This window comes from Rhododendron vialii, chromosome 9a, assembly GCF_030253575.1.
Source record: "Rhododendron vialii isolate Sample 1 chromosome 9a, ASM3025357v1".
NCBI lineage: Eukaryota > Viridiplantae > Streptophyta > Magnoliopsida > Ericales > Ericaceae > Rhododendron > Rhododendron vialii.
The window spans coordinates 39,616,495-39,750,048 of NC_080565.1; the positions used below are offsets into that span (position 1 = coordinate 39,616,495).

The 133,554-nt window shown below is 38.4% G+C and overlaps 14 protein-coding genes and 3 long non-coding RNA genes across 29 annotated transcripts; 6 read left to right on the forward strand and 11 right to left on the reverse strand.

The window, feature by feature from the left end:
• The first annotated feature begins 563 nt into the window (after window positions 1-563).
• On the forward strand, window positions 564-6,361 carry LOC131300087 (probable pectinesterase/pectinesterase inhibitor 34). The gene is made up of 4 exons (XM_058325756.1): window positions 564-1,276; window positions 2,416-2,792; window positions 3,781-3,917; window positions 5,288-6,361. Exons 1-4 carry the CDS (start codon window positions 716-718, stop codon window positions 5,983-5,985), a joined length of 1,773 nt encoding a protein of 590 aa, XP_058181739.1. The 5' UTR covers window positions 564-715; the 3' UTR covers window positions 5,986-6,361.
• An 8,379-nt stretch (window positions 6,362-14,740) lies between these two features.
• Window positions 14,741-28,756, reverse strand: LOC131299906 (uncharacterized). The gene is made up of 6 exons (XM_058325480.1): window positions 28,696-28,756; window positions 21,692-21,866; window positions 19,452-19,770; window positions 19,223-19,341; window positions 19,056-19,129; window positions 14,741-14,945 (listed from the first exon to the last, which is right to left on the reverse strand). Exons 1-5 carry the CDS (start codon window positions 28,754-28,756, stop codon window positions 19,084-19,086), a joined length of 720 nt encoding a protein of 239 aa, XP_058181463.1. The 3' UTR covers window positions 14,741-14,945; window positions 19,056-19,083.
• Window positions 28,757-44,585: 15,829 nt separating this feature from the next.
• Window positions 44,586-47,898, reverse strand: LOC131301430 (phosphatidylinositol 4-kinase gamma 3-like). 3 transcript variants are annotated; one of them, XM_058327728.1, is made up of 3 exons: window positions 47,697-47,898; window positions 45,626-47,009; window positions 44,586-45,199 (listed from the first exon to the last, which is right to left on the reverse strand). In XM_058327728.1, exons 2-3 carry the CDS (start codon window positions 46,976-46,978, stop codon window positions 44,807-44,809), a joined length of 1,746 nt encoding a protein of 581 aa, XP_058183711.1. In that variant the 5' UTR covers window positions 46,979-47,009; window positions 47,697-47,898; the 3' UTR covers window positions 44,586-44,806. The 3 variants fall into 3 exon arrangements, with proteins under 3 accessions (XP_058183711.1, XP_058183710.1, XP_058183712.1); XM_058327727.1 differs by having other exon boundaries at window positions 45,626-47,021; window positions 47,697-47,895; XM_058327729.1 differs by having other exon boundaries at window positions 44,959-45,105; window positions 45,626-47,021; window positions 47,697-47,895.
• A 2,824-nt stretch (window positions 47,899-50,722) lies between these two features.
• On the reverse strand, window positions 50,723-53,334 carry LOC131301421 (calcineurin B-like protein 4). The gene is made up of 8 exons (XM_058327715.1): window positions 53,201-53,334; window positions 52,830-52,912; window positions 52,652-52,711; window positions 52,434-52,542; window positions 52,244-52,296; window positions 51,913-51,993; window positions 51,712-51,824; window positions 50,723-51,096 (listed from the first exon to the last, which is right to left on the reverse strand). The coding sequence occupies exons 1-8, from the start codon at window positions 53,277-53,279 to the stop codon at window positions 50,997-50,999; spliced, it is 678 nt and encodes a 225-aa protein (XP_058183698.1). The 5' UTR covers window positions 53,280-53,334; the 3' UTR covers window positions 50,723-50,996.
• A 959-nt stretch (window positions 53,335-54,293) lies between these two features.
• LOC131301420 (E3 ubiquitin-protein ligase SINAT3-like) lies at window positions 54,294-59,495 on the reverse strand. 3 transcript variants are annotated; one of them, XM_058327713.1, is made up of 5 exons: window positions 59,014-59,130; window positions 57,825-58,262; window positions 56,247-56,633; window positions 55,180-55,547; window positions 54,294-54,434 (listed from the first exon to the last, which is right to left on the reverse strand). In XM_058327713.1, the coding sequence occupies exons 2-4, from the start codon at window positions 58,038-58,040 to the stop codon at window positions 55,185-55,187; spliced, it is 966 nt and encodes a 321-aa protein (XP_058183696.1). In that variant the 5' UTR covers window positions 58,041-58,262; window positions 59,014-59,130; the 3' UTR covers window positions 54,294-54,434; window positions 55,180-55,184. The 3 variants fall into 3 exon arrangements, with proteins under 3 accessions (XP_058183696.1, XP_058183695.1, XP_058183697.1); XM_058327712.1 differs by lacking the exon at window positions 54,294-54,434 and having other exon boundaries at window positions 54,948-55,547; window positions 59,014-59,128; XM_058327714.1 differs by lacking the exons at window positions 54,294-54,434; window positions 57,825-58,262 and having other exon boundaries at window positions 54,948-55,547; window positions 59,014-59,495.
• Window positions 59,496-60,633: 1,138 nt separating this feature from the next.
• On the reverse strand, window positions 60,634-70,404 carry LOC131301466 (lysine-specific demethylase JMJ27-like). 3 transcript variants are annotated; one of them, XM_058327785.1, is made up of 14 exons: window positions 68,350-70,404; window positions 67,550-67,671; window positions 67,165-67,264; window positions 66,942-67,074; window positions 66,772-66,835; window positions 65,756-66,533; window positions 65,070-65,399; window positions 64,152-64,874; window positions 63,999-64,071; window positions 63,824-63,909; window positions 62,873-62,992; window positions 61,250-61,320; window positions 60,920-60,974; window positions 60,634-60,824 (listed from the first exon to the last, which is right to left on the reverse strand). In XM_058327785.1, the coding sequence occupies exons 1-14, from the start codon at window positions 70,021-70,023 to the stop codon at window positions 60,780-60,782; spliced, it is 4,374 nt and encodes a 1,457-aa protein (XP_058183768.1). In that variant the 5' UTR covers window positions 70,024-70,404; the 3' UTR covers window positions 60,634-60,779. The 3 variants fall into 3 exon arrangements, with proteins under 3 accessions (XP_058183768.1, XP_058183770.1, XP_058183767.1); XM_058327787.1 differs by lacking the exon at window positions 60,920-60,974; XM_058327784.1 differs by having other exon boundaries at window positions 60,634-60,974.
• Window positions 70,405-71,568: 1,164 nt separating this feature from the next.
• LOC131301467 (protein DEFECTIVE IN MERISTEM SILENCING 3-like) lies at window positions 71,569-77,547 on the reverse strand. The gene is made up of 8 exons (XM_058327788.1): window positions 77,388-77,547; window positions 75,709-75,852; window positions 75,407-75,521; window positions 74,504-74,741; window positions 73,969-74,160; window positions 73,565-73,885; window positions 72,714-72,942; window positions 71,569-71,974 (listed from the first exon to the last, which is right to left on the reverse strand). Exons 1-8 carry the CDS (start codon window positions 77,406-77,408, stop codon window positions 71,933-71,935), a joined length of 1,302 nt encoding a protein of 433 aa, XP_058183771.1. The 5' UTR covers window positions 77,409-77,547; the 3' UTR covers window positions 71,569-71,932.
• LOC131301468 (uncharacterized) lies at window positions 74,759-74,986 on the forward strand. Its single transcript, XR_009191286.1, has 2 exons — window positions 74,759-74,915; window positions 74,954-74,986. It is a non-coding gene; the product is annotated as an uncharacterized LOC131301468 (long non-coding RNA).
• Window positions 77,548-81,796: 4,249 nt separating the features above from the next.
• Window positions 81,797-86,467, forward strand: LOC131301469 (protein IQ-DOMAIN 21). 3 transcript variants are annotated; one of them, XM_058327789.1, is made up of 5 exons: window positions 81,797-81,962; window positions 82,092-82,194; window positions 84,010-84,309; window positions 84,669-85,037; window positions 85,614-86,467. In XM_058327789.1, exons 2-5 carry the CDS (start codon window positions 82,114-82,116, stop codon window positions 86,226-86,228), a joined length of 1,365 nt encoding a protein of 454 aa, XP_058183772.1. In that variant the 5' UTR covers window positions 81,797-81,962; window positions 82,092-82,113; the 3' UTR covers window positions 86,229-86,467. The 3 variants fall into 3 exon arrangements, with proteins under 3 accessions (XP_058183772.1, XP_058183774.1, XP_058183773.1); XM_058327791.1 differs by having other exon boundaries at window positions 81,798-81,962; window positions 85,617-86,467; XM_058327790.1 differs by having other exon boundaries at window positions 81,806-81,962; window positions 82,095-82,194.
• A 643-nt stretch (window positions 86,468-87,110) lies between these two features.
• On the forward strand, window positions 87,111-88,591 carry LOC131301470 (phytolongin Phyl2.2). Its single transcript, XM_058327792.1, has one exon. It carries the CDS (start codon window positions 87,463-87,465, stop codon window positions 88,291-88,293), a length of 831 nt encoding a protein of 276 aa, XP_058183775.1. The 5' UTR covers window positions 87,111-87,462; the 3' UTR covers window positions 88,294-88,591.
• Window positions 88,592-89,522: 931 nt separating this feature from the next.
• On the reverse strand, window positions 89,523-95,494 carry LOC131301471 (PP2A regulatory subunit TAP46). Its single transcript, XM_058327793.1, has 9 exons — window positions 95,234-95,494; window positions 95,038-95,160; window positions 93,956-94,042; window positions 93,692-93,796; window positions 93,359-93,520; window positions 92,727-92,762; window positions 92,554-92,625; window positions 90,425-90,705; window positions 89,523-90,120 (listed from the first exon to the last, which is right to left on the reverse strand). The coding sequence occupies exons 1-9, from the start codon at window positions 95,312-95,314 to the stop codon at window positions 89,865-89,867; spliced, it is 1,203 nt and encodes a 400-aa protein (XP_058183776.1). The 5' UTR covers window positions 95,315-95,494; the 3' UTR covers window positions 89,523-89,864.
• Window positions 95,495-99,426: 3,932 nt separating this feature from the next.
• On the forward strand, window positions 99,427-103,630 carry LOC131301473 (uncharacterized). Of its 2 annotated transcripts, none has more exons than XM_058327794.1 (4): window positions 99,427-99,888; window positions 100,255-101,485; window positions 101,760-102,667; window positions 103,134-103,630. In XM_058327794.1, the coding sequence occupies exons 2-4, from the start codon at window positions 100,285-100,287 to the stop codon at window positions 103,476-103,478; spliced, it is 2,454 nt and encodes an 817-aa protein (XP_058183777.1). In that variant the 5' UTR covers window positions 99,427-99,888; window positions 100,255-100,284; the 3' UTR covers window positions 103,479-103,630. The 2 variants fall into 2 exon arrangements, with proteins under 2 accessions (XP_058183777.1, XP_058183778.1); XM_058327795.1 differs by having other exon boundaries at window positions 101,769-102,667.
• A 157-nt stretch (window positions 103,631-103,787) lies between these two features.
• LOC131301474 (uncharacterized) lies at window positions 103,788-105,768 on the reverse strand. Its single transcript, XR_009191287.1, has 3 exons — window positions 105,577-105,768; window positions 104,240-104,459; window positions 103,788-104,129 (listed from the first exon to the last, which is right to left on the reverse strand). It is a non-coding gene; the product is annotated as an uncharacterized LOC131301474 (long non-coding RNA).
• Window positions 105,769-107,335: 1,567 nt separating this feature from the next.
• Window positions 107,336-110,845, forward strand: LOC131299491 (uncharacterized). 4 transcript variants are annotated; one of them, XR_009190798.1, is made up of 3 exons: window positions 107,354-107,525; window positions 107,699-107,812; window positions 110,185-110,845. It is a non-coding gene; the product is annotated as an uncharacterized LOC131299491 (long non-coding RNA). The 4 variants fall into 4 exon arrangements; XR_009190802.1 differs by having other exon boundaries at window positions 107,355-107,525; window positions 107,699-107,807; XR_009190799.1 differs by having other exon boundaries at window positions 107,336-107,812.
• Window positions 108,683-116,380, reverse strand: LOC131299490 (uncharacterized). The gene is made up of 11 exons (XM_058325050.1): window positions 114,110-116,380; window positions 113,812-113,992; window positions 112,861-112,943; window positions 112,515-112,615; window positions 111,899-111,994; window positions 111,505-111,558; window positions 110,694-110,842; window positions 110,476-110,593; window positions 109,698-109,785; window positions 109,353-109,565; window positions 108,683-109,248 (listed from the first exon to the last, which is right to left on the reverse strand). The coding sequence occupies exons 1-10, from the start codon at window positions 114,225-114,227 to the stop codon at window positions 109,366-109,368; spliced, it is 1,188 nt and encodes a 395-aa protein (XP_058181033.1). The 5' UTR covers window positions 114,228-116,380; the 3' UTR covers window positions 108,683-109,248; window positions 109,353-109,365.
• A 129-nt stretch (window positions 116,381-116,509) lies between these two features.
• On the reverse strand, window positions 116,510-120,260 carry LOC131299489 (uncharacterized). Its single transcript, XM_058325049.1, has 3 exons — window positions 120,102-120,260; window positions 118,185-118,977; window positions 116,510-117,441 (listed from the first exon to the last, which is right to left on the reverse strand). Exons 2-3 carry the CDS (start codon window positions 118,901-118,903, stop codon window positions 116,934-116,936), a joined length of 1,227 nt encoding a protein of 408 aa, XP_058181032.1. The 5' UTR covers window positions 118,904-118,977; window positions 120,102-120,260; the 3' UTR covers window positions 116,510-116,933.
• A 3,292-nt stretch (window positions 120,261-123,552) lies between these two features.
• On the reverse strand, window positions 123,553-131,401 carry LOC131300810 (RNA-binding KH domain-containing protein RCF3). Its single transcript, XM_058326809.1, has 8 exons — window positions 130,413-131,401; window positions 127,450-127,929; window positions 126,379-126,627; window positions 125,565-125,831; window positions 124,587-124,663; window positions 124,389-124,497; window positions 124,045-124,171; window positions 123,553-123,881 (listed from the first exon to the last, which is right to left on the reverse strand). The coding sequence occupies exons 1-8, from the start codon at window positions 131,076-131,078 to the stop codon at window positions 123,862-123,864; spliced, it is 1,995 nt and encodes a 664-aa protein (XP_058182792.1). The 5' UTR covers window positions 131,079-131,401; the 3' UTR covers window positions 123,553-123,861.
• Between the last annotated feature and the right edge of the window lie 2,153 nt (window positions 131,402-133,554).

Sequence of the window (133,554 nt, forward strand, 5' to 3'; positions counted from 1 at the left end):
TTTTCTGATATAAGGAAAGTTATATTTGTTTTGTTTAAAAAATATAGATATGATGGATTTTTGGCTAGATCGATCTCCTTATTTGGAGTCTCAGAACTCCTCGTGTGGCCAATAATACATATATTTCTTTTAGAGAATAGTACTAGTACCGCACCCAAACACATCCATACCACTCACAGTAATTTGAATGTGAGTTTTGGTGTGTCACTACTCACTATAATTATTGTTGTCTTAGGTACTTTATGGAGTGAGGCTAGCTAGCAGGAAGAAGCCAACGTATCGTTTTGCGTTTTACATTCAGTGGACTGGAGTACTATTTTTCATTCCCTTCTCCATTTTTAAATCTGAAAAACACAGAATTTTACTACGAGGAAATCACTTTTGGCTTTGCAATGGAAAGAAAAGAACAGAACCTTCCCTTATCTCACAGTGATAATAAACCAGTGGGCAGAACTCCAAAGTAGAGGACAGCTAATGCTCTCTCGACATCGACTTCATAGCAACAACCCACTTATCTCTCTCTCTCTCTCTCTCTCTCTCTCTCTCTCTCTCTCACACACACACACACACACACAAGTCTCATCCACAGCCCCTTAAATACCCCACCTCTTCCTTTATCCATCTCTGCATCCACTCTCCCTCTCTCTCTCTCCTCACTGCCTGCATTGCCAAATTTACTCATATCCATCTCTGCATTTTGTTTCCAAAACAAACGATGGGCTACGACAGGCTCGGATCGAACGAGGCTGGGTCCTCGCGACACGAACCACCCCTGAACCTCCATGACGATGCCACGTCAAGATCAACGTCATCTCCAACTCCCAGGCTGAAGAAGCTCCTTTTGCTCTTCTCACTCATCTTCCTTGTCGCTTCAGCTGTCTCCGTGGCAGTCCGCTTCGGACTCCGAACCTCAGCCTCGGACGAATCCAATGCCCCAATCCGCAGCAAGCCCACAATAGCCATATCCCGAACCTGCAGCAAGACTCGTTACCCGACTCTCTGTGTCGACTCACTACTCGGGTTTCCCGGCGCAGTCACAGCTGGCGAGCGTGATTTGGTCCACATTTCAGTCAACGTGACCCTCCACCGCTTCGGAAAAGCTCTTTACCTCTCGTCGGAGATAAGCAACGTTGCCATGAACCCCCACGTGAGATCTGCTTACTTGGACTGCATCGAGCTCCTGGACGACTCGGTCGACCAGCTGGCGCGCTCGCTCACCACCCCGGAGTCGACTCAGGACGTGCTGACGTGGCTCAGTGCCGCGCTGACTAACCAGGTAGAAAAGGATGGCCACGATCGCGGCGTCTCTCAAGTTTTCCAAAATATACTCCAGTATTTGTTGTTGTTGGACTTGAAAAAAACAAACACGCATATTTCAATGATAACGTTTTGGATATTTTATGTTGTGTTTGGTTTGTTATTTGAAAGGTTTTAAAAAAAATAGTAGTAGTAATAAGCAGAGAGAGATAGAGAAAGAAATATTGAAAGTAAGTAGAATCTAGAAGAATTTTTTGAAAAATGCTTTTTGAAAAAGGAAAAGAAAAAGGCATTAGTTTTGGTAGTAGGTGGAGAGAAAAATAGGGTAATGATTGGAGAGATGAATAATGAGTAGAGAGAGAAAGAAAAATGAAAGTAATAATTGAACAAATAGTGTAATGATTGTTGAGAAAAATTAGGTAACGATTAGAAAACAAAATTAATACAAAATTAAAATGAAAAACGAACAAAGCCGGTGTATTTAGTATTTAGCTTCCTTTTATCACTTTTTAATTATTTATTCTTTTGCATGTTTAATTTAAAGACTTATATAATAGTCGAAATAAATAAGTTACTAGTATTATGGGATGGATATTAAAATTGTTCTTAACGATTATATACAGGTTTTTTGGAATAATTCTCACTATTAAAAAAGTTACGTTCTTTTAGATAAGGAGAAGAAGTGAAGTTCTTTTAAGTTTTCTCAAAGTAAATTTAAACTTTGTTACTAAAAGATAAGGCATTCATGTGATGTTCTATTGGTGCTACTTTAAAGAGAACATTTTTCCTTTTTGCAATTCGCTCCTAAACAGGGCCGTTTTTACCAAGTGAGAAACTTATTCATGGATGTGGTTTTTTACGAAGCGGCGCAATCTCAGTTATCTATTCACACAATTAATTGCAGAGATTCGTTTTCAATGTTAACCGGTCACAATTAATTGTTGTCATTCATAATTGATTTTCAATTCAGATCGTCCAAAACACTTTGAACGCGCGCGATTGGCTTCCGTAAAGAAGATCCGCAAATAAGATTTTCTGTTTTACTAAGAGATAAACTCTGTTTTATACTCCTATACTAGCAAAAACTAGATAATGTTCCTTACTTACGCAAAGCATATTACTGTATATTTTCCAACACGTGCATTCGTATTGAAACAGGACACGTGTACGGAGGGATTGGCGGATGTGAGGGGGTACGTAAAGTACAAGATGGAGCAGCAGCTAAGGGACTTGGCGAAGCTAGTGAGCAACTGTCTGGCGATTTACGCGGCCGCCGGCGGTAACAGGGATTTCTACGGGATTCCGATCCAGAACCGCCGTCGGAGGATGTTGGAGGCGCCGGAGCATGCCCACCGTTTCCCCAAGTGGCTGAACCGGAGGGACAGAGTGTTGCTTAATATGCCGGTGGCGGCGATACAGGCGGATATTGTGGTGGCCAAGGACGGTAACGGCACGTATAAGACGATTGCGGAGGCGATTAAGAGTGTGCCTGACTACAACACTCGACGAACCATTATTTACGTCAAAGCGGGAAGGTAATTAACTTACATTTTGCCAAACTATATTGGCAAATAATTTCCGCGCTCCCAGTTTATCCATGCATACTTTTTTTTTAGTTTTTATGTATGTGAAATTATTAGACTTTAATTTCCCTTGTTAAAATTGCCTCCCACCATGTAAAAACGAATGGAAAAGAAATAATTTTAAAAAAAAGGTGAAAAATAAATAGAAGATAGTGTAAAAATCATTTTACCATACTCCTTTTTGATCTGCAATCATTTTTATTTTTATATCATATTGCTCTTTCAAAAACAGCAGTAATGATAAGAAGAAGTTGTGAGCTTTTAACTTTGGATTACTACAGTAATAACTTTTTTACTTTATAAACTTTCTTGAAAGTGAAAAGACGATTGACAAAAAAGAAAGAAAGAAAGAAAGAAAGTGAAAAGACAACAATAGCACCGAGTCTTTTCCAGAACTAGAAAGTAAAGTGTACAACACTGTTAAGCCTTTTAGTTCCGTAATCTTTCAAAATGGTCTTTGCTCTCGCTCTTAATCTTACGCGCTTGCGTTTTTAATTCTTGCACTCACGAATTTTAGTTGTTTAGAAAGTTTTTGAAAGACGTTTCCAGGCTTGCGCTCTAGCACTCTCATCCGCATGCGCCCACCCATTATGTAACTTAGCTCTTGACATCAATAATCATGTGACTAGCTAGGTGATTTCTCACGTGAGTTGGTTACTTTTCTTCTTGTAATAAATACTATAAAGAGGAAAAGAATAATGGCACCTCTCATCCTCTCAAGTTCTCTCAACCATTTGCTCACATCTCCTTGTCGCACAACTGTTTTTTTATAAAAAAGTTCTTTTTTTTTTCTCGTTTATTTGGCTGAGTTATCTTTTTGAATTTGTCGGTGGGTGATTACTAATTTTAGGCCCCACAAGAAGTACGCTTAAGGTGATCTTGCAATTAAGTATATTAGACTCGGCTAAAACTAAAATGCCAGTAAGTGAATTTCCAACAGGTACGAAGAGGATTATCTGAAGGTGGGGAGGAAGAAGACCAACTTAATGTTTATAGGAGACGGGAAGGGCATAACGATCATTTCCGGAGGAAAAAGCGTTGCTGACAACATAACAACATTCCGCACCGCATCATTCGGTAAGCTTCTTCTCATCACTACTACTATTACTACTACTAGTAATCAACATCACTTAATTATAGTTGGAGTACTTAAATTTAGTCACTTTCCTCTAATTGATTACTATATAGTACTAAAAAGGAACACTCAGCTTAGACATAGATAGATGCGTGATGACGTAGGAAAACGCATTTTTGTCTTCCATTTTTAAGACTGTCGTGTCCTTGGGGTTGGTAGATTCTTTGTGAGTATTATCTTAGTCTAATTAGGAATTATTTTGATTGACCAAACTGTCCTTTTCCAACATACTACTTACTTAATAATTAATCTTCTCTATACTACTCATCACTTTACAGACTATGGCGATCTAGGCTAGCATAGAGTAGAATATATAACTAAAGTAATCCGAAACCTGGATAAGCTGGTGGATGAACGGTCGAGATATTGCAATTCGCAAAACTGATCAAGTTGGTCTTTTCTTCAATAATAATAATAATATCCTCTTGTAAACCCGTGACATCCTGCGTTACCCAAAAAAAAACTATGATCGCGGTTATGTTTTACCTGATCCTCATGATTTGTTGCGTGGATAATTTGCTCCGGTTGGTGCTCCAAAGTTGATAACTAAATGAATTGGATCATTAAGATTTGTTTAGTAACGAGTCGAGCTTAATTATTTACTAAATGAGTCCTTTATAATCGAGTCGAGCCTCCCTTAACGAGCCGAGTTTTTGTTGAACGAGTCGAGCTCCACTCAGCTCATTTAGTAAACGAAACGAACCGAGCTAAGCTCGCGAGCTGGTCGGTTCATTTACGGCCTTACTTGCGATGACACATGCATCAAGGCCCAACGACCCGATCCAACTAATAAGCTGCCTCTTAAAATTGTTAATTCTCAACCTGTTAAAAGCTTTCAAAGCCGGCCCTGAGCTAAAGCTTGTATTGTGACCGCTTTAGGCCTAAAAAGAATTTCAAATTGTAAGGACCTCTCATATTTTCTTATCTTTTACTTATTATAGTCTAACAAAAAAAGGCTTTATTTTTAATTTTCGTTTTAAGCCCTTGAAAAATCAGGATCGGCTCTAAAAGTCTTATGATAAGTTTGTATTCAAGAATGATCTTTATCTTCATGAACGAACACTAAGTACCCCTCTGGTACTTCCCATATATATGATCACGACCCGACCAGTGGGAATTATCGTTGTAATATTGAACGCGATTATTGGAAGTGGGCCATGGGGAAATGTCATGGTTAAGGCCAGTACTGCATCCGTTCACTATATAACAGTGGTCTGTGGTCCAAATAATTTTTTGATAGCATTGCATTTATCATCATCGCATGAGGACATGACTTTTTGCTCAATACTTCCAAACACTTTCTGCTTTACAGCTGCTTCTGGCAGTGGCTTCATCGCTCGGGACATGACATTTGAGAACTGGGCCGGGCCCAGCAAGCACCAAGCGGTTGCCCTCCGTGTTGGTGCGGACCACGCCGTGGTCTACCGCTGCAACATCATTGGATACCAAGACACGCTCTACGTCCACTCGCAGCGCCAGTTCTTTCGCGAATGCGACATTTACGGGACAGTGGACTTCATCTTTGGAAACGCGGCAGTGGTATTCCAAAACTGCAGCATTTTCGCCCGAAAGCCCATGGCTTTTCAGAAGAACACCATCACTGCCCAAAACCGGAAAGACCCTAATCAAAACACGGGTATATCAATCCATGCGTGCAGAATCCTGGCCACATCGGATCTCGAGGCATCGAAAGGGATCTTTTCGACGTACCTTGGCCGCCCGTGGAAACTCTACTCCCGCACAGTGTTCTTATTATCGTATATAGGGGATCATGTCCACCCTCGAGGGTGGCTAGAGTGGAATGCAACGTTCGCACTTGACACGTTGTACTACGGCGAGTACATGAATTATGGACCGGGGTCTGCTGTGGGCCAACGGGTCAAGTGGCCCGGATATCGGGTAATCAATTCTACGGTTGAGGCCAGCAAGTTCACAGTGGCGCAATTTATTTTCGGGTCATCGTGGTTGCCATCAACCGGGGTGGCATATTTAGCAGGATTATCGGTTTAGAATTTGGGTTGGGAATGTCCGTAAACTGTTTTGGATTGTCTCAAAATGAACGAGGCATGTAGTCTCCCTCGCTCATTTTTGGACTGTCTGCACAAGTTTACCGGAGAGAATTCCTTTTTCTTTAAATTAGCTACAACATGTCATATATGTATAGGGGTTAGAGACGATCCAAAGCCCACATAATATATAGGCTGGGGCATTCTGTTTTTTATTTTGTTTCGATTGAATAATCAGCAAATGCAATTTGTATTGTTCCTGTAAAAGCATATGGGATGTCATATTCTGTCATTACTAGAAAAAGCGTAGAGTCGGTGACAATGATAAAAGGGCAATAATGTAATTTTCCAAGGTAATTGACTTGTTGTCATTTATGTCTCGTGGAGTGTCTGCTTTTTCGAACGTGGGGCTTGGGTTCAATTATCTCCGTCCATTTGTGTTTGTCGGTGGCGCTGCAGAAATTAATATAACATTTCTACATTTATATATCTGGCCTAGGGGTTTTCACAGTTTATTTACATGCAAAGATCTATAATTACCCACTAGTAATATTTTGGTGACCACATTCTAGTATGACATTTTAGGTACCATGTAATGTGTCGCTTATATATTGGTAGTATATGTCTCATTTATCATGTTATAGAACACATTCTATCAATACAATGGTGATATATCATATGGTACCAAAAATGTGGTGACCATAACATTTGGTGTTTACGTGTGTATGGATATTGAAGTTGTAAAGGTCAAAAAAGGAATTTGAAAAAACTATGTAGAATTAGGGATCGGATCCTCTCTCCAGTCAATTTAGACGGGAATAATAAGTCCAAATATGGCCCGCATATTGAGAACATCAATGGTTCGGATGCTTAAAATCTCTTTGCGGGACGAGTCCTCTTCTTAAGAAGAATTTCTAAGTAAATCCGAACCATTGATTTTACGCTAATACAATAACCATTACAGATCACACTCAAAAGTTTTATTGTACTGTATTTTTCTTATATATAATATTTGGGATGATCTGGTTTGTTAAAAAAAAAAAAAAAAATTACGGGAGGACAAGATGTCCACAAAAGCAATACGGAGTAATCAAAAAGATCAAAGAGTCAACCTGCAAATCACAGAGCACCTTCCTATCTCCATAAGTCTAGAATAAACAATTATGGAATCTCCTAAAATGGAGAAGATACTAAGCCCAATAGGTATTTTGGATTCAAATAATTCCAATCAAATCCTGTACCAGCAACGAAGATAAACTGATAAAAGTAATGGTAACCTGAGGGCAGGAGAAAGCCAAAAACAGCAAAAAGAGAATCCATACAACAGCACTCAGGGTGGTTAAGACACGATCAAATGCAACGAAAGACTTGATACACTGACAAACAATGGGAGATTACGTAACCTATTGTTTCCCGTTGAACTGCATCCTCGACTCTATTAACATGTATATGTAACAACAAAAATCACTTAGAGCGACTATGATGGGACTCCGTGCAAGTTAACGAGTATTTGATGATGAGTGAGGATTATGCTTTCTCCATGACTGCAAGTTACGAACCGCAACATAGAATGATTCCAGAAGCATAATTTCAGAACGAATGCATAATGGTTGAAGAGGTATTCAAATAGGAGTAACTGTTCTACTCATTCGGCCCTACTGGAATATCTCCAAATATGTCTCATCTCAAATTGGCCAAGTAACTGATTCCACCAATTGATGGTCGTACCCCTCACCAATTCACCTGAAGCATAGCTGTCCACGTAAGGGGCATGTACTTAAACTAAAAACAAGATCTTTTTTTTCCCAGAGGTGGGATGTTAATGGGTTAGATTACGACTAGGGTGTCAATGCTCCATGAACTCAAACCCAAGACGACACACCACAAAGTGGTGCTACAAGTCCGTTGGCTAGCTATCCCATTGAAACCAGGCTAATGCACAATACTTCTTGATGTGGCCCAATTAGAAGAAAGTTGATCACTCTGCACAGTTTGTAAAGCACAAACCATGGAGGTATTTACCAAGTTTTTCAGTAAGTTAATTTTATTAAACCAGTACCAGTGCAAAGGGGCATCCCCCAGGGAAACAAAACACAAGTGTAGAACCAGCCTAAACTGAAGGAACAGGCTTATAACAAAACACCAAACAGCTACCAAAATCCACAATGGAAAAAGCAAAGAAAACACTTCATCCTAGGGAAAATCCTTAATAGGAATATTCCACTCCCTATACGAAAACCTGTTTTGGTCTGAGCTTTTAACATGCCTTCACGACCCAATATGATAAATGGAGGAGCAAGCTTCTAAACAATATTAGCGAGAGCATCATTGTTACAGTGGACAGAGGACCACTTCAATTCTTGGGCAAGGATTGGGCCGAGAAACCCAGAAGCCCAAGCACATAACCGCCCTAATGCCAGGAATACAAAGCCTATGGAACAGCCCCGAGTAGGCCGAAGATATCAAAATTCAGAGCCCAATCAAGAAAAACAATACAAGGGTAAAGGCCCAGCATTGCAGCAACCTGCTATTAGTAAACCAAACAAGCCCAATCACAGTGAACAAATTCCTAGTGGTTCCAGATTTAGCCCATTGGTTGGGCAAGCCTCAATATTTAGCCCAGTTCCTACCTCGGATCAGCCTACACCAGTTTTAATTCCCATTCCCAAAAAGGTTACTACCAAGAACGCCAAACCCAAACAGCCAAACCCTATCCCCACCACCAAGCCGCTACCCAATCAACTTACTCAACCATCTAAACCACCGGATTTGGCAGCCATCACCACAGTAACTTACCATGAATTTGCCAGGAATGCAGAAGCTGCTGCTCATGGACGACAAGGAGAGGGTGGTATTCAATGCAGAGACAGAAGCTCTTTTCTACATCGCAACCGTATGGTGGGCGGAAGGAATAAGCACGAAGATAAAGATAAACGAGGCTATCGGAGGAGGTCAGTTTTAGTACCGCGTGAAGATCCGTCCCTTGTGAAAACCACCAGCATACCGCATGAGGATTCTTAGGCTTCTGGACCTTGGTAACGGATTTTCTTTGGACGATAATTTCTTAATGCCTAGTTTCAATATTCTGCTCTGGAACTGTAGAGGTGCGGGTAATGACAATTTTAACCGCCATTTTTCTGAGCTTGTCCGAATGCATAAGCCTGAGATCGTGGGCCTCCTTGAAACAAAAATTACTTTCAAAAAAATGGGGCTCTTCTTCAAAAACTTGGGTTTCTCCGGTTCGGCTTATGTGGATCCTAATGGTAGAGCTGGAGGAATTTTGCATGTATGGGATACCTCCAAGGTATCCATAAACATTACCCATGCCTCCTCTTAAGCTATCCATTCTGAGATCACGAAGGATGGCTTTGAGGATTGGGTTCTTACTACTGCATATGCCAGCCCTAACCCCAGAAATAGGGAAATTTTGTGGGAAGATATGGAAGCCCAAGCCCACAGCAACAATAAACCTTGGCTGGTGGCGGGCGATCTAAACGACACATTAAACTCTTCTGAAGGTCGTAGCTACTCAGTGGACACTAACTTTAGTCAAAGACGAAGATTTGCCGACCATGTCAATAACTGCAACCTGGTAGACTTGGGGTTCTCAGGCCCCAAGTTTACCTGGAACAATGGGAGAAAAGGTATGGCAAATGTTCAGAAACGTCTTGACCGTGCTCTCTGTAATGAGGAATGGCGAAATCTTTTTCCAGAAGGTATGGTCCAAAACCTTCCTCGTACATATTCTGATCATGCACTTATATTAATTCATGTTTTCGGTAAAAATAGATTTAATCCCATTAGTAGACCTTTTCGTATGGAAGCTGCGTGGTTAACGAATCCTTCTTTTGAACACCTGGCTGCTAATGCTTGGCATGGGCTGAACATTTTTGATCGCATTAAAAATGTGTCTAAAGAAGCAATGGTCTGGAATAAAGAGGTTTTTCGTAATATTTTTAGAAGGAAACGTTGGGTTCTTGCTCGTTTAGGAGGGCTTCAAAGATCTTTTGATTACCGGTTCTCTCACAGCCTTCAATGTTTAGAAAAAGAACTTATCGCTGAATTTAACGAGATCCTTAATCAGGAGGAGATTCTTTGGTATCAAAAGTCCAGGACTAAGTGGATCACGTCGGGTGATAAAAACACTAGCTTTTTCCATCTATCCACCATCATTCACAGGAATAAGGGGAAAATCACGTGCTTGAAAAATGCTAATAATAGTTGGATCGAGGAACCTAGTGAACTTGCCAATCTTGTTCCATCCCACTTTACTGATCTTTTCACTAGATCCCCTGTTTCTTCTTCCAGGGCTCACTCGTCTGGGAATCACAACATTATTCCTGACTCTGACCATTTGCTTCTTAACGCTTGCCCTTCTAATGCTGAGATTTGGGAAAGTATTAAAGTATCCAACCTTACAAAGCCCCTGGTCCTGATGGCTTTTAAGCTATTTTTTACCATAAATATTGGAACATAGTGGGTCCGGAGGTTTGTAAGTTCATTCAAACTTGTTTCACTACTTGGACCATACCAATTGAGCTCAACAGAACTTTCATTGCTCTTATTCCTAAATGCGATAAGCTTGATATTGTCAAATTGTTTAGGCCTATTAGTTTATGGCTTATGCAATGTGATTTACAAAGCCATCACCAAAATTCTTGTTGCTAGATTGAGGCCTTTCCTCAAATCCATCAACTCCACTCAAAACAGTTTCATTCCTGGGAGATCCACTTCGGATAATATTATTATTACTCAAGAAGTTCTTCACACTTCGAAAAAAAAGAAAGGGAAAAAGGGAGGAATGATTTTTAAAATTGATTTGGAAAAGGCTTATGACAAGATATCTTGGGATTTCCTTGCTGACACTTTGGAATTTTTCAATTTCAGCCCTAATTGGATAAAGCTCATGATGACTTGTGTTACTAACCTATCCACTTCTATTCTATGGAATGGAGAGGCTCTCCCTGAATTTTCTCCTAGACGCGGGCTTAGACAAGGGGATCCTCTTTCCCCTTATCTTTTTCTATTATGCATGGAAAGATTATCAATTCTTATTAATAAGAAAGCTAGTGAAGGTAGTTGGAAAGGAATTAAGGTTTCTCGTCATTCCCTCATCTAACTCACCTGTTTTTTGCCGATGATTTGATCTTATTTGGTGCTGATAATTTTAATACTTGCCATGCCATGATTGACTCCCTTAACACCTTTTGTGATATGTCGGGTCAGTGCATTAGTTTCAATAAGTCTAAGAGGTTCATATCTCCAAATGTGCCTTGGGATAGGGCTAATCGGTTGAGCAATATTGTGGGAATCCAGCTTACTAACGATTTGGGAAAATATCTTGGTATTCCCCTTATACGTGGTAGGGTGAGCAAAAACCACTTTATTAACATTGTGGAAAAGGTCCAGGGTAAACTATCTGGCTGGATAAATAATACCATGAATCTCACTGGTTGGGCTACTATGATACAATCTGTGTCCTCCACCATCCCTAGCTATTCTATGCAGACCATGGAATTTCCTGTAAGTGTTTGTGAGAAGCTTGACAGACTTAACAGGAATTTTCTTTGGGGAGATACTGAAACAAAAAAGAAGATTCACCTTATAAACTGGAATCAAGTTTGCATGAATAAGCCTAATAGGGGTCTAGGAATTAGAAAAGCTAGGCATCAGAACATTACTCTATTAGCTAAGCTTGGCTGGAAGATCACTAATCAAGAAGAAAATCCCTGGATATCTTTGATTAGGGATAAATATTTGCAGAATACTTCTATCTTTTCTTGGACAGGTAAGAAACCTGCCTCTTTTGTGTGGCATAGCATTATGAAATCCAGAAAAATCTTGGAGAAGGGGATCAAATGGGTCATTGGAGATGGACAACGCATAGATCTTTGGTTGGACTGGTGGTATGGAGATGGCCCTTCATAATTTTCCTGGTACTCACTGTTTTAACAATACAAAATTGAGTTCTATCATTACCACTAATGGTACCTGGAACCTCTCTTCTATATCTCAAATTGTGGATATTGCTACTATTGATGGTATTGTTGCTTTAAATCTGTCTTTGTTTTCCATTTCCCCTGATTATCCTACCTGGGTTGGTGCTTCTAATGGTGCTTTTACAGTAGGGACAACTTATAACATTACTAACCCTGCTTCTAGTACTACCTCTGAATGGACTTGGATTTGGAAATTAAAAATTCCTTCAAAACCGAAATTCTTCCTCTGGATTGTGTTACACAATAGTCTCCCAACGAACTCTTTACGAGTTCGAAGGGGCATGATTCCCATGGACTACTGCCCTAGATGTGATGAAACCCCTGAGGACATTAATCACATCTTTTGCATTTGTCCTAAAGCTGTAGATTTTTGGAAATGCCTCCGGCATCATCATTGGTTAAGTGCGAGCCTTAATTTACCGGTCAAAGACTGGATTATTTTCAACTCCAAAAAGAAAACTCCTTTTCGTTTGGATGTTAACATGCCCTGGGCCATGGTTTTTGTGGTTTCACTTTGGCAACTGTGGAAAGCTCGCAACAAGATGAGCTTTGACAATGTTGAAACAACATCAACTATGTGCTTAAGGCAAGTTAATATCTACGCTAAGGAAATTTTTATTGCTTTTAAGGCTTCGCATGCCAATGATAAACATCATGGGACTATGATATTTTTGGTTTTACCCTCTTCAGGAAATCTGAAGTTGAACTCGGATGGCTGCTTCTACGAGTCCACCAATACAGCTGGCTTTGGAGGAGTGATCAGAGATAGCTCGGGGAACTGGATCCTAGGTTATTATGGCAAAGCAACCTGCACCAGCAGCTTGGAATTGGAGATATGGGCTATTTACAGAGGCCTCACGATCATTTTGGAAAAGGGCATGTCAAATGTTACCATAGAGTCTTATTCGTGCGTGGCAGTTGGTTTTTGCAATGAAGGATCACCTGTTGATCACCCCCACCGCCACATAGTTGAAGAAGCTCAAAGAATTGTTGCCCAGACAAATTCGTCCGTCGTCCACATCTATCGTCAAGCCAACCAAACTGTCGACTGCCTGGCCAGACTTGGATCGCAGCATGATCAAAATTTAGTAGTCTCTAGCTCCATTCCTTTTGTGGTTAGGGAATTCACCTTGGCCGATGCTGCTATGGGTGTTGGTCATCTTAGGATCTAGTCTACAACTCTTGTAGTCTTTTTGACTCTTGTAGTCTTTTTGAACCTTTATATATGTCGTTTATCTGGCTTGTTGACTTTGATCGTCTAAGTTAATGCACGATTTTACGCTTGACCAAAAAAAAAAAAAAAGAGCATTCATGGAGTATTAGTTTAAGGTAATTTCAAGCACAAATATAATTTTAAAAAAAAGATACTTTTAAGTTCAAACATAATAAAAATGAAAAATAGGTTAGCCATAAAATAAAATAAAAATTGGTGAGAGCACATGCATCCATAAACCATGGAAAGAATTTAATATAGTGCGGACCCATGTAAAAAAAACTGGAAACACTTTTGATAGGAGAAAAATTATTCTCTAGTCTTGCAACATAATATTTCCCAAGATAATTTTTCCGGACCAACTTTCGTAAGGAAAAATTAAGGCTTCCAATTTATCATTAAAAATTTTGACGGAAACACAAGTTTTATAGAGGCGAATCCAAGCAATAGCTGTGCTCTGATACCACTGTTGGAAAACAAGAGGAACTCACACCTAGCTCTGAAGTGAAATTATACAAACCCGGAGAGATTGGTTGCTGAATTACGAGCGTTTTAATTTATTTTGCACCGTTTAAAAAATTTCAATGAGATCTATCAAACAAAATCTATTTGGTAGAAAAATTATTTACGTAAACACATGATTTTTGAACTTGAAATTATCTTCTTTTTCAAAAAATAGTACTAGTTTTTTTTGTAGAAAGTAGAATACCCCCAATATTGCAAATGTTAAGAGAATAAAGGCTCACGAGCCATTAGATTGCCGTGTATTTAATAATGGGGATAAACTTGGTTACAAGAGATAATCTTCACAAAGATTAGATAACTAAATTAGCTCTTCTTATCTTTATCTAACACAAACCATTTATTGACTTCTGAAGCTGACAGACATGTCGTTGAGGATGAACAAACCCAGGAGGCTAACTCATAAACACCATTCCAAAGGAAATGATGGAGCAAAACGTTTTTCACATCCAATTGTCCTAGAGGCCACCAAAAGAGACGGCCAAGTTGAGAGAGCATGCATACTGGTCAAATAAAAATTTACCGGGAACTACGACCAACATGATTTGATTTCGTTCTTGTCTGGATCCTACTCCGGACCAGATGAATCAACTACATAGGCAACCCACTCGCATGGGCACGATCACAAAGTAAAATAGATCTACGCTTTCCAACTATAAGAACTACGACCCTTTATTTTGATTTGGGGCTTGCCCCGATACCATTCTTGGCCTGGCGAATGGAATACCTAAGCAATCCATGCATATGGTGCAGTCACAAAATTAAAGAACTACTTTATTCAAAAAACCGAGACTAGCAATACTAAAAATTAATCGAGCTCGGCTCATTACTTTTTTGATTGGGCTCGAGCTTAAGCTTGAACTCACTAAAAACCAGTAAGCAAGTTTGAACTCACTAAAGCTCAGCTCATCAGCTCGCTAGTTTGTTACCCTGTGTTCATTCATGGTCTTTACAATTGTCCTAGTGGGCCTTCCCAATTTAGCAATGTGCAACAAAACTGAATCTAACAGAGGAAAGAACTCGTGGAAACAGAACATAAGTCACTTACACTAATTGTCCATCAATAGCCATTGTCATTACATATGGACGCCAAATACAAAAAGACATGTCTAGGCAAGATAAGCTACAAGAGTCATCTTTAAAGAACAAAAGCTTGCACCCAAGCAATTTACGTAAGATTCAACTGAGCACCGGGCACTCGCGGTCAGCTCCAGCAAAGAGTAAACCAACCTGAACCACAGAGAGAGATCATCATGAGGCAAAAAAGAATTCATCACCAATCAGGTTCAATAAACAGAATTCGTGCTTCAAATAAACAAACACCAAAATCAATTTACACCAGTCCACATTTCTTTTTTTAATAAGTAAAAATACAAGTCCACACACTATCCACATACAATGGAGAAAAAGTGGAGAAATAATTACTACTCCCTCCGTCCCTTTTTAAGTGTCCTGCTTCGTAACTCCAACTTATTAAAAAGACACCTTTCACATCAACTTTTTCCTCCACTTTCTCTACTTACCCATCATCATTACACTTTTATTCACTAATTTTTCAAAATGAAATCTACTTTTAGGGACAAAATAGACAATACACCAACTTTTACCCCCCTAACTTTACAAAATGGACACTTATTAAGGGACAGCCCAAAATGGAATACTGGACACAAAAAAAGGGACGGAGGGAGTATCATTTTTTATCACATAAAACCTTCTGGCAATGGGAAGTGTCAAATATAGAACACATAGAACTATTACAATCCAGCAAGACAAACAGATGTTTCCTAACTTTTGCAGTACTCAAAGCCTTGTAGACATCACAAACAAGAATCTCAGATCCATTACTCTGACTATGATTCACAAGAACATACTTCAAACTTGTTATGAAGAAAAAAATATAACAAATAAGGGGCATATCCTTGTCCTTCACTGAGGAGAAAAAATCTCAAAATACAGCAGTTATCTAATACTAATAGTATGGCTTAAGCTCCACAAAGGCACTCAAAGTGCACCAGAGATGAAAATGGTGATGCAGCAGTCTCATGCCTCCCCTCAGTTAAAAATTCTATTTCACAGCAGAACACTCAGTTTTAGTGCATCCGCAAACACCACAAACAAAGTGTATTTTGACCATAAAGGAGCTAAACAAAGAAGTGGAAAGAAAATTAATGTCGTATCGGCGACAAAACTCTGATTATACTAGTGGGCCATAGAACTTAAGATACTTTTTCCGTGGTACTGAACACATAGAAAATGCAACCTTGAACATAACAGGGCATCTCAGAAGCTAGGCAACACTTACTTTTAAAAGTTTCAGTTTATGTCAATATTTAAGCTTACGTCTGGAAAAACTTGGCAAATATAGAAAGCATGCTTCCCATACCTCATGAATCCAATCCAAACAAACCGGAAAGAATAATATGCAATCCGCCTTATGACCAAGCCATGCAAGCCATATGTCTCCTAAGATCTCATTTTTTTGACATCTATGACTGCATCTGCCATGTCTAGGTCCAACAAGTCACCTACTATGCTATAAAATTGACCCACAAATGAAGCTTCTATATCCAGTTCACACAAAAACGAAAAAAAAAAACCTTCTATGTCCTAGTCCCAACGAGTCAATGACAAGAAAAAATATGTCAACTAAAAATCTCTGACCGATCCTCCATTTCTAACACGTCTATACAATTAACCCATACATGAAGCTTCTATGTCCAGTTGACCCAAGTATGGAAAAAAAGAAAAGAAAGGAAAACCTTCTATGTCCCAATGACAAGGAAAAACACCTCAAATAAAATTAGAAATGCTCGACAGAACGTAAGATGTATCTTCTTTTCTTGGAGGAGGAGGAAAATATATTACTTGAGTAACCTACATATTGCCAAAGCACAGACCTACGGCTAAAATCTTAACTAACATGGATTAAATAGTTCTTCAATAACTACAACGACTCTGGTTGTGACTTTGGTGACCCAAAGTTTGATGATTAGCAATATTTTCCTACCACGATATGACATTCAGACTTGAGCTCGACTTGCATGACTTTCTTCAATAAGTTTGTAAATAAAAGGAGAGATCAAATACTTGAAGTCTATCCTAACAGGAGCAGCAGCCACTGAGTTTATGTATAACTATTCAGTGCTATCAGGGTGAAAAGTTTGAGAATTCTCAGAAACCCTGAAACTATCTTTCAAATTGCCTGACTTAATCCTGAACTTCATTGCCATTTATCCTGGGGTTCCAAAATCCTTCCATTTGCAACTATTGGTGCCTGACTGTCCTAGTCTTCCTTGTGAGTTACCCCCATCTTCCTGGCTTAAAATTTACCAATTGCAAAAAGTGATGCAGAAGTAAAATCTCAACAGCCAACATGTAAGCATTCAGTTCATAAAATACGTGAACGCATGTGCCTCCCCAAAGTTTTTGAAATGAGGCTTAAAAAATGCCTTAACAAGATTATATAAACAAACAAGGACACACCACATCAGAGAATTATAAGACTCTTCTTCAACTGAACTGATGAAGCAAAAGACCTCTTCAATCCTAGAAGCTATTCTTTCATTGAGCTTTGTTAAAGCATCCAACTCCAAACCAATTGGCAAGGAGTGGAGAGGCCACCCAGACTCATATACTAGTTTTGGAGGAGATAATTAACCGATGTGGGACAAACTCCAACAAGCTTCACCTCAATTAATCATTCATAACTACTGCCTACCACCCTTCAAACTACCAACCACCATGAGCTAATAAACCTTACTTAACATACTCTCAAAGTCCCCATAATTCGATTTGTAATTGTAACTAAAGAAACAAGCCCAATGGCAACAGACCACCCTCTTTAGACCCAGCAACATCATTTTCATCTCCATGAAACCAATCATCATTGACTGAACTAGTCATAGTCACTGTACATCTGGATTTTGAACATTATTTGCTTTGTGATTAGAGTTAGAAAATGGTCATTTATAAATTCCTAGGATGATGGCAGCTACATGCCACAATTACTAACAGCAATTATAGGTAATAATGCAGTTAAAAAGTCTGCCCATAAATAATCAGAAAGGATGCAGATTAAAAAAACTTGACGAAAATGTGAAACAACATGTCAAAGCAACCAACATACATTGCCCCCGCCTATTTATACCTCTATATACATATTACATATCAATCCCTTCCTGCTCAGCGCAACTCTAATCAATTAACTCAACAAGAATTTGGCCCAATGACTTCAGGCTCCTAATATGGATCTATTTCTTGATTAATATTTGTCGCCATTTCTTGGTAGTATCCGCAACAATTTCTTCGTTACATTTGTACATGGGTCCATTTCTTCGCAATTGGTAGGTGCTGAAATATACGTATTTAGGGCCTCCCATCCCATGTGCAACTGGTTAGTTGACTTATATTCTTTGCTTTGTGGTGGTGTAGGTCACTGTAGTTGCTTGCATGAATTTTGCAGCTGGAGGATTGAAAGCTTAAAGGAGCGACGAAAATGCATCCAGAGTGAGCCAATGAAAACATGAAGATTCCGCAAGCTCACTTACAAATTCCGCTCTGATTCTGCTCAGGCACTAGCTCTGGCTCATATAGCAAACAAAACCCAACTTCCTGTACTTTTTCGCCAGAGCAACCATGGCCTCCACCGAGCAGAGGGCGACATTGAAACCTAAGTTAACGTGTTTTGAGTCTTTTTAGGCCCTAGTTTTGATTCAGACTATAAAAGGGAACTAACTATAAAGTTAAGCTGCTCAAGAAGAAGACAGTTCCGGGGATGGTTTAATGGAGACTCTATTAAAGACATCGAATCTTCTCACAATAATGTGCGGCTAGGCTCTTCTCATAGCGCATAGATGAAACCCTGTTTGACTAAAGTGGTCTCGCATGTTGCTTAGGGATTTTATTTTCGTTCAATGATCGTACAACGCTAAAGGCTGTTGATTTATGCCTTATGAACCGTTTTCCAAATCTAGCATATATCTATGATAACCACATTTCACATTGCTTAAAATTTACATAATCTACGATTTTGTCACTAAAGAAGACTATAAACTATAAACAAACCAGGGGAAGCCCATAAAAACACATTATCTTGACCCTAGTCATAACAACCATTACATATTCGTTCTCATACATAAGCAGTACCCTTAATAGTTTTCATAATTCAAACACATCCTACAGTAAAAAAACATTAGTAGGGTGAAAGTTTAAAGGAAAAAAGACATTTGTACTGTACACTAATTCAGAAACTAAAATTTAATCAACCAAATGCTAAAGCAAATAACTTATCATTACAAAAGACCCCGAGCAAATAATAATTTGCAAAAAGGCAACACATACCACAACCCAAAACCTGCAAAAGTTACGCTCAAATATGAGATGGAGCGGACGTCAGGATCGTTCGAAGATCCCCCCTGGAGAGACAAGAGAGATTAGTTTGCACGTAATTATGGATACAAAGTTTTTAAAATCAGAAACCATATTAAATTAGATGTTTTGTAACTTACTTGAAGTCTATGTTAAATGTTGGAAATCCTTGAATCAAGGCGTAGTAGACAACGGAATAGGATTCAGGGAAGATATCAAACAGTCGCCCCTCAATCTCTACCTCAGTCGCCTCTTTGTCCTGTATGAGGAGTAAAATTAAGACAATCATCAAATGCATTTTCTTTATAACAAGACAAAGACAAAAGAAAAAAAAGAAAAATTTAGAATATTAGAGTTTGTAGTGCTAACATTGTCTTGTTCGTGAGCTTCGAAATTCCTCTCAAAATTCACAAATCCAAATGTGAAATTATAGCTTGTATTAACGTATTGTTCTCTTGGTTGAAGAATAGCAAGTCTGGGATAGATCAACACAAGGTATAGATGATCGTTCAGATCAACAGGAATCCGTTTTTGCCAACCCGTCATATCAATAGGGTGTTGATTGAAAAGAACATATTCAAATGCCCTCTTGTTTTTGTTCTTAATGTGCCAAACTTTGGCCTTGAATTGGCATCTCTCGTGACCATCCCACAAGAGTGGGGTGTTGTAGATGTAGAAACATTTATCCCTACAAAGAAAAAATTATCATCAAAAGGAAAGAAGAAGAGTAGAGGAAAAAGAAAGATATCATCTGCAAAAATCAGCTTGATAAGGAATCAACCAAAGATCAAAATACAACAAAAGGGCAGAAAATCCCAAAAGAAAGGTCCAAAATCCTGTCCAAATCGGCCCAAACAAGCATGTCATGCTTTAGCCTTCCCAAGTATAAGGATAACATTTATTAGTAACCAGCATATCCAGAAATGACAGTGCCAAAAGAATTACTGATGGAAAACCTTGATCACCCTTTGTTCCTCATGCTTGAGCCAACACATTTTGAAATAAGTAACACAAATTAGTTTCCCCCATGATTACAAAGGCCACCAGTAGTATCAATGACCATAATGAATAGGAGAAACCCTAAAAAAAGGAACAGCCAGCAATAGCAGAAACAGCAAGACCAGTGGCCCAGCACTTCTGCTTAACTTCCACATGTCTGATCTCAAATTCCTCCTTTTGGTTCTGCCATCTTCATCTATGTTTCCACTTTCAGCTTGAAGATCAAGTTCATGAAGTTCTAGCTCCACTTTCTCCAGCTTGCTTTGTAGTTCCCCATACTCCTCTTTAGCCCAGCTTTTGAGAACACTTTTCATACTTTTAAACTTCTTATGAATCTGAATACCCTTTTGGAATTCCCAATAGTTCAACTGATTTCAGCTTCCTCTTTGCTTTGCAGAGTTCCTTTGTATTGTCCTCACAAGTTGCTACTGAAGTGGTTAACTGCTGAATTCCACCAGTATTTTTCCTTTGAAATGTTTTGTTGAAAGGAGCAATACTTGGACTAGATTCATGATCCACGGTTTGTGACAAGCTTCTGGGTATTTGAGGACTGATGGGAATAGGCATAGGAAAAGAGAGATGAGCTTTTGAAAGCCCAGTACTGTAAGGAGGCCCACATTCAAATTTAAACTCTGTGCTTTAAAATTATTTGCCTCCATTGTAGGTGAGACTGTTCCCCTTCCCTCTGAAGAGCATGCGTGCTCCAGCAGCCTCGAGTCCCGTATATCAGGCACATCATTATTGTTACCTGTGAAAAGAACCAACTGCATGCAGTCATTGTTTCCAAATCCAGTAGCTTGAGCCAATTTACCTGTTTTGGGTCCCAAGTCCCAACATGCATGCCACTTCATCCACTCTGTACCCCTCCGACACCACTTCATTCATGTCCATGTCATCATCTTCTCTCCCATTCTGCTGTTTCTCCTTTGGATCTCCAGTTGGAAAATTCTGAGTTTTGAATCCCAATACCTTTGTCTCTTTAGTTGCTCTATAGCCCTCTGTATCTGCCACCTCCTTATTCCTATCATTATCATCCTCAGTTCAGTTCTGCTTTGTTGCTGTTTCTTTGATTCACCAGTTGACGGATTATGAGAAGAGCATTCCATATGACAACCAGGGCATGCACAATCTGTTCTTAGAATTGTGTTTACCGCCTTTTGCTCTTCAGTGATTCTAATCCGCGTATCTCTCCCATTGTTTTCTACTTCCAAAGTTTTTGTTAATCATTTCCATTTCCTTTATGGATATAAGAACTTTGCCCACTGAAAAGGAAAGGCTTTTGAATCAGAACAACATCACCCCAAGCCTGCCCGATTTCGGAAAAAGTTTCTAAGTTCCATAAGTGAAGTGGGACACCATAACAGTTGAGCCAAACTAGGCATGAACAAGGATTTGTCTTCGTTTCCTCCCATTTTGATGATTTAATGAACCAATCTCTCAACCAAGCCATTTTACCTCCATTGAACATTGAATCCCTTTCTCCAATATCTTTGAAGGTCAGCACAACCATATCTTTGACTTCGAACATGTAAATACGTACTTTAAACACATAAATACGTTTTGGTATGTATAAATATTATGATGAATGAATTGAAATGGTCTAAATTTACCTCAAATCTTCTATATTATTGGACTGTTGCAGCGAGAAATTACAAAGCTCGGTGAACAATGCAATAGCTCTTGGACGGGTGGCGGGAGCGGTGATGGAGTGAGATTTAACGACACAGTACACCATCTTTTGGAAGTCGGCCAAATCTGTTCGAATTCCAACTTCCAAATACGCCACTATGCAAAATTAAAAATGTCAGCCCAAGTCAAAATATGGTAAAAGCATAAATGTACACCATCTATCCCAATTCAATAGTACTTTTGGGGAGTTCGTACGACCTTTCAATTGATTATATCTTGTAATTTATAATATTTGATGTGATTTCGTAAACATTGTATTTGTGAGTCATTACTCATCACCCATGTGGCTTCAACTCCCTACAACTTGTCTTGCTCATGCCACCTAGCTATCCTATGAGTCTATACATGCATGTTTGCATGTAAGACAAAGAGCTCTTGCCACATAGACAACCCATGTGTCTATACATACATGTTTGCATGTAAGACAAAGAACTCTATATAAAGCTCTCTTGTGAGCTTTTGGGATACGTACAAAAAAAAAGCAAGGAAAAGTTAAGAGGGATCTTATATAGTATGTCTATATCTCCAAAAGGCTAGGAATTTGCTCTAGTGTGCTGCATCTTTCTCAAAGGCTATTTCTCTAAGGCTACCATCATATGCCTGAACTTAGAGTGTGGGTTACATCAGAGGCTCTGGTAGTCTCTTATTGACGGGTTAGTTTCGAGTTTTTGCAACATGCATGGTCAAAGTGGACAGTAAACATTAATGAGTTTTGAAGAAGTCATCTTCCATGTGTCCATATGAAGTTAATGCAAGAGAGGTCATCAGAGAAGTGGGCATGCTATGTACACACTGTTTTTTTACGGAAAAATTTAAATAAGAGAAAGGAAATAGTAGAATCTTGCTCTCCTACTTCAAAAACAGTGATGCATGGATTAGATCATGTTAATTTTTTTGTCTTATTTTTCGTGCATGGACTGCCTAGTATATGTGTCTTGTTTTGGACAACATTATAGATATACAACTATCTTTATTCCCCTTAATGTCATGCCATGTGTAATTAGTCAGATACACAGAGAAAAGCTGTAGCTCTTTTCGTTACATGCAGCTTAGTTTGTCCACATGTCTAAAAGGGTGCGATTATAAATACTGCATGTATGTAGTTCATGTGCCATGAGTATGCTAAATGTGAATTTTCTTTCTGTGGACATAATTGCATGAGTTCGTCAGTTGCAATTTGAGATCTGTTTGACATGCTTGCGTGGGTCCTTAATGTGATGAATTTCTTCAGTCAGAAAAAATTATCGAATCCTCTTAGCCATCTGATTGCATGGACTATTACATGCACAGTTTTTTTCAAGTCTTTAGTGCAAATATGGTCATGCAAATCTTGTGTATACTTAAACTGTGGAAAATAAAATTTTACTCAAAATTAATTAGGTATGGTGTTCTAACTTGCATAGTAGAAGATGATCACTAGCTTAGCAAAATTTTCGATTTTACTATGTAAGAACGGATATCATATGCTAATAAGGTTTCTTGAGTAAAATTATACTCCCACTGTCCCTTTTTAAATGTCCTACTTCGTAACTCCAACTTATTAAGGAGACATCATCATTACACATTTCACATCAATTTTTATCTCAACTTTCCCTACTTACCCTCTATAGAGACATCATCATTACACTTTTACTTACTAACTTTTCAAAATGAATCTACTTTTAGGGGCAAAATGGAAAATGCACCAACTTTTACCCACTAACTTTGCAAAATGAAAACTTATTAAGAGATAACCCAAAATGGAATACTGGACTCTAAAAAAGGGACGGAAGGAGTAATGAGTACTAATGTCAATCTTGCGCAATGATTGTAGAGCTATGGCTGCTAAGAATGTAATTGTAGATCTCAACAGAGGAGAGAAACTTGATGGAGTCAATTACGATACGCGGCAGAGAAAAATTCAATATCTGCTCAATGAACAAGAGATCCTGGAAACTCTAACAAATTCAATGGTCCAGCCTGATGAGCCATTTGAGGGAAATGATGTCTAGTATAATCGCGACATGGAAGTCTACAAAGCATGGTTAAAAAGGACCGTTCTGCGCGCTTTACCATGTCGAGCGCAATGCAGGATGATATTCAAGGGGGCTTTGTTGATTGCGAGACCGCAAAAGAAATGTGGGAGCGGCTTAAAATTGCTTATGGGATGACATCGGCAAATAGGTTGTGGGCTCTTACTTTGAAGTTTGAGTCCTATGTCATGGACCCTAAGCACACAATGGCTGAGCATCTAAGAACGATGTTTGCTATGATTCGTGATTTAAAAGCTGCTGGTTATGCTCTTACTGATGAGCGGCAGGTTATAGCTGTCATACATTCATTGCCTGATCTAACTTGGGGTCAAATGAAGCTTATGATGACGCACAGCGAAAATATCAAAACTTTTGTTGATATTTCTCAGCACCTCGAGCTAGAAGCAAAGCGCATGGGTGTGCTCCCCGAGCTTGCTAAGCTTCATATCACCGATGTTGGGCAGCGCCAGTCTTCCAAGGTTAAGCGCAAAGGACAAGGAAAGCGTGCAGGGAAAGCAGGTAACCTTGGGCCTAAGAAGGGCAAAGTTGGGAAATGCCCTAGAGGCAAACATGGTGGCAAAAAGGACAAATCAAAAATGAAATGCTATAACTATGGAAAGCTGGGTCACTTTGCTCGTGAGTGCACTGAGCAACAGAAGGTAGACCTCAACCTTAACTCTCTTACTACTTGTGTTTGTACACATGTATTTGTTGCTCATTCTCTCCCTAGATGGATTGTAGACTCAGGAGCAACCAAACATGTAGCCAGAGAGCGAGAAGGGTTCGTAGATTACAGAAGAATATTGGCAAATACTCAGTATATCACGTTGGGTAATGGTACAAGGGAGACTGTTCTTGGAGTTGGAGTGTACCAGCTCAAGTTGCGTCAAGGGCGCACTTTTCTCCTTCATGATGCGCTCTTTAAGCCTGGTGTTCAATGTAATCTGTTATCAGTTTCCTGTTTGTTAATGCTTGGTTTCAGTTTTCGTTTTGAAAATTCCATGTTCGAAATGTATCTAAATAAAACGTTGTACAGACGTGGGTATCTATCAAATGGGTTTTTTATGTCGGACTTAGATTATTCTTCATCTTCTTACATGGCTTATAATGATGATGCTCCCGATTCTGTGACATGGCATACTAGGCTGGGACACATAGGTAAAGATAGAATGGCTAGACTAGCTAGAGAAGGCCTATTGGGGTCTCTTGCCAGTATAAGCCTACCTGTGTGTGAGCCATGTTTAGCTGGAAAAGCTTGTAGGAAGCCTTTTGGAAAGGCACCCAGAGTGTCTTATCTTCTGGAGCTAGTTCACTCTGACATTTGTGGACCGATGAACGTGAAGGCACGCCATGGCGCCTCTTACTTTCTCACTTTTATTGATGACTATTCGCGTTTCAGTTACGTTTATCTGATCTCCTATCGTTTTGAAGCATTGGATTGCTTTAAACGTTTTTTTACAAAGGTTGAGAATCAGAAAGAAAAGACTTTAAAAACCCTTCATACTGATCGTGGTCGCGAATATTTGTCTCAACAATTTCAAGGATTATGCGAAGCTAAGGTAATACGCAGGCAATTAACAATTCCAGGAACACCACAACAAAATGGCGTTGCAGAAGAAGGACTCGAACCTTATTGGATATGGTTAGGTCGATGATGGCGCAAGCTAACCTCCCAATATCTTTTTGGGGGGATGCTCTTTAAATTGTGGCCTGCATCCTTAATTGTGTGCCTTCTAAGTCTGTTCCCACAACTCCATATGAGCTTTGGAACGGTGTGAAGCCTGATTTAGAGCATTTGCGACCATGGGGTTGTGCGGGTTTTGTGCACGCTTCTTCCCATAGATATGGGAAACTTGGCCCTAGAGCAAACAAACAAGTTTTCTTCCGATATTCTGATTGCTCTAAGGGTTATGTAATGTATGGTGAACACCCTAATGGAGGAATGACTAACGAGATGTCACTTTTCTTGAACAAGATTTTCCTAGCATTGGTGAAGTAAAGAAAGATCTTGCACTTTATGAGTTACAAGAACTTGAGGGAGTTCCATTATCTTTGAGCGAGGGTGGGAAAGTAGAAACTCATCCTGAAATCGCCAAAGATAGTGGGAGTGATTTGCCTCCTAGTGGGAGTGCACCTCCACAATCAGACTTTCAAGGATCTCAATTGCGTAGAAGTGAACATGGAATAATTCCTCGTCAACATTTTGAGATTAAGTGGAGCACTCTCATGTGTGCTCCATTAGAACTTGATGTGATTGATGAACCCAATTCTTATAAGGAAGCATTAACTTCACCTAAGGCTGAGGAATGGCAAGCTGCTATGAAAGATGAGATGAACTCCATGTACAGCAACCAAGTTTGGGAGTTGGTTGATCTTCCGCTTGTGCGCAAGACTATTGGAAATAAATGGATCTTAAAAATCAAGCGCAAGGCTGATGGATCAATTGACAAGTATAAGGCCCGTCTCGTGGCGAAAGGTTATACCCAAGAGGAGGGTATAGACTATCAAGAGACATTCTCCCCGGTGGTGAGGTTTGTCTCTATTCGCCTCATTCTAGCTATTGTCGCACATTTAGATTTGGAGTTATTCCAAATGGATGCGAAAACTGCATTTCTCTATGGAGATCTAGACAAAGAAATCTTTATGGATCAGTCTATTGGTTTTGTGGTAGAGGGACAAGAACGCAAAGTATGCCGTCTCAAACGTTCCATCTATGGCCTAAAGCAATCGTCTAGACAGTGGTACTTCAAATTTTATCAAGCAATTGTTGCAATCGGCTTTGAAATGTTGGAGGAAGACCACTGTGTGTATGTGAAACAATCAGAAAAAGGTTTTGTGATCTTGTCGTTATATGTTGATGACATATTAATAGCTGGAAATGATATGGAGTTGATTGTAACCACCAAAGGGTGGTTGTCTTATAATTTTGAAATGAAAGACATGGGTGAGGCACACTATGTGCTCGGAGTTAAGATCCTAAGAAATCGTTCAAAAAGACTACTTGGTTTGTCCCAAAGAGACTTACAATAAGAAGGTCTTAGAACGATTTCAGATGCACAAGTCAAAACCCGTTGACACTCCTATCGAGAAGGGATATAAATTAAGCTTCGATAATTGCCCTAAAAGTGATGGAGAAAAGAGAAAAATGGCAAATGTACCTTGTGCAAGTGCAATTGGGAGTCTGATGTATGCTATGTCGTGTACTCGACCGGACATATGCTTTGCAGTTGGTATGGCCAGTCGTTACCAGAGTAATCCAGGATACGCTCATTGGTTAGCAGTTAAAAGAATTCTCCGATATCTATCTGGGACGTCGGATTTTGTCCTTGGCTTCCTGGGTGGCAGCTTAAGATTGAAAGGTTACAGTGATGCTGATTGGGCCGGTGACAGAGATGAGCGTAAATCCACGACTGGATACACGTTCTTACTTGGTGGAGCAGCTGTTTCTTGGTGTAGTAAGAAACAGTCTTGCATTGCTTTGTCCACAATGGAATCCAAATACGTTGCTTGTTCTACGGCAGTTCAAGAAGCTGTTCGGTTGAAGAGATTTCTTCAAAGTCTCAAAGTTACAGCTTCGGCAGATGAAGCTGTCATGGTTCACTGTGATACTACGGCAGCTCTAGCTTATACAAAGGATCCCAAGTATCATGGTAATCAAACACATAGATGTTCGTTTTCACTACATTTGGGATGTGATTGCGCAAGGGGAAGTGACTCTACAACATATCTCCACCGGTAGGATGGTTGCTGACCCACTTACAAAAGCCACTAGTAGAGATGTCTTCCAGACTCATGTGAGGAGTATGGGACTTTGTAGGCTTTGATATGTATGGTAGACACCTTATTGACTATGTACTTTATGAGATGTTTATGTTTATGTTTATGAGTACATTATGTGTTCCTTATATAGATGTGGTTTCTACGGCTTGATGCATAAGTCATCAGGCTAAGATCGACCTACTCACACGGTTGATCGCCTTGGCGCTTAGATAGTGAGCAAGATGAGACATTAATCATCTCAGTGCTTGAAGAGCACGCGAGATAAGTATTTTACTGCATATGGAGCAGAGAAAACTTGTTTACTCATGTCGCCTTAGATTGTCTAAGATGAGACTTTATTGAAAAAGTCAATCATGGAGTCATTCCACAACTTCATGAAGCCTGAGAAAGCTGAATGTGAATCTTAAACAGGTGCTTGATAAGCGACTGTGTTAAGAAATTCAAGTTAGGTGCCAACGGGGCAACTAGACTAAGATTCGTACGGCGTTTAGTGATGGCCCAATCTAGGGGGAGTTACACCGTAGCATACATATCATACTGTATGTGCTATTGTCAACTATGCGAGGGAATGGTGACTATGCGAGGGAATGGCTAGTGTGAGCCCTCATAGACCATTTTACGGTCTAAATTATGCCCTTTAACCTAGCACTATGTCAAGAAGTGAGAACTAGATGTTGCTACTTTAGCATGATTTCCAAGGGCCATGATTAATGCAATCTAGCGGAGCATGTCTAGGAAAGCGATCTAGTGTAAGCAGACCGACATGAGAAGTTTAGGGAAGATTGTATGGTAACACACGCCAGTTATGTAGCTCATAGTCCGGACGGTTATGTTTGAATATTTGTTATACAATGTAATCATGAGTACATAGACGTTGATTGGAGATTCAAGCATTGCTTTGAGTTAGAACTCATGAGGGATTAAAAAAAATTCTTCATCTGGTGTGTTCAAGCAATCTGGGGTACAGACGAGATATCATGAGTGATGTGCTATGTTAGTTTGATGGTGACTTAACATAGCACTCCTATTCTAAATTTTCTCGTCAGGTCGCACGCTCTATTTTCTGTATGATGAGTGAGATGCCAAATTGGGATGGAGGGAGTATATTGAAAGGATGGCAGAACAGAGCTCACCGTCATAGTTCGAAGTTGCGATAAATACTTCATTACCGGGGCCCACTCTAACTGCCTTCATAAAATTTCACCGGCCTTGTGGATGGCCTGTAAGCCTCTGAGTATTTCTCTGCGATTAATCGTGTAACTTTGAATATAGAAATCGGCGATCACCTATACGACACTATGTTTGAAGCCCGGAGTTGGACTTCAAATGAACTCGACTCAAAAAGGGTTATTGTTCACGTTGTTTCCACTGAATCTGAAGCTGTTCGACTTAAGTCTATCTTGGAGAGCATAAAGAATGAATCTGTTGTTGATCAGTAGTACGAGTTAGGAAGTTGCAATCAAAAAACCATCCTGGTTGGATCTCGGGAAATCACGGGTCGCCAATTTGATAAATGGGTTGCAGTTACCAAAGCCCCAAAGCTGGGAGTATAACTTGAGAAACTTTTTTATATCCCAGGTATACAAGGGCTCTTGGTATCCCTTTTCGGTCCGTTTTCAATTTTTAGGTCACTTCCCAAGCACAACTTGATAATCGGCTTCGTTCATTTTGTAGGGCTTGATGAGAACATTAATCCTGTCAAAAATTATGATTATCGGACTTTAGTAGATATATGATCGGCAAATGTGAAAAATGCCATAAAACAAAAATTGGGTTCTGATCTAGTGTGTTTTTGGATCCAATTTTTGTTTTTTTGCATTTTTCACATGTGCCGATCATGTATCTACTAAAGTCCGATAATCATAATTTTTTGCAAGATTAATGTTCTCGTCGAACTTTACAAAATGAACGAAGTCGATTATCAAGGTGTGCTTAGGAAGTGAACTAAAAATTGAAAACGAACCTGAAAGGGATACTAAGAGCCCTTGTATACCTGGGATATAAAAAAGTTTCTCGAGTTGTACTCCCAGCTTTGGGGCTTTGGTAACTGCAACTCATTCATCAAATTGACGACCCGTGATTTCCCGAGATCCAACCAGGATGGTTTTTTGATTGCAACTTCCTAACTCGTACTGATCAGCAACAGATTCATTCTTTATGCTCTCCAAGATAGACTTAAGTCGAACAGCTTCAGATTCAGTGGAAACAACGTGAACAATAATCCTTTTTGAGTCGAGTTCATTCGAAGTCCAATTCCAGGCTTCAAACGTAGTGTCGTATAGGTGATCGCCGATTTCTATATTCAAAGTTACACGATTAATCGCAAATCTTTGTCCAGTCCAATCCTGCATGCATTCAAGATGTAGGTATTAGTTTCTGTTGAATGGTCGCAAACTAGTTTCAAGAAAATAATTTATCCACAAATTAGACAATACTTTTTCCCTCAAAAAATTGAGAAGATTATGTTAGTTTTGGACAAGATTATATTAGTAATAGACAGAGTTTAGTAAAAAATCTTGTACAAATCCAAACACAATACAGAACCCCAAACAATAAATAACAATAAATTAGTAGAAAACAATACTGTATAGTATCTTGTACAAATCCAAACCCAATACAGAACCCCAAACAATAAATTAGTAGAAAACAAGAACAATAAATTGTAGAGAACAGTATTGTTGTAGTAATATAAATTACAATACTGACAAATACAATAATTTAGAAAAGAACATACAATAGACTACAAAACCCACACACCCAAAACCTACGGACCCTAAACCCACAAGCCACACACCCATTACTCTACAACCCATTACCCACACACCCATTATCCCAATCTACCATGCATAACGTTGGAGATAGAGAGCAAACCTGAACCCAAAACCCACAAACCACAGTCCCAAAACCCACAGACCCAATACCCAAAACCCAGGGACCCGAAACCCATATACCCAAAACGCACACACAAAACCCGAAACCCAAAACCCACACACCCATGACTCTCCAACCCACAGACCCAAGGCCCAAAACCCACGTTCCCAAAACCCAGAGACCCAACACCCAAAACCCACACACCCATTACTCTCCAACCCAAAACCCTCACACACATTACTCTACAATGTATAACGTTGGAGAGAGAGAAAGAATGCGTGTAACCGGAGGAGGAGGACGAGGAGCTACAGCCTTGTACACAGGGACTTGTTTCCATCGTTGGGCCATTGTCGTCTCCTCTCTAGCCAAAGAACGGAGATCTCTGGACAAAATATTTGAAGAACTGGACAAAATATTTTGAAGATTACGTTGAAAGGAGTAATTATTCCATGCCCGTGGTGGCGATGTTCCAAACTCTTTTTTATTTGCGTGGGCTCCATATACTTTATTTTGAGAGGTAAAGAATGAATTTGGAACGCCACGTGGCAATACCTTCTACACATATGATTTGACAAAATAATTCTACAAGAACTCTCGAAGGACAAATTGATCTTCATGCATTGCAGGGGTTGACCGTCGTGCTGGCCCGCTCAATTTTAAAATATTACTACATTAGTATTCTTATAGTAAATTTCAATGATGCATAATTTTATGACCGTGTTTTAATAAAATTACTCTTCTTTTACAAACACGCTCTTTCTATTTTTAAGAGGACTAAATTTCCACCCCTCTTTTTTTACACACTCGTTTTTTTATTACTAAAATAATAAGGTAAAATAAATATTTCATTACAAAAGATCAAGATAAATATTGGTTGACATGGGCATAAAAGTCAGGTTATACTCTTCATATTTACTATGATTTTGACACTATATAGATATATAGTTATATGACATTTATTGATCATTCTCATTCCTAAGAGCATCTCCAACCCATACTCCATTTCTTCATTTTGGAGGAAAACCCATCCTCTAAAACTCTCTTCCATTTGGGAGGATAAATTTTGATCCTCTAAATATAGATGATGAAGGAAAAAATAGAGGATCTCCTCCAAATATGTGTTGGAGTTGAGAAATAGAATATTGGGTTAGAGTTGAGATAAATAGTACAATCCTCTAAATCTACTTTTCAAATAAAATAGATTAATTTGATCATCTCAAATAGAGATTTGGAGGGTGTTGGATTGGAGATGCTCTAAACGAGTCATGAAAGGTATAACAACCATACCCTGTCTCCACATTAGATCAAGAAATAGGCCAAAGGGACTAAACCCGCTGGGGAGTGAAGGGATGTCATGACTGGTATTTTGAATTAGCTGACATTTACATTTTTCATTATTTATCTTTTTGTCATATAGAAAAAACTGAAGAGATCGAATGAAGGGTGTTAAGCTTTTGACGGGAAGTATTACAATACACACCCCTTATTTGAGTGTGTATTTTATGCACCCTTATTGAAACACACTAAAATGTTATGATTCCCAAAATGTTATGAATCTATTGCTAAAAAGTTACGAATCATATTGATGAAAAGTTATGAATTTTTAGATTAAAAGTTATGATACAAAATAAAATATTATGAATGACCGGTCCTACAAGTAATTTTTTATGAGGTGGCACAATATGAACCACACAATAGGTGCATATGATACACACCTTAAAGGGACGTGTATTGAAGACTTTTCCGCTTTTGACATTCTGGTGTCGCACTTTTGGAGGATACTCTGGTGTTGAGCTATTTTTGAGGCTACTCTCGAGAACTGATCTAGTATAGACGGGTGAAGCCTGTAGCTTAGAGGATTAAAGAACCTTCGGCATTTAAGGGTCACGAACCGATCATAGAATTCGCTCACTCTCAGGTTAACTAGTAAGGTTGGGTAGTACGTTATCTTTTACTTTATAGATATAAACCTGAATTATTTCTAAGAAATTATGAACATGCGTGTTAAGTTTATTTAAACAAGACAAGAAAAAATATAAAATGATGCATGAAATTCACTATCATTTTTCTCATGTTCTTTACTGATCACAACCGATCAGTGAAAAATTATGACTCCAATTATTTTTTTAATGAGTGTTCCTATCACGACCCAAACCCATGGGTCGTTAAAGGTAGGGGTGAGCAAAAAATCCGTCAAACCGCGAATCCAGTCCAGACCAATCCAAACCAAAAGGTTTTGTTTGGTTTTTTAGAAGTATGGTTTGGTCATGGTTTAAAAAAATTAGAAACCGCATTATATGGTTTGGTTTGTGGATTCTCGTTCACGGTTGTGGTTTCAAACCGATCCGAACCGTATAATACACACACACACACACACACACACACATATATATATATATATATATAATTTAATTATGATTGACCAAATAAATATGGGAGCCTTAGTCAACTACTTTTCTAATTTATTGATCCTATTAAATTCACCGGAATATATAGTTTTCCTTCCCTTCCAAGATAATTTGGAATAAACTTCTATATATCACAACAAGTTGGTTGCTGTCATGTTGCTGCTGCTACCCTTTTGCTGCCTCATTTCAATTCAATAGTTTAAGAATTTGCTTTGGCCTTTTATTTGGCTAAATTATCTTAAGATGTGTTTAGTAGTTAGTATTTTTAGTTGGTTCATTTTAGTAACTTACCATTATTCATTTTTTTTAGTTAAGACTTGAAGCAATGGTTGGTATTCTACCCTTAATTAGTTGGTTGATATTAGTAATTTAGTATGTTTTGATAATTTGTTAGTGTGTTTTGGTAATTTGAATAGAATTGGTTTTAATATAACGTTTTCTTTAGTTTATCTTCATAATTTTAAGTACTTAAATATTTTTTTTGAAGATAATAGATTAGTTCAAAGTAAACCGTGGTTTAAAACCGAAACCGAACCGTATTTAATGGTTTGGATTGGTTTGGTTCTATACTTTTTGTGGGTTGGTTTGGTTCTCCAAATTCATAATCCGTAGGTATTGGTTTGGTTTGTGGTTTACTATAAAACCGAACCAATCCGGACCATGCTCACCCCTAGTTAAAGGTCTAATGACCGGCCAGTGAGTCTACATCACCCTAGGCCTATCCTAATAAGTCAGTTTAGGGAATTCATAAAATCCTTTCACCAAAATAGTTTTCCTTAACAAAATTCAGTAAGCTTAGGGAATTCATAAAATCCTTTCACCAAAATAGTTTTCCTTAAGAAATTCAGTAAGCTGCGGAAGCACAATTTCAATAATTCCAACATATTCCAGAGTTCTATGTGCGGAAATAAATATAATTGCTTAACAATACCTACAAATAACCATAGCATAACCTGACCAGAACAAGCCAGTTATTAAAATTTGATAGTCTTCAAGTCAAGTCCTCACAACTCTATACTCTCATCAAAACAGTACTACAGTATAGAAATAAGATCTGATCACCAAAAAGACTTCGGCTTGAGAGCAAAGCCAAGTCCAGCTATGCTGCTAACATGAAAAGTATGATTTTTGAAAAACTCCATAAGCTAAAGCTCGTGTGAAACATGGTATATATAGTAAACACATTAAATCATGGATACAACTAACATCTTATAAAAAGTGTTGTGATACTCTTCAGTATCAACCATGTAAAATGTACTTCCTTTCAAAGATAATCAAATCTCAAGTCCATAATAAAATGAATTCAAGCCTTTCAATAGACTTATGCTAAAAGCAATAATTATCAATCATCAATTCATTCACAGAATGAAATCCAACTTTTCAGGAAAACCATCATGATATTAAAAATATCACATGATACTCGTCGATTTCGCACATCTTTCATGAACAAGTTTCAAGCAGAATCTAGAGGAGCGACCTCTAAAATATAAAGGGAATGACATCAAACCATCATGATACTTGGTTGTAACTCCAAATCCACTTTGTCTGTTTAAAGTCCTCAAGCACGGATATTTGTTCAGATGTATCGACAGAAAAAATATACATTTCATCAAGTCATTTAGCAAGTTTATAAATATCCATGATTCTACTTAGAAACCATTTCCAAAATATTTCAACAGCAATGAAATATTTAAACAACACATGTAAACAAGATATGCATGTTTCACCTTGATCCTGAAGACGCGGCTAATCTCTACTCGAGTCTTCACAGTCTTAATGTATTTCATACTAACGACCACACAGACCTAATAAGAATATCATGAACGTCCAAGTATGAGTACAATTAATGTACTACGCTCATATAGTCCAATTCTAGCTTCTAAGTCAAGGCTTAAAATCGATTCTTTTACTAGGGTAAAACGATCATTTTACGTCGTGCGTCCATCATATCAAGTGTGCTGAACTCAAATTTCCCATCTTATAAAAATCTTGTCTTACACCATAATTTACTCAAACCTTAAGTATAAAACTCAGTTTAAAACGATTATGACCAAAAAGGTCATTTTAACACACATTGAATCCCAAGGGCAAAATAGTCATTTTAAACCTCCTAACTACAAGGTGTACAATTTAAGCATCCTAATTATTCATAAATTACAATCCTGTAATTTTTACAAAAATCAATAAGAATTTAACAAAGTCCATTTTTTTGGCGGGAAAATGACGGCCAAGGACGTGTTTTGATAATTAATACCCGCCAAAGACATTTTTAGTATTAACAAATGTTCTTAGCTTGTCCTTGGTGGGTATTAATTATCAAAATACGTCCTGGGCCGTCATTTTCCCTTTTTTGGCGAGCCTCTAATGGTAAAATGGTAAACACAATTCCACCTTAAGATCACATGGAATTTCTGGGTATAAAAACTTAGTTTTGTCAAAAACTCTCAAAAACCTATGCATGCAAGGTATTTTAAGAAATAAAAACAATATTTTGTTCATTTCCTAAAATCTGTCACCCTTTCTTTGAAAAATCATAACTTATTCATATAAAGTCCAAAAATACTCAAACCAGTGCCAAAACTTGCGTAACATCCATGTGTATCTATTGTAAAAATTGAAAGATTAGTTATCAACCAAATATTCTCCAGATTTCAAAAGAACAAGCTGTTCTATAGAAAAACAGGGCAGCTAAAAATATTTTAGTAGAAAATCTATAACTAATTCATTTCAACTCCCAAAAATGTTGAAACAAACTCACAAAGTTTCGTAACGTAAAGTATTATTCTCAGTAAAAATCTCAGATTCAAAAGTAAAAAAGATTTTCCTCGGCAAACAAAAGAAAACAGATCAATCACAGTTTATGTCTATGTCAGACAACTCTACTTAAAAATTCACCAAATATTGTATATTTATCAAAATGATTTGATTCCAACTCCAAAATGTTTCCAACTTAAAGGCCTAGTCCTTGAAAAAAAAACATAGCCATGCAAGTAGTGAAATTTCCCATAAATTTAAAAGAAGACAGACGCAATCAAATTCGGACACACAAGTGACAGTCAGTATTCAAAAATTCATAACTAATTCTGTGTTGATCGGTTTTGCATGTTCTGGGCATCAAAATCTTCATCTTTAAACGTACTTTAAAAGTTTTGAAGACTTCAAAAATTGAATCGAAGCAGAAGGTTTCTCAAAATATGAATTTGTGATGGTCCATAAAGCTGTCAGGAAAGTTTAAGAAGTTACCAGCAAAAAAATAAGTTTTCCGACGAGAGAATGGTGACGGGAGGTGGTGGCTCGTGGTGGAACTGAGGTGGGGGGTGAAAGAACACCATCCTCCTCTTCTTTCTTCAAATTTCGTAGCTCCCTCTCTCTCTAAAATTAAAATACATGTTTGACTAGTTTTTACCAAAATGATAAAAAAAATGTTATTACCAATTATATATACACATGCATGAGTGTAATTCTAGGTGTTAAATTGGCCATGCCATGTGTCTATAAGCGTGACATGTGTCCTTGCATGCGCAGGTGGTCCCAGACGTTCGAGCGCACACGTAGCCGAGAAGTTGTTCTGGTTTCGGTCTCAGAAAAAATATGAAATTCGCATAGTACTTTAAATAAATTATTCTAAGAATAACCTCATTCTCGAAATTTTCAAGAAAAAATCCAGAACACAGAGATTTAAAATGCTTGGCCGATTGACTTGTAAAATGTGTTCGTGACTCCGTCTGCGACCAATAATTAAAGTTAGTGATGAATTATCATCGTACTAATATTATTTTTAACGTGAGGGCTCTCACAGTTACACTAAGAATTGACAAGTAGATGTCTTTTCTAGTCCGAAGAAACCTGTAATTGTAACGCCCCCAATTTTGGATACGTTTAAATGAGGCATTTATTATATAATAAAGAGAGTCTGGCTCATTATTACATCATAAGGAAAAGGTACATTTATTCAACAAGGAAGGAAACTAGGGTTCCTAATACTACTCTGCTTGCTCTTCCATCCTAGCAAGCTCCTCTGCTCCAAAAGCTTCCACGGTGTACATCTTATCCTGTTCATCTAAGAAATCTGACACATTATACCGGCGTCGCCACCCATATAATATGTCAGGATCACCAAAAAGGCAACACCGTGAGCTACAACGCTCAATAGAGTAAACCCTACCCACTAACTCATAACTTACAAACAGTAAATCATATACGACGAATAGTAACAATCACACATCCACATTCACTATTCAAGTATCGTTGGTGTCCATGTTTTTTTTTCTGTGTTTCTCCTACGCAACTCATCGTAGACCGTGTCTCCATTTTCACTTTTCATCACCAAATCAACATTTTCAAAATCCGTTTTTAACACACCCAACTTCGGTTCCGCCGTTCCGGGTTCCCGAGTATCCTCACAATGGTTCCGCCGCACCGGGTTCCCATTGGCACACATTTGCATTGGCTCCTCTCCGCGGATAACCAAGCCACACACCCAACCTCGGTTCCGCCGTTCCGGGTTCCCGAGTATCCTCACAATGGTTCCGCCGTCCCGGGTTCCCATTGGCACACATTCACACACACATCTCACATAATGCCATCAAAATCGGTCATTATGTAGTTTCAAAAATATTTCCTCCTTCGAAACACATTTTTCTTGTTAACCACACCCTAGGTGTCATGTTTCTATTTTCTCGATTTCCGTGTCTCGTTCTCATGCATAGATTCCGCGGTAGGACTTTTCACATACGCAACCATAAATCATTCATTGTAATCTAACAAGATCATCCAATTCTATATTGCTAAGCATGCTCGAAAAGATCAAAATATGAATACTTCAAATCAAGCGTTAAAATCTTATCTTTCGAAAATCGTTATATCTTACTTTTTGAGAAATTCAATACAACATATGTTTATTTAAGACAAAGTCATTTATCCAACATGTTCATACCTCCATTAGTGAGATAAACTTATTGACAATCATGCATTTTAAACGATAAGCTTATTTACTTGAAACCAAACAATAGATAATCTTATCTACGATATTGATACTTTGAATCAAGAACATGCTACTCTCTAACGTAGATTTTATACTATACGTAGAGTTATTGGATTAGGGTTCTACGTATACTTAGGGAAGTGAGTAGAGAAAATCTACATGATCGTAATGTCATTTCAAGATTTTGTAAAACGAGCTTGCTATTTATTCCTAATACTTTAACTTGCCTTATCATAAGCAAAATAACTAAAGTTATACTAGGGAAAATGAGTAGAGATTAATCTACCTTGATCCGAAACTTAGTCGGGGCCGAATAAGCTAGTTGGAAGATTTTCTACGGGCGGTGAACTTGCAAATCTGGACCGAACTTTGGATGGCAGTAACTCGGTCAATATTTGGCCGAATACGATCGTTCTTGGGTCGAAGTTGAAGCTCTCGAAGTGCTCTACGACTTTCGTGAAGGAAGTTGATCCTAGAAACTACTTTAGGTAGGAGAAAAATGGTGATAAAGGCAGAGACAGTATGCTGTCAGGAAATGGAAATCCGAGATTTTCTACTGAACTTCGGATGCCAATATCTTTGTCATTTCTTCACCGATTGGGATGGTTCTTGGGTCTAACTTGAAGGTTTCGAAGTGCTCTACAACTTTCTCGAAGGGAGTTGGTTCTAAAAACTACTTTAAGCAGGAGAAAAATAGAGATTCGTGGAGGGCAGTAAGCTGCCTGGAAAAACAGAAATGGTTTCTAGAGAGAAGTGAGAGCAAGAAGTGATGGTGTGAATTGAATGGAAGGCATGGGGTGCTATTTATAGCCAACACTTGAGCTCCTCCTCCCTCCTCTATGGCCGGCCCCCCCTTCTCTCCTTCCTCCCATGGATTTGCTCCATTGTCATGTCCAATCAAGCTTGAAAGCATGCCAAGTCTTCCATGACTTGTCACTTCCATTTGTAGGCCAAATCTTAGGTCATCATGAAGGGTTTTGGACTTGTCAAGTCTATGGGGAGGTTGCTTGCAAGAAAGAATATAATCATGGGCTAGCTTTGTACTTTGGAAGACTAGAATGGGTTGGCATGTAGTCAAAAAAATAGGCTTAAGGCTATAAATGTTGCTTGTGTAAGTAATCAATACTCATGCACACACTCCACCCCACTCTCTCCATCCGGCCTCTCTCTCTCTCTCTCTCTCTCTCTCTCTCTCTCTCTCTCTCTCTCTCTCTCTCTCTCTCACTTGTATCTATATACATCCAAGAAAATCTAGGAAAGTAAGTCTAGGATTTTAAGACTAGAACATAGGTGTGCATGCATGCATGGCTAGTCTTGCTTCTTTTGGAAGTAAAATGATGGGATTCTTTGTATGACTTGTCTTGTCATGCATATTGGCAAGTCAAAGGTCTATTAACCAAGGGATAGAAATTCCCCTAACAATTATGGACCAAGGGGTAAAGAAATATTGGTGATAATTTGATATGACTAGTCATGGGAATCTATTGTCCAAGGGATAATATTTTCCCTAACTTTTATGGACCAAAGGTTAAAGTTTTCCCTTGCCTTTATTATCCAATAGGTAGGGTAAGTAATGATGCTAGGTAAAGTGAAATGACTAAACATAGGAATAAAATGATTACTCCTACAGTCTAATGGTTTAATAGGGTTCGGAGGGTTTCATAAGGCTCAAAGACGGTCAAAAAGGTCCATCTAGGGTTAGGAAATTGTAACTAGATTGAAACGGTAATTAGGGTTTTCTAACGAATTGGTTGGAAACTAATTCTACTTGCCAAGTAGGATTTCTAGCCAAGAAATATAATTTAAAGATTTTATTTAACTCACTAGAAAAGAATACAAGTGCTTCTACAAGCATACTTGTCTTTAGAAAATGACTAGATTGCTCGGCGTGAAAATATATAATTTTATAAATCTCAAATCTAATTATGACGGATTATAAAAATTAAAAAGAAATTTTTAGTAGCAAATCCAAGTAATTAAAATAGAATTTAAATATTTAACGAAATTTTTATTTACCAAAAATCAGGGTCGTTACAGTAATTTTCTTCGCTCCATTTTTTTTTAATAAACCTGTAATTTTCTAGCAGTGTATTTATAAAAAAAAAATAGAAAAAACTAACTCAGTCAAAGGTTATGTACATTATGTTGCTTTATTAAGTTTTTATGGTTTTCCACGGAAAAAGGGAGAATTTTTTTTTATCTTTTAGATGGGGCAAAAAAGTATGAACTGGAGCCATAACCCAGGAGAGAAATTATGAGTAAAAGAGAAGTTGTTTTTAAAGTGAAAGACAGTTATAGTTAAGATTACTAACTCTATGGAATATTAAAAAAATAAGGTTAGAAATGCTGTATGTCATAGATGATGACGAGTAAAGAAAAGAATAAGAAAATAAGACTAGCGTAACAAGTCGAAAACCATGAGAAGTCGAATTGGCCATTTTCAAAAATCAGGAAGATAAAGTGTCAAAAGGTCAAATGACATGAAGATAATTCGTACTTTTCCGTAGGTTTAGATTATGGATCCTGCAATTTGGCCGCATCATTCAGGTGTCGCAAACTCGCAAGGATAATCTCAGTCTCGATCCTCCGCTGAGTCAGTGTCTGGCGTCTCTCTTTCTCCACTGCCTCCCCCCAACCTCCTGCTCCCTTTTTAAGCTGCGTTTGGAAAGGAAAGCGAGAGGTAAAATAAAAGGAAAATTTTATCCTACACAAAATTGGAATTTATTATTTTTTCTTCTCTTTCTCTCTGAACCAAACAATGTACAGGAATTTTTTTCTAAAATTGGAGTATATCTTTTCTTTTCTTTTCCATACAACCCATCTTGATGTTGAGAAAGGAAAAGATAAGAAAGAAGGGTCTTTTCTCACGAACCTCTCCATTTTTTTTGTGAGATTAGGTGAGAAAAGAGAAATAGCCAATCAATTTTTTTTAATTTTTTTAGCACTTTTCTCTTCATTTCTCACCAAATAATGAATTCACGTAAGTGATTTGACCAGAAGTTACAACCTTTTATTTTCTTTTTTTGTGAAATTACTTCATCCAAAGAGGGCTATAAGTTTCAAACAAACTTGTTTATTTTAGTCGGATCAAGAGTCCAGAATGAAATTGTGAATGACTCCTCGTCGTCTTCTTCTTCTGTCTTCTTCTTCTTCTTTCATTTATTTTGTGACAATCAGGATGCTCGAGCCAATTTACGCGCACCTTGTCTAATCCCTCTTCCCAATCTAATCAAAGAGATGACATCCACGCTCAAACAAGAAAATTTAGAAGAAAAACTCACGGGGCTACTTGGAAGATCCAAGTTGGCTCCGGATTCTCTCCACGCATCTCTCTTCCCACATCTACCACAGCTTTCCACCAAATGCTGCCAACACATTAATGAACTCATCCGACGGCCCAGATTAAGCCAAAGCCCCACGTTTTCAGCCCCTAAACTACACGCCGTTTCAAAAAATTTCCCCAAACGGCAACTGCTACACCGTTTGTCCCTCCTCTTCTCTCTCTCCAAACCCAGTTATGAACTTAGTGATTTCAGTCCCTCTGATGAGATCAGCCCGGACTCCGGCCACTCACGTGTGTTCGGGCGAGTGAAACTGACCTCGTTGATGAAGCTTCTTTGAATCTCGACACCGGTAGATGTTGACCTCTCCCACTCTTCGTTTGATTTGATTTGTTTTTGTTCCGGTAAAAAATAGGGTTTTGCTTGTACTGTATTCTGATTTGATTTTTCAAAATTTTATAAGGTTAAATCTTCATGTTCTTACAGAGAAGGTTTAATCTACTATTCGCACCCTGTGTATTCCAAGAGTAAACTGTGAGGAGTGAAATCATTGCAGGGGAATTGAAGAAAATGGTTTCAGAGTCATGAACTATTATTAGGAGATGGATTTGAATTCCTTCCACAGAAATTTCTAAAGTAACAAAGGACCAGAGAGAGAGATTGGTACGATTAATGGAGGGCAATTTCAGTGGGATTGAGTTCGTATTTGGGTTTGGGCTGAAACAAATCGCCAGAGTCGGGAGTGTATTTGGGTTTGGGGAGAGAGAGGGAGCAAACGGAGCAGCGTCAGTTGCGGTTTGGGGAAAATGTTGGAAACGGTGTCGTGTAGTTTAGGGATTGAAAACATGGGGCTTTGGCTTAATCTGGGCCGTTGGATGAGTTCATTAATGTGTTGGCAGCATTTGGTGGAAAGCTGTGGTAGATGTGGGGAGAGGGATGTGTGGAGAGGATCCGGATCCAACAGTACTACCAACGGAGCCGATAAAACAAAGAGAGCTGCTACACACACAACAGATCTGTGTAATCTGTGTAATCTGATTTCGTTGTGGGGCCCACCACGGGTCCCACAAAAATCATCCAAGTCGTTCATTAAATGTAAAATATTTTTTCAAGGGTTTTCATAACAAATAAGCTCAATCCGATACCTATAGATTCTTCATCCAACCATCTAAGTTTTCATTCAGATTTTCGGATAATGAAAAGTTATATGGTTTGATCGAGCACTTATAAATATTGGATTGAGCTTATTTGTTACACGAGCCCTTGAAAAAATGTTTTACATTTAATAAACGGCTCGGATAATTTGTGTGGGACCCGTGGTGGGCCCCACAATAAAATCTGTGCACAATCTGACAGATTGCTGTGTGCGTAGACTTTCTGTAAAAGAAACAAGATTACCCTATTCCCACCACCCCAAACCATCCCACCCTGCCCATTGATCATGTAAGTTTTATTCTTTATGGTGTTAAATAATTAGGACGCGGGGCTCTGCTGCCCACACCTTACAAGACACCATTTTGGTAAGGAAAAAAAAAAATCAAACTCTTCGTTTGCAATTCTATAAAGCAGAAACGTGATTATGAGAGTCGTAGAGTTAAAATTTAATTATGTCTCTTTAGAATAATATGTTCAGATTAATAAGATCTTTGCGTCAATTCAAACGGATTGAAAATTGGAGTACTTAATTTTTTAATCATATTTTTTAATATATAAACGGTCTAAAAAAATTAAGTGCGCCAATTTTTAATTCGTTTGAACAAGTACAAAAATCTTATTATTCTGATCATATTATTCTAAAGAGATATAATTAACTTTTGTTTACAGGGCTCTCATAATCACGTTTCTGATCTACAGGATCCTAAATAAAGAGCAGATACTTAATTATGAGAACCCTAGAGACAAAAATTTATGATACTTTAGAATAATATGATTAGAATAATAAGATCTCCGTACTTGTTCAAACGAATTAAAACTTGGCGTACTTAAATTTTTTAGACCGTTTATATATTAAAAAATATGATAAAAAATTAAGTGCTCCAATTTTCAATCCGTTTGAATTGACGCGAAGATCTTATTATTCCTAAGAGACATAATTAAATTTTAACTCTAGGACTCTCATAATCACGTTTCTGCTCCATAGGATTGCAAACGAAGAGTTTGATTTTTTTTTCCTTACCAAAACGGTGCCGTGTGAGGTGTGGATAGGGGCTGCTGTGCCAGGGTGGGCAGCAGAGCCCCCGCCTCCAGATAATTAACACCCTACGTTATGTCAGGATCTAGAACTACCATGATTATCACAATACAAGTATTTAAGCGGAAACTAAATAAACAAGAAAGGCGTATCCGGATCTAGTAATGTGGAACTTGAGCGATCCAGTGATTAATTGAACCAACCATAACATTGCTAGAGCATTAAGCCCTAAGTGTGATGGAACCCTAGACACTCTTTTATGGACAGGGAGAGGACCGGGGTTTCCTTATTAAACATTTATATTAGCTTTCCATCAGAGTATAGCGTATTTAGGAAACAACTTCTCTAGTTGACCAATAAAATAAAAAATAAATATATGAAGAATCCTATTAAACTCATAATCAATATATGCCATATAAAATATGTGGGCCACCACAATGACTAAATCAAAAATTAGTCTTACAGATCATTCATCATTCATGAGCTAATCTTGAACACTAAAAATTATTCGCTTAATTTTGATTTTTTTGCTCCTTTTTTTTTTGTCTTTACTTAACCTTTTTTTCTTCTTTCAATTTTAGTCTATTTGTGTGTTGTTTTTCAATTTCTCTTGTTAAGATGGATTTGGAAAGTTTTTTTTTTTTTTTTGAGGAGCGGACCAACAAATCCGAAAATAAGCTATAAGCTAAAGTACAAACCAAGAAATGACAATGAGGGTATTTGGGACTTATTTTATAATCACATTTTCTATTTACGAATGGGAGATTATGACTTTTTTATTACTACAAAAAAATAAGCTACTTAATTGTAAGATTATGAATTTTTCTCTCAGAGTAACATATTCCTAAAGGTAAGAATCAGAAGACAATATAGGGAAGATCAAAATTAACTTTGTAATAAGGAGATATGTGCATAATGCATGCATTTGAAACTCTCAAAGGAAAAAAATGGACCAACACGAATGAACAACTTCACACACTCTAAACACGTGTTGTGAGTGTGTTCGAATGCGTTTGTGATCGTAGCAAAATTACATTTATACACCCACACTCGCAAGAGAGGTGAAGCCCACACATATAACCAGACAAACAAACAATTACAAACCCCCACTCACTGTCACTGGGGTCTCTTGTAAGTCTGGATTTGTAAGTGTTTATGTGTTGACAGTGTAGTGCTAGCAAAGTTGCCACTTGCCAACATGAAAGGACGGAAGGAGTAAAGTAAGCAAAATATAGGGACTAGTGGACTGCAAACTAAAAACAGCTCCACAACCACAACATCCAAAAAATTGTAAAAGGAGTTATTCGGGATCCATAGCTGTTCAATCTTGTGGTTTACAAGAGAGGGGGTCACACAAGACATATGCGATAGGACCATGAAGTTCCAACACAATTCACGTTACATAAAACCCATAGTCCATGAAACGTACTATCATAAAACGTACGCTTCAGCCATGCATCCAATCGTAAGACGTACTATCATATGGTCAAGTTAATTACATCTATGTACTCATTGTGAGGGACATATGGCGGTAAGCTCATCAAGATGGCGGTCCATGATCAAGGAAACAGATTCAAGGAATGTTGCTTCGCTCGTTCCAGGGAGCACCGCTTCTTTTGCTTCTCGAACAATATGCTCAATCACAGATTCCTTCTTTAGTGTTTCCCTGCACATGATGCTTCCAATGGCAAAGGGAGTGAGCCCTCTTCCTGCGCCTTTCTTCAGAAGCATGGTGGAAATGCTAAGGGTGCGAGCGCACTCAAGTGGTAGGTCCCATCCGTGAAACTTCAGAAGCTCAATATCTTGCTCTGCATCCAACGATTTTATGTAGTCAAGGGTGTCAGAGGAGTAAGGTTGGTGTGCTTGAGGCCAATAGAGCCAGTCGAATGTGCAATCTTCAAACTGCAATGAGGAGATCAAGAAATATGCGTGAGAGAGAGAGAGAGAGAGAGAGAGAGAGAGAGAGAGAGAGAGAGAGAGAGAGAGAGAGAGAGAGAGAGAGAGATCAACAGTGAAGGCCTAAAGTTGGGTAGAAAAGGTTCATGTACTGATGTAATGCAAAACCTTAAGATAAATGGACTGCTAATCAATTCAATCTCATTGAACACCAGCGAAATGATTTCACGGATTTTTTCTGATAGGATGATGCATGACATGTACCTGAAAATCATTTGGTTTAAATTTTAGTTGTACAGCTGATAAATAACTACAATTGTCGTAAAATGCAACAGAATAACCTGCCAGTTGAAACACCTATGATGGAATAGAATAGCATTAAGATTAGTACTAAATGAAGTGAACAGTAAAAGAAGGAAAAAAAAAACTTACGTTCTCGGGCAGGCAGTAACCATGATCAATTGGTATAAGCACAATCCGACCTTCTTCACCGTATTTCTGAACCAAAATATTGCCGGCATGTCTATCTGCATTTGCCAACCTGATATCCAGAACAGATACCTTGTGAACCTCATCCACAGGGAAAGCACGAGGACCCATGTCCTCGCAACTACCACAATTCTTCACAAACATCTGCAGTGACCCAATTTTTATGTTCCCAGATGTACACTCGTATCCTTTTGGGTAATTGAATCCTCGGTGCAAGCACTTGATCATAGTCGTCGGGGGAACCCCAGAAAACCCATTGTCCTCATTGCTAAAAGAGCGGGGTCCACTCCTTGGGTGATCCAATATGTATGCCGCAACTTCTCTCAAAGCCCCTTCACCTACTCTAGTGCCCTTCTTCAAACCTTCCCCATCTATTGACAGTGGTAGCCCCCTAGGGTTATTCACAGCCATGGGCTCCTCGTCTATTGGCTTAAAAACAGAGATATATTCCAGACCTATTGAATCTTGCATCAAATAAGCACCCCCTGATCCCTCTGAAGACCTTATAGGTTGGTTACCATGTTCTAACCCATCAAAGGTAGATTTAATTAGCTGCTTAATAACTAGTGGCAAATCGATTTTGGGGTTAACAATTAAGGGTTCCAAAACAAAATCCCGTTGAAGTGGCTTAGCTACAATCTCTTTTTCCCCATCTAGCACGCTACCCTCAATCTCATCCAACTTCAATGCCACAATTAAAACCTCAAAATCCTTCCCCACGGGTTTAGCCCTAACTTTTGCTGACTTACGGATCACCAAGAGGAGAACCGCATCATCACTTTTGCAAATATCATCTATAAGTCTCTGATCTTCAAGCTCCTCACCATCACAGGTTAACTCTTGACCTTCTAGATCAAGAAAACCTTTCCCTTTCTTAGCAAGTTGTTGCTTCACATAGCCTATGTTTCTCTTTCTCTCAATGTGGAATTCCAATTCCTTCCCAGAAGTGGTACGAACAGTAATAGCTCGAAGATCAGAGAGACGCACGATGAGATGTAAAACATTTCCTTCGGTGACTCCATAGTCCCGGACAAAGGAATCTTTTCTAGCCAGTTCTTTGCCTTCAAACACCAGTTTTTGTTTCCCAGTGAAAAATCCTCTGTGGAACTGAATCCTAAGCTTAACAGAAGCTATTGAATCTGATTCCAAAATGCGCATTGGAATCACAGACCCGGCAACAGTTAGGTATATCCAGATTGACTCCCTCGACCAGGGGTCGTGTTGGCCGGAGACATGGCCAGAGAAATTCAAAGACTCTTCATAAACTGGACTAAGAGCAACACGGGCGATCGACATTGTATCACAAGAAGTTCAGGACCCTTGCACCCTACAAAACAAACTACAGCATTGTAAACTGAAGACTTGCTGAAAACCACAACAATAATCATATGATACACCTCCCAAAAATCAAAAAGCAGAACAATACGAACTAGATCCAATAGTGAGTCATAGGCTAAAACCTTGAATTCAGAGGTTTTTGCTAAAATGTGAACAGACCCAAATCCAAGATTTCAAGAAAAAGCCTTCAAGACAAAACATTTTAGAGTTTCCACCAGTAAAGAGAAAGATAAATGAGTTGCCTGACCCAAAACCCTTAACGAAGAGCAACAAAACATCACAAAGACTACGGATCTTCTTGAGTCAATCTTAATTTAACTTCTTGCAGAAATGTGAACAGACCCAATTCAAGAAAACTAAGAAATTGCTTCAATAGACGAGCCAAAAGTTTCCCCACGCCATTAGATAGAGAAATGAAGCATTATTAACAGCAAGAAAGTATCACATACTAGGTTTTTCTAGAGTCAAATGCTAAATTGACACCAACGATCAAAGCTTTCAATGAAGACTCGAATCCAAACGCACAAACATCAACAATGACATGTGAATTAGGGCATAATACTTCTGCTTTTGAAGATCAAAATTGTGGGATCACGTACAAGAAAGTCAGACAGAAGGCATGGGGAAATGACAACTTTAATTTTCGAATGAGAGAGAAAAAAGTTTGCAATCTTACCGAACAGTGAGCAATGGGAAATTGAAGCTACGATCGGAGCAGAGATTATCATCAGATGGGTCGATCAGGGAAATCTACCCGAAATCCATGTTTCTCTCTCGTCAGGAGCTGTGACGTACGTCCCAAGTTCCAGAAGTTTGTAGAGAGAGAGAGTGAGTGATGAGTGAGGAGGGAGAAAAGGATTTGGATTTTTTCCTCCTTCGACTCTATCAAGGTTTGTAAGTATTTATAGGCTATACGTGGACTATTGACGGCTTATGGGACACTTTTTTGACGCCGTTAGTAGTGGACACCGTAGACCCGACAAACAGCCGAAAGAGAAGGGTGCCTTAAATACCCCGTCGATATTCAGATATTTACGAATGAACATTTACACAAATACTAATGGGAAATGATTTTGTCACTCCTTTTTTGTTAACGTCACTCCCCTGCAAGTGTATTTTTGGCAGAAGAATGACGTTAACAAAAAAAAAAAGAGGCAAAATCAGCAGCCATACTAATATATATATTTATAATGCTATCGTACAAGTAGAAGAAGAGGAGTTTGGGTGCCAATTATTTTTGAAGTTTGGAATTCTACATTTTAGATTATAGATTTTTATTAATTTATTATAATAATTTATGAACGCATTTTGATATACGTGCAGAATATATTTTTGTAAAAGAGTGATGTGATAAAATATTATGAGAATTTGAAAAGTTCTTCTAGAAGTACTTTGGAAATGTACATTATCTAGTTTACTTTTATAATTCATCATTTTAAAAACTGATCTCAAACACTCTATAGAGAAATATGGATAATGCAGAATGCAATCGATGGTGCCCAAAAAAGACCTAACAACTCAAGCAGTTTGGTTTAACGATTGTGAAATATGATTTCAAGTTTCAATTAACAAAATACTATAATACTCTTCATAGTATTATGTAACAAGTCCTACTAAAATCTTGACAAAAATTATCACAACAAACATTCTATCACAAATGAGTCCACAGTTTTAGTTTGAAAAAATATACGATATGAGTACTAGCTATTAAGTTAATCGAAGTCATTTTATTTTATTTTATAATCAGATGTTCGAGCTAATTTGCGCACATCTCGAATCATCCAAGTAGCAATGTTAACAATAGGGTCATGAAAGTCAAGCGGAGAATCTATTAGCAAGAGCACTAGTTTTTTTTTTTTGAAAGGCTGTGAGAGCACTAGTTTATCGGTGTCATGTAAATAATGGGGCGACTATTCGCAGCCCCGGTATTTTCTCCCTTAGCCCGGTAAAAATTTTCAATTATACTCGACAGTTAATTACCGAAATTGAGATACATTTTCAGTATACAATTACCGAAATATAATATTTTTTTCAATAGCTATTTACCGAAAATGTATGTTCGACAGTTGTTTACCGAAGGTTGAACATATTTTCGACATGTAGTTACTGAAATATAATCTTGTTTTCAACATCTATTTACCGAGATGTTATGTATGATTTTCAACAACTATTTACCGAAATGTAGAGGGCTAAGGGAGAAAATACAGGGCTGCGAATAGTCGCTCCCGTAAATAAAGCATGCAAATAATTTTCCCAAATAAATTATTGCATGAAAATACAGTAATGTCTTTCTCTTTCAGGGGTGCGAAGGATATTATGGTAATTGTGGGCTGTGGCCTGTGGGGTAGAGAGAATGACGTGGCAAGCAATTTCCGGATACGCAAATAAAGTAAAGGTTATGTAACGGGGATATGTAACGGACGGCAGTTCTACAAAGGAGAGATGACGTGTTAAATCAGCTTATTAATTACTACTTGGCTACCAAGACAATTTTCTACACATTTTAATGTTAATGTCAATTATACTCCACTAATGACTACTATAAATTTGCATCACTCCGCGAATCACGTTTTGCCACGTCAATGGAGAGAGAAGTTGCTCCTCCAATACCAATCATTTGCTTTTCACGTGACTTGAAATTCTTGAATAAAAATAGCGTAACCGGTCATATGCATTTGAATTTTGGAGGTGGAAAGGAAATAGAAAACTCAAAGAATATAAAAGTGTTGAATTTTGAATTTGGATTTAGTTAAAGAGTATTTTGTTGCTAGGCTACGAAAATGAGTAGAAAAAATAAGAAGTATTTTATACCTATTTCATAGTAGAGCTTCTGTTTTGTGGATTGCGTTTTCATCTTTTCATGTCAGAATTATCAAGACGCACAAGCTGAATCTCTTAATATAAATACTCCAAAAATATTAGGAATACGGAGTATATAATTTTTTTCATCTATGCTATATTTTTTATTTTGGATATGTAAAGTGAAAGAAATATTGAAGGAATGGAACTGTATTGGTACATATGGGTTTTGCTTTTGGCAATTGGACACAAAATTGGATTTTCTTGAGAACTAATCATTTTCTTCTCATTTTTCTATTTAACTTATTTTCTTTTCCCATCACAAGTTCACTTCTTCCGTAACTCATTGATTCAATCCTTTTCCTTTGATAACTCGGCATCCGGCCTAATACGCTCATTAATCCGTGGTTCAAACCACCGTCACTAGCGGATGTTCAATTAAAATCGGACCAAAGAATCAACTTATTCATTTTTGTTTCTTTCATTTAAGTGTTATTACGTAAAAAAAAGCCCTCGGAGTCCGTTAAAGGGTGCACAACTCTAGATGGATATCCCTAAAAGAACTCACTCGCAGAAAGTTGGCAGAAATTTGTGATTTCAAGGACATTTTTTTGGATCACTAAAGTTCTGTGGTTTGATACAAAATCATCTGGTATTGGATCAGAGCAGGTTTAAATACTTCAAAAACAGGTATAAAGTTCATTGAAAAGGATGCATTGCATTCTGTCAGCTGAATTTGAGTACATCAATGAAGAAAAGGGCCACTTCACATGAATTTGTGTGTATGTGTGTGTGAATTTGTGCAGCTTCAAATCCTTGAATCAGGCCAAGCACATGACATGCATTCTAAGGAGATTGAAACAAGTAGATAGATATGATTCATGTGGAGGCATGTGGACCTAACTCCCATCACAAAACTCATTAATTCAGCAATTTCATCGCCTTTACAAAAACTTCTGCTATGAAAATACCAAAACCAAACCGAGCCTTATATCCCAATCAATTGGGGTCAGCTATTGAAAATACAGACCTATATTTCTAGTTGCAATTCTGCAACTTCTTCCTAACAAATGAAAAGAACATATATCACTACCCTCAATGCACCAATGCTTGAACAGTAGTACAAAACTTTGACTCTCATTGTTTCAGAAGAACGAAATGTTTTTAAAGAAGACATTTATTCACTTCTGATCTCCTCAATTCTGTTGGGAGAAAACAATTCTGATTCTTCTGATTCGGATCTTGCAACAAAGCTGGGAAATCTTAAGCTCAAGTCCCTGAACAGAACACAAAGGAAAACATAAAATTGTAGTTAGTTAATAACAACTGTGGGATGTACAATCTAAAAATAATAGTAAAACGATGCTCATAAAGCAAATTTTGTGCAGAAAATACATATAGAAGGATGTGGCAGCGACCAGAGATCTACCTTTTTGGCTAACATTCATAAGCTTGGATTCCAAACGGGTGATCAATGCAAATATGCCACTCGGTATGAATTTTTGATATACATATATTTTTTGTTTAAATGGCATTACCCATGTAACACATGCCTTGGATAACCATGAAGACCATGAACCACTTGATTCAAAACCTGTACAGTCTGGGCAACCTTAGTCTCAAATTTGTTGATCAAGAAATTTTGGTAGATATATGGTATTGATCTTGTTAAATTGGTAATAACATGCAGCGTGCAAATATGGAGTTCAATCAAGAATTATGGAAAAAGAAATGCAATGAATCACCATGCGAAACCCAAATTACAAGTAAACTAAGGGTCAGTTTGTTTGAAACTAAAACACAGGCGAAATGCACTTATTTCTACTAGACATTGCAAATTTAAATCAGTGATATGAACTTCTACTGGATTATGCTATGTGGTATATACTCACTTCAAATAAGGAAGAGTCATGTTCTTGATAAGAGAGGGATTTTTTGAGACGTATTCTTTCCACTCTTCTTTATCAATCTTTCCATCGTCATTTATATCTGCTTCTTTAAATGTCTGAGGAAACGACCAACAATTTGTTAACCTCCAAAGAAAACACAAGTAGCACCGATGATACCAAATAGGTAAGGTATGATAGAGGCACCTTATCGACAATCAATTCAAGAAGATCATCTGAAAGAATTAGCTCGGATTCATGCAAAAACGCCAACACCATTTCCTTCAACTGTCAAGTGTAACGAAATTACTACTCTCCGATGGAGCAGTTCTAAAGATGAAGAATTATTATACTCCATGTTTCCCAACATAACAAATTTTTTAAGGACACATAATTCAGCCAATAACTATCTTAAACCATATACCAAGTGTTATGAACTGAGTTCTTTTAACAAGAAATCACAGGAAAGTAACAGCAAATAGCCTGCAAAAATTTTTACTTCTCAAATAAATGCAGATAAATGGTTTGGAAATCTTGCCTCTTCTCGCTCAATGTTCCCAGTTTGTCGAAGATCATACAATTTAAATGCAACTGCGCAAAGAATTCTCGCAGAGTTAGAAGTAGAAATGGACTCAATGAATTAACCAAAAAATCGTTAATGGTGAATTTGGATCTTATTACAGGCATTATAGGTTTGGTATACGATAATATTATCACTTGCTTCTTACATTCAGTTTTGACTGCTACAGGTGCATTTGGGTGAAAGATACCCAATGAACGAACAAATTCCCCAAACTCAATTACCCCATTGTGTTTGACATCAAACAAATCAAATACCTGCATAACCATCACAAAAATAAAAGTAAAATACATCTACCAATAACAATTTATGTCAAATCTCAAAATCTTTAGTAAACTTGATGAACCAGAAGAACTCAAAACGTACCCTATCTGCGAATAGATTTTTCGTTTTTCTGCTCTTTAAGAGTGCAAGCTGGAACTCTTCCTGGGAGCATGAAAAGATTACAGAAAAATTCCTTGGATAACTTTATTAACTTGAAATAAGGATTGGATTATTGGAAGTTATGGCAATATTATATGGCATACTGTAACGACTCTTATACCTTGTGAATAAGCCCATCATCTATAATAGAGCTGCTTAATTTTTTGAATAGTTCATACAAGGCCTCGACTTCACCCACTGTGACTGCCAAAACCACTGTAATGCTTATGTGCCACAACGATGGAAAATATTGGGATATTTCATATGCTGGGAACTGATAATCTAAAACATGATGATCGACTCGATTCCATGATTATAAACATGAGAAGTGGTTGTTTCATGATGCACTACTAATATATGGACCCCTACATTCCATTTACCATAGGAATGAATGCAACTGGACTTGCTTCTTGTGTATCTTTCCTTATCGAGAAAAGTGTGATTGTTCATAGTGCGAAATGTACCAAATTGAGAACATGAAATTTTACTCACAAGGCGTTTCAGCAGCAAGAATGGTATGCTTCTCCTCGAACCCAGGATGCCGTTTGGTTTTTGAGTAGAGGCAACCCATTATAACAAAGAGAGATTTGCTGACAATGAATGAATTCGTACCAACGGATATATGGTAAAAGCTCCACTACCTATCAATAAAAAAAAAAGATTAATTACTCTTATACATGTTTATTACATGTTTGAGACCAATTTGATCAACCTCAATGGGGAAAAAATAAAAGAAAAGGAAAATAAGCATCTAAGAAGTACAATACTTCTGAACAGTTGGCGTGTCAAGTCAAACATCATCTAACCACCAAACCACACAATAAAAGAAAAAATGTACCAATGTGTTACTTTAAACTATGTTGGGTGTTGACATCCGTGAATACCATATAGCTTTTACTATATTGTTCCTAACCTTTACCTCCGTCAACTTCTTGTTAAAAGGATACTTAAATAATGGATGGAGGAATACGTGTCAACATATACATGCATGTTGGACATACTATATTGAAGAAGGGTTTATTACCAATCCTCATTGTTGGTCCGCGAAAATGTATGTTTCAATAGTTAATCGTGCATGCAATCAGACATAGCGTCACAATATATGAGGTATCGATCGATACGTATCCAGAATCAAGTGTCGCTTGTCATAGATTCCTACGAATATTCAGCTGAAAAAGAACAATTCAGAATAGCATATTCGGCCGTACATGTAGAGCATCAACCATGAACCATAGAAAAACAGATACGTATCGGGAGCCGACTGATACGCATATAACTTTATTTCTATTGATATATCCTAGTATAACTGTACCATAGAGCTATTAAGATGTAAGAATCAATATATAAAACCTTACGTGAAAACTTTATTTTAAGAAACTATTTCTTTTGCTATCTAGGAGTTTGACCAATCAAACGGAGCCTATATAATAACGCTATGAGAAGAAAGAGAAAGAACAAGTAACAAGGATGAGGCAATCTCAAACGATGTGTCAGAAAGAACAGTTCGGAGATATATAATCCAGCATATTGAAAGATGAAATCAAATGGCCGTAAAATCATAGTCAGAAGTCCAAAGAACCTTAAGCTTCGTTACTTGCTTCTGCCAAAAAGCACAACTAGTTGGCCGTGATTCCAATGATATGAGTCCATGCTATCTCTTCACCTGCTAATCAGAGCCGTCAAATCCCACGGCTGAACCCGTCCCCATTTGCATTGTTTTTGGCCCCTGAGTAGAAAATGGAGACATTGCCAGAAAGCAGGTGCACAAATTTTGACATAAGGAAAACTATATACTTTTACTGTTAAGCTGCAACAAACACACCTAAATGCAGAGCTTTTGCAAGCATAAGTAAACAGGGCTCAGGGAATGAGAGAAGGTATCTGTTAGGCTGCAACAAACACGCCCAAAATGCAGAGCTTTTGCAAGCATAATTAAATAGGGCTCAGGGATTGAGAGAAGGTAACAGAATATAGGGATCTGCAGTATGAGGAGAAATTATTGAGGCAAAACTTTCCACGACCACGCATTCACGTAGGGTCCACAATTAGGTGTGTAGGACTCATATAATGTGGAGTTGTGGAGACTGTCACGTGGTGGTGCTCTAAAACCCAAATAATTACTCACAATATGACGTGAAATTTGAGGTCCTAGACTACTTTATCAAAGAATTCAGCCAAAATTGCTCTTACACATGTGTAAATTACATCAACAAATTGCGATAAGGAAAGAGAAAGAAACTGTTCATCAAACAATTTATAATAACCAAAACCTTTTGCAAGTGTATACATGTCAAACTTTCCGGTACATAACACAGCAGAAAAACTCACGACAAATAAGAGAGGGGCTTGACACAAACACAATCTTCAAAATGCCTCCAAGAATAAAACTCATTCAGCGGTCAGGTCCTAGAGTTCTTACAGGACAGATGGTCTTGGACCACTCGATAATTTCTCTCATGAATCAGAATCACCTGACTCAGCTGCTGAGGTTTGGTATGCACACTCCACCATCTGGGGTCTGTTGTTCTTTCCATATCCTCCCAGTAACTCTCAGCTTCAGCTCCTTCCTGTCCCCACCAGAGAAGAAAAGCGCCATGTTTCGCTGTATAATGAGACCATCGTGGCTATCTCTAACTTTCCGGTGGCCATCTCTGACGCTCCGTGGGGTGCCTTCCCATGTGAGCTTCCTCCCATTTGCCCCAACTTCTAGACTGTAGGTGTAATTGCGGGCGTCATTTTCATCACCCATAAAACGGAGGAACGCCATGTAGACAGGAGCCATGCCCAGCTGGAATGCTTCAAAGTGAAGGCAGAAGTATTGGCCAAAACAGTGGAAAACCTGAGGAAAGAAGCAGGAGATTCAGAACAGTTGATCTACTTAAAGCATACTGATATAGGCATTAAAGGCGACAGTAAAAAAGTCTACAAGCTAATCTTCTTAGATAAAATCAAAATACAATCAGGTTACTTCTCTTTCCAAACAGAATATCAGTCAATTAAAATACATCTTCGCATACGATACTTAAGATGTATCCAATCACAATAAGACCAAACACATCCAATCACAATAAGACCAAACACATCCCAACTAGCAAAAGAGAACTACTAGATCAGGCTAGACTACTACACAGAGCAGGTTTTCCCCCGATCAGAGGCCTTATTTGTTCCCTCCGTATTCTGTAATCTGTATCCTGTAGCTTTTGAAGGATGTGATTGAGCATTCTTTGGGTTGAAATTGTTGAGAAAGAGAGAGAGAGCACGAAAGATGTAAATAACATTCGGTATTAAGATTCTGTACACAAACCCCTGGATGCTGCCAAAAGAAATCCCATTGTCTCCTCTGGGGATGAACCATCCGCTACATCTCACACTAAATGATTGCAAAACCAAAAGAAATTGACACACTAGAAAGTAGAAACAGTTTGGCTGCAAATTACGAAGCCTTCACTGGGAAGTTGAAACAAAGCTCATCATTTGATTCTTACAGTACTATCCTACTAGAAAACCAAGTTAGAGATGAAAAGCAACAAACACTTACTGTTAGCATCCAAGTAGCATTTTCTACTTCACGGGGATTGGACTTCACATACCGATGATTGAATGTGCATCCTGTGTGCATATCTACCTTGTGGTCATCTTTCAGATGGGAAACCAGAAAAGGAATATCCCCCGTAATAGAGCACTCTGAACCAGCATATGGGCAGTTGTATGGTCTGAAGTTGCAAACTGCCTCATGCTTGAGTTTGCTGTAATACGGGAATATCTCCGGGCACCCCAAAGAATAATGCTTGCAAGGGAGTTCAAGGGATTCAGCTACCTTCTCCAGTGCTAGGCACCTAATGTCACCAAGCTCTTGCCTACAAGTCGGGCAGCGGTTATGCACCCTTGTTTTACAGGTGGAACACAGAGTATGCCCATTGTGACACTGCAATGAAACAAAAATCTAGAGTACTAAGAACACTAAATTATTTTTCTCCATACAGCCAAAGTAACATCACCATCCAATTCATAATCCCCACATCCCAGAAAAAAAGTTTAATTTGGTGCAACAACAGCACACTCAATTGAAACAAAGTAACAGAGGGAGAAATAAAAGACCAAATACAGTTTTGCAAGGCAAATAGAAGATATTTGGATTTGAAAAAATCTATCAAACAATCAGCATCCACAGCTAAAAATAGCAGTGAAAGAACAAATCTGAGAGAATAATACTCAGAAACAAATGTAATTGTAGGCCTGTATTTTTCGACCTTAAGCTCTTGTCGATTTGCTTGAGATTAACAAGTGTATATGGTTTAGGCATGTAGAACCAAAACACTCAATGCATTCTCCTGTTACATCCACAACTAGTAATCAAAACCAAAAGATCAAGCTAACCAATCAATATGAAGGATCCATATATACCTCCGAAATTCAATATCAGATTTCTAACCACCTCAATCTGTCGAGTACCCTCTCTGACCGCCTCATTGCCACTTGTCCCATATCCAACCACCACATTCACCGCATTGGCTTACGTCCTAATCCCCCACCTCACCAATATTAGTAGCCTTCTTCCACTATCTCGATGTCTGCCCCTTGGCAATCATAGATGGTGCATGCGGACTCCTATCCCACAACCAAGGCATCTATACGTCATATTGTCTAGGAGCAGCTATTTGAGAGAGTGGAAAGAGGAAAACCGTGGGGATTGGAATGGGAGTCATTGAGGCGAATGTGGTGGTTGGAATGGGATCTAAGAAGGCCAATAAAACACCAACCCTTTCAATACTTTTCAGACAATGAACATTTTTCGGTCGATGAATAATCTTATTCTTCTACTGGAAGAATTCTGGATTTTGAAGTCTACAACAAATTGGATTTTCGATGGTGACTGCAACACCAGGTTCTATCACCTGCCCCCCTTAACCCCCCACCAGCACAGAAATAGAATTACTGCACTCAAAAACACTGATGACCATACCGATGTTTGACTTAGGGGATATTGAGCCATTCATTTTCAACCGTTAAACCAGTCTTTTAACCACGAAAGACAGCTGTAAAACAAGAATAGCTACTAGTTCCCTCGCTTTCCCTTCTATCCCTTTCTAATAGAAGTTGAGCAAGTTTTGTGGACCTTTATAGAAATTGCCAGGGCCTGATGGCCTTCACCTAAGGTTCCTCCAGCATAACCGATCCAGTGCATCTCTGTCTCTTTAGAGTGGTTGTGGAGGCTACACCAACGAAAAGAGAAGATCCAGATAGTCATAAAAACCTTCTTTGCCTCATTCCCAAGGTTACACTGATACTGTCCATCATATAGCAGGTTCACGCACAATGAAACTCCATCCATTTTCAGGCTGATTAAATGGATTCCTCCATCAGACAGAGTTTAAGCTTAACGCAGATGGTCCCATGAAAAAAGAAAAACGCAGGCAGAGCCATTGGAGAAGGGATCCTCAGAGAGAGAGAGAGAGAGAGAGAGAGGCACGGGGTTGCTCGATTGCATCAAAAGACAAATGCACCTCATGAGTAGCTGTAGAATTGTGGACTCTTAGGGATGGCTTGCAGCTCGCTAAGTCAAAGAAAAACATCGAATTTAGTAAGTGGAGGTGGATGCAACCATCAAACTAAGCAATACGGTTGACGATTGCACGTACCAAATGGAGGAGATAGGAGTGACAGTGCTTAAGCAAACCTACTTGTATAAAGGCAAACCTCTGTGCTGATTCCTTCAGCAAATTTTGCTCCAAAACATGCTGAAGGAATCATTTATCTATAGATATTCCTACTTGTATCATATATAAATCAATATCAATACTATGGACGATGCTAGAGGGTTTTCATTCGCATGAGGTTTGTATGAATATTACATATTTCTTCTCTTTTCAAAACCACTTCTTTAACCCAAAAAAAACAGCCGACGCAGGAGGGTGCTCGACCCAACCTAATCTTGCAACACGAAATTCATTCAAATCAATCTCTTCAACCCCGAGAACATCATTCCTCCACCCAAAAAACGATAATATGTACTACGGAAGCGAAAACTTTAAAAAGAATGCATTTCTTATCACAAAAAGTCAAACTTTTTTTTATAAATTAAAAGAACTCATTAATATTTAGCAACTACAGGCAAAAAGTTAGAATTTTTCTCCAAAAAATTCATTACTATTTATGAGCCAGACAATTTTTGGGACGAGGTGGGACGTATATACGCGCGCGTGTAATGTATATGCGGCCGTTCGGGCGTGTATGTATACGGGTCATTTGTGCATATAAATCTATATACATCTGTACAAGATTGACCTAGAAAAATCGAAACGGACCTGATGGATTGGAGGGTACATAGAATTGGTGCAAACAGGGCATTCGAGCAATTCATGAACGCTGGTGGCGGGAGCAATTCCAGACGGAGGCTTCGACGAAGACAACTGATTATTAGGATTGTGATGATGATGGTGGGACCGGATCTCTTCATCTTCCAGGCCACCCGGAGAGGATATGCACTCAATGTTATCTATATCCATTACAAATCTATAGAATTTTGATGGATTCCGTCAATTTTCTAGGGCTTCCCTTTGGTTTCTTCTTTCTCGTGGATTCGATTGGAGAAAGAAGAACCATAAGAAGTTGGAATGAAAATGGGAAGAGAGAGAGAGGGAGAGATCGATTGTGAAGAATCAAACAACCCTCGCTCCCTCCCTCTCTCTCCTCTCTCTTCCGAATTCCAATGGGGAGGGAGATACAAGGATGATCGCCGTAATTTTTCAAAATGGATCGAAATCCAACGGTGGTTAGAAAATCCGTCCGTTTAATCCGTTTTTTTCCTGTACAATTCAATTGTTTCTAGCCGCGCCCGCGAGTAGTTACTGAGTGGTTCAGGACTCTGGTCCAAGTCTCCGTTCCCCTAAAGTTTTTAATTTTTAAATATTTATTTTTTATTTTACGAGATATATTATTCTCTCACAATAGTCAATACATCATATTTAACTCAAAAATAAATACGTATTTATTTGAAAAATAAGAATTTACTTTAATTATTGGAAGGTTGGAACACACTCTAGTCACATAATGTGGGTATGAGTGCGAACGCAAATGTATTTTAAAAGCACATGCTGCACCTCTCGAACTTTGAAAGTTTGCACGGTGAATGCGATGATTGATAACGAAAGCGCATCGCATTTTGGACGACTATCCAATATCTAAGACAGTGCTCTAGAAGCCAAAACGCCACCCAAGAAATGCATTTTAATTTCATTTTAATCTTTCGTCCTTCCCGTAACGTTGATCCAGGAGCCGACAATTTCTCGCCGCAAACGCTACGCAAGAAAGTGATTTTACTTTCATTCTAATCTTTCCTGATCAGACCTGATTTGCGAAAAATATTAGAGTTCAGGACCGTTTGGTTACCTTATTTAATTGCTATTTCCCTTTAAATGTAAATAAAAACTAAATAAAAAGGGGTGCACGCCCCATGTGTTTATTTAAGTATTTAAAAAATTAAAAAAAAAACCAACACCTACCATGGGAAATAAACAAATAATTCTCCATACCAAACAAAATTGTTTTATTTTTGCAATCCCTTATTATTTGTATATACAAGAAGCAATCAGAGAAAAACAGTAAAAAATGCATAATGCATTTGAGTTTTTCAGAGTACAAGAACATCAATGACTTCTTTCATTGATGATAGATATATAAAAGCCATTTTAACCATGGCAATCAACACGGATCAAAAAAAAAAAACTTTGGCATATCCACGTCCCTCCGGGGACATCCGATAAAATTGGAACGAAACTATGGCAATCAACTTCTTTTTCCTTCCTGTTCCCTTGTGACGAATGAGAAGTGAACTGCCTGTTGTCATCTTTGTTAGTAGTGAACTATGTAGAGCACTTTTGGGTTACCTTATTCAAAGCGAAAACTAAAGAAAATTATGTACAAAATGAGCAGAAAGACTGCAATGCTGGTTGCATTCATTACCAAATGAAGAGTATAAATCTACCTAAATTGCATTATTTACAACAGAATACAATGTAGCAAAGATTTCTGACGAGAGCCCTTATAGTGGGTCTACAACTGATGAGAGGCATCAGTTACAACAGTTGATCTGTCTTGCCCCACGCTGTTCGTCGAGCTGCAAGTACGACAAAGGTAGAAAAATAATCAACAATGACAACAATTTCGGGAAAAAGAAGAAGAAAAGAATCGAGCAACGTCTTCAAATAATACTCGTATAAGATTATTGTTGCTTTCATGGATTGTGAATTTGCTCTTCGAATAGTTCCTGACACCCAAATGGCAATGCAAGTTGTATTCAGAAATTTTATCAGCTCCGCATTGCGTCAATATAGTTAATTTAAGGGAAATGCAATCTACCAACTGTAGTGATCTATTTTTTCAAAAGAATGGGGAAGAAAAGATTGCTTATAGATTTAGCAGCATGTTGTTTTGGAGGGCTGTACACTGTATCATTCATTGTTCACTCCTAAAGTCATGGTACTTGCCATGGAAACAAGTATTATCCCTAATAAATCAAGTTGAGAGAAAAAGAAATCTCACTCAAGTTTCAACATCAGACTCTTGGCTTCATTAACAGCTAGAATTGCAGCATACATTGCCAACTTCTTCACCTATAAACAGATACAACGGATGTGAGAAACATCTCTAAGCAAAACACATTGCATTAAGACCTCCAATTCGCTATGTAATTTAGGACTTCCCCAGAATCGAACAGGGTTTATTCTCTACTCGCTGTTGTCCTCAAAAGGGATTACTAAGTTTACGCAGAACATCAGAAGTCCAAATGTATAACATTTTACCAGTATACACAACGTAAACAAGGCAGGTGGTACATAAAGGAAGTGTACCGAAAACCCATCTAATCAATACCCGACTTCACATCAGAAACATGAAATAAATGCAATAATCATTTCATGGGACACTTCTGCACGAAAAAATGAATGTGTAGAAGAAGAGGAAAAGCCATCCATGAAATCAATTAGAAGGATGTGTAGGCCCAAAGATCAAGCAGATAACCTAATCATCAAAGCAGTGTTCATGCTAGGGCCAATAACGAGAGTACTGGTGGCGGGGTAGGGAGTGGTTTTGTGGCAATAGTCAGGGTGCTTCCCGCCAGGTGGCGTTTGTTTTGTCCCTTAGGTTGGTTGGTGTAGAGAGAGGGATGATACTTGGGGAGAGAGAGAAAAGGAGATTATTCAAGCAGATTTTGTTTTTTCTCCCGTGTGTTTAGGCTCTTCAAAAGCAAAAGCAGTATTCCCGAAATAATTGTGCGATGAGATCAGTATTCATCTGATGCAGGGAAGCGAATAAGAAAACTGATGATTGAAGCGACAAGGACAATCACAAACTCAACAGTTTAGAGAAACTCTCTCTGACTCTTTTCTTTATCAATAATCAACTGCCCAGCCCTAAGGCGTAAAACCGAATATATAGGTAGCAACCCTAACCCTAGAAAACATAAAAAACAATACCGAAATTATTACAGACCCATAAAATAGAGGAAAAAACAAGACTTCAAAAAAAAGAATGGGCTGAAACGGAAATTCCTACGGAAAGTTATAAGAGCGCAAAGAATGGCCCAAAACGGAATTGGGAGGCCTAAACGGCCTCGGAAGGCTAAAATCCTTTCGGCCATGTGTTCTGACCGTTGGGCCGTTTCGCATCGAACCCAGGTGGGCCCGTCGCCTAAATCCACAGTCAATTATATTACGAAAATGCCGGTTAGTACAAATAGGCCTTGGAATGTTTAAGATGGTACTCCTCCTCTTTGGCTACTGCATCATCATCCCAATAATCAACAGCAGGCATAATGTGTTATACAACTTTTCAGATATGAAGGTCTCAATAATCTGTACCACAGGGACTATGTATGTATTTTCACCAGACCACAGATGTGGGCACCATGCTTTAACTAAAATCTATTCCCAATATTTCCCATGTTTTGAGATTTTTCATCCTGGATGCACCATGAAATGAGGTAACTCACACAGAATTCAGCAAGCCATCACTAGACCACAGATGTGGGCACCATGCTTTAACTAAAATCTATTCCCAATATTTCCCATGTTTTGAGATTTTTCATCCTGGATGCACCATGAAATGAGGTAACTCACACAGAATTCAGCAAGCCAATATGCTAGAGGAGAGCCAAATAACCTGTACCTCCAATTTATCTTCCTTGGATCTGTGGGATTTCGGAAGCAAGCGGAACTCCTCTGTCAACCGAATGCATTCTTCAACATTGTCAGGGGATACAAAGTCGAGGGCCACTTTAATGCAGGACTGGAAAAGAATTGGGAGAAGAGTTAGTCAGGACCAACGTCAACCTTGTATAAAGAGAAAGCTTGGCTAAGAATAATAAGAAAATGAATGGGAAAGCGAATGGAATATATAGGTGGAGAAAGTTTCCATGGTTGCCATTGGATTTTCTGATTTTGTATTCATGAAATATGTAGATTACAGGACAGGCTTTAATCTTTATAGACTTTTACAAATCAAGTTTAAAATATGTTTCAGCATTTAACATATACCCATGAAAGGAAACATTACATAGTAAACTTGGAAGTTGAACACTAACTAGGAAAGAGCAAGCAAAGAATTTACTCCACAAAGGAAAAGAACCTCACACTAGAATGGATCACTGACCATATAGTACATGGACTCAGGTATAAGTATCGGGTGGAAGTGCATGTCCAACCTTCCTAACCCCAGATGGTATGATATTACCAAAAGTTGGATATGGGTCGGGGGACACATCCTCAACACTAGTTTCTATAAGCAAGTTCTTCAATAATTATGTTGAGCATACTTCAAAAATCAAATGTACTTGAAATAAACTGAGAATAAAGGAAAATATCAAATTTGTATATCTTATCCATGTGAAAGGTGTTAAATGTTTCTTTTCTAGCTAATATGAGCTCCTTTTTCTTCAAGTATCATAAATCGAGGGTCCAAGCATCCAAATTAGTTACGGGGACCGTAACATCCCACATGCATAACCCATGTCATAACCTTAGGACAACAGCATTGTGGGGATATAGAAGAGTCTGCGTAAGACTGGATATCACTGGCAAAGAATTTAATTTCAATACACCAATGTGACGAGGACTTCACCTGTCTGTTTCTCACTTGATGTGGGCATCCAGCAGGAATGAACACAGCCTCTCCAAGGTATTGCTCAAATGTCCAAGGTTCTATATCTGCATAGGAAAGCCAGTATGACAAGTGAAGACGAAGCATGTACTTAACAAAGTTAAGTGATAAAACAAACAAACAAGCAGTTTCTTACTGAATTCCTCCTTCAGCTGTTTCTTATGCTTCTCAGTCAAATAAAAGGTCTGGTCATGAATAGGATGATCAACCTAAGGCAAGTGGAACACGTCAAGTCAGAAACTCAATTTAAATTGTTGTTGTTTAATATGGAAAGCAATAGAATACCGACAGAATTCACAGGGCGATTGTCGATGTGGCGTAATTCTTTCCAATGCTTCTTTAGGTATTCGATTAACTTGGGCACATCCTGCCGACGGAAGATGTCCCAAACAGCACCTCCTTCTTCAACCTCTGAACAACTGTTGCTTTGAAACGTGTCATCCTCTGGACCCGACTCTGTTCTCATTGATGCTGCACTGACAGGTTTGTCGTCCAAAAAGGCTGCCACCTCATCTTCATTTCTGATGGGCTTCATTGTGTTGACACCACAGGGTTGAGAATAATTGATTGGCTTTGACTTACTGGATTTAGTATCAAAATCACTTGTCCCTTCACAATGTCTTCCGCTTTCTGGAAAAACTGATATGGATTCTTCGGCTTTATTCAAACCTCCAAAAACACATTGAGTTTGAAAACCAACGGAGTCTAAGAAGGGCAGCGTCCTCGTGTCTGATAAGAAAGGTTCCTCGCCCAGTTTCTTCTCTTCATTCAGGGTTTCCGGTAAAAAAGAGTCTCTCTGACTACTTTTTGATTCCTCCGCTGATACAAAATCCAAATTTTCAATTTCCTGAGATTGTTTTGGTGGCATACTTTCACGTGTGCCCAATGCATCATTTGTTCTGCGACGAAGCTCGGCCAACCTTTCTGCTTCATATTTCATCTGCAAGTTTTTGATGATTTTCTGTTGCCATGGAGCGATCTTCACCTCAGCTGTGTGTGTCAGTACATTCACCTAAACAGACAATTAGAAGGAATATCATATCACAACTTTGCCACGTAAAATAGCAGGGATACAAAGACATGGAAGTTTTGTTGAAGGCCAGGTGTGAAGGAAACACAGTGCGAAACATGAAGGTTCGCCGCATAAATTATTAAATACAACTGAAAAGAAAAGGCAACGGGAAAGTTTTACAGTATGGATAAGTACCGCATCGGAAATGTCACAATGAAGTTTAGTCACTGAATCACCTCTACCAAGCTCTTCTGAAGACCCATAAGCAATGTATGTTTTGGGACCCAAGTCCGGCTTCAAAGCACCATCAGGAAGCTTTGTAGCAAGATTCAGAAGACCAGTTCTGGGGTGAGTATAATCACTGTAAGGAAGCATGGCAATAAATTCAGCGCCATGCCTCGGCAAACATTCCTCAAATGAATTAGTTGGTGGCCAATCCTTCAGCTTCAACATCTCAGGCCACCCAGTCCGATGCCTACGACCCTCTAAATAACCCTTGAAGAACTGATGAATTTTAATCTCAACCTGCAGCCCGTAAAGAAAATATGTGCTTCAGTTGTGATTTTCAAGTTAAAGAAAACCCTTTTTCTTTTTCTTTTTTCAGTAGCAGATAACTGTTGCGACACCACATTCTATGAATTAAAAAAGATGATCTATCCCAACTTGGAAAGCATTTTAAGTAGAAGTAACTTATATAAGAACATGGTTAGGACATGTTAGATGCTAATTGACAAAAGAGATTGCGGAGAAAAAAACAAAGTAGCAAGCACATTAGCAGCTCATGAGATATATGAAGCATGACAAGAGAGACAACAAACAAAGGGGTATGGAATGAAGCACAAGGGAAAGACTATGTGCATGAGCCATTACCAAACACATACCTCGCACCAATCCAAGCAATCAATAGCCTTAACACAAAAGCTCTCCTCTTTCAATTTCCTGCTTGCACTTCTGAAAGCCCTCCACATGACCATTGGTTCCCAACTAAGACCAGATGTCTTTGCAAGTACATTTTTAACTATAACAGGTTCACCTCTCATCCAATGCATTTGAAAATGCTCGAAGTCACTATCTCCCAAGTGAACAGCATTTGGAGAATATAGCAAATTATCATGGCTTTTCTCCCTAAAAGATGCCTGCCTTACTCCAGAATCCTTCCCATCACCTCTTGAAGTACTTGTATGAAGGCACAACGAACATCCCTGAGAAAAATCAATATCTGGCGACTGATAATTGATAGCAAGGTCTTCTGCACTCCTTATTAGGTTTTCTACCCAATGGGCTTCGAATATGTGTCTCAGTGCCAATATTCCAGCACCACAACCTCCCCGCTCCTTTGGAGGGCAAGGAATGCTACCATCTGTTTTTGCTCTCCAATCAGGAAATTCACAGGACATATTAGCTGTAGAATCATTTACTAGAATGGCCTCGTGGTCCCCCCAACCAGAGATCTGCTGTTGGGGAGAAAACTCACCCTTCATTTCTTTACCCTTTTCACAAGATCTCTCAAACAACTGATGAATCGAGGAGTCTGCCTCTTTACCTCCGGGCTGAAAACCTTTTCTCAGTTCCCAACAACAACTGAGACAGAGATCGTATGAACAATCAGGGTTTGGGCAGCTTCGGTGGAAATTGACAATCGATGTGCTGCAGTTATCACTGTTGAACAAAAAATTGTATGAAGTTACAGATTCGCAGAATGAGGAATCAAACTTCAAAAAGCCATACATGCTGTCTAGAAAACACCATTTAGCAAACAAATAAACACCATAGTAAATTAATCTACACAGTGTTAGGGTGCCTAGGAAGATCAAAGTAATAACAAGTGGTTAATAGAGAAATATGGATCGACAGATAACTGATCTTTCAGACTAATAATTTTGAGTAGGAGAACTACCAATACACTCTGTCATCTTCGTCAAGTATAGACTTTTCTATATCTGCTTCAGTCATTTGAACACCTGTAGAACAAGATGAACAGACACACCAGTACATATTCTGTCTGAGTCATAAATGCAAAAGAAAGGGTAACCTCCACCTAAGTGATAATAAGGTATTTTTTTATACCACGTATGCCAGCTTCCACATTTAGCTCAGAATTCTGCTCCCCTTGGATGTGCCGGAGGAGGGGCAGAGTTTTGTGTAGCAAATATATTGATCTTTGCAGTCTGATATTCTCGTCTGCTTCTTTGTAACTAGCCTATTATCACGGATATTTTTTGCAAAACTGCATTTAGGTAAAAGGTCGTCACGTAAATATAGTAAAAACAACATAATAGGAGCAACATACCTTTACAACAACATCACCTCGTAGGCACGCAATGCAATTGCAATTGCCACAACAAAATGGGCATGCATTCTCAAGTTCCTCCCTTGTTCTCTCTGGGTACCTAATTAGTTTATTTACAACATTTACAAAACAATCACATAAAATCATTTCAGAACAGTAAAAGGAAAAAAAAAAGCAACAAAACATTATACACTGCTTATAAAACATTCATCCATTTTTTAAGTGTTCACATCCTATATACATAGCACGATTTGTTTTACTTGCACTGTCTAACTCTACCATTTCTGATAATAAGAAAATAGTTTCATTAAATCAGGGAACATCGAGATTGGGAGATTGGTTTAGGTAGTTTTACTAACAAACATGCTTTAGGAGTTTTCATTACCATTTTGCAAGGCACTCATAGCAGTAGCGTTTCCTTTTGCAATTTAAACAAGAGACAACGTCATTCTTATCGCTCTTGAAGCATTGGTGACACATCAAACTCCCCTGCTCTTTCTTCGAATCCTAAATTAACAAACCTCGTCAGAATTTTAAAAAATCCCAAATAATGAATTATAAGTAATTCATTTACAACTTATATTTTTGCAATAACAAGCAAATATACACCAAGGAGAAATGAACAAAAAAGTTAGTGGCTTGCTTTCCCGTTTGCCTCTTTTCACCTCTTACTGGAGGAAACAGCTCCTCCTCATGATTTAAGCTTTTAACATTGTCTCTACCTTTCCATAATGGTCTGCTTCTACTGCTTTTCAAATGGATGGTGGTTGATGTTCAATATCCAGATGTTGCTTTCTGGGAGGGAGAGTGACAGTTATTTTAGCATCACAACAGAGTGCCCATTGCCAAGCAAAAAACAAAATAGAGTGCCCATTCAGAATGTGAATAATAGTTCTTTTTCTAAAACTGTAGTTGTAAATGTTCTACAACTAGATCTACACTTGGGACTATATCTTGGTGAATATTATGGAGACAAAGTTTGTTAACAGAGGGTATTAGTTTGTAATGCAAATTCGACACAGTTCATGTTCAGCTTAAATATGTTGGATGACATTTCTAATTTCACTATAAGCCAAGGTGAGCTGCATTTAGTCCTTACTTTCTCCCTTCACTAGATTACTGGAAATAATTACGTTGAATCATATAATCAATAGCAAAAAGATGAATGAGTTTGGAAAAACTCACCGCCGGTCCTGAATTCAACAATCCGTCTTCTTCCGCAGTGTTTATGAGCTTTGAACGTTCATCTGCATTCTTTCTTGGTCTTCCTCTACCCCTTTTCTGAGTGTTACTAGATTCATCCAATAACTCTTCATTGCCCATGTTCACAACCAAATCTTTCACCTCCTTTCTAGAACTCAAGACTTCACCAGCTACCATTAACTTCGGTTTCTTCACAGATCCACGTGGTCGTCCACGCTTTCGTTTTGTAGTTACAGACTCGTCTCCCTTATCATTTTCCAGGGAAGTTTCAGTCACCTGAACAAAATCCCCATTAGCAGAATCAATTGGGTCTACACTTTTCATATCACCACTGTGATTTGTGAAGAAAAATTTGCAGGCCTCACTTAAATCCACACTGGCGTCAAGCATAATCTGATCTTCTTTACCAGTCACCATCCAAGCCTCATTCTTGGAACTCTGGTCCTCATCTACACCGTCATCTTTAGAACCAATCGCTCCGTCTTCATTACCCATCTTTACTAGTAACCGCTTTTTTGATCCTTTTGGCCTTCCCAACTTACCTCTCTTCCTAGCAATGCCAAGTTCACTTGGCATTCCTCGATTTTCTTCAACTGGAAGAATTTTCTTGTTCTTTGTACCCTTTGGCCTGCCACGCTTGACAGTCATGTATACACTGAAATTGCCAGAAGGAACTTCAACCGACATCTCTTGATTTCCTTCAACTGGAAGAATTTTCTTGTTCTTCGTCGAACCCTTTGGCCTGCCCCTCCGCTTAAAACTGCTACTTCCATTAGTATTACCCCCAGCAACTTCAGCTGCCATTTTCTTCTTGTTCTTTAACCCCTTAGGCCTTACAAACTTCTTCTTCCCTTCAATAGCCACATTTTTACCACCACCACCTCGTCCAGCAACTTCATTAGTCCCCTGATTAACCCCTTCAATAGACATTCCCCGAACTTCTTTACCATCACGAATCTTCTTTTTACTCTGAAACCCCTTGATCTTTCTTGACCTCTTCTTCGTTTCAATAACCTCTTTTTGCTCACCACTTCCTCTAGGAACTTGACTAGCCCCTTGATTAACTCCTCCAAGACTCGAAATCGAACCCTGAACTTCTTTACCATCAAAAATCTTCTTTTTATTCTTGGAACCCTTAGGTCTACCGAGCTTTAGTCCCTTCTTAGAAATTCTCTTAACCTCTTTACCACCAAGAATTTTCATTTTATCCCTTGAACCCTTTGGTCTACCAATCCTCCCCGAACCCTTTGGTCTACCAACCCTTCGCTTTGCAGTTCCCTCCGGTGTTTCAAAACCCTCGCCACCACCGGCAAGAGAAGGACTTTCTTCTTCCCCGGCAACTTCAGTGGGAATTAACCCGCCGTAAATCATAGGACTCCCACCCACATTGTTAAACTGACTAAACCTGTGCAGAATTGGGTTAACCCTAACCCTAATATCCGCATTATCGTTCCTACTCCCATTCCCAATCTTATTTCCATTCCCAATCATAAAGTCAACAGACCTAGAATCAACAAAACCTCTACCGCTATCAAGAAAGAAAGTGTTTCTCTCACCTGACACCATTCCGCCGTCGAGAACCGAACCTGCATTACCACAGGACGCCGGTGGCTGGTCAGCAGCCACCGTACCTCCGCCGCGCCCAGCCGCGTTCATCGGACACAGTTATAAACAAACCCTACGAAACAAACAAAGCAACAATATAGGAGTACTTTCTTTCTGCTACTCGATTTATAAACACTAAAGGAGTAACATAAACCGGGCGCATTAATTATGGAATCTGAGTAGATTTATAGCCATTCGATTCGAGTGAACACTCTGGAATGAAAAAAGAGAAATCTATTAAATCTACTATAATAAAGTCGTCGCGTCGATCGCTCCAGCTTCTCTCTCTACTGCTAATACTCTATCTAGTACACTGCCTGCCTTGCTGCACACAGTAAATTATAGAAACCAGTCTCTCTCTGGATTCTTCGGCACAGAGTGATAAGTGCGAGGGAGGGGGCGGGTCCACTTTTTTCGTTTAGGGTACAGGGTTTGTCAGTCAGTAGGACTACGTGGAGTAAATTACTACAGTATAAGCTGCGTTTGTTTGTTTGTTTGTACTATATTGGAAATTTGGAACTAAAAAGTACTCCCACGTGGAATAATGGTTGGCTGGCTGTTTGGAATCTAGTGGAAGTCTAGGTTTTGGTTGTTTGATCGGACGGTGAGACTTTATTCACACGTGTAGGGTCTACCTGTCATTCCTATTTGTGTCTTGAATGGGTAAAGTTATTCGGTGTCTCGTACTCTTTCTCCACCACAGTTGTGTAGTCTCTCCATCATAAAGTGTATGGATCTCACGTGTGGTAGAAAAGAATTTGAAGCACCGTCATGTAGTTCTCCAGGAGCATAGAATAATTACTCTTTTTTTTTTTAAGGAATAATTCCTCAAAGGCCATTGTTTTTGCAATAATTCTAGCATCACACCCACCTTCGCATGGGTGGTAGGTCCTGCACATACTAAAAAATCTAATGTGTTCGAGGTTCACCATCCATGCGAGTGTGAGTGTGTAAATAGGTATAGTGCTAGCAAAAGTAATTTGTGGTGGGTAAGGAGGATTAAAGTGGAATCTAGTGGAAGTCTTGCTTGATTAGTTTAATGAGTGATTGTACCCTTGGAATCTGTCTTTTTTGTTTTTTGGACGACACTTGAATCTGTTTTTTGTTTGGTTTAGTTTAGTGTCCGTGGAGTATTATAAATTTGTCTTAATCGGCATGGTTTGTGCAGGTTTCTTAGTACTAATACTTTTCTCAAAAAATCTCATTGCACATTACGCCCTTTCATCAGTTTGGTCCCTTTCCGAATTATAGTATGATCTTTTAAGAAATTTGTTCCTCCGTACCAACCACCTTTTTAGTCCCTTTTAAAACAAATTATGTATGATCTTTGGAGAAACTTGTTCCTCCATCGCAACCTTTCAAAGCGTTCGTATGCCTTTATGAAGAATATTTTTGAAAAATCATACCCATTTTGGCTTAGACCGTTCAAAATGAACATATATTTTTAGACATCCCAAAATGAAAAGATGGACGTAACTCTTAAATGATAAATATGCTCTAAGCATACACAAGAAGGAACAAATTCCTTGTAATTCAACTTAAACGTAGACTTGCATAATTTTGCTTGAAATCAACAATGCCTACTTCGACGAGATCTGGACAATGGAAAATGTCATAATTTATTGCTACCTGGCTCATTATATCAAAATGTGTACATCGTTAGACCGTAAGTACAATTATGCAAGTACACAATCGGGAAAAAGATTACAAACTAGCAGGACCGTTATGTTGTTTGTGCATGAAGATTTGACAGAACTAATTGTTGCCCGATTAGAATTCTAAAATCGTTGAACAATCAATGATAAATTTAATCGCCAATGTGTGAGGACAATGGATGCCTGAGCTAATCCTCTCTCCAAAACCAGAGATTGTCAAAATAATTACTCTTTAACACGTCGTTGAGTTGACTTCACATTTTCATAGCTGCTCACATACTGCACTTGGTTCTTGAGTGCAAATATCATCTTGGGGTCATTCTGTCTCGCCCCGCCTGAATGTGATGCTGCATGCAAGTTGTATCACGAAAATATCAACAACAAAAAAAATACAAAAGAGCAAGACCAACGATGGTGGGTGAAAAAGCTTTTCTAGTCCAGCGTTTTGAAATCAATACATCCACTTAGAAATGAAAGTAATTCAAGATTTCATTTCCTTCCCAAAACTTTCAGGTCATCCATGAGACGTTGGGTGTATCACTCACAGTGTGGATGTACTACAGAGTCAATATCATATTAAACTATCTGAAATTAGTCTCAACGCATAATATCATTCCTTCAAGAGAGAGTACCCAAGTACTTTTTTTTTTTTTGGGGGGGGGGGGGGGGGGGGGTATGCATGTACCCCAGTACATTGTCAGATGATGAATGTTTAGAAGGATAAAATTCAACACTCAATTATCATCAGGTCATGTTGAACACAAAGACCAGTTAGTCTTGGTTCCATCATTGAGGATCTTATTGCCTACCTCTGTTATCCATCTTTTCCTGGATTCTGGCAGTGAACGAGGGGCTTGATGCTTAAATGAAGATGTTTTCGCTAAATTAGACGTGCCCGCTCAACTAAACGAGACAATTTCGATCAAAAGTCTACAGCAAATGAGTCATATGACAGATCAGTGCCATGGCAACTTACAGACAATTCATTGTTACATATTCCGCTCAGCAACCATGGGCAAGATTCGGAAAGTACTAAGTAAGTAGAAAATTAGACAATGCCAGTACATAGATGCTCAAAGAAATTACCTGAGTCGCATATGATGATGAACTTTCTGCCAGGAACTTAAGTAATTCCTGTTTCTTTATTTCAAAACACTGTTTTGTATAGTCCAATAATCCTTGTTCTCTCTCCATATCTCCTGCCGTTCTTTCCTTCTCCCATTGCATCTCCTTTATCCGCTTTTCAGTTTCAACATAGTTCAAAGGCAGATTTGACCTCACATAGCTTTTGGGGAACTTCACATCTATGTCTCCCCTGGAATAGATTCATTGGAAAGGAATCATGCATCAGCCAGGAAAATAAATATCACTTTAAAATTGGGAAAAAAAGACAAACAAACAGTACTGAGAATAGATAAATATTCTACATATATATGAAGTCCGGTAGAAAAGCTAATGATGCAAGGAAAAAGAGTTACGAACAAGTTTTTCCTGGCAGAAGAATTGACAAGGGTAAAACCACCACTAAGTGAATATTCTACACCAGGACAGCTTAAGTGCGCATAAACCCTTGCAGCATTCTAACTTCTAACAATTAAATATACACAAAAATCCAATCGCTTGGAACAGACAATTGGAGGTCTACCTCCAACACACAATTGAGAGCTCTCCACACACAGCTTGAGAAGAATTTAGTATGGGATGGATAGTTTCTTTGGTAACAGGCATACAAATCAAGAAGCCTGCAACTGCTAAGACAGTTGAGAACTTAATTTTCAACAAGGAAATTTTTTTATTTGTCAATAAAAACAACAGATCTTATACTCGCAACAGATAAAAACATTTTGAAAAGGGGAATGCAGGAGGAAATCAATGCCACCCAGAGAGTTTTCTACTATCAGAAGAAATTTACTTCCTTAGCAAGCTGAGATTTTTACCGATTTCCCAGGCAAAACAAGCCATTAGTCTTCACCATTCCACCGTCCAAAGACACGGCGCCGTTCCTAATACAAGGAAGAGCTTGTAACATGTCTGCCCTTGTTCTGTACACTTGAAGGCCAGAGAAGAGACTATAGAAAAGAGTCTCCCTAAGACCATGCCCATCAGCTGTGACACAAAATAAGTTGGCATTATCTATATTAATCATATTCACAGCCAACCCAATAAAGCCAGGTGGTGATTCACCACTGGGCAATCTTGGCTTCAGAAGATCAAGCCTCATCTGCGGGTCATCAGCAACGAACTCGCCCACATATGGTCTGATGACATAAACAAAATGCATTAGAATATCCACAATTAGGAAAACAGATAGCACAAGGAAATATAGCACATGAACTAGTACCTTAAATTTTCAAGACAAATAACAGGAAAGCGGCCATCCAAATGCCTCCCTATAGAAGTTCCCAGACCATGAAGACCAGAACTTTTATTTACAGAACCATCTTGTTCATATGTTTCAAGAGCTTTAACACCGTTGTAAGTTTTGCAAACAACTGCCAGCATTGTTTCTATCCCCAAGTACTCAGAGAGAAGCCTGCCAACGAAGTTACACAAAATAATCAGTAAAGTATCCCACTAAAGGTTACTAATAACATCAAGACTCTGCAAGCCTTCAAATAATCAACGTGTTAAATGAAGTCTATCCACAAACACTAAACATAGAAAGCCATCTTAACATAAAAAATCCAAGACGTTAAAAGATAGAAATTTCATCAGAAGATAGATATTTCATCATTAGCCCTCAACCACCTCTGTACAAGATCGCTGAAATATGATCCATCGCAGCTAAATAAGCAGTACTGACTACCATGCATGTCACAGTCAAAAAAGGAGAAAAAAGTAAAACACGCAAGACTGTATGTTCAATTCAAACCAACCTGCTGAGGTTGTCATCATCTACTTTCCCGAGTGTAGCAACAATACCTAGCACATCCTTGGTCAACGGAAGATGAGAAGTCTGATTGCCATGACGAGTTTTCAGTACGCACAAAATGCCAGCTGCAGATTTCTCCTGTTTTATGATATTTTCTACCGTCTCCTCCTCACTGTCCACGTGGCTATGATCCTCATCTTTAATCATAGGCGAACTTGAGGAATGATACTTCCCAAGATTAACTGAGACAGTACTTGCCAATAAAAAAGAATACAAGAGACAGTAAGCGTAAATGGTACCCGTACCTGATTGCTAGATAATTAAGGTCGTAAAATTCTTCAACAACTAAACAACACTAGCAGGAGTGACTATTGTTTAAGGCTATTCAAAAAGAATAACTCTAAGCCCAGAGTAAAGTTTGCGTGTGGAACTTTTCAACTTCACCGATTATAAGTCCATTAAGGATACTCAGAAAAGAGGAAGTTGATTGATGCATTGAGCAAGGGCTTGGGAAAAATAACCTCTTCAGTTAATATGTAAACACCATCCCCCACCCTAAGCAATCCAACCCCACAAAAAAGAAGTGAAAACAAATAAGCTTGACAGGTTCCCATATCCTAATTGGCACTTCAATCTAGCACCTTCCCTTTCCGGTTGGCATCATAAACCCACAAGCACAACTTCCAATGTTTCCAAAAACATGATATCAAACATATACTTAGAACATTAACCGAGATCTAATTTACATCTTCATCCGAAACACAACTTAGTCTCTCAAACAAAATGGCCATTCATTTTATCAATTTCATCACCAGGGTTGCTATTCTTTAAGGTTCCTTGTTTCCCAACTCTTGAGAAAGCAACAAGGAGAGAGATAACATGAACAAATAACCAGAAAACAGTATACCTTGCAGATCTAGGATGGAGTCGTCCAATTTGTTTCTCTGGGTCTTCAAAATTCTGATATTGTCTTCATGCTTTTTTATTTTGAGACCAAACATTTTTAGATCATCCTCGAATTTCTGCAGATATTAAGCAACAAAATTACTCTGGCTGAGCAGTTCCTCCTTAACTGATAACAACAACTTACAAAGATGTATGCGCAAGGAACTATGACATCTTTGTAGTAACAAATCAGGTACAAAACACAAGATCTATTCACCGTAGTACAACATTTAAACTTTGGCTTTTCAAATATCGCATATCTACCTTAGAATTATATACAACAGTTTGTGCCTGAAAGGGAGCTCCATTTTGAACTTCATGCCTTGCCATTATAGGGGAATCACTCTGAGGCACATGATTCACTGCTGATGGATCTTGGATAGACAAAGCATTTGTTTGGATCGAAAGCTGCAAGAGAGGAATCATCAGGTATCTAAACGTGTAACGATGTCCAAAACTAAAGCAGCAAAAGCCTTACACATGTATCTTGCTTTAGAAAAAACATACTGTGCACTGTGTACATTATTCAGTTATATGCATTTACAAAGCAAATGTATATCACTATGCTGTTTTATCTTGCTAAAAAAACAGACTGTACACAGCGTACATTATTCAATTATATGCATTGTGCAAAGCAAATGTGGATCAATAGCTTAAGAAGACCGCCTTGAATCAAAGGGATATACCAAGGCTTCAAGAATTTTGATCAATTCACACCTAAAACACAAACTTAAGCTCCTCTGCATGGTAATCAATCAGCAGTAGACTTAACCAACAAAAGAGAACAAGTAAGACCTTTCCAACAAATCTTTGAAGTATCCTCAGAATAAAACATTGCAGTGGAACTGATATTAGAGATGAGGAAAAGTGTAACGGGAACAACTCACATTCTAGCTACTTCCTATCAGAATTGTTCAGTCTTGCTCACAAAAGGCTTCACTATCTTTCTACCCACTGTGTTGTTCACTGCCTTTGTTTTTTTCAACATTGCTATTCTGCACGGATTGCTCTACGCCACTTGTAGCAACAGAACTATCCAATTTTAATCATCCATTACAACTAATACTCCTTTTCTTGATACTTGTTCTATGGCAAATTATTTCTTCCCCAAAATTTGTCATTGAATCTCTCTTATCACTACTAGGCTACTAGTGATTGACTAGATTTTGACTTGGGTCCCATTAGGGAGGTTCTTCCAAAAACACACAGCCTTTTTTAGTTGATTTTCAACCTTGAAATTGACCAAATTAAAGGAACACATGTTTGGTTATTGATTACAGAATCAGGTTTCCATGGCAATTTCGGAAAATAAAATACCTAAAGATGATTTACATTCTCTAGAAGCATTTCGCTAGAGAGTAAAAACATGATGAAGACAAAAAGAAAGAAAGATAAACCTTTGTGCATTTTAAATGATTTCTCGTATTTATCGATTCTGGAAAACTAGCTCTGAAGCAACTACCAAAGAGGGAATTGTATCCTTTAGTTCTGTGTGTTAGTGCTCTTTTTTCACAAACTCCCTAAACTAAGCTAACCCCAATTCTACTATCAAATTTCCAGGACAAATAACAGCGCCTTAATTTCCTTTAAATCCCACTAAACCCATTCTCCAAAAACTCTCAAAAGTGGAGCACCACCACCAGACCAATTGCCGTATGCAACTCTGATTTTAACCCTTAAAACCCGTTAACCATCAAAACAAATTCCTAAAATGCTAAAAATAAATAAGTCCTCCCTAAAAAATACTTCACTTCACAGACAACAATTACAATTCACAGAACCATAAATCAAATAAATGTAGAGAAGTACAGGGATCGCAAACGGTAGCTCGTATACAGAAAGAATCCCATCAACAAAGAAACATACGCATTGCATGTGTTTTTCCAATTGCAATTCAAGAAACCGGAACAAGAAATGTTAAAACCCTAAGGTCAGTGACATACCTGATGATTAAACTGAAACATGACGTAGTGGGCGCTCGAACTCTTCTCTCTCTACAAGTACGCTTCACTTTTCTCCCTCTGGATTTTCTCCGGTATCTGACTTCAAGAATTTAGTCCACTAGTACAAAATTAGTTCAATTTTTTTGGCTTTGTTTGGAATATGTGGAATGGAAAGGAAAAGAAAAATAGAGGGGAAGGCTCTGTTTGGAACTTAAGGAAAGAAAATAAAAATTAAAAATAATATTTTTATGTTGTTTGGTTTGAAGAGAAAGAGAGAAAAAAATAGTAATAATTATAAGTTTTGAGAATAGTAAAATTTTCCTCTTATTTTTCTCTCATTTTATTTTATTTTCCTTTCATTTCTTTTCCTTGATTCCAAACAGAATTGCAATGTGAAGAAAGTGGATTCTTGTTTTTTGTTTGGTGGAAGAAAGAAAATGAAAAGAAACTGCCAAAAAAATTACTTTCGCTTGTTTTGCTTCAAGAGGAAAACGGAAAGAAAAGGAAATTTTTAATTATCTTTTTCTTGTAACTGTAGGGGCTTTCTCTCCCATTTTTCTCAGCCATTTCCCTCTCCAGAACATTCATTTCCTTCATATTTTCTATTCCTTTTCTTTAAATAGAACTAAACAAGCCTTAAAGGATATATATTTTTTTTTCCTCCCATTTTTCATGAGTTCCAAACAGAGCCTTAAGCTTATAAATAAGGTGAAAGTGGGAGCAAAGAAAAAGAGAATCTAACAGCACAAGAGAGAATAAGGGTGTGTCTGCAATTAGGAGAAAGAGAATATATATACACTTTCTACCTTCGTACTATTCATTTATCACTTTATGGTCTTTGAACTTCAATTGTTTCCAATTCGGTCATTCGTCTATCTCCTTTCTTTCGGGTACATTGGAAGTATCAAGTTTTGTTGAGGTTATCTGCTCCAACTATAACAACGCGTGTCACTGAAGCTTTCCTAATTTGGCCCCTTAAATTTTTAAGCCTCTGATAACATGATGCAATCATGTGCTATAAATCTTGTAATTCGTGAATAATGATGAATGTGGGTTTTTCCTAAAAAATTTGTCTGTAACTTAAAAACTTTAAACAAGTTCTTTATGCTAAATGAACTTCTAGTAATATATGTGAAGAGAATGACTTGTCTCGAAATTCGTATTTTTTAGGTTTTTAACTCATTTGGTGCGTTTAAATAATAGAGGAAACCCAACCGAAATATCAAGGAACATATAAAAGGCATAAATGGTTGTATTATGTTAGTACATATATATATGACCGGTGTAACATAATTTGATGATGGATCCAAAGTTCCTTGCATGACTTTCAAGGTTACTGCGCAAAATGAGGAAGAAAACATTAACAAAAAAAAAATAGAGAGAGAGAGAGAGAGAGAGAGAGAGAGAGAGAGTATGTGTGTATCATAAAACGGTAGTGCTTTGCTTCGTTATTGAATAATCTATCTATATATTGATTATGCTCTGATATTGAATTTGTGAATAGGAAAATAAAATAAAATGGAGTACAAAAAGTATATCCTTTAATTGCTGGGCTGTGAATTTGTGAATTTTTTTTATCTTGTTTGGTTATTCATTCATAAAAGCCTTTGTATTGATTTCATTTTTCTTGCGTTTTCTATCCAATGGATTTTATCCAAAACAGTACTCAAGTAGTTGAGGTCGGAAATACCAAACCTTAATAAGATGTAAAGGAATGTTTATGTCTCATGATTGCACGTAGTAGTTGAGGTCTGGTCTATTTTTTATTTTTTTTTGGGTCGGTGGTTGGCAAAGCAAGATTTTCCTACATGTATTCACTTTGTTCTTAACCAGTTTTCTTCCTTCTTGGTTAGAAGGAGAGCATGGTCCACCAACATCGAAATTCTAACCTCAAATTGATCATCAACAAATATATATATCCTCTGATAATTAATTTCAAATGTTTTGAAAAAAAAAAAAAAAGACTTTGACATAGACCAAAAATATAAGAATTACATATCTTATGTTGTCTTAGTGACCACATTGGAGGGTAACTTAATATAAAATCTTCGACCTATGTTGTATATTCGCATTGTGAGATATCTGCATAGGAATACAGACGTTCATTTTTCAAGTGCTCAAAAGGAAATGAATGTGTATAGGCCATCATGAAAGTGGTAAACCCAAGCATAGATTTAAGTACCAGCCGCTATGTAGCGGATGTTGAATAGTGATTTTTCGGTCTTTTAATATGATTACACCATGAAGCTTAGTTACGGGTCTTAAGACAGCTAGGAATGGAGCACTAGTTAGATATGCTTCTCCTAAGGGTAAAACATATCAGTGCATTTTAATCCGTATCGGTCGATTTTATGATGCATACCACTTTGTATTCAAGTTTTTACTCGCTTCAGATGATATGTGACCGTTGTTTTAGCGCCAAAATAACTTTAAGCACACATTCAAAACCGTCCCAATAAGTATCGATCATTCGATACTCCTGCTACTATTACAATACTATCCACTGCCGTTACGATGTATGTATCCTCAAATGGATCATCAACAAATATATATATCCTCTGATAATTAATTTCATACGTAAAATCTCCAGTCTATGTTGCATATTCACATTGTGAGATACTTGCGTAGGGATACAGACGTTTATTTTTTTAGCGTCCCTTAAAAGAAAATGAATGTGTATAGACTACTTTGGAAGTGGTAGACCTAGGCATAGATTTAAGTACCAGCAACTATGTAGTGGATGTTGCATAGAGATTTTCCAGTCTTTTAATATGACTACACCATGAAGCTTAGTTACGGGTCTTAAGGTAGCTAGGAATGAAGCACTTGTCGGACATACTTCTCCTAAGGGTAAAACATATCGGTGCTATCAAAAATTTTAATTCCGTATCAACCGATTTATGATGCATACCAATTTGTATTTGATCTTTTGCTCGCTTTAATTACACATTCAGAACCGTCCCAATAAGTATCAATTATTCGATACTCTCACTACTATTACAACACTATACGCTGCCGCTACGCTAGCTGTCCGCTAGTTAAAACCTTGGTCCTACCTCTATGGAAACCAGTCCGCTCATAAGGCCAGTGGTCCTGGTCCTTCCCTCATGCAGGACCCAACCCAAACTCTGATATCAAAACAGGACGCCCACCTCACTCCTCCTAAACATGCTTTTATGCCTTTTTTTTCGCTCCCATACATTTGTGTAGAATTCAGCATTAAAAATGTCGGGTTTTATACAAATATATATATATATATGTGTGTGTGTGTGTGTATAGATGTAAGAAAGGCAGCAGGAGTACATGTTAACGGGAATTCAGTACCGAATAAGCTCTCCACGGTGTGGAGTGGAGTCATTGCACGGGTGCATCTCACCTAACCCAATCGACCACATTAACTAAGACTCCTCTCCTTCCTAGCAGGAGTAATTCATTGCTCTCTCTCTCTCTCTCTCTCTCTCTCTCTCTCTCTCTCTCTCTCTCTCTCTCTCTCTCTCTCTCTCCAAATTTCCCTTTATATTCAAGCAAACGTTCTGCACCTAAACTTAACCGCTCTACTTATTTTCACCTTTTTTTAGGTACCCCTCAACCAGTTGTATGAAATGTGGAGGAAGTTGGTTCTGCCATTTGTACTTTTTGTGACCTATAAAATAATGGAAATACAAATGGTGATTAATTAAGATGGGTGTGACACTCTGTACTTAAAACAGATTCTTTCCCGCTACGGTGCTTATGGTTTACACGGGCATCTATCTCCCGGCACTACTTGATTGAATGCTGCACAGAAGCAACACAACAATCGATGGATCTGTCGAACCAAATTTGTATTTGTACTCCCTCAAATGAAGATTTTTTTTAATTTAATGAAAGTATTAGAAAATAAACTCTACAAGATGAATAAAGAGTGTGAAATATATAGACCAATTAATGACCTTTCGAATGACTACTAGGGAAGGAAAATCTCTGTTCATAAAAGATCTCTCCGTACACGACAAACATGTGTCACTGAAAATACACGAATTTAAATCGAGTCAATTAACATTCACAATATAAACGAAGTAGGACATGGTAATGATTTACATACTCTCTTTTTCCATAAATGCACTCCATTTTTTTTTATTGAAATTTTTATGTGTAAATATTTCATTACAAAACAAGAAGTTGAGTGCATTTATAAAAAAAATGAGTGAAAATCATTTTCCATGAACTATTACTCTAAAATAGTATTTTCCAACAAGTTGTACACTATGGTCCATGGAAGCCCAAAAACCTTGATATTGTCACATAGAACTGTTCAAGCCCTACTACCAAGGGCATTATACACGTGTCGGCCACCCATTTGCCGAGTCCAACTGTCTTGACCGCGCAGTAGAAGGTCTCGTGGGGACGTTAAATACCAACGGCAAAGTGCGCGGGTCTGCAGTTACTACTCCCACACCTCTTCCGCCTCTCTCTCTCTCCAAAACTTTCTCTCACTAGTCTAGACTTCCTATCTAGTGTTTCAATGGCAGATGATCCAACAATACCAATCTAAAGTGGAAAGCAATCGCAGAACAATTCTAAGATCATTTCCAGGTTTGATTCTTGTTATTTCCCTTCAAATAGTATAGGCATCCCGTATCCGTATGTATTTTATGTATGTATACATATATATGTCGGTTTGATCGTAGAATTTCATTTATGTGAATATATTATGGATGATAGGAGGTTGTCAAATCGGCCTGCAATGGGAAAGAAAGGAAGCGGCTGGTTTTCTACGGTGAAGAGAGTTTTCAAACCGCCGGCCAAAGACTCGCCGGAGAAGAAGGTCAGATCATAGCATCATAGAGATATATATAGATACTTGTATACACATTATACATGTATACATAAGCATTCATGGTACAATTTATCCGAATAATGTGAAGTAAATAACCAAAAACAGAGTAATTCCTTATGTCCTGTTTCTTACTGTAATTGTTCAATTTCTTGTACCAGGTTGTCCTGATCTCCTTCCTCCTGTCATTTATGAATAGATAGAAGTATTAGATCAATGATTAAATTTGATTTCTTGGTACATATATACATTCCAAGCAAATGATACCGAATTCTGCGGTATTAATTTGTTTTCTAGGCAAATCCCATTATCACGATTAGGTAAATGCTAACCATAACGCATTCTTGTATGTAAATTAATGCGAACATTATGTAGAGATACTGTAAACAAATTTCTTCACCAATAGTAAAATTTTTGTGAAGAATATGATCTGAAACGGCTCACTCATAGTATTAAAATTTCTATCTACACTCGTTTGGGGACCTCTGAGTAATGATGAGGCTTAGTTTCCCAAAAAAAAAAGCAGGCATTTTTCTGTTTTATCTTTATTTAATTTTTTTTTCCATTTGAAAGTTTGGTGGAAATTTTATGTACAACTCAAAACCAATTGACAATAACTAGAGAGGCCTCAAATGTTATTAAGTGATCACTTATTTCACTCCCAAATAATGTGAGACTCTATTTCGTTAACATCTTGCGTTTGAGGTCTGCCACGTGTGATCACTTTTTGGGTCATATCATCGTACAATATTTTTGTTGGTATGTCGTCGTGGGGTGTGGATTGTGAATTTTTAAAATATGGTGAAATGGACCTAGTTCTGATACCACGTGAAATCTTTATATCCATCTCAAAACTTGTGGCCGGTTTTGTGTCAAGATTTTTTTGGATTGTCGGGCAATACTCGTGAAACCACATTAAGACCTTGTTCAATTTAGATTTTGAGGGAGGTTAATTTTTTGGGATAATGAATAGAGAGATAGATAGAAAAAACCGTAATTTTGAGACCCAGCGAACAAGCTCTAAAGAGATTTCGCACTTTTGGATTACATCTATGACCCATTTGCATGTAAATGGGAATATGGTCCCCCCTTGAACATGCAAAATAAAGATCGGAGAGACACATAGTTATCATGCTACCCAAGCCATCACATCTTGCATGTTGATCATCATGTGGTCATTGCGTTATATCCCCATCACCCCCTTAAGTTTTTTTTTTTTTTTTTTATTATATAGGAAACACAAATTTTATTAAGAACATCTGACCCCATCACCCCATTAAGTTACGAGTACATGGTATGATGTATCCCTCTTCGAGATTTATAAAAATATTTCGTTTGCCGAGCAAAAAAAAGTTACGAGTACATGGTAATCACCTTCATGATATATTGATCTACATTTTGTATTATCTGATACTTTCACATCACTTGATGAGCCTACATAACACGACTCCGGCATGGTATGTGGTGGATAGCAACCCACTGAGTTAGTGAAAAAAAATCCTCAGGGCATGCATAAATTCTATGTCTATTTTACAAAATTTTCCCGACAAATATTAGACAGTAGTCTCATTGACCTGAAATTATAATCGTTGCCCGAGGTCACCGGGAGCGCTTTGTATTTGATTTCATTGTTAATCGTATTTGATTTCATTGTTAATAAGTTTTGACTCTGAGCGTGATCTTTTCATAATATAATAATCCTATATCAGTATAAAAATAGTCAAATTTGGTACGTAAATGTAGTCATCATAACTTGAGTGATTCGATTAACCCTGCCTATTTTGACAAGCAATGTACTACTTTCAGAAGGACAGCGTGGATAAATGGCAAAATCAGGCGCCAGAGGTTTTGTCATTTGAACATTTTCCGGCAGAAAGTTCTCCGGATGTCACGAATATTGAGGAGAGTGATGGTGGGTCATCTCCGGTGACTGAAGATCGGAATCATGCCATTGCTGTTGCAGTTGCAACCGCCGCAGCTGCTGAAGCCGCGGTTGCAGCTGCACAAGCAGCGGCCAAAGTTGTCCGGCTGGCTGGATATGGACGCCAAAATTCAAAGGAAGAAAGGGCTGCAACTCTCATACAAGCACATTACAGAGGATACCTGGTATCATCTCTCTCTCTCTCTCTCTCTCTCTAGCCACAGCACGCACTAATAGTAGTTTGAAAGTTGATGATAATGTAAAGAAAAAAAAAGGGGCTGCATATTTTTCCCCCCCAGAAATGGAGTTACCAACAAACACCATTATAAAGTTGTGTTCCTAAACCATTTTCTTAGTATAGTATTTGTTTCATAATAGGTACATGTTAAGAGATCGTAGCTTCATACATCAATCAAAGTGAATTAATACTTTTGACTATAATGAGATGAACTGCCTCACTCAGAGGGCATTCTGTCACCTAATAATTAATGCCACGGTCCAACATTTCCAACCAACTGATGTGACTATGCCACTGCTCTCACAGGCTAGACGCGCCTTGCGTGCTTTGAAAGGACTAGTAAGGCTACAAGCACTAGTCAGGGGACACAACGTGCGAAAACAAGCCCAAATGACGATGCGGTGCATGCAAGCGTTGGTTCGAGTCCAGGCACGAGTAAGGACACGTCGGCTCCAATTAGTGCGCGAGAAGCTTCAGAAGAGGGCTGAGGACAGAGAAGAAGAGGAAGAAGAAAAGGTAGCAGCAGCAGCAGAGGAGGAAGAAGAAAAGCAGAAACCAAGGAATTTATGGGATGGTGGAAGCCAACGCCTAGAGAAGATTGTGGAAAGCAGTGTGAGGAAACATGATGGGGTGGTGAAGAGGGAGAGGGCTCTTGCTTATGCTTTCAGCTACCAGGTTAGTTGTTGGTCAGTTATTGTCGTTGCTGTGTTTTAAAAAAGTAGGAGTACTACCTTTCACCTTTGTGTATTATTTACTTGTATAGCTTTACCAAGAAGCTGAAGCTGCATTCCAAATGAGGTCTTAAATAGACGTACAAAGAACAAAAATGATGTGTGTCACCGGATAGGAGAGGGGATTGGTTAGAGGTGTGCGTAATTTGATCCGAACACCCTTGACCGTCAAACTCAGGAAAAAAAAAAAAAAACTTCAATGGCGAAAGTCTTGAGCAATGAACCAACAGTGAGAGAGGGCAAAAATGTAATTTCTCAAAAGTCAATGGGACGACCAGTCCCCACATCAGTCCCTTGGTAGGTCTGCTTGATATTGAGGCTTCGGCCAAACATTAAAGAGAAGAATATGTTGGCATATGAGTCATGACCAATGAGAAACAAAAAAGACGCGAAAGAGAAATTGTTGGCGCTGATGCATGTTAGTGACGCACTTCTATTTATATAGCTGGAAAAGCTTTCACTTTTATGGATTATGTACTCCTATAATGTGATCAGTCTGTCCAATTTTCAAATTAAGCAGCAGCAGCAACAACGACAACAATTATTGCGTGCGGATGCAACCCTTAATGAAGTCGGATTCTACCCAGATGAGCGTGAAAAGGCAAGGTGGGGATGGAATTGGCTCGAACATTGGATGGCTTCACAACCCTACCCTGTCCGTAACTTGGGACCAATGGAGGCCTCCTATACGACGCTAACCACCACCGATGACACCTCCGAAAAGACCGTTGAAATGGACTCCGAAAACATCAACACGGGTCGCACCAGTGGGGACCCGATTGAATCAGTCTTGTACCCTACACGACGCTCGGGCTTCGACGGTGTCCCAAGCTATATGGCTCCGACCAAATCCGCGAAAGCAAAGGCGCGGAATCAGGCCTTGGGCCGGCAGCGTAGCCCATCAGTTGTCCACTGGAACTCCTCTACAAAGAGAGGTACAATTGTTGGGTCGGGTTGTGACTCGTCGAGCTCGGGCGGAGGAACGACGGTTTATCAGGCCCCAAGAAGCCCAAGCCCAAAGGGTAATGGCCCGAGTTTTCAGGCTAAATGGAATGCGGGCTATAGTCCAGATTCCAGCAACGATGACAGGGCCCTGCCTTTGGGAGGTCATGGCTGGAGACATAATTTTGGTTAGTTGTGTTGAGTGTCCTTTAATAAAGTGTGTTACTTTCAAGGACCCTTATTTTTAATCCTTTCCCTTGTTATGTGTGTCATGAGATCCCTGATGTGTCATAAATTTGTATAATTTATGGGTAATTTGGTTGGTACAATGTGAGGCATTTGCCTTTGACTTTGTGATAATCTCTATTTTCTATGTAACGAATTCGTTTGTTTTTGAACAGCCTAGGTAACGAATACATTGACATTCTGCAATCAGTTTTCCATCACAGTGAGCTGACTTTGGATATTAGACATTATTTTTTTTTGATCCGCGGATATTAGACATTTGATTGGTCAAAGTTATACTAGAAATCATCGACCAGATTTGGAATTATGATTACAACTTAGGAGGTCAAAGTAAGAAGGAAAAAAATTTGTAGTATCAAATACGAAAAAAATGAAACAAATATGGTCTGCAACGGTACCAAAAAATGGAACATCAAGATTGCAAAATTTGTTTGATGATCCATGAGTTATATGTATTTTTAAGACCTAAAAGACAAAATTTGAAATGCAATTCTAAAAAAATGTAATGCAAAACAACAATATCCTCCAAATGCAAACCAAACAAGGTTATACAAAGCCTATGGGATTGTTATAATCCAATTCCCTCCCCTACCACCAATCTCAAACATGCCCAAAAAGTAAGATAATTGATTTTCACATTACCTTTTTTCACAAATATCTTACTGATAATGTCAATTCACAAATTTATCCTTTTAAGTGTGCAAGAGTATAATACTAAGATTTTAACTAAGATTTTAAAAATCATTATCAAAAATTAAATTGACAGTCCTACCTTCTATGAACCCAACCCACAATGTAAACTTTACTATACAATTTTCTTTGGTATAGATGGGGAAAAAAACCTGTAACTCGGCTAGGGTGGGTGGGATGGAACTTATCCCCAAATAAACCGCTAAAGATGATTTAACCTTATCCTCTACACCTCTACCCCCAATACAGCAAAATTCAGTTTTTCTTGCCCTCTTTCGGACCATGGCTCCAAAAAGCTCTTCTTTTGAGAACAGAACCACCTCCTCTCTTCTTTCTCCCAAACCCTAGATCTCATTTACCCAGAAAACTTCCTCTGAATCACAGTATACACGTCCTAAATTCCATATGTTATTGACATTTTGGAATAAGTTGATATATATGTCGTTTCCCCAATTCGATTCAACATTCCACGAATTCCCCCCATTCAAACGATGATTTCAAACCCCAATTCCATCTTCTACGCCTGTATTGCGAGCAAAACCACGATCTTGGCCGAATTCAACACGCACGACGCCGATCTCGCAACCCTAGCTCTCAAATGCCTCGAAAAGGCCCCACCTTTACACACCTCCTTCTCCCATACGATCAGAAACAAAACATACACTTTCTTGATCGAAGAACCCTTCGTATATTTCTCAATCTCTGATGAAGCCCTAGAAAACCCAGAAGTCCTTTTCTTCCTCAAAAGCGTCAAGGAAGCGTTTGATCAGATAGTTGGTCATATGACTGACTTAGCGTTTGTTGAGAATTTGAGTTCCCATTGCTTTCAAGGGGAATTCAATCCGATTTTCCACCAATTGTTGGCACCTCACGCAGCGGACTTGGAAGGCCCGAATTCGAGAAGGGAGGTGTTGTACCATGAGCGTAGTGGGAGTTTGGATTCGCCGAGGGGGAAGAGGATTGGATCGGTGCCTTTGCTTGGGGGAGGGGCGGATTCGGCTATGAGCTTGAAGAAGAAGAAAAAGAGAAGGAATAATGTCAATGATGGTGAATCCAATGGGGAAGAGAAAGATGTGTTTGGTGAGAACAAGGTTGATGTGTTTGATGATGGTGGTGGTGGTGGTGGTGTTTTGAGCAGGGACTTTTCGGTGTCGATGGCGAAGAGCAGCGGGTTGTTTGCCGGGGATTTGGGGCAGCAGAAGGCCAAGAAGGTTTGGAAGAAGCATGTTTGGGTGGTTTTGTCGTTTGATTTGATTGTGTGCACCATCTTGTTTGGGGTGTGGTTGTGGGTTTGCAGGGGATTCAAGTGCATTGATGGTTGAATTGAATTGGGTCTGGGTGTTGTTCTGCCCTGGTTTTTGGGTAATATTGATTTCTCTGGATTGAAGTTCAATTCTATACTCTTGTACGTGTCGAATTGTTGTTGAGTTTCTACTGGTAACGTCTGTGTTTTCTGGCTAGGGAATGCAGTCTTAAGGTTATAGTTTTCTCTTTATACGATTCCTATTATGCCTCGAGGATACTGGGATTTTGTGGTCTACATATGCAAATATTGTTTCTTTTATGGTAATTTTGTACTCCCAAGTGATATGGTGGATTTGAATTGAATGTTTTGGAGCATCTGGCAAGCTGTAAAAATTGGTTGGTTATTGATGAAAGTCACAAGCAGGGTATGTTGAAATTGTAATATTGACACTTTCCTTTTGTGAAGGTTTTTCCCTTGATAGTGACACCGTCGTCTTAACAGATTGTAGATCATTTTTATTTTTTTTGTCACTTCAAATTTCTTGAGATTTGTAAGCACCCTTTTTCCCCAAATATTTCCAATCTGAACAAACTGCATTTGCTGTGTGGAACCATATTTCAGAAACTAAAATTTAGGGTGTTAAAACAAATACTGAGGACAGCCTCGCAAAGGTTATTTCATGATCATTCACTGAATATCTTGATCAAGCCAAGATTGGGTGTTGGTAACACAAAATCAATCTGAATGTGGTCACACAGGATCCGTGTCTGACAGTCTCTGCTGAAATACAAGGCCATTCAGTTTATGTATTACTTGGTGTGACATGAGATTCCCAGAAAATGTGGTTGATGTCAAAGGAAACCATACGGACTCAGTGTTGCATCTTTTCTAACATTGATCATTTGTTCTTCTCTTCTGGGATACGCAAAACTGTTGCCATGCTCCATTAGAATGCAATGCCGAATAGAATCACTCGTTTGCTATTCAGAACCGTGCTCTGCATCACAACAGTTTTCAGGGCAGTGCCCCCTCCCTCCCTCCCTTCCTCCATCTCTTCAAGAGCCTATTTTGAGAATTTCTCATCTGTTTTTTATCGTTTTTTATCGTCAGCCCAGTGGATTGACAATAGCAAGACCGTTTTATCTTCACAGAGGTTCGTTCAAGATACTCTCTTTTTTGTGTTCACATGTCCACTTAACAAAGTTCTCTCATAGCTACACAAGCATGCCCAATTTTATAGATAGCTACACCACTTGCTGCGTCAATTACTACAAGAGGAAGAAAAAAAAAACATGATTCAAGATGGATATCAAACTCTCAGAAAAAGAGAGAAACATGGATATCAAACAACTGCCAACAAAATAAGTACATAACAAAACATCTAACTTAGATTTTGATAGTATACATAGCTACAGCAGCTCTTATCTGCAAATTGGGAACTCAAATATTCCCCCCTCGTCGTGCTGGAACTACACATGCAAAATTTCCTTATATTTAAAACCATAAGTTCTCAAAAAAAAAAATACTAAAAAACAAATTTTGGCATAACAAAAACATCCATTAACAGGGATTTGATACTTTTCACGAAAAATGGACTTATTCAATGTCTGGAAGTGTACAACGGACAGAGAGCTAGAATGTTGCTCTTTACCCACAAGGGGTGAGCTTCTTGTTACCAGCACCACGAGGATTGTCATCTTTCCAGTCATCCCATGCCCTTGCCTTGTCTTGGGCGGCATCGTCGTCTTCATCTTCATCTTCTTCTTGACCAGGCCTCAACTTTGCATTGTCCTTGTACCATGCCGAATTGGCTTCTTCCATAAGCTTGGCATTTCTCTCCTGAAACTTATTCATCATCTCCATCTCTCTTAACCCGGCCTCCTCAATACTCATGGTCGGCAATCTATTCAAACAACATAAATGGTAAACTAGATAAATACATAAATATAACAATAATTGGACTTTTCATCACTAACTTGCTCTTGTAGCTGCTCAAAAGGGGTTACCCCTGGTTCAGTAGTCAAACACTCAACCTACAAACCTAGAGTCATGGGTTCAAGTATGAGAACAACCACTTTGTGCATTTTATCCCTATAATTAGACCTGTAACTAATCAACCCCTCCTGACACCCATTAGTGGGCACAAACGGGGTTATTCTTTTTCTTATCTGCTCAAATTTTCTTTTGCCAAGGGCATGCAAATATACCTGTAACTAGGTTGGAAAACCTGTGCTGCCATCCTTTCCCTTTCACTTGTTGGGTTTCCACCCACAAGACTCGCTGGTCCAAATATCAGTGGCTGATGTTTGTGTTCATGAGCTTGTGAAACCTGTGCTCTCCCTTCTATAACATCTTGAGCAAAAGTAGCGCATGTTATAGGTTGAGCGGGTATAGTATATCGAACTCGAGCTGCAGCGTCACGATGCCGGGCTTCTGCCATCTTGGTGCGGTCGTCAAGAATTGCCTGTGAAACTTCCTTCTCCCCTTCCTGCAAAAGAAATAGCCATAAACAAAAAAGCAAATTATTGCCAGCTCCATACCCTTGCACGTTTACCCAGCTGATTGCGCAAGATTCACAATGTATGAGTCACATAGAAAAGGACAGTTGAGGAGTTCACAGAATAAAACGCAAATACAACAACAGAAAAAAACTATTAAAACAAGGAATAGTATGAAACAACTACAGCAGCGAACTGGGTATGTTCATGTCGAACACTACACAACAATCAGACTCCTCTCTAGTCTCCACAGATATTTCACGTAAATTGGACATAGATGGCTTAGACTCCATTCCACAGAAACTTCACCCTCACAACAATTCTCACCCAAAAGGACTATACTTTGAACATCCTAACAAAAACGATCACGATCAATCTCTACCTTCTCCTACACCCTACATGAAACAAACTTCAGGAGATCAGTCAGCTTGTCCATTGCCTCTTTGTATATACCTTATCAAATTTCGACACAATCCCCCACCCGCCAACCATCACCCAAAAAAAAAAAATGCCGCAACCCACCTCCTGGACGTAATCGCCACTGAAGCCTTTTTCTTTGCAGCAAGGAGAAGGAAAGGTTTTCTCCCCCCTCCCTACCCTAAATCTTGTGAATTCTTTAAGTTAACCCACAATCAATATCTGCAAGAGTACTCAAATTTGGCCATCACTACACCCCTCTAAATGTCTGTCCACTGATTTAACAGAACCTGGTCTCCTAACACCCCACACCCCCTTTCTCCCCCAACACCATCACTGGGTCCATATCCTATCCAGATCAACAACTCAATCTTCAAATCTTACGCCATGCCGCATTTGACATAGAGACTGGCATAGAGTATTAGGGTGCAAGACCCCAAGCAAATGCTGCCTCTGCCATCCTGTTAACCTCAGTGCATAATGGTTAAGGATTCGAAGCATCTGTTTCTTTAATGTATCCAGAGAGAGAAAGGGAAATGGAAGCGAATAGAAGAGTGTGGGGGGGTGGGGGGCGGTATCTTAGGGGGCTGAATGATATCTAGAACAACCCCAATCAAACCAATTGATGGCCGGATGGTTCCATAGTGTTGCTGTCCATCAGTTTCAAAATCAATGTTTATCTCTTACTAGTCATGTTTGAAGTGCAAACAAAATTATACAGAAGTACTATGCAAAAAATTGTCAATTTGTCATGTCAAGCAGAATGGACATTTTTCATGGGAAAACAATCCATCCTATAACTCAAAATACTGACTACAATCATGACTTTCATGTTCAAGCAGATTAGAGAGAAAGCAGCTCAGATTCAAAAAATTGTCATCTCAACCAGAATGCCAATTCAAAAAAAGTTGCTTCATATTGAATGGGCATCTTTGCAAAGGATCCACATTAAAAGAACTGAAACAGGAGAAATAAAATGAATAAAAACCCATTGTGTAAAGTTTAGTTGTTAGGGTTGCGTTTCCGCTGAACTAAATGGACTATAGGCTAATTGCAATAGTCAAGTTGTTTCCGCTAAAAAGTATATTAGTTGATGTAAGTGAAGAGAATGACCTACCTAGAAATCCGTGAAAATATGGGCTCCATTTAGTTTAGCAGAAACGCACCCAAATTGTTCTATCCAGAACAACAAAATAACTTAGCACATCTTCTACTTGGAATTAGGAACAAATGTATGTTTAACGTAGAATCATTCAGCTTTTGTTCAGGGGGATGCATTCTAGAAATGAACACCAATTCCAACTCGCTAAAACCCAAAAGAAAAGGTAGAAAAAGTGTCAAGAGAGTCAAGACTAGCACCAGTCCTATTTAATTTGAAAACTTCCAATCCATCAAAATATATTCAGCTAGCTAAACCTTACCTGTAATTGCTTCTCCTTTATTGCTGAAAGGATTTCTTCTTCTTTCTTTAGCATTTCAAGGAGGTCAAAAGCCTGTATCGTGTAATATATGGCAGGGAGTATTATTCAACACGGGATATTGCCATAGCGGGAAATCTCAAACATCCAAAACATGGGAAAGTTTTAAGACCAACCTTACAAATAGCCAAAGAAATGGTAGTAAGCCAGGCCTGCGCAAAATCAGTTATATGATTTCAGAAAAGGTGAAAGCCTCAAACTACCACAAAAGTCCTTTGACACAACTAAAGTTAAGAGGCCATACAAAGAGATCCTTGTACATTCATTGCACTTAATAAATTCCAAATATGACATCCTTCAACAGCAGAAAGAGTGTTGCACATAATGTCATCGAAAGAATTAAGGACACTCAAAGTGAATGTGAATACTCATCAACTTGTAGGTTTCAGCAGTGTTGGGTGATAAGGCTGTTGAAAGAAGTAAGGGCACTTCCTCGTGGAAAGTGAATTCATCAAGCTGAAGGTTGGTTTTACTTCGATTACATGCATGATGTACTGACCTCCTTGTAGATTTATCAACTGACAATCAAATTTACGCTGATAGAAGTCTTTGAAAATGTCTTGACGTAATGATAAACTCAAATTATGATTTTTATGGATTGCAATCTAAGCAACTATCTTATGAACACATAAATTCTCAAACCACAAAATATAATTCAATTTTAAAATGGTATAATTTGGTATCTGTTGGGATTAGGTTCCAAGCCATTCTCAACACATAATCATGATTACTACAGTTAACAACCAACCTCCCTTTCTTCCTCTCCATCATCATCCAACACATCTTCCTCTACTGCCTCCACAGGTGTAGATAAGGCGGTTGCTTTAGTCGAACGCCCACGTCGCTCCTTCCGCTCCTTTATCTCGAGCAGCTTGGATTCTGCAGCTCTCTGGCGTTTAAACCGAGCAATCTAGAGTACCACATTTACAATCAGGAAACAATCGAAACTAGCTGGTTCAATTAAAATGAATTTTACTGTTATAAACTTATAAAGCTTCCAGATGATATAATCATAAGTTGATCCGCATAATCACAACTGGCATGAGGTTAACGGAATTATGGCTGAAGATTACTACTTCACCTTCTTTGCCCTTCGGTCAGCAGATGAATTTGGACCACCTTGTACAAATGACTCTAACTCTTCTTCAGGCACAAGCTCCATCGCTTCGCAAAACGACATAAATTCCTACAGAAGAATACCACAAAATTCAATAGCCAAGAGACGGTACTTGAAAACATCAGTTGGATACACACAAAGAATAAAAGAAATGTAATGCACACAGACTCAAATTATTATTTTTCACATAAATTTAGAACTATGACTTTGGCATAATACAACAAATACCTTTAACTTTGCCTGTGAAGCCTTAACAACTTGAATTCTGTCATCCTGTGCAATTTTTTCTGTGAGTTCAGCAAGATAATACGGCACCTGCAGAAAAGAATTGTAAGCATTTTCTCATACAGAAACATATAAAATTAAGAGACTGATTTCAAGCTGCCTATCAAAGACAGATGTTTGGAAAACTAAAACTTTCAATCCTCACATGTATATTATTTGTAGCCCTGAATCAAAAAAATAAAGAACAAAGGGAAGAAAGGTGGAAGTGCACACATCTCATCTTGTTGTCAAACCACAAAGATGTAATGAACTATAAAAGGTGATCAAGCATGATTAAAATCAGAGAGACTAAGTGAACAAGTATATACAAACCAAGTTCAATTGGAAACAAGAGGATATGTTAAAAAATCATGCGACTTAAAATTTATAACTGTTTGGCACCCAAAATAATCCCCGGCCACTAATGTTTTTTTCCTGCCTTTCGGTTAGACAAGGGAAATCAAGTGAGTTGTTATCCTCCACAGTGAGGCAAAAACTTGGGACTTTTGAATCCTAAAGTGTGGTCCGAAGCCGCAAACGGTTAAACTTGGCCTTCTGATCAAGTACTGCTATAGCCTCCAAGTTTAAAGGATACAATACTACTTGTTAATTTCAGAAATGTCTAAACATGCCATAAGGCCCTGTTCTATAGCGTGAATTTCTATTTCCAAATGACAATTCAACCACAAAATTTAACGTGCGTTACATGATCTGAAGATTGACAAGTTTATCTCATCCCACAACAATCAAGAAGCCAGAAGTTAATGAGTAAAAACATGAACCCTGAGCTTTCCAAGGCCAACTAGGGTGGAAAATTAAGCCTCACATATTGTACCTGAGTGTTGGTTTCGCATTACTCCCTTACCAACTACTCACTTATTAGAAAAACGAAAAGATGATTCCTTTAGCTACAGTTTATTTCCTTTCCCACGTGTAACTCATCATTAAAAGAGAAAACAACACTAAATAAAACTTCATCAGCATTCATTCAGTTCCAAAGGAAACAACTACTTTTCAATACAAATATAATTCAAAACTGTGATTACCAAAATATATTTGAGGTTGGTTGTGCTTATATCATCTTTCGTCTCGTTCGACGAAAACAGCCCTAGTTTGCCAACCATTTCCTCGCATCGTTTCAAAGCTTCACATCCCTTTCTCACTGTTTCCTGCAAACCACAAACACTCACTTACATGAACGCGTCCACACACACACGGAAATACTGAATGCGAAATGATTACCTGATCGACGGCAGATTCGGAAGCTGTAAGATGAATCCTCCGAGCCTGTTCGAACAGAGCAGGGAGAGACATATCTTCCATCGTCCGTTCACCCAGCGGAGGGAATAGAAAGAGAAAAAGGCGAGAATTCGAATTAGAGACCGAAAAGTTAGGGTTTTGTTCTTCTGAGCTGAGAAAGATTGGCGAAATGGAAGACGAGACGAGAGGTGATACTGCGACAAATCGTAAGCCCCAAGCGCACGTTAGCGCCAGTCCCGATTATAAATGGAAAACCGCCACGACGGATGTTGTAAAAGAGGACAGATAATCTTATTTTTTGTGCGGATCAAAAAAAAAATCTTATTTTTTGTGGTTAATGATTTTGGTACTCCTGTCTGTTAATATCACTTTCATATTTTTGTTTTTAATATGATGAATTTACTAAAACATCTTTGTACTTTATGATGAAATGGTGTTTTAGTAAATTTATCCTATTAAAAAAAAAAGAAGTGACAAAATCAGTTGCTTATTTTGTTTCTTAATTTATCAACACAGTTAGAACCGTTTGATTCATTGACCAACGACTAATCAACGGCAATTAATTGACATTCAGTGACAAATGGGGTTAAATTCTATCCGCCATAGGTGGGAACTCCACGTTTTCCACCACCACTGTGGGCCCGCCTATACTTTTTTCTTATAATAATTTGAATCGCTCATATTGTAGATCCCGCAAAGTAGTATACCTATGCAAAAAATTAATTTGATCGGATATGGATATAAGTTTATTAAAAGTTTGAATTTTGGTTTACAAAATAGACGATCATATATTTTGAAGTTAAACTATCCATGATCGTTAATTTTTATAAATAAAAGTTCAATATTTGATATACCTATTGATATCCGATCAAACTGATTTTTTGCATGGATATTCTACTCTATGAGCTCTACAATATAAACAGTTCAGAATGTAATAAAAATGCACAACGCAACCCACAAGAAGCAATAAAACCAAGGTTTCCACCACAAGTGAAAAGAATTTAAAACAAAATACACATACTAAAGATGAGTATGTATAATACACACATATTACCCGGAACGGATTCATAAATCTAGCCTAGTGGGGGCGCCTTATTAATCATGGATTTTTTTTCCTAGTCAACCACAGTAAGATCATGCTAAATTAAGACATTCATTATTGACTATAAAATTTGTAATGCAAATTTTTTATAAAAAGATTCAAAACTATGCACACAATCTTAGACAAAACTTTTAGAGTATGTTTTACATTGACAAGTCTTTAAAATGATCGAGATGGTTTATTGATCCTTTTTTTTACTATATTTCTCCATTTTCAGATAAAAATAAAGAGAATTAAGAGCTAAAATCTTTAAATAAACGAACTGTTTATAAAACAACAATAATAAATGAATTAGTCAGCAAAAGTTGAAGCACATAACTTATTCTACGTTCCTATTTTTTAGATATTTATAAGTGTGTATGCTAAAAATAGTATTACATTATATAATTATGCTATTTAATTTTTTATTTTTATTTTTTTAGTTTTGAGCGAGAGCACGTGCCCCGCTTGAATTTGTCCCTGCATATTACATGTATAATAATACGTTAGTACTAAAGAGTAATTCTATTGTAATACTCTTTTCTTAAAGTTTATCTACTCGTGCCAATAGAGCTCATTAATTCTCTATTTTCACTACGCAAAAAAGGTGATTGTTTATGGTTAGTGTGTTAAAACTATAGTTTGGTGTAAGATGATTCGAACACATTGTTGTGCGTAAATTGACTAGAATATCTGCGTTATCAAAAACAATACTTGCCAAAAAGATAAATAAGATCAATGACAGAATTCTTGACAGGCAGATCAATATCACGTAAGAGGATTTAGTTACCTATGACAAAAGAAAATAACAATTAATCAGAAGTCCGTGCTCACAAATTAATAGAAATAAATCTTATTTCCAAGGGAAAATGATGTCTAAGGACGTGTTTTGATAATTAATACCCGCCAAGGATATTTTCAACATTAACAAATGTTCTTAGCATGTCCTTGGCGGGTATTAATTATCAAAATACGTCTTGTGCCGCCATTTTCCATATTTCGAAGCATTTCACCACGTGATTAAACCCGTATTACAAGTGGAGTGGCAGCTAAGTAATGAATATCATGTACTTTTATGCATTTGACCCAGTTCAAATATCTCCGACTAAAATTAACACTACCGACTTATGCATTTGACCCAATTCAAATATCTCCGACTAAAATTTTAACACTACCGACTTTCACTCAGCAGGAGACTATACCAACCCCTGTATCTTCTTGAATCCTAGTTTTACTCCTATCAGATCAACGAGAGTAGTCACCAAGCATGCCACCAAAACTCAGCACTTTCAACTTTGCATTCAATAGTGGGATTCGTGGGGGACATTTTGCTAGGTTTCGTTTTAAAAAATGCTACGCGTACAACCGTTGTGTTAGTTGTACATGTAATTCTGACCGTCCAGATACATTTAAACGATCTAGATTTTAAAAAAAAAATCTAGGAAAAAGTTTAACTTTTCTAGGAAAGAGTTTGAGCGAATCCTGACAATTTATTACAGCGGTTAAAAATTAATAATGTGTTATGTTTTACACGTGTAGCATTTTGGTTTCGTTTTATGGTTGCTTAAGTTGCACTGAAAGAAAAGCTGGATCAGAAAGGGCGAAAAAGGTTACACTGAAAAGGAGACCAAGCCTCGTCACCAAGCCCCAATTCCAAGGGCCGATCTCTCAATCTAGAAACTAAAAAATGAGTGGAGTTGGGTGTTCATTCGTTCGCTTTTCTTCAAAAAAGACACTTGCTTTACAGGTCTCATCTGAACCCAAAGAAGCAAAAAGTCTTTAAGCAAATCTCTCTCTTTGGCCGAACCCATCAAGTTTATCAACCAAACAGTTGGCTTCTTTGGTGGCCTGGCTGCCTCTTATCATAATAATGACGATGAACTGGCATTGAATGTTTTTGCATTCACATTGCCGGCAGCTCTCACTATCATCACAAAAATGCCAATTGGCCCCTCAAAGGTACAAGGGATATATTTATTTATTACTGATGTATTGTTGTGGGATTGCTCTAGCTTTAAATTCAGACTCCCATGAGTGGACGGTGGAATTGGTCTATGCGTCGAGGGTGGGTAAACTGAACCGGAGCACCTGAGATATCAAAGAATGTTATCTTTGTGAGTTACTCCTTCAATTCAACTCGGATTATAATCACTGCCTGCTCGTCGTATGGGGTATTTGGAATCATTTCACCACGTAGAGTTTTTCAATATTTGGGAGCTCTAGAATTTAGGGATGTCACTGAATTCTTGAGATTCCTCACCTTAGAGCAAGTCCACTCATTGCCATTTAGTTCTCAAAGTCATAATTTTGATAGACTTTTCCTCTTTTTTATTTGGACAAAATTCAAGCCCGCTCATTGTCATTTGTTGATGCCGAAAAAATGACATTTTGATGGTCTTGATTTGATATTGTGCCAAAATAGCGCCAAACCAGTGCAGTAACATTGCTGTTTTTTTACCTTTTGATACCGTGCAAGAAAAAAAATGACTTTGACAATCTAAGGCTTCAAGTCAAATTGAGAAACTCTTGTGGGTTCTTGTGATTGCTCTGTGTTATGTTATCAGTTATCATTTCTGTATTTCATTATGGAATAACTATAAATGGTTTGAATACCAAGTGGATATTTCCGTACTGCTGATTTGGATTGTGAATTGTGATAGATTCCTGTGGGGGGTTATTTCCGGAATGGGTTGCACAGCTGCAATCATAGAAGGCCATTCATTGATGCAATTGTTCTTGTTTCTGTTGTTTTCGTGGTGCGGGTCCCCTCGAACTGACTGAGCTTGATAGGGGTTGAATGTAATGCAGTAGCACACCCAAAATCATCATGGCTTTATTAGAGGTGGGTGAGACACTGAGACTTAACAATCAACCTCTCCTCTTGCCATTTGGGGAGAAGGATTCCATAAAACCAAATGAAAACTGTTAATGATATGTGAAAATACCTGAAATAGAGTCATAAATCAACACTCACTATTACAGTATTACAGTGCTTGTTTGAGGAATTGTCTAATATTTGTGGGACACACACACATGTTAGCCAGTCTGGCAAAATACAAATATATTCAATGGAACTGTCTGATAAAGATATGCCTCTTTTCTTAAGTATTTTTTCAACTTTCCCCTTTATTTCTCCATAGAAGTAATGGTGACAAACCCCCCCAGGAATCTAGTGCTTTTTCTTCCAACAGTCATGGCCAGAAGTGAAGAAGAAAAAGGATGGGAGGAAAAGGGTTTCAAGTGGGGTCAGATGGGTCTATCTTCCACTGAAAATCAGGGAACAATCTTCATGATTTTTCTCTTCAGTTACAGCTTTTTTTAACTGATTTTGGCAGTCTTACACGTGTGAAACCCATTCTATTAGCATTCTCTGACCCTATATAGGGGATAACTTATAGTAGTACAAGCACACATGGTATGACTTCTTCCGGCCATTTGGGTATGGCCGGTATCTTTAGATCTCCTTCAGAACTCACTTCCATCTGAGCTGCAATGCATTCTCAAAAGCCTCTTTTCTTGGTTTTGATTTGAAGATTCCATAAGCCCCATAACTATTGTAAGTTTTGCATATTGTTTTCATTCGACTTCTTTTGAATTTCATAAAGTAGAGGAAAATGACTTTCTCTTTCCCAAGGAATTATTATGTCTCAGAGTTGAAAAACCTTTATCCTAGTTTGTTTGAGGTTGTTATTCCTTTGGTTATCATCCATTTTGCAATTTCATTGTTTATTGGTTTCTGTGTCATAAGTATTACTTTGCCAATTGCTTCCCATGTTTATCCTGTCCTTCCATTAAATTTGACTTAGTAGGTTGAGTTTTCTTTTTCTGTAATCATTGAATAAAACTTATTTGAATGGTTCAACATGATTGAGACCTCAAAATTCCCAGGAAATTCTAATTTTTGATTCCCCTTTTTCGATAGTTTCAAGAGGAGGAACATAGTTCTTGACTAATGGATGAAAAGGGGGTCTTAAATTCATGTGCGGTTGTATCTGAAGACCAAAGTGATACCTTGTATCCAATGTTCTTTGGTGTTTCTTGTGCATTCTTTGCGCTTAGGCTCCTATCAGAGTCGGAAATGAACGATGAGAAATTGTCAGAAATAAGGGACGGATTACGTAAAGGGAGTGCTCACCTCTTAGGACTACTTGTTTGGAGAGTTCAGAGAGATGAGGCGAACAGTGGAAAGAGTGAGATCATTCATAAGCTTGAGAGAGAGATTGAAGAGTTAAAGAGAAGGAGAAGTGAAGATGCAAAGGCCAATGAGAAAGTTGTAGGAATCTTTGCTGCCCAAGAGCAGATCTGGTTATCTGAAAGAAAGAAGCTTCGGCAGCAAATTGGAGCTCTTTTAAATGAATTCAGAGTTCAACAATCAAAAATGGATGAAGCTATTTCAGAATTCAATGATAACTTAGAGGAAAAGGAGCATTTGTTGCAATCAAAAGATGGTATGTTGGAACTGGAAGGAAAGAAGATAAGAGAGTTAGAAGAGAAACTGGATGAGTCTAAAAATGTTGCAGAGGAGTTGAGAGAGACTGCAAAACGCGAAGCGCAGGAGCATTCCTCAGAGATTTGGAAACACAAAACTGCTTTCATTGAGCTTGTTTCTAACCAACGACAGCTTGAAGCTGAGATGGGTCGAGCCCTAAGGCAAGTTGAATCGATGAAAATAGAACTTGATTCGGTTATGGAGGAAAAGGAGGAGTCCCTTTTGATGGTCCAGAAGATTTCAGTGGAGCTGATTAAAGCGCGGAAGGATTTGGAACAGAAAGACAAGATTCTTTCAGCTATGCTTAGGAAATCGAAATTGGACACCACAGAAAAGCAAATGCTTTTGAAGGAAGTGAAGTTATCTAAGGTCAAGAGGAAGGAAGCTGAGACAGAAACGGAAAGGTTGAGAGCAGTTTCCGAGTCTAGACGCGAGAGGCATTCATTGAAAAGCATGTTGGCTAAGCATTCTGTCTCAAAATCAGAGGCTTTCTCTGATGGAAGAGGGGTGCGTTCTCATGCAACAGTGTCATCACAGAGTGGAAGAAGTAGATCACAGTCTACTGACTTTGTTATAGAGTACGAGGAATCTGAGCAACAAAAGGAACCGGAAGGTTTTTCTCCACTTTATGATCAGTATTCACATGAAGGAAGTGGGGAACGAAGTAAGTTCTCATCTTCGTTATGTGTGTCCCTTTAAATTTCTGGTATCATTAATTTTCCTTTTTACCAGCAATTGACATTATGAGTTTCTTTTTTCTAAATGGTAAACATAAGACTTCATTTTGAAAATAAATGAAGTAAAGTTCGACCTGCATAGTGATAATAAAACAAAGAAGAATTCGTTTGATTTTGATTAGTATGCCCAATGCTAATGCTCATGACAGTAACAAAATGTATGTTCAAATCTTCTTTTGACCCTGAAATGTTCTTGTGAAGTGTTTTCAGCTGATGTTAGACAGTTGGAAGGTTGGATTCGATCCGAAGCTGAAAAGTACAATACATTAGTTGAGCAAAGGCATCGCCTAGAAATAAATGCTTTTGCTGAACAGCTGAGACTGAAGGATGAAAAACTAGAAGCATTTCGTTGGCGTTTCCTAAGCATGGAGATGGAGTTAAAGCAGCTCCAATCACATATCGAAGGGCTTAATCATGATTTATCACAAGTGAGGCAAGACAATACAAAACTTGATGCATTGTTATTGGATCGTGAAGCTGAGATAAATTCCTTGAAGCAGCAGTTTGTCTGGCAGTTAGAGTCCCTAAGTTGCCAAAAGACAAACTTAAACTCACCTTCACACAATCCGGGTTTAGGAAATGAAACCGATTGGTCTAGAGTCAAGATCATGAAGAGAAAACCAGGGGAGAAAGAAGAAGAAACAGAAACAGATTCAACTGAAATTTCTCAAAAAGTGGAGGCTCGAAAGGAAGAGGAAACTTTTAGAACAAGCCAGTCCAAAGATATAATTTTGACCGTCCAATCGCCAGGAAAGGAATTCGAGGAAGAAAAAGATGTCCTGGTGGACACGGTTTCCATTCCAGAAGAGGTTGAGATTGGTGAAAAATCACCATTATCTGGGCAATGTTCGAGTAAGAGCAGTATTACAGGATGGAAGCTGGACCTTCATGCTCTTGGAGTTTCTTACAAGGTGAAAAGGCTCAAGCAGCAGCTTCTAATGCTTGAGAGATTGACAGGAAAGCGAGAAAGTTGTGAAGATGGGGAAGGTGATGATAAGGATAAGCGGGTTGGGATAAAGGGATTGTACACGGTGATATCATTGTTGAATAAACAAGCTACTAGGTATCAGTCACTCCAATCGAAGATTGATGAACTTTGCAAGCGAATGGTTAGCCACTTTTCTCACTTTCAATGGAAACTACATTCTACTAGATTCATAGTTATGTAGAGTTTGATACATGTAAAAAATTCCTATTGTTGTAAAGCATTCATGCCACTGTGATGACAAACAAGCGTAACTCATATCCAAATAAACATGGAATTGCTCCCAAGTCCAATTGGCACTATGTAGCTGTTACTTAACCATTCTGCAATTTGATGCGTGCATTTGCTCAAGGTTTTCCTTTTTGTTCCTCTATGACTTTCAGCATGACATTTTCATGCTGTAACCAAAGTGTGTATTTGCTTAGTTGGATAGAGTTTGTTTACATTTTAAAGCTTTCGCTCACAATAGCTAGTGTCAAAGGTTTTCAAATCTTTTCATGTTTACTTACATCTGATTTCATAAGTTACCGTTTAACATTCTGCTACCAAAGTGTGTACTTGCTTACTACAACTTCCCTGTTGATTTTCAGCATGAAAATGATTTGGATGTGGGCCATGGTGGTTCCAGTATCCCCAAGACAAAGGAGGAAACAAAAACACTTGAGCACTTTCTTGAGGAAACGTTTCAGCTTCAGAGGTACATGGTTGCAACAGGGCAGAAGTTGATGGAAATACAATCCAAGATAGCATCTGGATTTGTTGAAGCTGGAGAGGAGCTAGATGAATCCGCCAGCTTTGACTTGAAGCGCTTCGCGGATAGTGTAAGAACCCTTTTTAAGGAAATCCAAAGGGGTCTTGAAATTCGAATAGCTAGAATCATTGGGGATCTTGGGGGTACCCTGGCTTGTGATGGGATCATACATCTGAGAAAGTAGGAATGTTTGGATTCTGAAATTGAGAATGAGGCTGAAGATGATAGGAGAGCTTTGATTCATTTGAACTATGGTTTTGGCGGAGTGTCTATAGTAAATTTGTATAGTCAATATGCTCAGTTTGGTTATGCAATAGAAATTCCATCTTTTACGAATGTCCCTCTCTCTCTCTCTATATATATTTGTCGGTATCTATCCTGTACATATGCCACGGTAAACTCAGAGTTGAGTAATTTTTAATGTATGACGTTTCAAATTGGAATTCAGAAAAAAAGAAATGAAGAATTTGTTACGCAATTGTCAAGTCTAAGCTTAGCAAAATCAAGCCCATTGCTATTTCTTTGGAACAATGGTTGTTTGTGAGTTGGCATTGCTAGTACATGGACTCATCTCAATTCTTATCTGTGACGTCCAAATTGCAATGGATATCAAACAAAGTTATGAAATATTGCTGCATTAAACGTTTAAATCTGAAGCATTAATTTCAATGGATGGAAAAACCAGTAACAAGCAATAACAGGAGGGTACTAAGAAGAATGCAATAATTCCATTCCTTGTCCAAATTCTTCAATTGTTTTTGTAGCAAGTGTGAGAATGTCCATGAAAGAACTGAAGGATGTGCGAAGAAATCTTGCTTCAACAGCTTCAAAATGCCTGCAAAATAGTGAGGATAAAAGGTCGAACAACTGGTGGTAGATAACCAGGATGTAATTTCTAGGATAGATGCACCAAACTGCAACTCTGATATGATAAAGAGAACTCACACAGAGAGCTTGCCATTAGATACCAACATCTGCCTTTTTCACTTTGTCCGGCTGCAAATATAGATGAACAGAACATTTAGCGCCATCTAACTAAAGAAGTTTTAACACAAGAAAATTGGTATAAATTGGAGCATCACGAAGCAAAACCTCCTTATCGACAGCCAATGCCGAGTAGACAACTTGAACATTTTCTTCAGACTCATAATCTACTTCAAAATCACTGCCCAAAAATGAAAAAAAAAAATCATGTATGGGCCTTTAAAAAGAACCTTCAGAAAAACTTTCACAGCATTATAATTTGCAGCCATGGAGGTGAGATGCGGAGACTCTAATCACGCTTTCTCGATCATATTCATAAGTAGTAGCTTTCTCCATACATAATTATTAGGCTCTCAGTCCACTTTGTTCCATTTAAGTCCTCTCATAGGTACGTATTCTCCGCACACATATGTTGAACAAAGATAACACAATGCACTGCGAGCCTTAAACATCAGTGCTAGTGCTTCTTCTCATAATTAGCAAATACATACCCCATGCTTAATCACATTCGACAATCCTTCGTTAAAAAGCATTCACCAGATCAAGGATGAACCGAATCATTCATCAACTTGCCAAAGAGTAATTTCCTAATCAGATTCGATGAAGTTCTAGGGAGAGCAAGGGTGGGCAAATGTTAAAGATGTTTCAGCGAGAAGACGAGATGTTTGGAGATGTTCAGATATAGATACACACTAAAACATACACGTGTGTGTACCCATAGGCAAAGAAATCCAAAGAAATTCGCCTCTACAACAATTATCTAACACACGAAACAGAGGCAGAATCTAAGAGGTTTTTACCACCACAAAGTTTCTGAACAAATGGCAACATTTGAATTTTAGTAGGATCAATAAAGCAGGAAAAAGAAGTCAACCAAATTAAGTCAATGGAACTTATCTAAGATTATAAACCAGAAGTAAATGATTAAATCATTAAACAGAAACAAACCAAAAGTTCCTCCCTGATGAAACCAAAGATATATGAGCCCTATATAAAACCCTCAGAAAAACTTATTTACGGATCTTTCAGTGTATTCGCGTTTTGAGGAGCCAAATCGCGTGAGTCCAAAGTGTATTGGATGGTCTGGATTTTAAAAAAACTCTCCGCGCGAAGAGTTCTTGTAAAATCCGGACCGTGTAACACAGAAATGGACGGTTGTGAGTGAAAAAGTTTCTACATGACATCTAACACTTGGTGTATCTTTTTTCATATACAGAGAGAGAGAGAGAGAGAGAGAGAGAGAGAGAGAGAGAGAGAGAGAGAGAGAGAGAGAGAGAGAGAGAGAGAGAGAGTATAACCAGCTGAATTCCCAGAGAGAGGAAAGATTTTTGCCATCTGCTGCTGTGGTGTGTGAGAGGCTATGCTTATTATATCCATCTTCATCTTCTCTAACGACAGAGAGTTGTCTGTTTGGTCTCTGTACAGGACGACCAACTGACCAAACCAACAGTTTGGATCCTCCGTGGGTGAACCCAGATTAAGAATTCAACCCGACTTGTCTGGGCATGATATCGGGTTCGTAGTCGATGGTTCTTCGTGGCTAGGAGCAATTTCTATACGGCTAGGAGTAATTCTATGCTGCCAGAAGTAATTCTATGCAGTCAGGAGCAATTCTATGCAATTCTATGTAGCCAAGAGCAATTATATGCGGCCAGGAGCAATTATATGCGGTCATGAGTAATTCTTTGCGGTGAGGCCAATTGTAGAGTGAAGTGTCGTCCAGGTATAAAAATGTTATGTGACCCTTGTTGAGTATTAAGAAAATAAATTATATACACCGGCAATATAAATATTTGTTTCCTCTAAATCAATTACATTGTCTCATGTCATCAAATTGTGGTTTCAGTTAATAGAACATAGTGACGTGGCGCAATGTAATTGATTAGGAGGAAACAAATGTTTACACCGCCGGTGTATATAATTTAATCTCTTATTATAAAGCGCAATAAAGTTATTTTCATCTTGGGTCTGACCCGTTATATAAAATCAAGTTATGAACTCTTTAATTTCTTGAACTTGGTTGGAACTAATAGCATACTGAAAGTATTCAAAATAATGAGAACCCGACTTGATCAAATCTTGTCTGAAATCAACTGGCCACAAAAAGTAAAGCTGAATATCTTTTTTGAAATCGTTAAAACTCTTATAATTGAATTGGAACTACTCAACAAGCAGTTTGTTTCATGTACATGATTAATTAAAAATTACGTAAAATTTAATTCTGGAGCCTTAAGTTAAATACCGGACATGCCTCCAGAGTTTGAAGTGTTTGACTTTCATGGGTGGTAACTTGTCCTTGAATTTCTTAGTTTGAATCCATCTAACCTCTTAATAATATAACTCGTAAAATACTAAACATGGCTTTGGGTTGGCTGGTGGTTATCCTAGAGTATGTTCTTCTCCTTCAATGAAAAGGAGAGGGAAAAATATTGTGGAGCCAAACTAAGCTTACTTGTTAGGCTGACATAGCGCCCTCAGTTTTCGCAAGGGATGGGGATAAGGATGGGTTAGGGGGTATCTTGTTTGGCATAAATTCCCTGGGATTTCGTAAGCACATTGGTATATTCACTCGCATATTACTCATCATTAGACCTGGGTAAAAGGTCGTGTCGGGTCGTGTTCGTGTCGTGTCAGTCGGGTTCATGTCACAAATCACCCAATCCTAACCCTAACCCAACCCATTTAGAATTCGTGTTTCTCGAGTCGTGTCATTTTCGTGTTTCGTGTCAGAAATGCTCAACCCTAACCCGTTAACTTCGTGTCCGGTTCGTGTCGTGTTATCGTGTCTGTTGCTTAACTCTATATAGAATTGCAGATATACCATATATTATGTATATATGTTCGTGAAAATGGGTGACACAGATTCGTAAGCGTGTTGGTCGTGTCAATTTCGTGTCTCGCGTGTTCAACCCGAACCCGACCCATTTAGAATTCGTGCTCTCGAGTCGTGTCATTTTCGTGTTTCGTGTCAGAAATGTTCAACCCTAACCCGCTAATTTCGTGTTCGGTTCGTGTCGTGTTATCGTGTCTCGTGTCTGTTGCCCAGCTCTACTCATCATTGGGCCATCTACTTTTTTTTTACCAAGTACTATTAATATAGACTTAAGACCCTGATTTCCTCTGCTTTCTTCTCTCTCTAAACCACCTCCTTTAATCCTCTCTCTCTCTCTCTCTCTCTCTCTCTCCACCACGAATCGATGTTGTTCCCCAAAACAGTTTACCGGCAAGTCTCTCTTTCTCTGCTTTGGTATGCTTTTGGTTTCTGTCATGTTTTCTGGGTTCTTCTTTCCATTGGTATCTGTAGAAACTTTTACTTGATGAGTAGCAAGGAGATATAGCAACCTCAACCTATATAGCATACGAACAATATCTAATTATTTTATGCAGTAACTAATGCTGGGAGCATTCTGTTTTTGCTAGTTTTTCATGATGGAGTTTGCTTAGCTGGGATTTTGACCACTGCAAGTCTGTAACTAGGAATTCAGTGTTGCAAAGATTGGCATCAGCTATGGATACAACTCCTCATCAGGTCAGGTAATCAAGTCTGGTATTTGACTTCTTAAAGCCTTACTAACTCTCTATTTTTGTTTTTGAATTCTGCATACTTTCTACTTTTACTCCGTCTCCGTGATCTTGTTTGCTTTCCTTTCTGTTGTTTCATCCCTATTTATTTGTCACACACACAATATTCACCAGGACGAAAATATTGGGAGGATATTAGTTATGTCCTGTTTTTTGAAGAGTCAAAAAGCTGGATTTTTCCTGCTATTTTTGGTTTTCTTGATAGGTTCCTCCTAAAACTGCGATCTAAATACCGTCAAAGTGTTCTAAAGAAAACTAAACAAAGAAGCCTAAGAGCCCATTCCAGAACACCTTCTTAAAAAATAAGTACTTATTTCACATTTTCAAACTAAAAAATAATGTAAATGAAAAATAATTTTTTGATTTTTTTTTTGCACCTTATTAAAGATCTCAATGAGATCTTTCAAACTAGATCCATATTGCATATTTTTAGATTTTAATAAACCCATTATTTTTTATCTTGAAATTGCCTTCTTAAAAAATAAGTACTTATTTTACGTTTCGGAACGGGGCCTAAGAGACCTTACCCTTGCAACACAAAGGCCGATGGCTATAGGCATTCGTCTGTTTCGCATGCCATCTAGGAATCCTTCTGTCAAGGAGTAGTAAACTTGGTAACCTTCTAGTTCAATGTAATTTGCATATGACTGGGATTAGTTAACATTCCAGGCTTTCCAGCCTCCCACGCTCTCTGCTGTTCCCTGTCAAAACCCTGTGATATGCTCCTTTTGGCTTGAGCTTAAAAGCCAACATTTTAACTAACAAGGAAATCCAAATCCATTTCAAAAAATAAATACAGTATATAACTAACTAACAAGGAAATAATAAAAATGTGCAGTATTATTGTTTGCAATTTTAAAGACTTTTCAGTGCTTTGTATTTACAATTTTTGTTGTCTCACACAAAAAGCAAATAAGGCTTTTGCATATGCCCAAGTTTGTAAGCCTCCACCCAAACAACGCATTGGGCTTTCATGGCTTAGGCCTGAGCCGTATAGTCCATAAAAGCATACAACTTTGGTGGAAGCCATCCAAGCGGTATAACATTACAACCTATTTGAAAATTGAAAGTACAACACAGTTGCACAAACATTTGCTTGTGCAATGATAAATAAAAAAACCCCGCTTGTGTACTGATACAAATACAACTAAAGGGCAAGAAGAAAACATGCTAGCCATCCACTTTGTGTTGGCCTTCTAGTTCAGATAGAAGAATCCGCTTTACTGTTGGCTCTTTTATCTACTTCCACGTCCGAATGTTACCCTTCCATAAGTACCCGTATCAGCCTTGTGTATTATTCTCAAGACATAACTTTTGGTTATAATATTAGAGGACTGGTTATGTCCCCAAAGAGTCGCACCACTGGGGTGACATGCTAAAAAGACCCCCTGCAGAAATAATGGACACCAGCAGTTAGATCCTTAATCTTCTTAGTTAGGTCCTCAAAAGAGAAGTGAGTGAAATTGCTAGTTGTTGGAAAGTATGACTTTACCAGTAGCAAACGATTATAGCTCAATGGCAGGTCCAACTTTAACTGGTTTTAGACTCCTTAAAGCCCTTCGTATATACTCAAACAGCAACACAACAAGGCTCAAGAGGTATAACAGAAATATGTGCATCTTTTCTACAGCGACAACCACAATAGAAAGCTTGCTTCCTCCTTCGAAGTTAGTTCTGCCTAAAGATATCCTTGTCATCGCCCACCCTGCCAAAAGAACGAAAATATGTACATTAGCACATTGAGATTTGCTGAAAATGATTGTAAACCCAGAAGTGACATTCAGGCTATTGGGCCACACTAGGTGATGATTCTGCTATTTAGTCAGTTGTCACTTACCAGGGCTTCTCTTGGGTGTGGTTCCCCAGTCACATGGGCTTACATTTGCCTCTGATGCGTTGATTAATTCAGCAAGGGCTTGGTTGACCTGAAATTTGGAATGAAATCAACATATTGGTTCTAGAAAGTGCACACTCATCACACATTTGCCAGAATACAGCACTATAGGCACACCAAGCCGGACTTCAGGGTATTATTTGGCAGTAGAAAAACGTAGAAACTGATGTTAATGAGTACATGGAGAATTCACTCATAAAATTGAGTATCACACTAATTAGACCCCTGCATCCTGCCTGGATGTATGGTGCTTGCCCTTCATGCATTACTACTAGATATGAACCGTCCTTGGAAGCATAGCAGGTTAAGTTGCAGATAATCTGTATCCAAAGACCAAATCTATTGTGCTGCATTAAACATTTCCGAGTAATAATTCATCTCTAATAGGGGCATTAAACTTCCAGTTCACTATTTCGTCGATCATTTGCAGATTGCAGACATCCTGGATTTCTCGATTTAGTTATGGCCTGTCCTAAAGCTTTGGATATGAACTTCTTGTCTAGAAAGTAGAAACCATTTTAAATTTTTTAATCAATTTAGTTTGGAATGATTATGATTTCTTTAGAGGCTTCTCACTATTATCCAAACCCTTCATTATTTCAAACTATGATCCAAACCCTTCATAAACTATTTAAAGGTAATCCTGACTAAGGAGTAGCCACCAACCAATTTTTTTAAACCAACTTTCCGTATCTGAATTCATCACAAAAAGATCAAGTACCTCGTCGGTCCTCTCATGACTCACTAGATGTCCTCCGCGGAGTTCTATCATTCTAGCACAAGGCTGCAGCTTCTCAGCAAGTCTCCTTGCATAGTACAATTGAGCAATGATATCACTCCTAACCATTCACGAAAAGACTGGTAAGTTTCTAAGCAGGAATATAACCCGAAGATGATAAGCAAAAGAAGTGAAATGGTGCTTTTGGTTTGAGAAAGTACCTGCCATGAATCACTGATGTCAGAAATCCTGCAGAGCAGATTGATTCAAGTTCTTTTGTTGACATTTCATGTCTCCAGCATGCGTTAGCTTGCCCATCAAAACCATGATTCGACTGCATGCCACTTGCTGATATACCTTTCACATATTCCTGCATAAATGTGATCCAGGCTATTAAAACCAGCTCCACTCATCTGAATGATATTAGAACTGCAAAACCACCTCCACACCGGACACAAATCTTACAGCCGACAACAGTCAGATCCTTCAAGTTTTCCATACCAATTTTCTTTCCTTACACAAGTCATGGGCACAAATGCAGCCCAGGAATACCATGGCAAAATGCAAAGAGAAATAGAAGGTATTCTAAAGAAATTTGAGCAATTTGAGCATCATGATGAGACAAAGTATAGTGGGAGGTAAATTATAAACGATGGTCAATTGTTGAGAGGAAGAACAATCCTATATCTGGGGCATTTATATTTCTGGCAAGAGGGATTCTCGTGACTGAAATTTCCCTGAGAAGCAAGCCTGACAAGATCAGCGCTTGAGACCACCAAATATAGATTGATCATTCGTATTTCTTTCAATCCCGAGTGTTTGTATTTCACTTGTTTATTTCTCCTGGATGTGATTTTCCATTTTTAACATTATCAACAATGTAAAGGAAAGTTGGATAGCTGACTGAAGCTGATGGTTTTATCTACATTATGGAAAAGTTGGGAAGAGAAAAAAGAAGCTATATTTGGCTTTTGTATCCCACTGAGAATGTGAAGGAAAATCAATTAGGTTCTATCGCTTGGCATTCCTTACTTGAAACAAAATTGATCTTCTTGTATTACGTCCAACATATTCCTCAAGATATTCCTGCACAGCAAATAGAACATGAAACCTCATAAGTTGTCACATACCAGCATAAAGCGTGCAAGAAAATATGATTGCTTCAATTGCAGAGATTATAACATCTACGTATATTTCAAACACGAAAGAATCGTTCACGTATCACCATACCCACTTTAGATCATGAAACAGGATAGAACTCTCAAGTCTCAACAAAACACGCATGCTGAAGCACACCCCAAAGGAGAGAGAGAGAGAGAGAGAGAGAGAGAGAGAGAGAATTTCATCTGTGACTTAATCCAATTTTCCTCATCATAAATATGGCTTGCGAAAAACCAGTGATAGGCAAGATGAAGAAAATATTAACCTTGCTGTAATGAGTGTCTAAATCGACAGCAGCCCTCTGCTCAGGAGTTTTTGCCCTCCAGAAACGGATTGCAATGGATAATGTTTGACGGTCAAGCTACAAAAAAGAAAATGATGCGAACCTCAACAATGATATCTGGCTTCAATTGTAAAAAAATAGGGAAATTATCTCAGATGAATAAGTAAAATGTTCTCTGTGCCACTTCATGTTTTACGTGTAATGATAACTGGAAAATGTAAGCTCTATGAAATGGGAAAATTTAGCATATAATGACAGATGACTACAGAAGCAAAAACTATCATACTCGCAAGATGCCATACTACATGCACAAGGAATGAGGACGTCCAAATGATTCGGAAAACAAATAAACAAAATTGTGCCACTTGAAGCGAGAATTAATTTTCTAGTTACTTTTTGGCAAGGAGGTCAGAGGAAAAAATATTTTCCCTGAGAAGCAAAGTGAATAGAAACTGACCAAAACACATGAAAATTGCTTGCTCATTGTGAGTGAGACATTCAATTACGCACAAGGGTGCAGATCTTCCTCTGATACAAAAATAAAACCTTGACACATAGTGTACATAATCTGTAACGAATAGTGAAAACAAAATGATACCTTAGGAAAACATTCATAACCTCCACCAGTTACATTCAGTAGAGCCAAAGACAGAACTCTATCCGGCACCAATGCTGCCAATTTACAAGCTATCATAGCTCCTGTGTAGTAGAAAAAAATGAGTTTAGTACCTCCATTGCATAATACATTACACTCCAAATGATAAGATTATTTACATGAAGTGGTATGGGCCAATCAAGGCCTCAGTTCGTGTGGCCCCACAAATCAATCACGAAACTACTGATTATAGCATCCATTTCTTTCTTATGACCATTTCTTCTTAGTTGAAGAGTAATGCAAAGTCTGAAAACTGCTAGTCAATAATGTCAACTGAATGGAGACTCACCCATTGAATGGCCAAAAACATGGGCTTTTCTCCAACTTAAATGATCCATTAGTGCTATTGCATCTTTTGCCATGATTCTTGTTCTGCATCCAGAAACACAAAACAACAATTTTTTAGGTACTTTTAGAACTAAATCCACTGTTAGCTAGCTTGGGAAAAAAAAAATCATTCAACAGAATCAACTTGCTGTAGATCCTCATCTCTTCCCAAACCAAATAATCCAGACCACAAAATTTTGACTTTTCCAGACCACAAAATTTTCTCAGCGGCCAAACAGAGCCAAAAAAAGGTAAAAAGACCAGAAAGGTCAAAACTTTCCAGTAGCTTTGAAATAAACATCATTAAAGTGACCCCACTACCTGAAAATAGGCCAAGCTAACTGCAAACCACCTAATTTAGACAACCACGTTTTCTCTACTTTTAACCACACATTTCCTTATCAGCCAAACATAGCGATAAAGGTTCATAACATTAGAAAGATCAACATTCTCGAATTCTCAAAATGCAATTGGGGATTAATTTCAACACTTTACAGGGTAGAAAGAATAACAATTACGGGTTCAAAGCCTATTTTTCCGCAATTAATTGACAACTAGTAGTACAACATGAGGGGTTTTAGATTATGGGGCTGTGGGGGTCCCCGAAGCCCTCTTGGATCAATCACTACCCAGAAGCCATATCACAACAAAATAATTAACCAATCAATAGAAAGCATATATCCATCATACAAATCCTTATACCCCAACCAAGGGCTTTGGCCGAGTGGGTATGAGAAGCCCCAGAAAGTCGCAACCTTGAACCTTTGCCCACAAAAGCCAAACGTTCCAAACCTTGGGCACTGGATATTTGCCCGATTATTAACTTTAGCAACCCAAATAGTCAAGGTGTGGACAAGCTAGCCATACATTCAATTATCTTAAAAGCATACAAATCATTATCAATGAGACTCACGTGTATTCTGATTTTGTGGTGGGAACAGAGCTACGACCAACTCCTCGATTATCAAAAGCACAAACCTCCACACCATTGTTTCCCGCATCGGCAGCCGGAAATTGGTCATCGTCATTGGGCGTGACGGTGCCCGTGAGCCCCTTGATTTGCGGATGCCATGAATCGTGGGTCCCAGCCAATCCTGATCATCACCCACCAAAAATAAGTAAATAAATCCCATACCCATCAAAACTTACCAAAACCCAAATCAGAAAACAGGTGAATTAAACGGAGATTGATGTGGGCAGTGGAGGAGTACCAATGATCATTAGGACTTTGACCGGTCCGTGGCCGTACGTTCTGTAAAAAATCTTGGTTCCATTGTTGTTTAATGAATCTCCTCCGGCCTGGTATGAACCCACGTAACAGAACGGCATCGCTGTGAATTCTAGTGAGAGAATTGGAAGAGAGAGAGGAGGAGGAGGAGATGTTGAGCTGTGTTCCTGATCCTCCTCCAATCCGGAATTTAGAACGATGGGAACGAGTTATTACAGGTCCAATTAGTTATACCCCTTTTTGTTTTTGTTTTTTAATTTCTGTGGTAGTAGTAAGTATTTATATATTCGTTTGTTTAGACTTTTTGCCGTGTTCATTTCAAGGGATAGATAGGGACGCGTAGGACGGTAGGCTTTGGCCGCTGGCTGGGGTCAAAGTCCAAATTTATGCATATGGGGAAAATAAAGAAAAGAAAAGAAAAAAGAGCAGTTCAACTATGGGTACCGATGAGATTACACCTATGTGCACAGATTGGCGAGTGAGACTAGTTACGGGTCTTATATAAATAATTTGAATTGTTTATTTATAATTTTTTTTATTTTTCATTCAAAATGTAGAATTCTGAATAAAAAATTGAGTACATTAGTTCAAGAATTTATAGTTATCCAATGGGGTTAATTATTCTCAAGGCCAATTAAAAAATTATTTTAAACTTAATAACTATTTAGATTATTTTTGTGAGACCCGTAATGGATGTCACGTGCCAAGATGAACCCTTCATCGGTACCTACGGAATTATTGAGAAAAGATGGTGTGAGAGAGGTTACCTATAACCTACGTAGTACTTCCTTATTTAATTATGGAGTGGTTAACAGTTATTACACTTTTTCCTTTTACGAAGCTTCCAATTTAAAGTGGTGAATTGAACAAGCCGCATTTTTTGTACTTTCTTTGGAATCCCATTAGTGGTATGTTTCCTTTTTATATAGAAGGGGAGTGATTTTGCCGCTCCTATTTTTGTTTATATAAGATGATTTATTTTGTGAAAGGATGAGAGTTGACATTAACAAAAAGGAAAGTAGCAAAATCAATTCTCAAAAATTGACAGTTTTGTTGTTTCATCCTATACAAACAAATGTACACATCGGGTATGATAGTGAAACTGTCAAACAAAATACATAAACTATATTTTATCAGTTTTTTTTTTAAACAGAGTGTTTTAGGGTGTATTTCATCAACTAAAATAAGTGTTTATTGTGAGAGAATGACTTGTCTCGTAAAATAAAAAATAAATACTTGAAAAATAAAAATATTAGCGGAACGGGGCCAGACGTTGTTCCCACGGGCAACCATGAATAATGGTATAAACAAATTTTGTTACGCAAACAGTGACACAAATTGGTAGGTTTTATAGTCATCTGGTCACCTCATTAGTAGAGGAGTAGTTAGTATACAATAGAGTAATATTTTGACTCTTTCTCTTGGTGCAAGATAAGATAGAAGCTGTTCAGAAAGAGCTTATGATTCTCTTTTCACACAGTAATGAGTAATGTTTTGACTATTTCTCTTACTGATTGAGATAATACAGCTAAGCTCGCAGAAGATTAATTGGAAGAAGACCCTTTTTTGTATTTATCCACTCCTGTCTGACCTTTTTTATATGCTTCGAAAGTCATATTACCCGTGAAAGTTTCAAACCCAAGAATAATTTTAGCCATTTTTAGCAGGTATGTGAAAAATTATACTCCCAGACAAATCAAATCTGTTATAAGATCAAAAAAAAATCCTTGACTGTTTTTTTTGATCTTCTTCCAGACCTTCAGAATAGTTTTCAATATTCAATGCCACGTGCTTAATAGTTGTATTAATCTATCGAGGTACTATTTTCCTAGTAAAAGTTGAGTTTTTCGCCTTTTAACAAAAAAGAACATGAAAGTAGTAGTAGTGTAGTGGAGTACTAATTATTCCCTTTCACGTGTTGGCCAACTTGACCTGACAATCACTTGTAGCTACTGGAAAACATGCTCAATGTAGTATTTGTTTAAAGCAAATACTCCATTAGAATATCTCAAACGACGCCTGGTCCAGTTACCGTTACAACTCATTTAATTCGCGGATTAGGCGCTTGAGATTTGATTACTGTGCCTAATCCTATCAAATCAGAAAAAATACGGAATTCTAGTTTCCGGAAATTGATAAATTTTATCCGTATATGTGGACATTGTGGAGTACTCTATAATTCCAGGGAAAGATGGGATTGAGCGGGATTAAGGAGAGAGCGTGACAAACTCATTTTAACGAGTTAAGAAAAATTTCAAAAAAAAATCCAAAATGTTCCACAGGAAGTAAAAGTCTTGAAAAATTACGCAAGTACCCTGGAAAATAATAAAAATCCCCGTCCTCTTTCGCGAGGTAATCTCGCGTGCATCAGTCAAACAAGGGATTGGAAAGATTATACACTAAACAACTCATCAACACCTTTGCAGAAAGAAAGTTCCAAGTTTTCGCAGTACAAGATAGATAAATATACGCCGTGCATGCACAATCACACAAGAGTCAAGACGAAAGCACCAGCAATCTACGAACTTACCCTAGTAGCTGAATTTACAGAGCTAAGATCATATCCAATCCCAAGTCCCAACAAGGATAACAGACCAAACAAGACCAGGTAGGCTGTGTCTGGACTACAATTTGCGAAGAAAGTTACCCAGAGAAATGAAAACAAGACGAGATTTACCGAGGGAAAGGGAAAAGATAGGGAAACCCAAGAATAAATTCAACATCTTCACTTCCATCATCTGCTCATATCTTCTTTTATCCTTTCCTCCCCCTTGATAAATCCCTCGATAATTTCATAATCACCGATGTTAAAGAGAAGGAAAGAACCACCCCATGGTCCAACCAAGGAACAACCCTGCACCAGCAAGACTCAATCCCACTGCAAAAGCAACAACACACTTGGATATTTTATGCCCAGGTGGACTGCCCTTCGGCCCCTTCCGCTTTGCAGCCTTGTGTCTACCCTTCCTTGATCGTCTTCGTTTGAAAGGGGCCCACGGTAAGAAACCGGGGAACTGTACAGAGGTCAGGTGGTTGTGATTCTTAAGCTGGAGGCAGAAGTTCTCCAGCTGCAGTATTTGGAACCACTGCCTGTAAGCAAATAGGTGAGATGCTTGCCTGAAAAAGAGCTTGACAATATGATCCTTCTCATTGGATGCTTCTTGTGCCGCTTTCTCGGCCTCCCTTGCTCGGGTTTGAGAATGGCAGAGTGCTTCTAAGAGCTCGTCTTTACTGAGGTCAGCACCAGGTTGTTGAGGAGTTTCTCTCTTATCCATATTGGTTTTGTTAGGATCACTGTTGCTAAAGGAGGTGGGCCTGTAAAAGGTTCGTCAACAAATATGAGTAGCAAGCAGTACTTCAGTCCAGCAAATCGCTGCATCATAGATGCTAGAGTTCATGAGTATAAGCATCGAAATGACATGGCCATAAACCTTAAACTTTTAGGCTAAGCAAAAAAACGACAATAGCCTAAATCATAGACATCTTGTGAATGTATGGAGAAGATGCAGCAACACAAGTTTTACAGTATTGGAATCAAGAGTAAAAGTTTCACCAACAAGCTATATATAGTCCTTTAAGAGGTACTGTAAGTATAACATTGTCATTGAGTGGTGAAAGGATTTTCTTGTATTTTACATCTGTGGTACAATTAATTACACTAACAAACGCTCCTTTACTTTGCATTAAAAAGTAAAAGAAAAAAGACCGTATAATACACAAAGAAGTTAAGATGATTTTAGAGGATTCCTCCGTAAACCTGCTTTTTTACAACAAAAGACAAAAGCAAAAGAAAGAACAGAAAGTGGGATTTTGGCTGCCAGGTGGATGGTGGAGAAGGCCACTCAGTTTTACACACTCAAAATGGGTCATTTTGGTCCCAAGCGCAACAAGTGACTGTGTGCATCATCTTTTTAATTAAGACAATGTATGATATCGCTTCTATTACTCCGCAGTGGTTATGGTACTGATATTGCCTAATCAATATCAGTATACAAAGAAATAACTATCCAATGCAAAATGAAAGGAAGATAAAATATTTACACATAAAAAGCAATTACCTGAATGGGTCGTCTAGCCCAAGAGGTAAACCACCAAAATCGCTCAGAGTGCAGTGTGTTTCATCCATGCTTCCTGAATTGGGGCTTACCTGCGCATAGTAAGCCAAATTGGAGATCCCTTTGTCAGCCACTTGATCTAAAAATGAATCCACATTCTTTCTGTGGTAAAAACAGTGGGGACGAGCTGATGCTGCCCTCCCAAATTTCTCGGTCTGGGGTGGAAGATCACAGTTTTCAACATTCTCAAGTGACTTGAGAAAAACCAAGGAAGCTAACTCATCTTTACCAGCTTTTCGCCACCAAGGTCCAGTCTTCTCAGCTCCAATCCAATGGGACTCCAATTCAGAACCAAGCTTCTTGGGTTCTTCACAGGTCAAATCAAAAGAGTCTAAATTCATCAATTGATCATCGATATGCCAGAACTCCCCCATGTCCTTATTCTTTGGTACCCCAAACTTGACAATTTCATCAAAACAGTTCGCACTCAAAGTTTCAAGCTCTAAGGCATTTAGCTGTTCATGCGAAAAGTCTTTCTGGTGTCCACAAGTGGGTTGGAGGTGTGGCCACATATTTGACTCAGATTTACAGTTACAGGGCATCTTTGGCATGCAACCTGGGATGGTCTGGTCAGATTTAATAGCTGCATCACCAGGTCCAACGTAAGACTCTGGGTTTGATGAAGATGATGGGGAGCAAGAAAAATCTGAAGCATTCCTCATATCTTCTTGGACAAACTCACAAGTAGAGCTCCACCGTCTGGCCCTTGCCCTACTGAAGCCAGGGGCTATAGGTTCTGATAGTTTTACAAAAGAATTAAGTACCCCATATAGGCAACATGATGTAGAAAAAAACATCTTAGCTGATAAAAGAACCAAGAAGACACTTGGAAGCTTAAGCAAATTGGTGTTACGACTACCAAATAAAGGCAAACATAAATCCAAATGAATTTACAGTCTTGTTTCAGTAAATGAGACTGGTCCACAACTGCAAATCATAATTGTCAAGTGAGTGACAATGGAGAATCTACTCTGCAAGTGTCATAAAATTCTCTCCCAATTGACTTCGTAGACAAAGCGAGTATCTTTTATTCCATAAATCATCTTTCACCTCTGTGTTTGCACAAATTCTCCAACTTTCAAACACCCAAAAGGCCATGGAACTAAAAAATTCTGCCTTGGCAGATCTTATTCAGAATTTATGCTTTTTAAAGAACTTCCATACTTTAGAATCAATAACGTTTAATCAAGTGATGCAAAAAAAACAGGAATATAAATTAGTATGCCTCTTGTTGTCTTTTATTCCAACCACTTTGTTTTGGGCACGGATTCCACAAGTACTCCCCGAAGGGATTTGAAACCTATAGGCCTGGGTTTGCTCCTCCATGTCCCAAGTTCGAGTCCCCTAAGGGCCACTCCATGGGGGCCGTAGAGATTTAGTCCCGTGGTGCGCGTAAGCTGGCCTGGGGATGCTCTGCGTTATCAAAAATAAATAAATAATAATAATAATAATAATCACGAGGGTTGCACTCGTTGCAGAACTCAACCCAACATTTTACAGCACAAGCTGACAACAGACATCGGTTGGGTGATATATATAGCGTGTTTAATTTGATGCATAATCATGTAAAGTTATAGCCAACCCCTTCTTCCCGTCTAAAAAATCACTGAAAGTGCTCTAGTGTTTGTATGCTAGTGCTTTGATTCTGATAAGAATTACTAATCCCAAACAGTCGAATATACGCAGGCATGCAAGAGTTATTCGGAAGAAATATAGAAACAAAAAATCAGGATTCACAGATCAAGGAACATGGAAAACTCAGATCAGGAAGAAGAAGAAGAAGAGTTTCCGCGCGTATAGAATATGGATTATTCATTCATGTATGGCCATGGGATGAAGATTAAGAAGAATTTGACATACCTGAACAACATAATTGGGAGATTGGATTGTGGGTATTATTAGAAAGGAAAAAAAGGAGACAGAAGAATCTCTCTCCCAAGGAAGAATTCTGACTGAATCAGGACACCGATATAGTAGTAAATTCAGTCTCCATCGGAGTACTATTTTGTAATGGCATTGGGGAAGGATAGTGTGAGGGCGGCCTCACGTCGTATTCATTGGCCCTCCCCCGTTTTCGGGTCCCATTCCCCGTTATTTTCCTTGTCTAATTCCTTTTAATTGGCAATTCACGTTATTTGTATGTTGTTTCGTATGTTGAATAACATATTAACACCCCGCTAATGTATGTAATATTGGCAAAAAAAATATTCTTTTGATTTATCTATTTTGTTTGTCTATTCTTTTATCATACCCAAACAAGTTAAACTTCGTTAATATTATGAATATAGAGTATGCTGGATAAACACGTGTTTATTATTATTAAGCGTGGAATCCGTGTTATGCATGAGTGGGGTGGATGAAAAACATCTACGTTAGTTTATCCTTATTGATCTACGATTTAGTAGTAATTGTAAAGAATTTACTATTGAGGAAGATAATTTGAGAGTGAGGGGAATCCTTAAGGGAAGTTTCAAAGTTTTTTTTCTTTCATGTTATTAAATGGAAAAAATCATCTAAGGGAGAAATGAATATTACAGTGGTTAAGGTGGATTTTGGTGAATTCTTTTTAATTTCATTATTGAAAAAAATAGAAAGTGTACCTGGTCTCTTATCAATAAGTACGATTTAACAGCTGTTTGGAAGGAGACATGATGTCTTTGGCGAGGTAATCCGTGGCGGCTTGGCAGATTTGTAGTTTTTGGGAGTTCATTGGTGTGTTCATACTTGGTTGTAGTACATCTGATCGTCTGGGTATTTGGTGTCTTTTATCCTTAACTTTGCACTTTTTCTCGTTTGAGACTCTTAATTAGTTGTTAGGCAGTTTAAAAGTGTCGCTATTGCGTCAGGTCATGTCTGGGTTAGGATGAAAAGACATCAATTGCCTTGTGATTTACTTGTTTTCTATTTGTTAGACGATTAGTTTGGCTTTGTCCAAGTTCTTTGTAATGATTTCCGTTTTGTAAGTGCCGCTGGGCGTTTATCAATACAATCTTCTCACTTTTGTCAAAAAAAAAAAGAAAGGAAGGGGACTTGATCAATAGAACGGATCCAGATTCTGTACAAGAATTCTCTCTATGAGGATAGTATGAGGGTTTGCATCTGGACAGTCCATTTCGGTAATCAATGATCTGGATTGAAAACAAAACTTTTCCGAGGAAAAATCAAGAAATAGTCAACTATTCCTCGAAAAAAACTTGTTTTGCATCCGGACCATTAATTACTGAAATGGACGATCTGGATCCCATGAAAATCCTCACAAGGAGAAATTCTCATAGAGGATCTCCGGATCCCAATAGAACCTACATTAAATGAAAAATAGTATTTATTTAGAGAGAATTTCAATGTGAGGGTAATCATAAAGGGTAATTTTCAATATATTTTCTCTCCACTTATTACTGTCATCTCTGTCTATCTATTTCCACTTTTTTTTTTTTTTGAAACGTCAATCCATTAAACAATGGAGAAGTCCGAAGGCAAACAGATTACATCACAAAAATACAGGATTGAATCAAAACTAACACAAGCTAGACGTGAGTACATGCCAAAAGACACCACTACTCTTGACACCCCTGCCGGAGCAGGCCTGCAACTCAGTTGCCGGACTAGGAGCCAGTCGTCGAAAGTGATCGTAGAAGTCCCAAGGAACAACAGTCCAATCCCCAAGCTACGCTCAAGATGCAATCTGGTCGGGGACGATGTCCAGAAAGAGCTCAAAAAACGCCGGCACACCCGCATCCGAAAACTTCCCTCAAAATCTTTACCAATCAACCCCTCATGTTTAATTATGGTTTCTTGAAGTTTGTATTCAGCTCTATTTTTGTGGAGTACTGCTATGGGTACCGACGGTACCCATAGGGAAAATGCACCGACGGCCACCGGACGGCCGTCTCCGGTCACCGGACGGCCGATCCGAGCCGTCCAAAAATTTTAAAAAATAAAACCGAGTGGCTTTACGCGAGAATCAATGGCATCCGAGGTGTGTAGGGTACTTGATCCGAGCACCCATTTTTCGTGTATATTTGTATATACGTGTATATACACGAAAAAGGGGTACTCGGATCAAGTACCCTACACACCTCGGATGCCATTGATTCCCGCGCAAGGCCACTCGGTTTTATTTTTTAAAATTTTTGGACGGCTCGGATCGGCCGTCCGGTGACCGGAGACGGCCGTCCGGTGGCCGTCGGTGCATTTTCCCTATGGGTACCGTCGGTACCAATAGGATTTCTGATTTTTGTGCATGGTTTATGTAATTCTCAAGGAGCCAGTACTAACTTACAGTTGGCCCTTAAGGACTTTTGTTTTTATGTTCTTCTTTTAATTATATTAAAGTTGTAAAGGTCTCCAGACTTATGGTTAATGCCGTGAAAAAAAAAAAAAGAGACTTGTGATTAAAGCAGCTCATAATAGAGCTCAGGCTGGTTTAACTTGTGGATGTAATTAGTTTGGTGTTTAATGCTATGATCTTGTTTGTCTAAAAAAAATTTATGGTTTCTTGCAAATGAAATACTATAAAGAAATAAGGCGAGAAATGAAACTAATTTAAATGGGTATTTTCACTATATGTGGTGTTTGGATCCTTCATTCAAAATTTTTTTGGTGTTGTTTCAATAAGGACTTTTTTGAGTTTTGTCTTTATTTAAATTTTTTTCGCGCAAATTGGAAAAGTAAAAAAGTGAGGCGTAAAACTAACAGACACGAAAAAAAATTGAATAAAAAGAAAACCAAAAAAAGTAAAAAAAGTGTTAATGGAATGGGGTCTATAGTTTTGTCACTAGTTCTGCGGAAAGCTTGCGTCGCAATTCCACACATTGGAATTTCAATTCAATTCCAAAACCCAGGCTATTTTTGTCAACACATTAGAATTTCAATTCAATTCCAAAACTCAGGCTATTTTTGTCAACCTGTACACAAATAAGATTGGCAAAAGATACTCCAAAACCAATGCAATTATCTAAAATAAAAATAAAAAACTAGTCGGATTGTCGAGTGCAACAATCAAGGCTGCAGCCTGCAGGAACTAACAAATAAGTTCTCCGAGGTGTCCCGGTTTCTTGGAAAATAAACTTTTAGAAAAGAGAGATAATTTCAAGCTAAAAAATCATGTATTTACGCAAATAATTTTCTATCAATATGGATCTTATTTAATAGATTTCATTGAGATCTTTTAAATGGTGCAAAAAAAATTAAAAAATTATTTTTCATTTTCATTATATTTGAGCTTGAAATTACCATTCTTTTTGAAAAAGAAAGTTTAAAAAGAAAGCGGAACACCCATTGCACATTCGACCATCATGTCAACAAACAAACGAAATGAAAAATACGGCGGTAACCATTAGCAACAAGAGTTTACCAATAATAAAGTCTCAACTTGATTGCAAAACCATGCTGAAAAGAGAAATTTTAGAGCTGCTCCGGGGGGACCATTTTACAGCGCTACCCAGTTTCACTCTGCATTTACAACACGGATACCGATCTATGCTTACAGTAGGAAGCAAAATAGCTTTGCTCTAGGATCATTACACCCAGGGAAGACTGACTATATTGACAAAAAACCCAAAGCAATCTCCCCATTCAGCCCTCAAGTTAAGCCGGACCCAGCACACAAATTGCCACAACTTCAAGGGGCATCTTCTTGGGCTGCATTTATTGGGAAATAACAAACATTAAAGGGATTTTTTTTTGTGTCAATTCTAACAGGGAAAGCTGTGGGAAAATCATAAAGCTTCACAAACAGAGAGAGAGAGAGAGAGAGAGAGAGAGAGAGAGAGAGAGAGAGAGAGAGAGAGAGAGAGAGACTTACTGCTCAAAATAAAACCCTGAAGCAAGCTCTGGGCTCTCTCTGCCTGGTCTGGAGTACCTGAAATTAGGATGGTCTTCTCTGTTGTCTCTGGTCTATCTTCAATGAGTTTAACACTAGCCCCGGATAGCTGTTTTGATTAAGAATAATTCAACGTCTATAAACTAGGCCCCAGTTAAACACTCCAAATTTTACTTTGTGTGATCATTCGATACTTTTGTTTTCACAAATTTATCTGATCTTTCCATAAGGTTAGTGATATAATGAGATATCTTTTATTTTCTTTCTTAACATTATCGTAGATAAATACAACCTAAAGAGTCTATCATCGTAGTCCCTAGACTTACCTCACTGATCTGCGCAAGTTTGTTTTTTGATTTTGTTATGAGTTTCGGAACTGCATGCTGTGGTATGACTACTTCCAGTATGCTCCTAGTGACAATTGGTACAGGGATTCTAGCAGCAAAATGAAGATAGGAAGTGAATACAAAAGTTAACGACTACATTGAAGCTTCAAAATTGTAAATGAAGAAGAGATCAACTACCTGTTCAACCCGCTTGGCATATCTTCACGACGCTCACTTTCAGTCTTCATTGTTGCACTAACAGACCCTACAGAGTCCTACAAAAGGACTGATTCTCAAGATCTACAAGCAAGGCTTGTTTGGAAATAGAAAAACTATAGCATTTGGCTCAGATGAAGTTATGGCAGTTCAGCCACAAACGTCATTGCGAAGTTTGTCGACTTCCAAAAGGTAAATGAAGTTTGTATAATGAAGTTACGTTTTTCACAGTATAATTTGTACGTTTTTCACTGCATAATTTGTACAAATTTTACATTATGCTACACGGACTTGGGCAAGAGTATCAAGGGTGGGTACGGGACCAAACATCAGGCCTTCCTAAACTTAAATCATGGGACAGTTAGGTAGAAGGTACGAGTACATGGATAGGGCCGGTTTGGCAAATAAGCCAAATGGCGTTTTCTTTTGTCCGTTATAATTTTTTCCCCTTATTTCTTGGTTTCGGGTTAAATCTTTGTGGGTTATTGGTTTTCTCAACGAGAGGAATCGAAAAAGTAAAAAATGGTGATCAAAACTCAAATTTTTTTTAATAAAGCCAAAAAAATTGATTTTTGACTTATTTTCTCTTTATTTAGAAAATTTTGAGTTCCGAACACAATTTTTTACTTTTTAGATTCCTCTCGTTGAGACTAACCAATAATCCACAAAAATTTGACATGAAACTAACAAATGCCAAAAAAAATTTGAACAAAGACAAAAAAAAAAAAAAAAAAAAAACCATTCGGCTTATTTGCCAAATTGGCCCTTAGTATTGTTATATCGCTCACAATACGTAAGATTAACATGCAATACATTACATATACTGGAAAATTATATGGGTTAAGATAAGAATGGTGTGGAATTGTTATTTCTCATTCATGAAATGTTGCTTTTCTAGCTAATATGAGCTTTTTTTCTTTCAAACATAATGGAAATAAGAGGATCCAAATGTCTACCTACCTTTGCTGGCAGCACTGCTGCCATGGTTTGTATATTTAGATAGTTTGCAGGAGGAGGGTCAGTCTCAGTAGCAGCATAACGTTCACGAACTGGAGTCACATTATGGGAAGAAGCTACCTCCAGTCCCACTGCATTCGCCACAGGGTTCGATGCAAGCATAGTTGGCGTTAGCATATCCTTTGGGAAGAACTCCTGATATAAGCAACTCCGTAGCCTTGACGTCACCTCAACAAGAGCCTCCCGAGATGCTTTTATCTCCCCTTCAATCTGTAGAGGAAAAGACGTTGATGATCAAAACTGAAAGTACTAAACAATACCCATGTCCTTTATTGGACACTTATGACACCTAGATTTCAGAACATTCAACAATCGTTCGCTATAATCATGTCACCCAAAAGATATCTCTGAAAAAAGGGACAGAAACAATACTAATTTGCAGGAGATACACGTCACGCATAGTGAAAACAAGTATCGATTTTCCATATCCACTCATTCTTTAAATCTGTATTTGAACTAACAAGGCATCTGTGTTTGAACTAACATTTTTTCATGCTAAGGGATATTTCACTGCCTAATGTGTTTGGTACTGCAGGTTTTCCTGATTAGGGATCCACAGAAAGACAAGACCCAACTAGATGCTCAAGACAAACTAATCTATGATCTGTCCAGCACATGGGGATCACCCATTCGTTCCTGAGACGAAGCAAAGAGGTCACTTTAGCTCATCGTACCAGACTGGTTTAGTTCAGTTATATAGTTTCTTTGTTTAGGTTAGTAAAAGAGTGCTTTCTCCTCCACACTTTTAGCGACAAACCTGTACAATCTCATCAGTCCCTGAAACACAAACTGGAAGTTCTTCCCTGTGCAGGATTTGTATGTTTGCACCAGTTAATCTTCTTATCTCAGCTAATGATGCGTCCCTTCCCTCTAAACATCCAATATCGCCCGATGGAACAACTAATCGAGTAGTAATTCTATTTTCTTTTTCTGGAACAAGGTCAACAATGCGAGTTTGGATGTGTAACAAAGCTTCTTGGGCAGGAAACAGCTCATCGTCAGGACCCTGGGAACATACATATACCACCACAAATGTCAGCACATAAAACAATGCAGAAAGATGAAAGGAATCATTTGAGAAAGAACATTAACAATCGTACAACTAGTATTATCAACTTATTGTTGGATTTTAATACGATTGCTATACCAAAAAAGACCCGGAATGAGGAAAATGAAAATGATGAGATGTTTTACCATTTTGAAAACTTAACAGGTCAACCTATGTCACATTGACTCATAAGAAACTTGAGAAAGGCGTGGGATATGCATCCCATATGAGTGGTTGAACACTTGAACATCAACCCAACAAGTCAACAACCATATTTAGTGCCCCCAAACCGCGCGAACTGGTCACACCTATTACATATATGGTAGACAAATATGAAGCACCAACACACCTAGGAGATCGCCGTACACACGCCAAAGTATGTATGGGACGTGCCAAGCGGCTTGTCTTTTAAATCTAAAGGTTTTTGTGGTCGGACGCCTGACACTTGGGTTGACACACATCGGGACACGGAGGGGTGACTTTTGTAAATTTTGAAAGATTATTCAGGAGTAAATATGTAACTTCAAAAATATTGGGCTAAAATTGTAATCTAAAACATATGTATTTATTTAGGCACACAATTAGTTGATCACGCATTCGAGGGAAGCCCAACCTAAATCTTTAGTGGTTACAATGTAAGTACAGAGCACTAAAAAGATTTAAAAACACTTTTGCCGTGTCACCCGCTGTGTCTCTGTACCCATTTTTTGAGAATTTCCGTGCCCATGCTCATGTCCATTTCCATAGGTGCTACATAGGTTATACGTAGATAGCAGGTACCTCATCAGATGAAATGATAATTATCTGCTCATTTGACCCAGCCACTGGATCAGCAACCTTGACATCCACACCAATTTCATTTTGAAGCAACTCTATGATTCCATCCGACTCTCCAACAACACGGTCAACCCTGTCAATGGGGCAAAGTATCTGAAATACAAGATCGTCACCAGAAAATAGGTGTGCATTGTCAGCTGAAGGAGCGGACCCAAGCTCCATTTCATACCCGGATGAACGTGGGTTATAGTTATTGCTTCTTTCACTGGTGTAACCACCAGATAATCTTGACCCAAAACCATCCACAGATGTTCTACGTGGTGTATTGTTCATGTGAGGAATAAAATCATCATCAGGAGGATAGAACCGCTCTGGTGACTGCGGTCGACCATGATAATTAGTGCGATCACGATGTTGGCTCTCCCTCAAGCGTGATGAAATAATTGACATAGCATTCTTCACAGCATTCATATCACCAACTACCTGTGAGGAGACAAAACCACAAATATCATAAGGCCTTTTCACATAAGCTACACCTACAGGTATACATGTATAAACGTATTTACTAACTGTTATGACCCATCATATCGGACATGTATGCGGAGGTAGTATCAATGCACAAGCTAAATATAAAAGGTCAACAAAATGATGGCATATATAGACTACTGTACTTAATTTCTGCCATAGTTGAACTGATGGATAGCTGAAACCGAAACACAATATCAAGTTTTCCAAGAGTAATTGCTAGTCATAAACCTTCCATACAGTCTCTACCCACATTAAAAAGGCCGTTGTTTTGCTCCAGTTTCTAAATCCCTGCCCTTCTCAATTGGGATTGCTTAAATCAATCCACAAGGTCCCTTCAAACATGGGGAAATCAACCACTCTTGTGTCAATTTTCAAGAAAAAAGAAAAGAAAAACACTCCCATCATTTAAGTTTGGTAACGATAAACTTATCGTGGACAATGCCCACCAGCCCACTGATCAAAACAGGAAGACAATATCACACTAACCTCAACATCAGACAACATCCAAACATGGAATCCAACAACTAGAGCTTCGTTGAGGATGTTAGGCCTGATATAATACTTCAATCAGTACCCACAAAAGGCTATCTAACTCCCAAGAGTTGAGCTAACCAATACCCACGTAAACCCTTCCAAAATGGGGAAGTATATAACAAAAAGATGAAACAAACCAACTGATAATGATTTGTCTAAAGATTTAGAAAGAAACAGAGAACTGCCTCTTGTGACTTTTATTTGTAGTTCATCGTTTGTATAACCGTGAGTGCCAGAGCCTACACATAGAATCAGTGCAGAGAAAATGAGCTGAATGTTCTAAGAAGTCAAGGCGACAGTCATGAGAACTTGGCCGAAAAAGCACATTCAAGATACAAAAAAGGTCCAAGACACATATTTAGCCTCAATCAGAGCAATGTAAAACCAGTGTCATGGCTCATTTCTTCGCCAGCGATTCAAGTAGATGTGTCAATGAGAATGTGATGATTATAAGATCAAGGCAGTGTCAAATGCAGCATTTGAAGAGGTCCAACCAGGGGCAGCCACAAGGGGGTGCCAGGGGGTACCAGGGCTCAGCTCAAATCAAAATACTTTCACATGTTATACTAGTCTGTCAGCTTTTCGTGGGATTGGCCCTTGCAAGTTCCTTGAATGAGAAAAAATATTAAAAATCTTAAATAGGTGTGCAAACAAATCCTAAAATTCTAAGTTATCAACCATTTTTTGGTCATTTGTATAAAATTAAATGGCAGCTATTCGTATGCATAAAATCTAGTCTCTTCCTTGGACCTAGCAGAATACACTTTTTGTTATGAATGTCGAAATGCATGTGGTTCAAGCCCCCTCTAGGTACAAAATCTGCGTCTGCCACTAGGCCCACCAAACCACAATCAGCTTCAATCAAAGCCAGATCTCAATTCACCAGGAATTCAAATGAACTTCAGTTTCTTATCCACAAGCTTGATTTCTAGTCCTTATTAAGTTTAAAGCTGTAGTCCTGTAGATTCCCAACAAAGACATGAAAGTTTAAAAGAAAAACTACCACTAAACCTGAACAATTTCCTCCGAAGCAAAACATACCAAGGAAGAGAGTGATCCTTAAAATTCTAAATTAGCAACCATTTTTTGGGTCATATATATAAAATTAAATGGAAACTATGCATATACACACAAGCTAGTCTCTTCCTCAGCCACCTCAGGCATAGCAAAATACACTTTTGTCAATAGTGTAGAAATGCATGTGGTCCGAGCCCCCACTAGGTACAAATTCTGCATCCGCCACTAGGTCCAACAGACCACAATCAGCTTCAATAAAAGCAATAAGACCAGAGCAAGATCTCAATTCACCCGGAACTCAAATGAATTTCAGTATTTACTTATCCATGAACTTGTTTTCTAGTCTTTATCAAGTTGAAAGCTGTAGATACCCAATGAAAGATTAAAAATAAACGACCAAAAAACCTGAACAATTTCCTCCGAAAGTGAGGTATACCGAGGAAGAGAGCCATCCTTAAAATTCTAAATTTGAACCATTTTTTGATCATGTGCGTAAAATCAAAAGGCAACTAAGCATATACACACAATCTACTCTCTTCCTCGAACCTAGCAGAATACACTTTTGTCATTAATGCAGAAACGCAGGTAGTTCGAACCCACACAATCTAATCTCTTCCTTGGACCTAGCAGAATATACTTTATGTTATCACTGTAGAAATGGATGGGGTTCGAGCCCCAGTAGGTACAAGTCTGTGTTTCACCACTGGGTCCAACAGACCACAATCAGCTTCAATAAAAGCAAGATAAGACCAGAGCCATATCTCAATTCACCAGGAATTCAAATGAATTTCAGTCTTTTACTCGTCCATGAACCTTTTTTTTCTAGTCTTTATCAAGTTCAAAGCTGTAGATACTCGATGAAAGACAAAAATAAACGACCACAAAACCTGAACAATTTCCTCCGAAAGCGCGACACACCGAGGGAGAGAGTGATCCCTAGGCAAAATCCTAATGTGAGTCTTAGTCTCCATCCTCATTTGCTCAATTATCTTCCCTCCTTTCCCCAACAAACTCCCCACGTGCATCCTCGACACCACCAGTCTCGTGGCAACCCTATTCCCCCCTCCGCCCCGCCCGTAATCGACGTCATCCTCTCCCCCAACATACCCACCCGCATCACTCTCCAGTATCCTCTCATGAATCAAAAACAACGCTTCCTGGGCCGGCGAGAATGACGGCATTCTCCCCTCCGGATCCCGCCGCCTCGTGTCCGTTATCTCAATTATTCTCTCCTCGTCACCAGGAATCAACTCGTGCACGTTGATCCAAGCTCCCGTGTGTTGCCTAATGGCTTTGATTATGCTCCCTGATTTACCTATCACGCCGCCGGCCTTCAGGTCGTGGCAGAGGATGCGGTAGCTGGTCGTGACCATGAGGGAAGGATCCTGGGTTTTCCGGCCGCCGCCGTGCGGGGCGGCGGAAGGGCGGCGGTGGTCGTAATGGTGGTGGCTGCTGCTGTGACTGCGGTTGCTGTAGCGTTGTTTCGTACGGGGTGGGTTTTCGGACTCGTAATCTTGGTCGTAGTAGTAGCGCTTGGATCTTGATCGGTCCATATCTGGGGTTTCAAAACTCGAGTATCAATGGAGTAATAATGTGCTCAAAATCTAGGAAATCCGAGATTAGGTTTTGCTCGGGAGAGGTATTCGTTACCGTCCTCGGAGTTTTTCGTGTTGCTTGGGAAATTTTGAGAGAGAGTTCAAACCCTAAAAACTAAGCTCAGCAGAGCAGGACAGGACAGTCACATAACATGTTTGAGGTGTCTGATTACTGTACTGTCTTTCTTTCTCTCGCTCTCTCTCTCCCCTCGTTCTCTCAATCTCTCTCTCTCTCTCTCTCTCTCTCTAAACATGTCTACAGGAGGTGATGTGGCGAGGGCAGACTTTACCAAAGCAAAAGCACAACACGTAGGCTTCAGCTTCATGATTGGTTTTGTTTTGCAGTGCGACGTCGTTTGCGGGTCAGTTTTTTAGTTTTGTGCTCTTTATTTCTATTTGAAGGCCTTAGGCCCAGAAAGGGGAAAGCAGCTAGGGCCGTATAACTGGCTGGGCCGTGGTTCTAGCACGAGCTACCCGATTTCAGCCCATAAAATATTTTGGATTTGGGCAATTTAAAATCGAAACAGAATCTGAGGGTTACGAAAATATTTGTTTAAAGTTGAAATTTGGGTTAGGGATGGATAGATGCCATTGGCAACTCAAAATTGAAACATGCATCTAGTCTAGGAAAAAAAAAACGCGACTTCTATGTGCTTTAGCATGCGAGAATTGTGTCGTTTTGAGATAATTAAGTGACCTCATTTGTATCTAGGTGGCTTCGCCCTTTATAATAATTAAGTTATTACACCGTCTCCAATGGAATGGCTATGATGGCTCAAGTGTAACCTAATGTGTTGGACAGATAAGTCTTGCGTGGTTTATTTTGTGTAACTTCTTTTCCCCCCCTTCAACTATACTACAATATGTTTAAAATAAATACTTGTTCTTGGCTTAAAGATTTATCAATTGTCTTTGCCTTTCTGTTTCTTTCAATTGAATGTTGCAGAATATCAAATTTTTGAATGATTTCTGGAAAAGTGGTAATCAGGGCTATCTTATAAGTTCAAATTTTTTCATGTCGTTGTTGGGGCTCTACTGCAATCCTATATTTTGCGGTTATAACTCTCTCTCTCTCTCACACACACATTAAACTTCATCTGTAATAATGAGGAAAAGAAACACCCAAAGTAGCACACAATGTCATCACAGAAGGGCATCTGAATAAACCCCTGTAGAATTACCACAATGTGCCCATAGAGGGCTTTTAGTACTCCTACTTTCTAGTGGATATCTTTCGGCGACATTGTCTACTACTGGAGTGCTAAGTATTATTTAGTTGAGGGCATAGAGTGGAAGGGTGAGTAGAGTCAGGGACTCAGGGGGGGGTTGCTGCCACCATCTCCAGGTTCACCTTTCTTGGGAGGATCATGCTTGGGGTTATGTCTTGGTTCACCATAGTCCAACACTGTATCAACCACCAAAAGCTTCCTTGGATTCAATTGGATTCCTCCCTTCAAAAAACACAAGTTTAATTAGCCCCAAAACACTAATCTATCCATATATATCAGCCAAAAAAAAAAAGAGTCAAATATTTCCAGAGCTATATAGTTAGTTACATCTTGAGTTTCATAGATTTTGTGAAAGGGAAAACAATCACCAACGTAGCTCATATCAAGAAGTACAACGTCATTCTCTTCTTGTTTTCCATGAGTATTTTTGTCGTAAATCACTTTCCTTTCTTGTAATTGTAAATACAAAGATCAAATTTCTTACCTTGCGAAGAGAGCCCATGAGGTTCGCCTTGTTGCCAAAAGCTTCTACAATAATGCCTAAAGAAAAAAATGAGAAAGTTATTTAAACAAATAATTAAACCAAACAAAATTGCTAAGCCCTGTCTACCAAACTAATTACGATCGGCTAAATCACCCATTTTTCTTTCGATTTTACGTTAAGGATCCGATTTGTTTTTTACAAGTTGACCGTCTGATTATCCGACACACAACTTTCTTCTTAATCCACACTTTGGAAACAAATAAGAACATGGAAATATGAAATTGAGAAAGTTAGCTCACCTGGAGATAAGCAAATGAACAGTAAGAGGAAAACTAGAGGAAAGGTATTGATCCTAAGAGCCATAGCTGACCTCGGTTGGAAGTTGGAAGAGAGAGAGAGAGAGAGAGAGAGAGAGAGAGAGAGCTTTTATGAGGAAAAGCCAATAAGAACTGTTGTGAGGGTGCCTACCCACCCAATTGATATGCATTAATGAACGTGATGTGCTATAGCCATTGTTGACGGAGGACGTGAAAAAATCTGTTCCTATTTGGTAAAACAGATTGTGTGAATATTTGGTGCTTCACATGTTGCTAAATTTATGAGTTTATGTTCTCTTTATGATCCTTTCGCACCCGCGCGATGTTGCTCACCTACCTCTTTGAAAATGAGAAACACGATGAGTGCTAGGATTGTGGTTGGTTTTCCGTTAGTGCTATTGGCG

What these genes read in the sequence shown, in the direction of transcription:
- LOC131299906 (XM_058325480.1), bottom strand. Translation starts at nt 28,756, where the DNA reads ATGAAGGCAGTTAGAGTGGGCCCCGGTAATGAAGTATTTATCGCAACT. An exon ending in CGCAACTTCGAACTATGACG is followed by an intron (nt 21,867 to 28,695) that starts GTGAGCTCTGTT and finishes AATTTTGCATAG; the next exon opens with TGGCGTATTTGGAAGTTGGA. An exon ending in ACATTTAACATAGACTTCAA is followed by an intron (nt 19,130 to 19,222) that starts GTAAGTTACAAA and finishes TTGTCTCTCCAG; the next exon opens with GGGGGATCTTCGAACGATCC.
- LOC131301466 (XM_058327784.1), bottom strand. Translation starts at nt 70,023, where the DNA reads ATGAACGCGGCTGGGCGCGGCGGAGGTACGGTGGCTGCTGACCAGCCA. An exon ending in GAGGTGATGTTGTTGTAAAG is followed by an intron (nt 67,075 to 67,164) that starts GTATGTTGCTCC and finishes CCGTGATAATAG; the next exon opens with GCTAGTTACAAAGAAGCAGA. An exon ending in AGTCTGATGTTGAAACTTGA is followed by an intron (nt 60,975 to 61,249) that starts GTGAGATTTCTT and finishes TTTGGGTGTCAG; the next exon opens with GAACTATTCGAAGAGCAAAT.
- LOC131299489 (XM_058325049.1), bottom strand. Translation starts at nt 118,903, where the DNA reads ATGAGGAATGCTTCAGATTTTTCTTGCTCCCCATCATCTTCATCAAAC. An exon ending in GGGCTAGACGACCCATTCAG is followed by an intron (nt 117,442 to 118,184) that starts GTAATTGCTTTT and finishes AACCTTTTACAG; the next exon opens with GCCCACCTCCTTTAGCAACA.
- LOC131301473 (XM_058327794.1), top strand. Translation starts at nt 100,285, where the DNA reads ATGGATGAAAAGGGGGTCTTAAATTCATGTGCGGTTGTATCTGAAGAC. An exon ending in TGAAGGAAGTGGGGAACGAA is followed by an intron (nt 101,486 to 101,759) that starts GTAAGTTCTCAT and finishes GTTCTTGTGAAG; the next exon opens with TGTTTTCAGCTGATGTTAGA. An exon ending in ATGAACTTTGCAAGCGAATG is followed by an intron (nt 102,668 to 103,133) that starts GTTAGCCACTTT and finishes GTTGATTTTCAG; the next exon opens with CATGAAAATGATTTGGATGT.
- LOC131301469 (XM_058327789.1), top strand. Translation starts at nt 82,114, where the DNA reads ATGGGAAAGAAAGGAAGCGGCTGGTTTTCTACGGTGAAGAGAGTTTTC. An exon ending in AAGACTCGCCGGAGAAGAAG is followed by an intron (nt 82,195 to 84,009) that starts GTCAGATCATAG and finishes TACTACTTTCAG; the next exon opens with AAGGACAGCGTGGATAAATG. An exon ending in CTTATGCTTTCAGCTACCAG is followed by an intron (nt 85,038 to 85,613) that starts GTTAGTTGTTGG and finishes CAAATTAAGCAG; the next exon opens with CAGCAGCAACAACGACAACA.
- LOC131300087 (XM_058325756.1), top strand. Translation starts at nt 716, where the DNA reads ATGGGCTACGACAGGCTCGGATCGAACGAGGCTGGGTCCTCGCGACAC. An exon ending in GTGCCGCGCTGACTAACCAG is followed by an intron (nt 1,277 to 2,415) that starts GTAGAAAAGGAT and finishes GTATTGAAACAG; the next exon opens with GACACGTGTACGGAGGGATT. An exon ending in ATTCCGCACCGCATCATTCG is followed by an intron (nt 3,918 to 5,287) that starts GTAAGCTTCTTC and finishes TCTGCTTTACAG; the next exon opens with CTGCTTCTGGCAGTGGCTTC.
- LOC131301471 (XM_058327793.1), bottom strand. Translation starts at nt 95,314, where the DNA reads ATGGAAGATATGTCTCTCCCTGCTCTGTTCGAACAGGCTCGGAGGATT. An exon ending in CTTCACAGGCAAAGTTAAAG is followed by an intron (nt 93,797 to 93,955) that starts GTATTTGTTGTA and finishes ATTCTTCTGTAG; the next exon opens with GAATTTATGTCGTTTTGCGA. An exon ending in ATGGAGAGGAAGAAAGGGAG is followed by an intron (nt 92,763 to 93,358) that starts GTTGGTTGTTAA and finishes GATTTTGCGCAG; the next exon opens with GCCTGGCTTACTACCATTTC.
- LOC131299490 (XM_058325050.1), bottom strand. Translation starts at nt 114,227, where the DNA reads ATGCCGTTCTGTTACGTGGGTTCATACCAGGCCGGAGGAGATTCATTA. An exon ending in TAGACACTCATTACAGCAAG is followed by an intron (nt 111,559 to 111,898) that starts GTTAATATTTTC and finishes TTTGCTGTGCAG; the next exon opens with GAATATCTTGAGGAATATGT. An exon ending in GTCATGAGAGGACCGACGAG is followed by an intron (nt 109,786 to 110,475) that starts GTACTTGATCTT and finishes TCCAAATTTCAG; the next exon opens with GTCAACCAAGCCCTTGCTGA.
- LOC131301467 (XM_058327788.1), bottom strand. Translation starts at nt 77,408, where the DNA reads ATGTTTCAGTTTAATCATCAG. An exon ending in TGTTTCAGTTTAATCATCAG is followed by an intron (nt 75,853 to 77,387) that starts GTATGTCACTGA and finishes CCTCTCTTGCAG; the next exon opens with CTTTCGATCCAAACAAATGC. An exon ending in TTGTTTTGCCTGGGAAATCG is followed by an intron (nt 72,943 to 73,564) that starts GTAAAAATCTCA and finishes AATCTATTCCAG; the next exon opens with GGGAGACATAGATGTGAAGT.
- LOC131301420 (XM_058327713.1), bottom strand. Translation starts at nt 58,040, where the DNA reads ATGGATGGAGTTTCATTGTGCGTGAACCTGCTATATGATGGACAGTAT. An exon ending in CCCTGGCAATTTCTATAAAG is followed by an intron (nt 56,634 to 57,824) that starts GTCCACAAAACT and finishes GTTTCATTGCAG; the next exon opens with TGTCACAATGGGCATACTCT. An exon ending in ATGCTACTTGGATGCTAACA is followed by an intron (nt 55,548 to 56,246) that starts GTAAGTGTTTGT and finishes TTCTTTCCTCAG; the next exon opens with GTTTTCCACTGTTTTGGCCA.
- LOC131300810 (XM_058326809.1), bottom strand. Translation starts at nt 131,078, where the DNA reads ATGGACCGATCAAGATCCAAGCGCTACTACTACGACCAAGATTACGAG. An exon ending in TTTCGGAGGAAATTGTTCAG is followed by an intron (nt 127,930 to 130,412) that starts GTTTTGTGGTCG and finishes GTCTCCTCACAG; the next exon opens with GTAGTTGGTGATATGAATGC. An exon ending in AACTTGCGCAGATCAGTGAG is followed by an intron (nt 124,172 to 124,388) that starts GTAAGTCTAGGG and finishes TAATCAAAACAG; the next exon opens with CTATCCGGGGCTAGTGTTAA.
- LOC131301430 (XM_058327728.1), bottom strand. Translation starts at nt 46,978, where the DNA reads ATGTCGATCGCCCGTGTTGCTCTTAGTCCAGTTTATGAAGAGTCTTTG. An exon ending in GTTACTGCCTGCCCGAGAAC is followed by an intron (nt 45,200 to 45,625) that starts GTAAGTTTTTTT and finishes TCCTCATTGCAG; the next exon opens with TTTGAAGATTGCACATTCGA.
- LOC131301421 (XM_058327715.1), bottom strand. Translation starts at nt 53,279, where the DNA reads ATGGGTTGCCTCTACTCAAAAACCAAACGGCATCCTGGGTTCGAGGAG. An exon ending in AAAATCTATTCGCAGATAGG is followed by an intron (nt 52,543 to 52,651) that starts GTACGTTTTGAG and finishes ATGGTTATGCAG; the next exon opens with GTATTTGATTTGTTTGATGT. An exon ending in GGAACATTGAGCGAGAAGAG is followed by an intron (nt 51,994 to 52,243) that starts GCAAGATTTCCA and finishes TACACTTGACAG; the next exon opens with TTGAAGGAAATGGTGTTGGC.
- LOC131301470 (XM_058327792.1), top strand. Translation starts at nt 87,463, where the DNA reads ATGATTTCAAACCCCAATTCCATCTTCTACGCCTGTATTGCGAGCAAA.